At 38.5% G+C, this 121896-nt stretch overlaps 4 protein-coding genes across 4 annotated transcripts; 2 read left to right on the top strand and 2 right to left on the bottom strand.

Annotated features, from left to right (window-relative positions):
• Positions 1-2064: 2064 nt before the first annotated feature.
• Positions 2065-3370, top strand: LOC148214755 (dendritic cell-specific transmembrane protein-like). The gene has a single exon (XM_088149272.1). It carries the CDS (start codon positions 2198-2200, stop codon positions 3368-3370), a length of 1173 nt encoding a protein of 390 aa, XP_088005398.1. The 5' UTR covers positions 2065-2197.
• A 5524-nt stretch (positions 3371-8894) lies between these two features.
• On the top strand, positions 8895-11652 carry LOC103048237 (dendritic cell-specific transmembrane protein). Its single transcript, XM_088149271.1, has 3 exons — positions 8895-8909; positions 9918-10379; positions 10893-11652. Exons 1-3 carry the CDS (start codon positions 8895-8897, stop codon positions 10983-10985), a joined length of 570 nt encoding a protein of 189 aa, XP_088005397.1. The 3' UTR covers positions 10986-11652.
• A 16-nt stretch (positions 11653-11668) lies between these two features.
• DPYS (dihydropyrimidinase) lies at positions 11669-49964 on the bottom strand. The gene is made up of 10 exons (XM_007430419.3): positions 49669-49964; positions 44958-45116; positions 41558-41737; positions 39066-39255; positions 33539-33695; positions 31991-32132; positions 29280-29422; positions 15986-16193; positions 14932-15033; positions 11669-12654 (listed from the first exon to the last, which is right to left on the bottom strand). Exons 1-9 carry the CDS (start codon positions 49915-49917, stop codon positions 14959-14961), a joined length of 1503 nt encoding a protein of 500 aa, XP_007430481.1. The 5' UTR covers positions 49918-49964; the 3' UTR covers positions 11669-12654; positions 14932-14958.
• Positions 49965-55119: 5155 nt separating this feature from the next.
• LRP12 (LDL receptor related protein 12) lies at positions 55120-90695 on the bottom strand. Its single transcript, XM_007430418.3, has 7 exons — positions 90326-90695; positions 69582-69638; positions 64575-64710; positions 62100-62302; positions 60010-61108; positions 59506-59638; positions 55120-57704 (listed from the first exon to the last, which is right to left on the bottom strand). Exons 1-7 carry the CDS (start codon positions 90402-90404, stop codon positions 56844-56846), a joined length of 2568 nt encoding a protein of 855 aa, XP_007430480.1. The 5' UTR covers positions 90405-90695; the 3' UTR covers positions 55120-56843.
• Between the last annotated feature and the right edge of the window lie 31201 nt (positions 90696-121896).

Raw genomic sequence — 121896 nt, 5'->3', positions numbered from 1 at the left:
CATTGGTACACCTGGCAGCATTCAGAGGAGGACAACCAGGATGGTGAAGAGGCCAAACCCCAAATCTTTGTGGAATAGTTATGAGAATTGGTTATATTAGTCTGGGGAAAAAAGATGAAGAGAAGCCATATTTGGATGTCTGGCAAATGCAGGCATGCCACCTCTTCATCTAAGGGCTGTGACTGTGGCCCTAGAAGGAAAAAACCTCATAGTAGTAGATGAATATTGCAAGAAGCCTAATTTTCAATTAAAGTTTAGGAAAAACTTCCTTATTGTATTCGGTATTAAAAAATGGAGTAGGCTGTCTTGGGAGACGATGAGGATTTCCTTCACTTGAGGTGTTTCAGAAAAAAAAAATCCTACACTGTAGATCCTGTATTCAATAGGACATTAGACTTAATGGCTTTGCTTGAAGATCCTTGCTGATGTATAACATTTTGATTCTTCTTTTAATCTCCATTACACAATCTGTCTTTGCATGTTTACATGGAAACAAGGACCACTGTGAGCAGTATGAGCTACTTTCAAGGAAAGATGCATACAATTTTCTGCATTGTATTAGTTTTGACTCATGTGGCCATTTCCCCACTTGCAGGTAGTTGGGAAAACATACAATCTTCCACTGTATTTAGAACAGCAGCAGTATTTCTGCAGTATCGCTTTGATCAAGGCATGATGCAGCCAGCAATTGGTAGACAAAGACCAACGTGGATTGACTTTCAGTAATCAACCATCTATTTTATATTTGATGGACTGTCTGAAATCAAATTTGATTCATTGAATGGCTGAAGCAGGTACCCCTTTCTACATACTGTGATGCTGCATTAAGTTGTAGCTGAGCCTTTGAAGTTGTTAAATTTCTTGAAACAGAAATGGCTTGACCTGCTGAGAGGATATTTTATAGCACTCTTCCCCATCCTGGCAATCTGAAAATGGCTACATTATGCCAGTTGCCCTCCAACACATCTTGGAGGTCATATGTCCTACAGTTTAACCCTATTGTGGAAACCGAATTGGTTCAGATAGGAGGCCGAACATGTTTGTGTGGAGAAATAATGTATTTGAGATATGTTGGAATCCCAGGTACAATGTTTTGTAAAAGCTGTTCCCTTCCTTACTGGGCATCTGCTTTGGAACAAGAATAGATATAATACAGCTACAAGAATAATAATGAAAGAGGGAATAAGTAGTACCTTAGTAACCTTGAGAACAGTTTCTGTATAAATATGTACCCCAATTCCAGGCGACCTGCTGTGTTCTAGCTAAAATCAGAATACAATGTTACAGAATTAAAATGATATTTGTAAGGGACTAGACTCTCATTAGAGGATAACATTGGCAACATTTATTTTATATGATTAGAAGTTGATTGGTTGTTGTGTTAAGGAATCAAATATGCACTTAAATCAGCTACGTTTCTTTATAAAGTAATCCTGTTATAATGCAACAATAGAAGAACCAAGTAACAAGTCAGAATTGTAAAGCTTTATTTTCAGGTAATATATAAATCATGGAGGAAATCACTCTTAAATGCTGGCATTTTTAAATTTTTAAAATAAAAGAAAAGGAAAGAGTATTTGGGAGTGGGAAATATAACTGAAAACTAGGACTACTGGTTATGTCTGACTTGAATTATGTATTTGCTTTCATTTATCCCTTTATATTGAATACCAGCCTAGATAAATTGCAGAGGAATCAAATAATCACTTTTCCCATGCTCTTGGGTATTTGTGCAATAATTCCTTTTCACATATCAAATGTATTCTCATGGTAGGCCCTAGGCAGAAATACCCTAAGCCAGTTTTCTCAACCTTGGCAACTTTAAGATGTCTGGATATGAACTCCCAGAATTCCATACATGCTGACTGGGGTCTACACATGCTGGCTGAGAAATTCCGGGAGTTGAAGTCGATATATCTTAAAGTTGCCAAGGTTGAGAAACACTGCCCTAAGCCAATGGAATCACAATAGAGCCCATGGAAATTTTCCTGCTTCAAGGTAGAGGCTACACAGATGAGCTGCTTGGCTTGTTCTTCATGCCAAGAATGTGGGTACTTTGGCTACTTGCTTATTATAGGCCTTTCAGGCCTGAACAAAGAATTGAAGGATTTGAAGGATTAATGTATTGAAGAATTAATTTCCTTTTTTGTTTTATTTCCACCAAGTGAATGCACTGGATCTCTGGAGTATAAAGAAAATGGATTTTGCCACATTTCTCCGGCAATCATGGAAACTCTTTGTGACTGAGGGGAAGCTGAGCTGGAATAATAAGATGGTCCTCTTTGCTCTCTGCAGCTCTCTCAGTTTCATAGCAAGTGTGTTCCTGCTTCTACCTGGGTATTCCTTCCTGCGGGACTATCCAATGCTTTCTATCATCACAGTCAATATTTTATGGATTCTCCTTTCTGTAAATCTGTACTTCTTCAGGTCCTTCCGCTGCTTTGTTGTGCTGTTCTTCCTTTCTTGTGGACTGCGCGAAGGCAGAAACACTCTCATTGCTGCTGGGACTGCTATGGTGGTTGCTGGCAACATCCAAAATATTTTTTTTAACCTGAAGCAGCTGGCAGATAGTGTGACTTGCACTCTTGATTCCCAGAACTGGGCTTTCCTTGACTTCACCTATCTTAAAGCCATTCGGTGGATTTTCAATCAGATCAAGTTTTCAGGACATCTGTTTGTGGTGCGTGACAGCTTAAACGTGTCTTTCTTGGTTTCAGATGAAGACCTGAAGCTGCAGCTGGAAAAAACAAAACTGGGCATTCACAACATCACTAGCCAGATCTCCTCCATAATAGCTCTACAGTCCTTTTTGGGCAAGAAAGTGCTACCTCTTTTGGGGACAATTTTGGTTCTCCTTGGGACATATCTCTTCATCCGAAACTTCCTGAGCCCACAGAACCTCAAGTTTAAGAACACATACATTACACAAGGGTTCGTTAAATACAACGAGCAAGTGTGGCAGCAGCAAAAACTCTCAGCCCTTCCCCTAAGTAAAGAAGAAAGAAATCTGTACTCGCTGGTGCCATCTTTTTGCCAAACACCTAAAGAGAGGAAATGCACAGCACGCTTTTTTCTTCCTGTGGTTGCTAACCTTTGCATTTGGGTCCTCTTTGCAGCGGTAGATTATTTGCTTTACTGGCTCATTTTTTCCGTGAGCAAGCATCTCCAAGATTTCCCTGAGCTAGAGGTCCACTTCAAATTGTATTACCATGTAAGTATCTTAGCTACAGCACAGCACTTTTGGCTGGTTTTTATTGCTTCAGATGCAAGTTTTCTACCGAATAAAATTATGCTAAGAAATAGGACAGAAAACCTGGAAGTGGGTAGGCACGGCATAGAAAACCCAAGGTTTGAAGGGCCTGAATATTAAACAAAAGCAAAGAGAGCATCACACTGGATGTTTAAGGCAGCTTAAAGCATCTGCTGCTTTGTCATAAAGAATGTAAGATGTGCCTGAGGGGTGAAAAATGTAAGCAGCTCAATTTTAAAAGGTCTGGAAAATGCAATGGGCTGGCCTTTAACCAACTTGCTTAAGCATGGTCTATAACAGTGTTTCTCAACCTTAGCAACTTTCAGATATGTGGACTTCAACTCCCAGAATTCCCCAGCCAACACTGGTCTATGAACTCAGCCAATATAAAGGCACTTTGCATATTCCAAGTTTCTTCCAATAAATAAATTGCCCAAATATGGAGATTCACTGGGATAAAAGACTCCCTGTTTAGAGTTCTTCCCCTATATTTATTTATTTCTTAAAACTTATATTTTATCCAGTTTAAAGTGGCATGTGTCCTTCACTTTATCCCAACCCCTCAGTAGGGAAGGCTGAGTGATGAACTGAATGGCCCCCACTAAGTCTCCATGGCTGAGGGTGGACTAGAATCTGGAACCCCCAGTCTCAGTCCAACGTCCTTAACCACTATGCCACTCTTATGTTGGTAACGGCATTGTCAGTGAAGTGGCCTACATAAACTCCTTGCCTGCGAGAGAGAGGCCATAACTGTCAAATGCAGAGACAGGGAAGCTGAAACTATTAACTGCAGGCAACATTAACAGCATCTAAGTCTCACATATAAAGCATTTGCTAATTCTGGCTTTTTCTGCAATTGTGTCTGAGCATAAGGAGAATATCTTTCTCATATTAAATTAGAGTCAGCCCCAGTAGATTTGTTACCAGATAACTTTTAATTCCCATGAGCTACTGGAAGCTGCTGGAAGGAGAAATGCATCTTGCTTTTGCTAGCCTCAAAAAGGTAATGGGAAAACGAGTCTTGAAGATGTTCTTTTTCAGCCGAGGTTTTCAGATCGGCTTGCTAGTGATCAGTGACTCAGCACGTCAGCAGATTTATGGGCCTGCACTTCCTGCCAATTATTGGGCAAACCAGAATGTTGAACAACCCTTTATATTAAGGACACAATCCCTTCATAACTCTGGAAGCTAAACAAATCTCAGCAGGCATCAAAATGTTTGTCTGATACAATGGCATAGCCTAAGAGCTTTTCTTTTTGAACAAGATTCCTGCTTTGCTTCTCAGCACATTCCTTCTTTTTAAAAAGAGAGTAAATAGACTTGTTTTATATAACTCCTGTTGCAAACACCACTTGAAATTTTTCATCTGTGAATTTTCCCTTCAGGTACTTTTGACTTCAGGTTCATTTCGTAGACTTCCATAAGACATTTTGAAAATGCTTTTTGGCTATATTCCTGTGGCAATTCAACTCAGTGCATGCTTTAGGATTAGTTTCAACGTAAATGACGTTGTGACTGATAGCAATGCAAAACATTCAGCACATAGCCCTGCTTGTTTTGACCATTGTATTTTGAGCTAGAAACACTTCCCAAATGGTTGGAACAACCATCTCAAACTTGGAAATTTTTTGCATACTTATGTTTGTTGTAAGTTGCCTTGATTTCTCAGAAAAAATAGGATAAAATACAATTAATATTAATAACATATTTATAAAATTAACAAATATTGAATTTGGCATAAAACCATGATCCAAAAGTACACAGATTTAAAATATTGAAGCACTACATGAAACAGCAAAAAAAAAAAAAAAAAAAGGAATTAGCACTGAACAATCATTTTTCCTCTCACCCTTGAAGAAATTATTTTACAAGAAGCAATTATGAAAAACTTAAGTGTTCCAGAGAACAGGTCATTTGGGTTCACCAATATAACTGGTGCTTATCTTCCAATTACAATAAAACAGGGAGGAATGTAATAACTGTTGCCTTATGGTGGGATAATGCAACTTCATGTCTCCCATTCCATGTATATGTCAATTAATTTTCTCTCCAGAGGGAAAATAAAGACTTTTAGTGTAATCAGGTGTGTCTGCAGGGTGTGGTCAAAAGAATGAAGATGGTGGCTACCACAATGTGTGATGGTCATAAAAAACAGGCAAAGCTTCGATTGCACCATCGCAGATGCCATCTTGAACTTTATTGACCACACCCTGTGGATATCTCTGAAATTCTCAAAGATAAAGTGTGCCATTCCTGTGGTTAATTATGAATAGCCAAGGGATGTGTGTGAATACCTTGACTTTCCTTATAGAATGACCTCTCCAGCAGCTCTCTGGATTTCCTAGCTCCCAGTGGGCTTTTTTGAGAATGAAGGAGACTTCAGAGAAATGTACCAGAAAATAGCAATAAGAGAAATAGCATGCTTCCAACAAAAAATTAAGCTCAAAACACCACCCAGAGACATTTGAAATAAGTTTACCAACACCTATTCAAGACAGAAAAACAAAAGCTTCTTTCCAAGATTTTCTTTTAGACATTGTATGGTAGATTTTGGAACACCGTATATATAGCTAGAGGAGAGGAGCATATAGGCAAACATCCCTTGAGGGCCAATTATTGAGCCTAAGCAAGTGTTTGCTTCTTTTCACTGATAAATCACAAACAATCTTTGAATGCCTGCAATGAGTGGGAACAGTGGCTGGTTGCCAGGTTTATGTTAGAGAGAGAATAATCCTGCTTTTAACAATTAAGCACTGAACTAAACTCTTTGCTTAGGTATTTATTTAAAGTCTTCTCCAATATGGCAATCTTGAGATGTTGAACTAGGTCAGCCAGTATGGCTGTGCTGTTGGAAATGAGTGGAGCTGTAGCCCAAACTAAGTGACCACATTAACATCCTCCATTAAATTGAACATTTAATTTTACGCTGAATTGTATGGTACAGTGAAGAAGGAAATGCTAGGGTATTGCAACATTCTATGACCATCACTTTGATCAGATAATGATAGTGTATGTATGCAGTGATGGTGGTGGTGATGGTGGGATTATAAGAGATCTACCATTCCTGATTCCCCTCACCTGGCTCGTGCTAACCTGTTGAAGCTCTTCAGTTTGTTTCCATTTAATAAATTGTACTGTAGTCACTGCCCAATGCTCAGCACATTCATATACCCAATAGACAACACATACACATACACACAGACACAAATATATAACATTCAATTCATAAGTTAGGTAACATATCCCTAAATAACAATATAAACTATTTTGTTTGACTGTACCTCATTCTTCCCTAAGAGTCACACTAAGCCCATAAGAGTCAAGACAGAATTTGGCCTCTGTGCAACTCATTCTGAAATCTTGGTCCACAAGTAGTAATCATCTGAGCTACCCACAATTTTGGAAATCATAGGATATAACAAAGTGTTGCAAAGTTCCTTAGAAAAAGAGGAATATTGAAGGGCTCAATTATATCCCCACCAAAACAGAAAAAATATTTCTTAATAGGGTGATTTTTTAAATACCTGCCTCCTAGAATTGCAAGGTGAGAATTGCTGAGGGGATCATCATCAGCAACAAAAGTATGTCATTAACCAGCCTGAGTTGCTTGTTCACCCAATGACATATAATTAATAAGTTGAAAACTGTTAGTTCTTTCAAATACCAATTACTGAAAGGTGAATAGTTCCTGTTCAAATTTGGGTTATATTTGTGTTAAATCTCAAGAGGCCCACTTGCTGCCTTACTCCAGACTCAACCCTCTGTGCACTGTTTGCTTCTTATTTCTTAGCTAGTTCCACTTAAATGGATCTCTCGAGAAGCCTGGAGACAGAGAACACTCTCTCCTAATCAGGACAGCTCAGACACAGGAACTTCAGCTGTACAGTCTGCCTTTTGCGTGCAGGGGGCGGGGGCGGGAGTGCTCGGACCTCACTTCATCCAGACTCTGCTATATAAATTGGTCAGCAAATCATGAAATGTTGATGGCATAATTTCCCATTCATTTCTGACAGAAAGCCAAAGAAATAAGGCCTGGGAAGCTTTCAGAGAGCTTTTACACACATAAAATAGCAAAAACCTCAGTAAGCTTTAAAAAATTAAGTAAGGAAAAAACTTCAGCTCTGCATGATATCATCATCCCAACCTCTGAATCCCAGACACTGGAAATAACACTATATATTAAAAAAGCAAACCTTTGGCTCTTAGCAGATAAGATACTTCATTGTAAGTACCAGCCGTTACTGTTTCACAGCAGCTGGGAGAAGATGGGGAAGGAATATCCATCTCTCCTGGCAGTTGCCTTTCCTTTCTTTCCTTTCTTTTTTCTTTTCTTTTCCTTTCTTTTATCTTTTCTTTTTTTCTTTTGCTAGAATGCTATTTTCTATTTTCATTTCTTAGTACAGTTCCTCCTCTTCACTCAGGACCTTATAGACACCATGCCCACCCCACAAGCCACCTGCTCTCATTACTGTTATATTAGCACAACTACTGTTGGGTGATGCTAGAAAATGATATAAATCATAGTTATCCAAGGGAATCCACGCTATTAATCCAAATGCTTATGGCACTTCCTCAGCCCTTCAGTCCAAACAGCGCTTCCCCAAGCTGATGCCTTCAGGCATGTTGGTCAAGAGTTCCCAGAATTCTCAATCTGCATGCTGTGAGTTGCTGTCCAAGGCATCTGCAGGGCACAAGATTGGAGAAATGTGCTGGGCCTTGTTTCCAACCCTCATACATTCAGACGAGGGTTTCAACAGGGCAGTACAGCATTCAAGGAGAATAAAATGGTGCTCTTGTCCAAGAGATTTGGCTTCCTACAGATATCTATTCACCATTCAGTTAAGATGCAGTCCTTGGTAGACTCCCTTTGTGCCAGTGGGAAAAACCTCCCCCAATTGCTCTCCTTCATGTGGGGTAGAACTGGGGGAGGAGACAAGGTCTGACAGATGGTTCGAGTGGGGGGATTTAGCCATCTATCAGAATCTGATCTGGGTGAGCTCGCAGTGAACAGGAGAAGTACTTAGCAGTATCTGCTGCAAAGGGGGACAAGGTATGGCTAGCTCCACCCACCAGTGATGGCACTGCACAAGCCCCTCCTTTAAGTGCCTATGTCATGATGTCACTGTGGGCAGGGCTTGCATTGCAACATCCTTGCAGATGCTCAAACTCTGTGAAATCAGATTGTGTTCCTTGCTTGCCAGAAAAAAAAGCAGGCTAACTTCCCTAATTTCCCCTTGCTTTCTGCTGGTATGATCTGTTTTTCACTGGCAAGGAATAATTAAATCACCATTTATTTATTTTTTGGTCACACTCTGCTTGGCTTTTTAATGTTTGTTTTCTGGGGTTCAAGTTATATCCATTGACTTTACTGGCTATTAGTGAGGATGCCTCCCTCTCCCAGCTTGCTGGCTGGGGAATTCTGGGAGTCGAAGTCCACACGTCTTAAAGTTGCCAAGGTTGGGAAACACTGTCTTACAGCACCTTTCTATGTAGCCAACAGTCATTACCTGAGGAATTGCATAGATCACCTATGTGGCATGTCAGCACCATGTTGGTGGGTGGGGGACAGTTCTGGCTGAAGTTCTCCCTTCCCTGCCAGAAATGTGTAAGCAACAGTGTTGGCTAAATTGGGAGAACATCCTGCATGGCGTATGGACAGGTAGTCATATTGTTGATGTGACTGATAGGAGCAAGGCAGATCTCATCCTCTATTAGGTCATTGGCCCAAGTGGGACACTGCACAAATAGCTAGGCTTCTGCAGAGAAAAGGGGGAAAACATCAGTTCAATTTCGGTTCTGAAAAAACAAATTGGCTGGCTTCTGCCATGGGCTTGGGATAACAGAAAGGATGTCCTATGTGGAAGACTGCTTCAAGAATGGTTAGCCAGCCAACTTAATTTAGGGAGTCATGTAGAACCCTTTTACAAATCTATGGAGATCCTGCTTCTAATCACAGAATAGAGCATCTAACTGAGTTAATATGACAGCAAATATTTATTGAGGTGGGCTGTGTGGGACAATAAGCAATTTAAGCTTCCCTTCCACCAGTTCAGTATAGGATTTGGCAGTGCCAAAGCAGCATCACCAGGAGACAATCTAGCCTCTGCTTTGACTCATCTGAAGGAGACAACCACCCCTCTTGGTAACTGGTTTCACAGTCCTCCTGTGAGGATTTCCCCCCCCCCCCCGCCCCCAATAGTCAATAGGGAAATGTCTTCCTGTGGCAAGACCAGTAGTCTATGTCCTGTATTCTGGAACAATAAAGGAAAGATTGTGGTCTTCTTCTGTGTGATGCCTTCAGGTTTTCCCTGTCTTTTTCTGAAGGCTAAATATACTTCTTTCCCTCAATCTTCATTTAGGAAACACTGTTTTTAGCCAATAATCTTAATTGCTCTTCCCTGAAACCATTTGAGCTTGTCTCACATTTTCTTGCCCTGTTGTATGCATCCAAAAAGAACATAGCTGACCACTGCTGAATCATGGGGGCCAAGATAGTGGGATCCTTAATCCCATCCCTCAGTGTGCTTATTCTGTTTTATTTAGGGCCATAATGCAGATGATGCTTTTAGCATTGCCAAATCTTGCATCTACTGCCAAATGTGAAAGATACACTAATGGCTTAAGGTCTAGGCCAGACAGTTAAGAGACTGTTAATATCCTGTTGCAGGAAAATAAACACAGACAACCTTTGGAGAAATTTCATCATTGCATTGTAATTTATTCAGAATTATTATGTAATAGCCATTTTAGAGATCAGCGTGGATTTTGGCATAATATTTATCACCCATTTTCTCTTATACAGAAAAACACAGCTAAGTTCATCTTGAACAATGGGGAGCTTGTTGACAAGACTATTTCCTTTAAGACTCCTCTTTTTGAGGAAGCCTGCATTCCCAAACCAAAGATTTCCCTCTCTGCTACATGGATCCAGCTTGGCGTCATCCTGTTCTTTCTAATAGTGCTGGGACTACTGACTTCTACACTCACACAACTTAAAATATTAGTGGCGACAGCATTCTTTCCAAGCACAGACAAGAAACGGATAAAATATCTACACACAAAATTATTAAACAGAAGATCCAAGTTCTCCAAGAAAAATGTGAAAAGGAAACTCAATTCATTTGCAAAGGTAAACTGTAAATAACATGAAATGCAGTGTTGGTTGGGGCAGCACTATTCAGAATCTAATTGTAGAATCCACCAAAAATAAACATCTAAGCCTTATCTGGGATCAATATTTCTTTCCCCACGAATGCCCTAAAGGGAATGTTCATATGGAATTCACTTAGGTACTAGACCCACATTGCTCTGGTAATATCTCTGTACAGAAGTGATGTTTTGACTCACATAGATGTTGTCTCTGTATAAAATACCTGTAGCCATTGTTGCACTGCACATGAGCCTAAAGTTAATCTTCTCTCTTCCTCCATCAGTAATACCTGGCCAGAATGATGAAGGAGAAGAAATGCTTAGTATTCATCTGCTTGAAATGGGTGCAAAACCACTCATAATTTTCCTTTTCTTTCTTCATTAGCTTTTCAATCCTGCTTAGGAGAAAGATACCAAATAAAAAACCCTTATTTTGGAATAAGTAAAACTAACCCTTCTCCTTCTCCTCCTCCCTCTCCTTCTTCTTTTGCAGTTACATTTTTGGTTTCCTATCCTCCAGGCACTGGGAAGTGCCAGGAAGAAAGAAACAGATGTGGAAAAAGAAAACCCTGTTTTACAGCATTAGCCACAGGTTCTTAAACTATTTTGCCTGGTGAAGAGCTCCTGGAACTTCAAAAGTTTGTGCCTGTTTTGCAAAACACTGACTGAAAACCATTAAAGAAATCTATGGCTCTGTGAGTGAAAAATGTATCAAAAACATTTGCTTTTTTCCCCTTATACTGGTTCACTTTTCCCTGCAAAATTGTGCCATTCAGCTTGAGGTTACTCAGTTGAGCAGACTGTTTCCTGACACCCTGTCAAAGTGTTCGTTCCTTTCCATGTATTTAACGATGATGATGATGATGATGATGTAATAATATATTAAATGTATATGCCCCTCCCCCAATTTCTTTCATTACTGTTTTCAGTTTGCTTCCTTATGCCTTCTAAAAAATATGCCCAATTGCTTCTCCTCCACTTTTTGCCCTATTCTGTCGTTCAGATGGGTATTTCCTTTCCTGATATATTATCACCAAGTGTCTTCAATTCCTCTACCTGCTTTCCATTTCTTGTTCTGTTTTCCACAGATGAAAGACCTAATATGAAATGAAGGGTTTTAGTTATTCCAAGCCAATTAGAATTAGACGTCAGTCACCCCTCTCTCTACACATATCCAATGACAAAATGCACATTCTAAAATGCAGTCCTTCCTTCCTTCCTTCCTTCCTTCCTTCCTTCCTTCCTTCCTTCCTTCCTTCCTTCCTTCCTTCCTTCCTTCCTTCCTTCCTTCCTTCCTTCCTTCCTTCCTTCCTTCTTTGAAGCAAGGAAAAAAGACATTTATTTTGTTGTGGAAAATTCCTCAAATCAGATCCACTGCATTTTTTAAAAAATTTAAAAGTCTGGTCCAGTTGTCTTCAGATGGCAAGGCAAGAGCTATGCCAACCGAAAAACAGGTAAGCATTGCAAAAACTGCTTAGGGATGATCCAGCTTTGCTCCAGGCTCAGTAAACCAGAACAGACCCAAAAATCTTATTAAATACATATGAACAGAGCCAAAAAGCTGATTCCATGCCATGTGAACAGATAGAACCAGATCTGCTTCTGGAATCTGCTTCCGGAAAGGTGTTGAATGGACACACCCAGAAAGTGAGTGCAGTAGGAGGACCTAAATATTGTTTTCCAAGATTCAAGAAAATGGGTTGGGGGGGCGCTTTGGATGAGGCCATCACTTAGCTTTCAAGGACAGGCATGTCCTAAGTGACATCTCCAGTTTAATCATGATTGTTTTCACTGTTAGGATTAACTCATGCCTTAAAGCTGTGAACATTTCTTCCAAAGACTGCTGAGTTAACAGCAGTTAAGAAGCTGCATCCTCTTCAAATCAAATAATAATTCATCCTGTCCAGCTTTGCTTCTAACAGACAATCATGGCAGGTGCTCTAAGTCATCTAACCGGATAGCTCTAATTTCTCTAAATCAGACACTAAAAGAAGACTCGAGAACTAGATTATCATGTGCTGGAAAAGCCACAGTGATTTCTCTAGAAGTCAAAGTACATGAACAGAGAGAGGATCTTGCTGCAATTTTCCAAGAGATAGCAAGGATTAAAACACCAATGGGGAGTGCAGAACAGTTTCATCAGATTGGTATATCATCCAGAAATCTTCAGGCATTCAAATCAGGAAGTGCAGGCTAATATGATTCCAAAACAGATTGCATAAGCAGGTCACAGAATAGTTTTCACCTGTTTTGACCTACAGAGAAAGGGGGAAATGATATGATATAAATCTTCAAAAGAAATCAGTCTTCTGCTTGGCAATTTGTCATCTAGTGAGGCAATAACAGAATTACAGCACATAAAAGAAAAAGAAAAAAGAAAAAAAAACCCTCTAAGGATGATAATAGTTTTCTCAGACTCTGCAGCTTTAGACCTTTTTTCTTGGTTAGAACTGGGCCTTCTCTAATGTTAAAGGGGAACAATATTGCTCCCACTAACATTTTTCATCTTTCCATCTCTGTAATTCCAGGAGTTTATCCCAGTCATGTTCTGGCTGAAACTCCACCCTTGTCCTCAAAGAAGACTGGGCGGGGGATCATTTTGCAGCCTTCTTTCTGTGTTTCTAAGTAGCACAAACTCTAGCACCTGTTCTAAGTAGCACAAACTCTACAACACTGTTAAGATAACACTAAATGTGATTGGATGATTCTTTTCGTCTAACCCATTGCACTAGCTCTTCTGAAAAACTGCAGTCCACATCTGAAAGGGTCCCCGGTACTGAAGTAGCTGAAGAAAAGTGTTGGGGGAGAGGGCAGTGGTGTTACCTGGAGGCTCAGAAACCTTCAACCTGAATAAAGTACAATAATCAATAGGCCAATATCTATAGCAGTGTTTCTCAACTTTGGCAATTTTCAGATGTGTGGACTTCAACTCCCAGAATTCCCCAGTCAACCTTAGACATATGGAAGTCAGGTCTTCCTTCCTATTGCCTCTTCAAAAAATGTTGATTGTGTAATCAGGTTTTTACTGAACATCCTACTGCAGGTTATGTACAGGATCTGTAGCCAATACCTGTCTAGTTTGGCTTTCCCTTCCTGTAATTTGTAACTCATTTTTCCTCTCTCAACCCATGAAACCTTAGCTCATTTCAAAAAGCTAAGTGTGATCAAATCAGCTTAGTAACTGGATGGGAGACCATTAGGAAATTACAAGGTTATAGGCTAAATTAAAAAGTTTGGGGGAAAAAAATCCCAGAGAAAGGCAGTTGACTAGCCACTTACTATATTATTGCCAAGAAAACTACATGCCCAAGTCTATGAAGTCACCATTTAACTCAAAGAAATCTTTATCTTTTTTCAAAGAAGCTCATAATGGTAGGATTACCCTATTTTATCCTCATACCAATCTTGTGAAATAGTTTCAATTAAATATTAAATTGCATATTTTGCTGTATCTACACTGAGGAGGGTTAAGATTTCCCTCTCTAGCCATTTATGCTAAAATCCCCTTGCAAACACCATGGGCTAAAGGGGAAGGGCACTCCAGTGGCAGCAAAAGGGTGGAGAAGATTTACCCCTTCCAGAGCAATATGCATTGGTTCTGATCCATATCAGGAACCATCTGCTTATAATGCTAGAAAATACAATTGTAGGGTCTGTTGCCTGGTACATTTATTGCCCAAGGTCACCAAGGGACCTAAGTGGGATCATGACCATTGTGCACAAGAGGAAGGGCTAGGCCAGCTGTTTCTCAACATTATCCTCATAAGGTCATAAGTAAGAACATATCTCTTGCTGGCATCTCCTGAGTGGGAAGAGGCAACAGATCCAAAACCAGGAGAGATTTTAAAAAGTGCTTTAGAATAATCAAGAACATCTTCTGCTGAAATGATTTACAGGGCTCAGAACTTATGTGACTAAATTAATTAGGTCAGAGTCTCTAGAGAACAAGGAGAACTGAGTACTTAACCCTGAAGGTGGGGAGCAGTATTTAAATTGCATTTGTGAAATGGATGATTAATACAAGTCTATGTCATAGTATCATAGTTTGGCAGTCAGAAATTTCAGGAGCATACACAAATGGAAATGAGAAGAACCTCAGTGATACCAAACCATCTTCCAATTTGTCAAAACAATCAAAATCTTTTGGGGGAGGAGGGAAGAGAATATGTACTTCAGGTTTGTACAAACCCTAGAGAAAGAATTCTTGGAATCCCAAGAGACATAATACTAATACAAAAATATTTTGATTTTGGCTTTTCTGTGATGGGCTCCCAAATCATAAGTGTCATTTCTGGAAGGTCTTGAGTTATCTTCTGCATTTTATCTGACTTACATATTCTTACTTCTTACTCAACATCTAGTTGAGATAGTTCACAGTTCAAAAGATATGAAATTGATCTCAGTGCATCATTCAACATACTTTCAGTCCAGTAAAGGAATTATTTGGTAAAGATCTGAGCCTATTCATTCCTGTCTGTAGATAAAACTGGTTTGGACTCAAGCAGTTTCCTCTGAATAAATGAGACAGTTACCTGAAGAACATCAACTATATCAGAAGGTTATTTTGGTTCAGTGCCAAGTGTGATCACTTTTCCCATATATGGTGCTCGCTTGACAGCAACAGGCTGACATTCCTGCAATGACATATTTAATTTTTTAATCTTAATTTTTTTTCTTTTCTTAATGGCGAGGAAGAATGTAAATAAAATACCCAAGCAGCTTGGTGCTTTGCAAGCCAGGCCTAAATATTGAAAAGGAGGAGGAAACTGACAAAACTCTTGTCAATTTTACCTGTACTTGCCTAGACTACTGAGGGAGACCTGCAAGGCCATCAAGGTAGTATCTCCTTTTCAGGACCATACAGAATCATAACCTCTCCCCCCTCCCCTGCCCCCCCCCCCCAAATCCTAGCTCTGCAGACTTTTCAGCTATATAACAATGAGCTGAGATAAATCAAGCTCTGTGTATCGCTGACATCATACACAGAGGTCTGGAGTTGTCTTCATAGAATCATAGAAGTGGAAGAAGCCATTTAGGCTTATAATCAAACTCCCTGTTCTGTGCAGAAATCCAAATTAAAATACTCCCAAGAGATGGCAGTCTAGCCCTTGTCTGAAAAATTCAGTGAAGGGGAGCCCAACATTTATCCAGTTAATTGGTTCCATTGTCACAGACATCTCAAGTGGATGTATTGACAGCATTAACTGCATACACAGAATTACTCTAACAGAATCTCTTAGCTGAAAATAAAGAATTATTGGAACAGTACAAGACATACATAATGAGTATGGGATCCACTAGGGCATCTCTGACAGATGACCATCCAACCTCTGTTTGAAGACCTCCCAGTATTGTACAACAATACTTAATTTTATCTCTAGGCATAACTTCCCCTATATCCTCTATATTTTCTTAACCCAAATTAGGGAATTTTCAGATATATGATTCAAAGCCATAAGAACAGTGGCTTAAGTTAAGAGGCTTAACAAAATTTGATCATTTGTTCTAGCCATTTCATGACACATACTGTACAAAGCCTTAAATATTTTCTTTAATCAACAAAAGAAACAATATATAAGTACACACCTGATCCCGTTGCCAGATCCGTTTGTAAACATATTCAGGGAAAGGGTCACAAGGAATGTATCTCCCCTCTCCTGCTTTGACATGAAAGACTCCACTTTGAAAAGCCACTTTGCCCCGTGAAATGGTCACAAGGGGTACTCCATGGCAGATCATTCCTTCAAATATATTAAAATCATTGGCCTGGTGATGTGTCTTTGCTGAGATTGTCCTGCATTTGAGAGAAGAACAAAGTGATACCAACTGTTACTATGGCTCTTCTGTTTTAATCCAGAATTTAAACCTCCTGAGAACTTTTCAAGGGTGTTAAACAACAACAACAGAGAAGCAATTTCAAAAATACTCTTTTAGAAGTTCCACTGAAGTGGACAGAGTTTTAAGTAAGTTACAGTTTTCAGGCACAATCTATTAGGAATGATTTCCTATGAAGGGGACATCTCTCCCCATTTTGAAGCTGCACAGCATGTCTGATGATCATCAATGGGGTTTCTGTAGAAGAACTTTTCATTTTGTCCTCTTTGAGTGTTACAGTTTAGAAGGAAGGAAACTCTGAAATAGTAATATAGTTCACTGAATAACTGAAAATATTCAAATGGAAAAGCTTCCACACACCCAAAGAAAGAGACTGAAAAATGGCTAAGGAACTATTTGCCTGAAGCTCCTTAAATCAATGCTAGTGGAACTAAGTAAGAGTTAAGAAAGCTGACAGGGAGAATAACTCAGAGACAGAGAAGGAAGGCACAGATTGATTGAACAACTACCAGGAAATTACTCAACATACAATAATACAGAGAGAGGGAGGAGGAGGCTCTTAGAGAATATAGGAGTGTTAATAGACTTGTTTCATATAACTCCTGTTGCAAACACCACTTGAAATTTTCCACCTGTGAATTTTCCCTTCAGATATTTTTGACTTCAAGTTCATTTCATAGATTTCTGTAAGACATTTTGAAAATGCTTTTTGGCTGTATTCCTGTGGCAATTCAACTCAGTGCATGCTTTTGGATTAGTTTCAACCTAAATTATGTGACTGATAGCAATACAAAACATTCAGCATGCGGCCCTGCTTGTTTTGACCATTCTGAAAGTATTTTGAGCTAGAAACACTTCCTAAATGGTTGAAACAGCCATCTCAAACTTGGAAAATTTCAGATTTCAAACATTGTCCCATACCTGTGTTTGTGGTGAGAAGACATAATTGAGGAGACCCCTGTGTAAGTTGCCTTGATTTCTCAGAAAAAGGATAAAGTGCAACTCGTATTAATAATAATACATATCTAAAATCAGCAAATGTTAAATGTGGCAAAAAGCCATGATCCCAAAGTACACAGATCTAAAATACTGAAGCACTACTGTAAATATATCAGTGAAAAAAGGAATTAGTCTAGCACAATACTGGATTGTCTAGCTTATCCAGGCTCTTCAAATTAAGTAAAGAGAGGTCTTTGAAATAAAATTATAGGGTTGGAAAGGGTAATTAAGGCCACTGGGCCCAACCCGCTGCTCAATGCAGGAATCCAAATGAAAGCATCTTGAACAGATGGATGCCTAATCTCCATTTCATAGTTAGCATCCGGGCAACAAACGGAACAGGCACATGGGTATCCAAGGGGTTATACAGAGGTGTTATATTCTACAAGTGTATCAGCTCCCTCAGACACTGAACTCATGACACCTCTTCTCTTCCAATGGTGTTGTCCCTCACAAATCTGCACCCTCACTGCTTCCAAGGCAGATTTTTCAGACAAATGCAGCTTCCTGGTCCTGTTGAGTACAATGTAGTTCAAAGTTGTGGTATCCTCAGTTTCATTATGGGATAATGCTTTGGAAAGGTTCTTGCTACTTACGTAAGTAGGGAAAAATCCAGTTTAGGAGTTTTAGAGGAATTGAGAAACAATTAGCACGGATGACTCAGTACATGATCAGCTTGTGAAATCAAGTAGAAAGAGGGAACTTCCCAAGATGGGGGCAGGGGACAGACAGCATCCCCAAGATCTTCTCTCAAAGCATATTGGTAATCAGGAAAAGCCTGGCTCCTTTCTTTTCTTTAACTATATCAAACATGCAGGAATAAAGGACCATTGCTTGAACCTGTACAATTTGCAAACAAAAGCTGGACAAAACCCAGTGCCAGAAATTATTCAATGCCCAAATGCCTGGCTTTCTTGCAACTACTACTTCTTCCACAGTTGCCAGCTATGCTTCATTGCATGTTAAAAATATCGTAGATATCACCCATTTAGCCTTCAGGAAGGCCTTGAAGACCTGGCTGTTCCCTCAGGCATTAGGGCAGTGTTTCTCAACCTTGGCAACTTTCAGATGTGTGGACTTCAACTCCCAGAATTCCCCAGCCAGCCTTCTGGGAGTTGAAGTCCACACATCTGAAAGTTGCCAAGGTTGAGAAACACTGCATTAGGACTCGGATGCTAGAGAAGCTTGTCCCACGAGGTGGAGTACATGTTGGTGTCCTCGACTGTATGTTTGGTCATGTTTTCTGTCAAGTTTTGGTGTATTGCAAATTTGCTTTTATTGTTGTACTTCACCTAGAGCTGCACTTTTGTGAGTTGGGCGGCCATATAAATCTTTAAAATGAATTTTATAAGTAAATGTACTTTCAAATCAGATACTGCATTTTGGAAAACTACCACCACACAGAATTGTAGATCTGAGATTTACAGAAACGGAGATTTCCCTGCTGTAATGAGACTTAGGGTACATTTAAAATTATAGTAATACATTCTTTCCTAATTAGCGTCTGTCTGTCTGTCTGTCTGTCAATCTATCTATCAGCTTTGAAAATTTTATGCCACTCTTTGTTCTCTTTTCTTTGGTGATACATTCCCCCTTCATTTAGTAAAGCAGAAGTAGAAACTCTTTTTATAGAGATAATCATAGTTTCACAAACAATCAGCATTCAGGGTCAGAATAATCTCTTGGAATACCACTTATATACTCCTTCAGGCCTAAAGAGGTAAAAGAACATGAACAGTCTTCTCTTATATCCATCAAAACTGACAGCAGTTCCGAGCCAGCTCAATAAAATGAAACAAAACAAAACAAATAAAAAATGCAGTAGCTCTAAAATGCAATTTCCCTGAGCAAAACTAATTTACTCTCAGCACTAGGAGCATGCCCAGATCAAATGGGGTGCTTCAAAGGCAGGTTGAAGGTCACAGTAATGCCAGGTTCCCCACCTGGAACCAGGTACTACAGAATTCGACACAAAACAGAAGACTCAGGGCTTGGGGTAGGGCAGGTGAGGGCAGATACATCTTCCTCAATTAACTGAAAAGATTACTTCCATACACTAGTACAGATCTGTTATTTGGGTTGAAGAGCAGGAATTCTAATAACTCAATTTAGAAAAGTAGAAGCTGCTTTAGTTTTGCCATAGTTAACAGTCTTACCAATCTACCACCAATTTAATGCTACACCTTCTATCTTGCAGACTTTAACCATACCCTCCAGAAGGCCCTTGAATTCTGCTCTATCTTAAGCTCACTCATGCTCTGGAAGATATGGATTTTGGGTAGCAGACTAAGTAGCCACAGCTTTTGCCAAGAGCAAGGTGTATTTTTCTTTGGGGCATGATGTACCCTTCCCTGCCCAGCACACCCACATTCCTAGAACACAAGTTTATGCAACAATTTCCTTTTAAATGTCACAACACAGAGCTTCACCTTTGACAACAGATGCCTCCTGCACAGATTCTCTCTTCCTTCCCCTTCCCTTCAGACTGCAGCCTACCTACAAGGACCCAGGCAGGTACAGCTTCAGTTGAAACCTAATCAGCACAGAGCAGACCCCAGAATGGTTTTACAGAAGCAAAGTGGGAACTTGAATGCAGCTAGCACAGTATCCAAATGAGAGGCCCTTATAAGCCATCCCACTGAATTGTGAAAATGTAGGGTGAAAAGGTTGTCCATGTTGTCTAGATTTCTTTGGAGAAAAGACAGGTTACAAATGTAATAAATCAGGGGCATCCTCAGGATGAATAAAAAAGGCAAGATGGCAGCACATGTAAAAAAAATAGGGTGGGACTTTGATTAAATGGTTGCAGCTGTATCTTGACTTTCTGGCCTGTCCCTGCCCCTGCCCTCCCAGACCTCCTGTAATAAATTAAAAAGTAAACAGAAATGCATCCAATATTGTTTCATCTATAGCTGTGATGATTAACTAGCTGTGTGAATGAGACCATTTGGTGTTCAGCATACACTTGGTAAGACTTTAGTGATGGACTTCCTTTCATGACACCCTTTTATTATTTTTCATCAATCATTCCACTTATCACTAAAACAGATTTCCAGCAAGAATTAAAGTCAAACCAAAATAATACTGTAATAGCACTTTAACATCATCATGCTATGATGGTAACTTTAAAAAAATACTCAACTTGTTATGTTGTATTAAAACGAGTCTAGAAAGTTATTTCAAACCGTTTTAAAATCAACAGAATTAGCATGATAGCCTTGTACTACTTCTTTCATTATTGTAAATTATTTTTAAAAGAGAAAGGGCTACAACATCATCATATGATGTTATTTCTGTTTTATGCTGTTACAGAAGTAAAACATGGCATCACAGTGATGCTGAAAAGGAAGCTAGCCTTATATAGAAAAGTAGTTTATCAACAACTAAAAGTTAATAAAAACGACTCATAAAATATTGCATGATGGTAGGTCCACTTGCTAATGAAACCTAAACAATTTACGTTGAGCTGTAACAAAAATTGTCTTACTGGATGATGATTTGGTCTACCTTGCAATCCCAGAACTCCTTAATACTGTAGTTTGAAACTAAGTAATAAAAAAGTCCAACCATGATTAATTTTTGAGTGCAGATAAGGTCAGCCTGGTGCTGTCACCTGCCATCTGGTACATGATGTCAAAATGCTGTTCTTCATAAAAAGTGAAGAAAGCAGGGAAAAACCAGGCTTCTCCCAGCTGAAGCTCTCCAGATGTCCTAGACCTCATTCCAAGTGGCCATGCTTGCTGTAAATATGGGAATTAGACTACCTGATCTGGATAGTGCCAGGTAGAAGAAGGCTGGATCACTATGACTATGAAATTCATCCAGACTGCTTGCTGTTGTCACAACAGTGAATAATGCTAGAATTTAAGGAAGAAAGTATAATTATCTGCTACATCCTCAGGGAAGAGAGCACTGGCATGTTAAATTTATGGATTCAGAAAAGATACAAAATGAGTCCAAAAAACAAATAAACCTTGAGCGTATTGTTGAAAAGTTGGGAGAGTTAAACTACTTTGACTTACAAGCTGATTCGGAAATGCAAAACAGGGCTTATAGACCTATTTACAGTATGCCTGGATAAATAGCTGAGGCATTGTGTCAGCCCTCCACAACCTGGTGCCCTCCTGCTGTATTGAATCAATGATTCCCAGAATGTCTTAGGATGGTCATTGTAGAAAACTGCTTTATGTCATGGGTCCTTCAGATGCAGAACTGAGGCCATGGCCCAGCCTTTCTCAACCTCATGCCTTTAGAAAGGCTTCCAAAATTCCCTAACTAGTATAACTCAAAATTCCCTAAAAATGGGGAACAATAAAATATAGTAGGACTAGGTCCTTTTCACCATATGTTATCTAGCTGTAGGCCTCTTTTTTATTATAACTATTAAAATAGACTAGAATAGAATGGGCAAGTTACCATATTTTTGAATAATATTTCATTTACCCCTAAATATTACGCCCAGAAAAAGAACAAAGAACATTCCAGCTGTGCAACTGAATAGTGGGAATCTTGGATGGCTTACATACTTGGCAAATGAGTAAGAAAGCCCAATCCTTACCAACAGAGTGGAACTGATTGAAGAAGTGGAGATGTCTGGAACCTTGGAAGAAAGTGATCATGTTATCCTGGAGTTTATGATATCAAAGGGAAGAGAAATCAAGAACAATCAGGTTTGTATACTGGGATTTCAGAAGATTGAATGTTGATGACTCAGGAGTTAGGTCAAATCCAGTGGCCTAAAACTGTGGAGTAAACAGTTCTGCAAAACAAGATATTGAAGGTGTGTCCATAAAAAAACCCTACTAAAAGGAGAAATGAAAGATATCCCAAAAGATAAGTGGGGTTACAAAAAGAGGTTGAAAAGAAAAAAAGGACATGTATAGGAAATGGAAGGAAGGGCATATCACCAAAAGGATCCAAAGCAGTTGCCAGAAACTAAGGATTGTGTCAGAAAGTCTAAACAAAAGGAACGGCAAAGAGGTTGTAGGTGTGTTGTGAGGAAAAAGGGGTGAAGTGGTAATGTGTGAGAGTGAGAAGGCAGAATGTCTTAACTTATATTTTACGTCTGTTTTCTCTCAGAAGAGGAATGAAGTCTTAGCGGGCCATAGAAGAGCCACTATAGTTGAAGGAAGAGCTATAGCGCAGGATAGACAAGGAGATGGTAAAAGAATGCTGAGCTGATTTAAATGAATTCAAATTTCCAGGGACAGACAAATTAGATGCTAGGGGCCTGAAGGAACTGGCAGAGATGATTACAGAACCACTAACTGTAATTTTTGAGAACTCTAGGAAGACTGATGAGGTCACAGAAGACAGGAGAAGACAAATGTTGTCTCTAACTTTTTTAAAAAATGGAAGAAGGAACACCTGGGAAATTACCCATCAGCTTACATCTAAACTGGGCAGGCTCCTCAAACACATTCTTAAACAGTATGTTTGTGAATATTTAGATAGGACAGCTTGAGTTCATAACAAACAAGTCATGACAGGCTAATTTTACCTCCTTTTTTGAGTTTTTAAGTTACTAGCTTAACAGATCGGGAGAAATGTCATGGGCATAGTCTACTATAACAAAGTATTCAGTGAAGTCTGTCATGATATCATTAATATAGTAATGAAATATGAACTAGATAGTAAGAACTGTTAGATTCCTAATTGGCTGATGGCTTGCTCAAAGAATATTCATAAATGGTTCCACATCAGATTGGAGAGGAATGTTCAGTGGAGGGCCACAGGGCTCTATCTTGGACCCTGAGCTGTTCAATTTTTTAAATTAATGACTTGGATGAAGCGGTTGAGAAGAAGGCTGTCAAATGTGCAGATGACCGAAAACTAACACTTTGAAGAAAAAGAGAAGATTCAAAAATATCTACAGAGGCCTGAACTGTAGGACAAAATGAACAGATTGAAATTTAACAGGGAGAAATGTAAAGCCTAGGAGGAAAAAAAAAATGAAAGCATAAATATGGGAAGGGGGAGACCTGGCTTAGCAGTAAAACATGTGAAAAGGAGCTGAATGTTCTAATAGATCAGAAGTTGAACATGAGTCAACAAAGTGATGAAGCTGCTAAAAAGACAAATGTTATTTTGGGTTGTATTAAAAGAAAGATTTTCTTTTTGCAGTGAGATGGGCGGTGACAAATTTGAAAAATAAATAAATAAATAAATAAAGGGGTTAAAATGGCAAGAATGTCCCACTGTCTTCTGCTTTGATCAGGCTGGATTTGAAACATTCCAGGACTTATCAACAGAATCTAAAAAAGACATTGACAAATTGGAACAAGCTCAGAGAAAGGCTACCAAAATGGTGAGGGAATTGGAACAAGGAATAATTAAAGGATCTGTGTAGGTTTGGGAGAGAAAACAGAGGGGAGTTATGATAATAATCCTTAGATATCTAAAGGTTGTCATATAGACATGGTCTCCAATTGCCCAGGGTCAGAACAAATGGGTTGAAACTACAGTAAAATAGATGCTGGTTAGATATTCGGAGGAACTGCATGACAGTAAGGGCTGTCAAGCAATGGAATAGATTGCCTCATGCCCTTCTTCACCGGAGGTCTTCAGAGTCTGGATAGTTATCTGTCCAAAATGCTTTAGGAGATCTTGGACTGAGAAGAAGTTGAACCAGATGATCTCTGAGGCCCCTTCTAACTCTGTGCCTCTTTGATTCTATGAAACTCATAAAATTCTCAATCCTGATATAGTAGGAAAGTAAACATCATACTTTTAGGAAAGGGTTGTTTCCTTGACAGTTATGTAATCCACCTCATGACTTCTTAGAAAAAGATAAAAATCTTATCTAAGTGTAGCTGAGGAGATGGTGAGCATCTCATCAACCCTTCCTTTTGCTTCATAGGTTCAAGCTTTTTTTACGAGTTAGAAATACACATCTAGAGTTCTTACTATTGTTTTGAACTTCCCAATTTAATGGACAGCATTGATCTAGCTCAATATAATAGAACATCATGTGTTCAAAATCCTTCAGTATGTACTATTAATTATATTATTATTATTATTATTATTATTATTATTATTATTATTATTATTATTATTTATTGGATTTCTCCCCCACCCATCTCCCCCACAATAGGGGACTCTGGGTGGCTTACAAAGACATTAAAACTATAAATATATATAAAATACATAATATATATAGAATTAAAACAATACTAAAAAAGGAAAATCCAAGAAGTTAGAAAATCGGGCCGGAGACAGCCGGCCACTATGGGGCCAGCCATCTCCCTGCTTGAGATATTCCCTCCCCGCCCCAGGGCAAGTGACAGAGCCAGGTCTTCAAGGTCCTTCGGAAGGCCAGGAGTGAGGGGGCCAATCGCACCTCCGAGGACAGAATGTTCCAAAGACCAGGGGCTACCGCAGAGAAGTACTACCATTATAGTACACCATATTAATTAGAATTTCTCCCCTCCCCCAAAAAATCAAGGCAAGATCCATACTCTTAAAATAAATCTGCAAAAGGTAGATAACTTGATTCAGCTCTACTAATCTTTCAACTATAATTTTATTTTTTAAAATCAGTTTTTAGTTGATTTATTAGTGAACAGGAGGCATCAGTAGCCTAAACCTGCCTTCCTGTTGAGATGTGAGAAGATTTGGTTAGACTGGAGCTCCCACTGTACCCAAACACCTTGAAAAAGGTGAAATACACCATCAACCCTCCTTTTGTTTCCTTTTTCACACTTTAAGCTTGCCTTTCTCGGCCAACATTTTCCTAGGAGGAGAAACAAAGCAAAATTGCTGATGGCTCCAGAGAACTGAGCTCGATAAATTTTTCCCATCTGTCTGTTTTCTAGTCTCACTGGCAAATTCATTGCTAAAGACATTACCAGGAAGCTTCTGAAAGTTCCTGCAAGTGCACTGAATGCCTGACTGGAATTGATTACCCATCTAATGGCCAAAGCTTCTGGGTAGCATCTGCCCATTGATAATATGCAAACACCAGTTTTGATCATCTTGACCATCACAGAGGAGGAAGGAGTTGTGGGTCAGATAGCAAAGTTTACAAAAACCAAAATGGATTTCATAAATTACTTCATCAAGATAACTGCTCTTGGTCTATAGCTTTCTGGCTGAGCAGGTGGACTGGGTGCCTTTGATGGAGCTACTGGTACTTCCTGAGTCTAGTTGGCTTGCTCTAGCAAGCAGAAGAGAAATGGGTGGCTCATTCTTTTCATTTTTTCATCACCCTCTCCAATTGCAAAAGAGGAAACTAATTATTTCCAGCCCCAAGTTGAGCTTTCAGAGCAGGTAGAGGCTGTCCAACATACCTTGCCTACCACCACCATGGGAGAATTATCACTGACGAGCTGTTTACATCTGCTGAGCTTTCCATAAGTATATGAAAGGAAGGAATGTCACCTTCACCAGACCAAGTACTGTCTGGCCAGATACCTTTTCCTTCCTTTGGTAGGACAATATCAATAACTCAACTCAAGCTATTTTAGCATGGCCAGGATTATATCCCTAGATTACGCAGAGGAATCACATATAAATTATGTGATTGAAAGGTAGCTTCCTCATCTTATGACAAAAAAGAGTCCAAGATTAAAAACAACTATTGCTTCTTCTCTGTCCATAATTCATTACAATTACTAATGTTAGCAAGAGCTGATCATCATTAAAGCTCAGACTCATTCAAAAATGTGGCCCATATTGGTTAAATTCTTTTGCTATTTTCATGAAATAATATAGTAGGGCTATTTATTTATTTATTTATTTATTTATTTCCAATTCAAGTTATTTCAATGAAATTGAAATAGAAAAATAAATTGAAATGGAAATAAACAAACAAATTAATTAATTAATAAAAAGATTAATTAAGTACAGCTTCCTCCGATCTGCCTACCACACTGAGTATATGTTCAGTTCTTTGAATCCCAGTGAATTCTAGAAATCCCAATGCATACTAAGGGCATCAAGTTGGTGAAGGCAATTTAATAGTTGGCAATGCCATTTGAGGCTAGTTAATAGAAGCTCCCCACAAAGAAAAAACTTTTTCTGCTTCTGAATATCAGCTGCATTCAAAGGTCCATTACACCAAAATAGATTAATATCACCATCTGCTGTGAGTTCTTTCAATGGAAACGGCAGGGGTTGATCATAGGAAATCATGTGATTACTTCTCAAGGTAGCATTTGTCCTCATCTACTGCCACTCCCCTCTTCCATACCTGAGCAGGTAACAGAGTGGGGAATAAATAGCATGGTCAAAGCCTTGACCCTGTTTTGTGTGTTGCATGTTAAAAAAGGGCACACTTTGATCACATGCTGGCAAACACCATCCTGGTTATCTTTTACTTCCCCAGAGGGTGGCCCTGTATCAAGGAATTAGAATCATGAGTCTCTGAAGCAGAAAACTCTGTTAGGTTGATAGTAAAACAATGGCACAGTGTTTTAGTGATTAAGGTGTTCTCTGTACAGAGATGGGCACATGTATAAACTGAACTGACTTTGCTTCTAACTTTGTTTTTCCCTTTATCTAAATTAAAATGTCATACTGTCGGAAAATATATAATCTTTGCTCATGTGCAAAAGCAGCTGGGCATCACAAACCTCCTTCACAGTATTATCACACATAAATTAAGACAGAAATAAAAGGAAACAATAATTAGCTCTCTGTATTGGTACAAAGGCAAATAAATAATTGTTTTAAAAATGACAGAATTATTAATGCAGTAACATTTGCATCTTATCAGTAGAATATATTAATGCTAATTACAGGCTGTGGTCATTATTTATGTATTTATTTCATTTATTAATCAATTATATATAAAGGGAATTATTCTATTTAAGAAGATAAACCAAGAGCTGGGTGAATGAAAATAATTGTGTACTGCTGTTTAAACATCAGAATAATTTAATGATATTATAATTATATATACTGTAAATATAAATAAATATTATAATTATATATAATCATAATATGAAATATGGTAGTATACAAAGCTACTGTGGATAAAGTGTAAGATACACATTTAAGCCTGCAAAATTCAGATCTATTTATATCAGGGAATATACCATGCTATGTCCCAAATGGGATGGAAATACAGAAGGTTTCTTACTCTGAGAGCCACACTGGCTGCTGGTCAACTTCCAGGTGCAATTTAAGGTGCTGATACCCACCTTGCAAGTCCTTCATGGTCCAGGGCATGGTTCTCTCCAAGGCTTTTTACTACCAGTGGATTCTGCCTGTCCAGTACAATTGAGTACGACAGACTTCCTCTGGATCCCTTCTCTAAGGATTGTCATCTACAGGTCCCATGGAGCTGCGGCTTCTCAGTTGCAGCCCTGCTTCTTTGGAGTAATTTACTGCCCAAGATCTGACTTCCCCCCATCCTATTCTGTCTTAGGACAGCTGTTGATCCCTGGCTTTTAAAGAAAACCCTGAGAAGACATCCAGTATAAGGTGGAGCCCCCCACCCCCCTGTTGAGCTTGGATGCTCATTGTTCTTCTTAGCCTTAGACTTTTTGGTAATTGTTGCTATTATTTTTGATGTTGAAGTTCTATTATTTTGTGAAGTTGCTTTATCATTTTAATCCTCTTACTCTAAGAATGTAAACTGCACAGAGTCCTTCTGGACTGGAGTGGCACATAAACTCAGAGATGATAGATAGATAGATAGATAGATAGATAGATAGATAGATAGATAGATAGATAGACAGACAGACAGACAGACAGACAGACAGACAGACAGACAGAGATAGCGATAGCAATAGATATTAAATGCAACACCCCCCCAAATCCTCCAAAAGTAATTTTGTGTGTGCATGCCTTTGAGTCAGTGTTGACTCCTGCAACTGACTGGACAAGTCCCTGCAGTTTTCTTGGCAAGGTTTTTCAGACTCACTCTCTCCTAGGGCTGACAGAGAGTGACTGGCCCAAAGTCACCCAACTGGCTTTGCGCCTAAAGTGGGACTTGAACTCCTGGTCTCCTGGTTTCTAGCCTAGTGCTTTAACCATTACATCAAATTGGCTCTCCCAAAGAGTAAATACTAACTTTTAATTTTTAATGTGACAGAAGAAAAAAACTATTTTATACTTTCCATTTATAACACAATTGCCTAACAATGTATATTACATTACAAATTCCTGGACTAGATTGTAGATTGTCATGGCTTCTATTTAGTGGTGAAATTTCCAGGAATGCTGAGAGCTTTCCTGGGTAAAGAAATCGCTGGCTACAATGTGGTAAATTTGCCTGATATATTCTCAATAAATATGTGATAATACTTGGCATGTCATTAAGGTATTTTTAAGACACCACAATGTGGGCATAAGAGACTATCTAAATGCAGTTGCCTAGGGACTATTATTAATAATTGACTATCTTCAAGAAGGGGGACGCGGTGGCGCAGCGGCTTAATGACGCTGAAAGTTGTTGGCCAGAAATGGTCAACGCTTCAGCGGTTCGAGTCCAGCCTTCGCGTTAGCAGGGTGAGCTCCTGTTTCCTCCCCAGTTCCTGTCAACCCAACAGGTCGAAAACTCATGTGAGTAGATAAATGGGTACTCTCACTCCGGTGGGAGGAAAAATGCTGGCGGCGCCTTGCAAAAAGGAGTCGGGAGCAGTTGCCGGTAAGCGCGAAAAACCGCGCGCGCCCGAAAAGGGCGCGAAGCAACGGAAACCCCGCCTCCTGCACTTGCCAGCTGGGCTCTGCCCTAGGAAGGAGGCTCTGGCAAACCACTTCTGAAACAATTGCCTTGAAAACTGCAAGGACCCGTCCAAGCAGTCACTGCAGAGTCGGTAACGACTGAGCGCAGATTAAAAAAAAAAAAAAAAATCTTCAAGAAAATAGCAGTTAGTACAAAGGTACAAGCCTTGTTATTTTCCTATTTGATTAGCAGTTCAGACAGATTTCTTTAAAAAATATTCCAACTAGACATAATCCTCTGTGCTGTGCCTAGGACCATCTTGCAAATAATTCAGATCAAATGTCTTCTGCTCACCAGGATTTATATCTTAAAAATATATTCTTGCTTTGCCCAGAGACATGAGGGACAAATCAGGTTTGATTGCTTAGGCCATACCTTGTAGCTTTGGGGTCCCAAATGACAATGTCAGCATCAGAGCCCACAGCTATTCTTCCCTTCTTTGGGTATAGGTTAAAGATTTTAGCTGCGTTTGTGCTAGTAACAGCTACAAATCTGTTTTCATCCATTTTGCCCCTGTGCTGTAAAACAGTATAGGTGAATTTTTAATAAAAAACATTTGAAGAAGGAAAAAATATTCATAAATTTATTGCAAGGGAACCCCATTCCCAACTGGGGGGAAATAATGCCTATGTTAAAAAGGTACTGTACCAAGGCTTTCATAGTGAAGTGGGGGTATCAAAAAAGTCAAGATCGCAGCCATGACCATGCAATCAAGCCCCACTCATTTTTATGTGCATTAAAAAAAATATCAGAGTTTTAACTACATATCTGTGGCTGCCATTCTGACATTTTTGACACTTCCCCCTGAGCGGATGCTCCAGTCCTGGACAGAATGTTTCAACACTGAAAATTTCAAACATTTCCCAACAGCTAATCAAACAAAAACATAGCACCAAAGTAATAATTCCATAAGAGAAAGACATAGTTTGGAAACAGCTCCAAATTTATAACCTTGATAGATCAAAATAATGGCTTCAGGGATATCAAACAGGCTAATAAATGAAACTGGTGCACATTCTTAAAATTCATAAAGCGATAATTCTGAAGTGGGAGAACAAAAAATTAAAATCAAAAAAATCTTTTCAAAGGTGGCAATAAATCGGAGAGAATATAGAAAGAATGGCAGCAATCAGCAAAACTGAATACGTAGATATTTGATATAGATAAAATCCCTGCCTAAATAGAAAGCTTGCCTAAATGAATTGCTAAGGTTCAAAATTGGATGGATATTAATATAAATTGCTTCCATAATTTTGTGTGTATTGTCAAGAAAACTCTCAGTGGTCACCATTTGTTAAAAGATGGAACTTAGGGGCAAATCAAATGTTTGATTATTCACAAATCTAGCAATCTTATGCATATTTAAAGTAGACAACAGACAAAGGAGCTCAACTCAGAGCTGGTAAAATTTTTACTCTTCCACTACAGGCCTGATTTGGTTTCTTATAACTATTAACTGTATTTGAAAAATAACTTTCAGCAGAACAAATGAGATATTCGCTTTTGGTGCAAAGAAAGATGAGATTCCTATTGATGATGGGGTCAGAGTCAAGACAAATAATTGAATCCTCTTTAACTCCCACAAAGGTCCCAATCCAGAATGAAATCCTATGCCTATTTTTAAAATCCTTTTCATGTCCTGGCTCAAATCCTATACTTTGAATTGCCCTAGTAGACACTCATCTATTTATTTAAAATATTTAATCCTTCTTGTCTTCTTAAAAGGCATTTAAAGTGGCTTAGCTTGACCTATGCTAGATGTTAAGGATTAAGAAAGGACATATGATGGAAATATACCCTCTCAAGTATCTAAGACAAAAACTTATATTAAGCCTCACTTCCTTGAATTTAGCCACAACTTACTTTTTTTTTTTCAACAATGGGGTTCATATAATGTTGGAGTTATAATTATCCTTCCAGGCAGCTAATGTTAGAAATTAACCTGTCATACTCTGGATCATTTGCAGCCTCCATACAGTATCAAGGGCAATCTAGAGCATTTTATGTAGTCAAATCTGTCAGGATTTTCTTTCTCATGCGAAAGGATTCATCCCGTTATCTTTACAACAATAACAAATAATATTTTGACTACAGAGATCATGCGAAAAACACCTGTTATTGTGTGTTGTGTATTGTGCTAGTTACTGCCACCTATTGGCGTGTGTATGCTAGTTACCCAGTGGGGGTGGCACAGAGCTATAATACAAGGAGAGGAAAATGTGCAGCCTCTCTGAGTAGTTGTTAGTTGTTTTAGTGTTAGCCACTATGTAGGTTTTATGGGCTACGTAGTTGTAACAAAGCACCAAGTAGTGTACCTCTTCTCTAAGAGTTTGTAGCTAGAGATTTTGTTAAGCTTGTGTTGCTAAGTCTTGGATGCTACATTACATGGGAAGATGTGTTTTTCTTTATATTTTGTATGATATTTGCATTTTATGGAATTTTGCATTTTTATCAATAAACACCAGTTAGTATATATTTTCTGACTGGATTTCTTTGGGAAACAAGAAATGGACATTGCAATGTGTTTGCTTTCATGGCTAATATTTTCCTGGAGTTTTTGCTGCGCTCTGCACAAACAGGAGTGTTTGTGATTATCACTCTGCCCGACAAAATCAGAAATATTACCAAGATAAGTACAGTAACAAGACTTTTATCTTCCAGGCAAGAGAAATCATTGGTAATATATCCGTTCAAGCCATATATTTGAAAGGATTTAGTTCAGGTCAGTAAGCTAAGGAAAGGAATAACAACTTTTTGAGAGTGCATGTGCGTGCTTTAGATTTAAAGGGAAAATGTTTTGGCACACACAGAGGGTGCTCACGAAGCACCTTTCCACATCTCCTGAGATTAAACACGTCTTTTCCTGGGGCTTCATTGTAGCTGAGAGGGCAAGCATGCAATCCTAGGAAAAGATGCAGCTGCTTTAAGGAGTTGTGATCAGGTGTTACATGCCTTAAAGCACCTCTTTCCTTTTGAATTCAAAGCACTGTACAGTCATAGTGTATACCTCCTCCTATGCAAAAAATGAGGACTTTTTGTTATTGTTTTCACCATTGTGTTAGAGAATGAATTGAAACCCCACTTACCACTCCTTTTTCCCAGATCACTGACATCCTATCTTCCACTCCATTCACTCCATTTGGGATCTTTGTGAAGTTATTTTTTCCCAAAGCCTTCTGGCAGATGTCAAATGTGCAGTTATCTGTTCCAGTCAAAGTCAAGTCACCACTTAAAAAAAATAAGGTAAAAGAAATACTATTACTGAGGTGGCATAAAGGACTAGATTTTTTTATGTACCACATCCCACTTTTCATTTCAGAATTATACATCCTACTTGGTTCATTGTTTAAATCTTAAAACCATTAAAGAAAAAAATCTGCTGAAGAAAGGTAAGGAGATAAAGAATTAATGACCTATAGGAAAATAATATCACCTCTAGGTAAGACCAAAACCCTGGTGAATGCTGACATTTTGTGAAGATGTTGGCTTGGATTCAGCCATACCCTGAATTAGATGGAAAGGTGCCATAAGAGCAGTGAAAATAAAGTCCTGCTAGATCAAAGCAAATGTTCTATTCAACCACTCTGTGTTAGCCAAAAGTACTCAGGAAGTTCACAAAACCTTGATAGCCTTCATTGATTGCTTCCCAATGATGATATTGCTTCCTAGTGATGCTACAGTCATCATTCCATTGTAGATTCTGGAAGTACTATTTTGGAGGGTTGGGGTGGTGGGGCAGGCTTAGATTCCTTTAATTAACCAATGAAAGGAAGCTGGAATGCTGCAATACAAAGGGTATCAGTGCCTTGGACCCAGATAATCCTTTTAGGAAATAAAAATGGTGGGTGGCTGCAGTCCAATGCTTTCTTTGGAAGTGTTCCAAATATTTGGAAACTGACCAAGATAAGCTTGACAAGTCAAGAGGATGCTAAAGTTGGGCTAGGAGAGGCTAGAAGGGTGGAGAAAGCAACCTATTGAAATTGGCTTCTACTAAATAGGGGTTTGTAACAATATGACCACCAAGAGGGCAACACCTAGCCAGGGGGTTGATGTTGAAAAGCTAAGCAGAGTCAGACCTGGTTAATACTTGAATGGAAGACCACAAAGAAATACCTGAATTACAGGCTAGATGGGAAGTTGAAAAACATCTCAGAATGTAGCAGTGGCAAACCATCTCTGTAGTTTTGCCAGGTAAACAACATGGACATGTCTCTGAGGTCACCAGGAGTCGAGCCTGACTCACAGGACATCCTCCTTTTTATCTTTGTGATTGGTTATGTTTCCCTTCCAAAGTCAGCTATTTTCTGAGAAGGTCCATGATATTCTCTTAAAATTCCAAAATAAGCAGCATGACTTTTATTCAGTATTTAGCTATTTCCAAGCAAACAGGGAAAACCATACTGCATATGACAGATAATACATACATCAGAACCTTAATTATTTCCCCAAATACTGTATACTTTTCTTGACCAAACAACCAAAAAGGAACAGTAAAATTCCTCTCATTATTTTACATTTTTCCTTCAAAATCCATTGAAACACATTACTGTATTTTGCAGTTTTGTCTATGCTGGCTTTAATAGCCACTTAGGGTACATCTATTAAAGGGCCCTTGTGAATATGAACTTCCTTACTTTGCTAGAAGATTCATGAGGAAGTCTGGAGTGGAAGGATCAGGCCTTAGTGGAGGACCCATGACGTGAGCTGCTGCGTGAGGCCAGTCTTTTTGCCAATAGTGAGTGCCATCTGTACCAAGGCTTGCAGCTATAGGCTCACCATATACGACTTTGCCTGTGGAGGAGAGAATGAAGAAAATTAAAGGTAAGAGGAACTAAACCTAGTAATACTAGCTTGCAATTCCACATCAGTGGATTGGATCAGGTATGATATAGACAATGTATAGACCCTATGATCAACTCAATGACAGATGAACAGATCTTTGGGAAAAAACTAAGTTTTGGGGGTGGGCAGCTTATGGGACACGCCTTCTCCAGTGATGCTTTTCTGTGGTCACTGAAACTATTTGTTATTGTAAATCATCTCAATAAATTTAGGTGCAGACTGGTCTTCCAATTATGTCTATACATAAAATCAAAATATGTACGTGAGTGTTGGAACCAGCCCATGTAGAAACAGAGATCTGAGAAGCAAAATTATTCTGATCATGAAGGTTTAGAAAAGATTACAGGAAGTTAAATATTATGTTGTGGTTCAGATAATTCAGAAAAAGGATTGATGTCTGCCCTCTTAAATATAATAATGGAGAAAAGAAAAAAGACCAGATAGACCAACATATAGCAGCAAAGTGCCAGTAAATACGGTAGACCATGGAATACATCTTTTGATAGTCAATTGTCTTTCCCCCATGTTTCTTCTTAGTCATTCCTCCTCCACTTCTCTCTCACTTCATTTCTCTGGAAACTCTCATGAGTAAAAAAACCCATATATTTTTGCCTATAAACTCCAGTTTCTCAACAATCATAGCAATTGTTTGTGGAAAGTCAGGGAGGCTACATCTGAATTACCACATTTGTTAGGCACAAAGCCCAAAATAATCCACAAAGTATGATGAAGCAATTGTAACACACAAATAGAATCTCTTCAGAGGAAATTATTTGGTATGTTGTTGTGTCCTATGCATTCAATGGCATTTGTTCCATGGAAAATGAGATTTGGGGATTGCAGTCTAATGTTAGCTTAGAATATAGCTATTTTTGTTTGTGTAAAACAACTGGAGCCTGGCAGCACATACAGAAATACAGCATTTTGGGAACAATTGATTGATTATGTACCATCAAGTTGTTTTGACTCCTAGCAACCACCTAGATAGATTTTCTCCATGACGATTACATAGCTCAGATTCTAAAAACAGATAAGTTCAGTTTACAGGACATCCACCATTAACTTATAAAGCAGAAATTCTTCAGGACTCTGGGGTGTTTTCCCAATGCATTTGCACCTCCTACACTTTAGGAATACTGGATGAATGCTGCTAAGATGGGAAGGAATTTAGAAAAGAAATCAAAAGCACTTTGTTGCTGTTTGGTTGATGTGAGGTACATAAAAAAACCAGCAGAGCTTCAATTTTGGCCACCATCTTGAGTAGTTTGACTGCACCTCTGTGGACATCTCAGGCTGTCTGTATAGTCCCACCCTGTGCTGCATAACTTTACTGAAACATAGAACCATGAACTGAAGTTTGTTCATTCCCAGTCAATCTCTCGAGGAAAGGAGGCTGAAATTATAGTATTCTACTACTGCAGAATCTGTTTCACCAGGCTGCAGAGCTGGCTGTTAATTACAGGGGAACTATTCCAACTTACCACTAAGTATGAACACTCCTATTCTTCCTTGCCTCCTGAGTGACCTTTATATTAATGACACAGAAAATTCTGTATTTTTGTCCTAAGCAATGTTCAGGCTACTGGCTGTAACTATGCAATAAAACTTAACATTACCCGTGTGGGTGCAGCCACCCGCCCATGTGCAGAGTCCTTAAATGAATGTTCTTGAGGCCTCTCTGCCCATCTACTTTTGACAGAGAGCTCAAGCAAACAGAACTACCATTGAGGATATAAGGGCAAAAGCTTTTGGGCCAGCTGAGGATGATGGTGCTTTATGGATTTAGAAGGAAAAGCTAAGAATAAATAGTATGATAGCTGATACTTATTTAAGACCTTTGCCAACCACATTTCATAATATTTATCCCAGGGCTGCTTACCATGCAAACTGAAACTAAACAAAACAATAACATTTACCACAAAAAAATAAAAGCAGAAAAAGAATGTAAATTTGAATTAAAACAGCCATTTGAAACTTGATAGTTGAATCCCAAGCTATTTAAGGCTAAGAAAATTGAAAAGCGAATCTATCCAACAGAGATTTTGCAAAATTGGCAGCATAGTTTCCCAGAGAACCAACCCGGTTAAATTTTGACTGCTATATTTTGAAGTACAGCTGACATCAGTTTCAGATCCCGGTACAACAGATTACAGTGTGGGGCTACCATACCCAGGCTGCATGGACCATCAGTTGGCAGCCGAGAGACACAGAGAGCTAACTCCTGGTTGTCTGAATTTTTGCAACCCAGATGTAGTACAGAAAAAAACATGGTTTACAAATTAAGGGGGAAGGTGTGTCCACTGGAACCAAACTGTTAAACAAGAATTTATGTCATTTATATCATTTGCATAAATGATATAACATTGGGATTCTACTGTATATTAATCTCCACTCCATTAGCATAGATGTTTGAAACCAATCTTAGTGGAAATCAGCCTACAGAATTCAGTATTGTTGACTTCTGAGTAAGCATGGTTTCTTTTGAATTGCTTAGCTTATAATGCAACTTCGGCAATCTGGTGGGGAATTCTGGGAGCAGCAATGACAGGACATCTGGTGGGCATCAAATTTGGGAAAACTGATGACATGAGAAAGCCATAAAATGACATCACCTTATTTTTTTATGCAACACACTAATCAATCTTTTGTTGTTGAGGTTGAACAGATGAACAACTTTAACCATGAGCTTAATCTTAAAATATTGTCAGTGCAGATATCTACACTGCATATCAAAAAGCTACATCACGGAATAATGGGAAGTGGATCTTTCGGATTTCAGTATCTTAATCAAGGGTACATTCAAATAATTTGTCTTTTCTGTTAACTAGGAACAGATCTATATCTATCTATCTATCTATCTATCTATCTATCTATCTATCTATCTATCTATCTATCTATCTATCTATCTCTATACCTATATATCTATATCTGTATCTATATAGTATTTTTAATAAGAAATGTGCCCTCCCAATTACTTCAAAACCAGGTGAGATTTTATAGAACTTGAAAACCTGAATGTAAGATGTTACAATTCTTGCCATCTGCAGCTTTTGTCTTAAAAGAGAGATTCCTCCTATTGTTTTCCATTGGATAGCCTAGTTCAGCCATTCCCAAATGGTGATATCTGGCAAGGGTACTGCAAGTGGCTGGGGGTGGGGTAGGAAATAATAATAGAATCCAGTGGGCCTCTTATGTATCATACTTGCAGTTTAGTAAGGAAGATGACCTTGATGGAGATGTGCAGAATCATTACCTACACAAAAGGGGCTAAAACATTTTTTAAAGTCCAGAACAGCAAGAAAGCATTCAGAAGCAGATCAGGCAGACACCTCCCTAATTCACTGAACTGTAAGAAGGAGGAGGTCCAACACAATCAGACTTGCAAGATTCTGTTATTATAGCCAATCTCAATAAATGTAGTTTTAGCCTTCCTTGGAGTTGATTTCCTAGTCTGGCTCATGTAGCGGGGCTGCCGATGCCTGAGGTTATATTAAGCTCAGGGCAATTTTTCCTACAAATTGCAGGTGAATGTACTGCACTGAATACAATATGTTTGCAAGTGGCCATAATAAATGCTTAGAAATAGCTGCAGTTTAATGCCTCTTAATGTACAAGTCTGACTCCTCTTAGCTAAATTTACTTATGTGGTGTCTGCAAAAACATGGGATGATGATTAATGGTTCACATTAAGGAGAAGGTTGGGAATCATTGGCTTAATTGATTAACAGCCCTATAATGCTGTATAAGAATTTATAAGAATATACATTTGTGTGATCAGATGAAAGTGCCAGTTAGGTCTTTACACCACAAATCTCTCCTATCTTTGAGAATTCTTGTTTATCTGTTAGTGTTAAGAGACGCACAGTAAATATCTTCCATCTGCCCGGTACTATACCTAACTGAACAGGGGTGATGAACAACAGCATCTAGCTTGTCCTGTCCAATCTCAAACATGCTATTCAAGAGTGGACATGGTTTAAGAGTTGTCTAGTGCTCCCAGACTCAGACAGTCATCTGGAATGTCCAAAAATCATTCTGGGAAAAGGCAATAGCAGATCTTCTTTACTGTTAAGCCATGGACATGTCTATGTGGCCACCAGGTGGTAAGATGGATGGGAGAATCCTTGCTCTTTTAAACCACATTACTCAGTCTGATCTCTTCCAATTGTTCGATCATCTCCCTGCAAGGACACTCTCTGGGGAAGCATGACCTGTAGTGTGTAAATATGATAACATGTACAGAATTTAGGAAAAAAGACTACATTTTTGCAGGTGAGTTCTGTACAGAATGTATCAGCATAGAATTGATAGTGGGTCTACATGCTGCAGCATGAACATTCTAATCCTTCTAGTTTGGAAGCTTCTGGATAGCCTTGGGAAATTTTGCTCTGACCTACATATTTTAGCTGATTTTACAGTTTATTACACTTGATTCTGAAACTACATCATCTTTCACAAAAAGTGGAGAGCAATCCCAACTGCAAAATGAATTCATTGTATTGTCAACAGTGACATCTTGTGGATATCTAGAGGGCAAAAATCAGCCTAATTGTAATAGAAAAAGAGACTCAGATCAGCCTTATGTTTAGGTTAATTAAATATTTATTAGTTACAGGAAAAAGAACTGAAGCTTAGATTGCAAAATTAACTAGAAAATGTTCTTCAAACCCGGAGGCTGCCTCCGTTTAGCTGAAGGGTTAACATAACCACTGAGAACTTGCAGTTTCATTCGTAAGAGAATGTAATATTTCAGTCATATCTTCACCTAACCTGGTCCCCAAATCCTGTCAAGCTTTTAATAAAGAACTTGAGCTCCTGAATATAAATCTAAGACAAATCTGAGAGCATGTTCTGAGTACTCAGACAAAATGGCTGCCAGTGAGGCGCATGGCCAGTCACAGAACGCCCATTTATCAGAGGACAAAGTAGTGATGTGGCCCTTCATCAGTTTCCAGTCCTACAGGATGCTTCCTCTACTACAGTTTACCTTTTATATCCCCCCTCCCCCAGGCACATTTACAAAAAAAGCACTGAAATACAAGAACCCACCATTTTCATTTTGTAAGAATGCCTGCAGGTCTTATGTGGAGCTTGAGGGCATCTTTGTAAATAAAGATAATGCTAGAAGTTGGGACTTCATTCTGCAACATGTCCACTTCATTTTAATTAAAGACACTATAAGGAATGGGGGGGGGGGGGAATTAGAACTTGTAGGGCAATCAGCTGGACAGGCTGCAGTGGAGATGACTGCGGAACCATATTTGGGATCCCAGATCTAACAAAATAAGAATATCCAAGCATGTTTAGCAAGGAACCTACCTTGCCTGCGGGCATCTGCCACTACCTTGGCTGCAGATTTACTCATCACGTGTACAACATAGAGAGGGCAGTTCACCGAGTTTGCAATGGTAATTGCTCTCAACGTGGCTTCTGCTTCCACTTCTTCTGGTCGGGCCATTTCATGTCCCTCTGGACCAATTATTCCTAGAGCCAGCATCTTCTTTTCACCCTGCAGGCCAGTCATGGTGGATACAAGCCAGTGTTACCAACAGCAAAACTAAGAAGTGAGATTCAGTCAAGAAATGGTGGTAAATGTTACAATCCCATTAATTTGCTTGTCCTGGGAGAGGGAAGTTTTGCTCCATGCTTCCTAACAAGCAAATTGATTACCCCATGATACTGAGAATCCAGCAAACCAATTGGATTATATTCAACCACTAGATGAGAGGCTCTGGGTCAAACTACATGTAACATCAACAATTCTTTGCAGAATTTTTCTGGCAAAAAGTCAGAATGAACTTTAGCTAGGGATGTGTACAGAGAATGTGTATGTGTCAAATGAGTAGGTCTGAGAAAAGCAGTGTTGCACTGGTGTGATGCAAACCCTACCTCTTTTGTATGTGTGTGGTGCTGTCACACACACACATCCCAAAATGGCAGAGCTTGCAGCATGACACTGCTTTCACTATTTTGACAACTGCAGTCTGATTGTGCAGGTGCTCGTGGCTTTAGATATATGCTCCCTACGGCATTCCCGACATTAATTTAAAAAGTCTCTGCCTCCGGCTGGTACTGAAGAAGAATTGTCCTCTGGCTCAATGGGAGCACCTACGACCCATTCAGCATTCCAGTCTGGAGCAAAGACTATTTCTACTGGCTATTTCTGAAGAGAAAAATTCCCCATAAAGGGCAAATTATGTGATTAGCTTTATGTTTTGTTTGGTTCTTCCTGGATGTAAGTAAAAGATGAAAAATTAATTACTGATGTAAAAGGAAATACATACAAATTAAAACTACAATGACTTTAATGAGAGGGCTCCTTAAAGCAGCAGCATCTCTCTTTTTCAGGCTGTGATGGACAAGTGGAAAAAGATGGGCTGCTTTAATGGTTGGCAGAGATGAAGTGCCCTTTCTTGTGCTCCTAAACACTGCCTCCAAATCTTTGCAAAGCATGAACATGATGGACACACTTGTAACTGTTGAGTGATTAGTTTGCCTACACCTGTGTGACAGGAACGCCACAACAGTGGTAGGAAAAAATCAGGGTTTATGGTAATGGTAAACATATCTGTCACCTGAGAACCACAACAGAGTTTGAAAACTTTGCAAAAAGAGGGCAAAATGAATTGAGACCCAGGACTGAGAATGAATCTGAGAAAGATGAGACATTTAATGAAATCCACAAGCTTGATCCCCGCATCTAATTTTAGATATAGCATGCCCCTGTGTCTTCTAAGAGAGGGGCTACCACAAAAAATTCGAGACCTTACCACTTGGGAAGTAGCTAGATTAAAAATCCGGACTGTCCTGTACTTTTTTCTACCAGATTCCTGATGAAAGAGAATTTGCATTTAAATTTTCTTTCAAAATGAATGTAATTAGGGGTGGCTAAGGAGTAAGTGTGTCTATGTATTTTGCTCTTCTCCTTGGCTTCCCATATTTTGATCAAATCCAAGGAAATACATTGTCAGGAAACCCTATCCACTGGATCTTTTTTAGATTGGCAAATATGGACATCCAAGAAGGCTCCAGAGTGATGGCAAGATGTATAATAGATGTGTAATATAGAAAAACGTATCATCAAGCCTGGCTCCAACAATAAAGCAGGCTTGGAAATACCACCTAAGAAATTCAGAAGAAATTCTCAAGCAACCTGAGTGTAAGGCAGAACAACAGAAGTTCTTCTGCAGCAGCAGAAGAGGTCTCGAGAAATTGCAGGGCAAACTGCAGCCATTGCTCTGTGCATGCAGTCTAATAAAATAAAGGAAACTACAGATAGAAACTGGACTGCTTTCCTCAAGCAGACACAGATGCTCCAAATGGGAATAAGGAGGAAGTTGGGCACAATGGAGTGTCCAACGCATCAGGTAACTTTCCCTTTCCATGTCTTAACATAAGTGTGTGCACCTATGAGAAGGTACTATTAGGGCTGTGGAAATCTCGGAGGCTCTACTTTGATGGAGGTCACATTTCCAAGAGTAAAATTATCAGATTGCTTTATTTTACCTTCTTTGACTGCCTCAGTTGTCACTGCGAGTTGCCAGGGCAAGACTGTGAAGTGAGGCCAATGCCTTATCAGGGCAACTTGTGGGGCTCTAATCATGTAGTTGCAGCCACTATCTTGACTTTTTAACATACACCCCACCCCAGATGCCCTTATTTGACAAAAAGAGTTATACCACCCCATGGAACAATGTCCTTTAGCAAGAGGAATCCAAGCCACCTCACACAGGCCCATTAACTACTGAATATTTCATGCATATATTATGATTGCAAGCTACTAAAGAGTTCATCTTTAACATGGGAATTACCTCTGCAATCAAATCCCCGTTCTCTGCATGAACTAGAGCAACTGCACCAATTTGTTTGCATTGACTGAAGGTCATGTGTAATTCTGGATCTCCAAGCATATAGAGATTTTTATATGCCATAAACGTCTTAAAGGAATTGACACCCTTTTCCTGAGCAAGAATTTTCATTTCTTCTTTGACCTGAATAAAAGTAATAAAAATATTAAATGTCTCCGGCATTCAAATCCTCAATTTGTTCTATGCGTAGTGCTGGAAATTAAAACATATATAACACATATAGCTACAATCATTCCTGTTTCATCATGATTCTCATAATCATTTCTGTAATATTAATTTTTTATTTAAAAAGTCATCTAATAAAGTGTATAGTTGTAATTGTCCTTAATAATGTGGGGAAAAGAAAGACTGCTACACTGATTGTGGAAAAGGCTTCCAAGAGTTATTAAAATTGTAATTACTGAGAAATTAAGTTTTAATTATAAGAAAAAAGTCACATGGGACATGTCATTCGTCATACGGTAAATAAGAAAGTTGGAAATACTCAACCAATTATTAGTATCTTAGATGGAATTAATTGCCAGAAGGTATGTTGATGGCTATAAGCTAAAATGGCTTTAAAGAAGGATTAGCCAAATTTAAGAAGAATAGATACGATATTTGCTGAAACATTTCCTAAAACATTTGTATAATTAAGCATTGTCCTCTATATCAATCCTTTTATAAAGAAGGATTGGAAGGAATGCTCCCATTGAACCAGAGGACAATTCTTCTTTATAGAAGGATGCCTTACAGTGAAGTTGATTATTACCATAGATGATTGCAGAAATCCCTCATATTTCTTGGTAGATTATCTGGGGTTATCCATCTGAAAATCCATAAAAGCTTGAAATTTTTCATGAAAGACATACTGCCAACTTGCAACAGATATTTCCAGGACAGATCATATCTTAATTTCAAACAGTAGTTAGGGAAACCTATTTAGCTATTTCCAAATGGGTGTGTTCCAGATGTTTGGGGATTGCAACATCCCCTGCAATCCAGGCACGTCTTCAATGATATCAAAGAGGCAGATGGGATCAGGTGATCAAAGCTCTGTCCCCATTTATATGTGCATGAGTTTCCAGGGATTGCTGGCTGAACAATCCTAGTAGATGTGGGCATAAACCATCAGGAGAATGCCAGATTAGGAAAGGCTAGTTTAAAGACTGAGTTTTGTTCACACTGACAAGCAATCCACACTCCCAGACTAATATGCAAATTATACATTCCTTTTGTTTTCTGCAGCTTTTTGAATGTTGCAATGTACTTTTCGGTCCTCAAACTGTCCTAGAATGTGTCCCAAAATGTGCACTTCAGGTAGAAACATCCTGAGAATAAAATGCATGCAAAAAGGGTTCTTGTATGGAAAAAAAAAAGAAGAGGAAGAAGAAGAAAGAATTTTGGATCCTTTTTATTCTTTCTAACCCAACAGAATGTTGAAAATAGTTGCCCCAAAGGGCTCATGGCCCTGACTAACCAACAGCATATTAACTCTCCAACAATTGAATAGAATGGGACCAAATCTGGTGTGGGGAGAGAAGCTGACAAAATAAAGCTATTGCTTTGGATGTGGGCTGTGGAGAAAACTTTTTTTTAACTCCCCCATCCCTGTTGGGGAGGCAGTTGGGCTGTTGCCAATAGCGTTGCCCACTTCCCCATTCTAAACCTTCCTTTCTCCTCCCCCAGTCCTGTGACCCACAGCCAAGCTGTGATTGAGGGGCAGGAAAGAATTCCAGATGTTATGTTCTGCCTACTTTTCCTGCTTTGTTTCAAATTGCATATTGCTACAGAAATAGGAAAAAATAAGTGTATCAAAGAACCTATGAAAAACTGATAGAGAAATCAGTCGATCAATCAATCTATAGTGTTTAGGATATTTTGGACTTTTGGGTACATTGGCATTTCTGATATAGTGTTGTGGGTATTCTAACAAAAAGAGTGGCCAGAGGATATGGCCAATAACAAAACTCCCATTTACTGGAAAGCAGATTGTTAAAATTGCACTCTGTATCACTTCTAAGCCATCCGCAGAATGCTCTCTACCACTCTGGATCACCTAGTTTAATTTTTTTCTAGACAGGTTGGAGGCATTTTCATCCAGCATGTTACTTACTCCTGTCACAGTGTGACAAGTGGGTCCGGCTGCCTCCCATACTAAACTGAGGGTGCATCTTAAAACATTTCCCACAATTTGCTATAATGTGCTGGGGATTCTTGGCAACTGTACTGTTATGTTGTTTGTTCCCCCTCCCCAAATTGTGCCTCCAAAGTTTGCTCAGTGTTTGCACAACCTCAATCCTCTGGTCATGCCATGAGCCCCAAACTCTGGTTGCAGCCAACAGCTCAGTTCCATGGTGAGAGCTGCCCCCACTATGCACTAGAGGGCACTGAATGGCAGGTCTGGCTTGCTTGCAAAGGAACTCCAGCCTGACAGAGAGATGGGCTATTTTGAACTGTCAGTGAGAGCCCTCCCCAATCTGCTATTCCTCAGAAATGTTGGTTAGTAGCATCTAATGTGGTTAACCCATCATCTCCCAGCCAACTAGGAATGAGGGTGCCGTACTGAGACTTCTTTTAGTAGAACAATGATGAACTACTGCAATATTAATGTTTAAAAATTAAAATAAATGTTAATTAAGCATAAAAATGCACAGGGTCCTCCATACGCTATTCCCCTACACTCAATAAACTGTCCTCAAGGCTGAGAGGGTTTCACCTCTACACTCCAGTTCTCAATATGCTTGAGTCAGGCCCATGGGTCTTGACACTTTTGTGGAGTCTTTGGGGTTCTCTGAGCTTGGTTCTTTTCTTGCAAACGTCTCATTACCCGGCTAGGTAACATCTTCAGTGCTGCAATGGGATGGGGTTTGCTCTCTGTTTATATACTGTGGCCTGCCTTGGCAGTGTTGGTGGAGGTGGGGGTTTTGTTTTGTTTTATTTTTTCCTTTGGTAGTTCCTTGATTAGGGTATTGCTTACTGCTTGCTGGTACCGCCAGGCACACAAGCAAGCAGTAAACAATACCCTAATCAAGGAACTACCAGAGGAACAAAACAAAACCCCCACCCCCACTGCCAGGGCATGCCACAGAATATAAACAGAGAGCAAACGCCATCCCATTCCAGCACTGAAGATGTTACCTAGCTGGGTAATGAGACATTTGCAAGAAAAGAACCAAGCTCAGAGAACCCCAAGGACTCCACAGTTCAACCCTGAGCTACACATATTCGCCTCTATTGGTTCTTGATACTTTTGCCCCGGAAAATGGAAAGCCTTTTGTTTCTGAGCCACTGATACAGTCCATGCTGCATGCTGGACTGCCTTAAAGGAATGCATGTACTACTGATGTTCTGCCTACCATACCTGCTCACTCCACCATGTGACTCCCACATGTAGTGCATAATCACAGCAGACTTTAGGATCTGCCCAGCTTCTCCATTGCTCATAGGCTTCAATGAGGGAACAGCCTTTCTGAGGGATTGCAAAATCCATTATCATCGTGGTACCTCCTGCAAGGGCAGCCTGAAAAGGAGAAGTTGCAATGAAATCAAACGTTTATTTTGCCCCTGAACAATATAAAATAACATCAGAACTACAATAGTTTAGGACCATTTCAACATGAAAGGAACCAGTCCTTAAGCTATGGAACAATAACAGAATTAATAACACAAAGCTATAAAATCACTGTATCACTAAAATCTATATATAAAGATTATGATTAATGTTAATATTAAGAATATATAATATAATAATATAATTATTATAATATAATGCAATATAAAATTGTGAGGTAAATATGTTAATATATGAAAGCTATGGAAAGATAATTAAAAATCAGAATTCCTAGCACAATATGAAATCCCCATATAACTAAAATCTTTATGTAAAAATCATAATATTAACATTAAAACTATGTAAACCTAATATACAGTAAAGTAGAGTATAAGTCAAAGTGGTCTAAATTATGCTATTCTAAAATATAAACACATGGATGTGGTCTTTATCTGATGATACTGTTTTTACTGGTAGTCAGTTTCTGGTGGGTTTTATAGGCTGCTGCAGAAAACATGAAAATGTCATGCATTATGGAGGGATTATAATACAAACGTATTAAGAAAACATACTTTATCTTCATGTGAGCTGGGGAGGGGCTTGTCTGAGATGTTTCCTCAAGTTATTTTCTTGGCCCAGGCTTAAGCCCCACTTATCTGACCATTGCCTTGGTAACAGCTCTTTCTCCTATCCTTCAAGGCCATTCCCTATTCCCTCCACACCTGGGAACCTTATAAGTAGTGGGGGAGACAACTTCTTCAAATATCTGTATTTACTTACCTACTTATGGGGCTTAGAGGCTGCTATTGTTGATTCTGAGCAGCCACTAGCTTTCCAATACATAGTTGGGATTAAAATCATACATGCAATCAGTTAAAAAAACAGCAACTAGAAGACATTTTGCTGGAACCAGTGGTCACGTATGAAACATTAACCATAATACCAAGACCCAGTCTCATGACTGTGAGACAATTATAACAAGCCAACCTCCCTGGCTTGAGGGAATAACCCATTTTTTACTAACTTTCTAAAAGCTGGAAAGGGACCTATCACACATCTGGGGGCTACTATTCCAGAGGAGGGGGCAGTGACTGAAAAGATGTGCTTATGTGGACCCTGAAGATGACAGTCTCTCATTGAGGGAATGCTTAGCAAGCATTAACGCTAGGGTCTACTTGCAATCTACCTCCCCTCCCCTGGTTCTTCAACTGATATATATACAGATGTAGCAAGTCCACCCTACATCTAACTGGGTGGGTAGATGCCACAGGCAGAGGGCAGTCATACAGATATCCAGGCCACAAAACATAAAGGTCTCTAAGGGTGACAACCAGCACCTTGAATGGTACTCAGAAGCTGACTGGCCAAAAGGGCATCTTTGAGAATTAAGGTATTGTGTGGGCTACCTGAGTTACTGCATTCTGGACTAGATGTGGCTATGAAATGCTCTTCAAGGGCAGAAGCATCTCCTTAGCTAAGTGCATTTTAAAGGTGCACCAGGTAGGAAGCAATGCTCCAAACCTAGGAATGCTTCTATATGAGTGCACATGTACTTGTTCAAGGCTGTGTGCAGCACCAAAGGCTTTGCCTGGGAATTTCTGCAGCATTTATGTGTTACTGAGCCTCACCAGCTCACCAGGCCAGATGGTCTGCAGATGAGGAAGAAGGGAGCCAGAAGCACCTAAGGCACACAATTAGTGGGAATCATTTTCCAAGTGGCTGCTGAGCTGGAAACATAAATCTGTGTCTCAACAGAACAATAACAGAAGTGGAAATGATTACTTTGAAATATGGCAGTTGTGACCCAGAAGAGTAAAGTAAAGTCCTTCAGGGACTCTGAGGGTTTCATGTGAAATGCCTTTGTCAAATCTCAGGGAAATATATCAGTTGAAGAACCAGGGGAGGGGAGGTAGATTGCAAGTAGACCCTAGCGTTAATCTGGGCAGGCAAGACTCAAGAACATAAGGATCCGAGAAAAGCAAGGCGGTGGAGTGAGTAAGATGCAAAGGGAGATGAAGCTTGCAGTTCATGAATGCTGAATAATGTACACTGATGAAAAGGACAGTTGCTTTCTTAATGGCATGCATCCCTCCAGGAACAGTGGGGGCACTGAGTAATCATGGCATTTTTCTGATTAAACTACTTTGTAGGAGAAAAGAAGGAGAACTGAAATGTTGGTGCTTATACGGTATATGTTAGAAACCAACAGATACTTTGCTTTTGTCCTCATTGGTTAAAGAATAGTTAGTTAGTTAGTTAGATAGATAGATATGATCCCTTAATTTTAAAGTTGCTTTGGAGGGTGCTTTTAAAAAACAGCCTATAAATAGAATAGAATTGATTGCATCTATTAAGAGCAAGAATGAGTGAAGTGCTATTTAATTTGCTTTTCACCTTGTCTCACATACACAAGCAGGAATTGAAATAATTATTTCTATACTGTTATCCATTCAAATTTGAAAATAATGAGCAGCCTAAAAATAGCATAAGGGTTTTTGTTTAATTCATAAATGTGTGTGTGTGTGTGTGTGTGTGTGTATGTGCTTATCACATCTGATCTTCAGTAAAATTCCATGCAACTTACAATTAAAAAACAGAATTGTTACAATCAGCGTAGTCATTGTCATTCTTTCAGGCAGTTATATTCTATAAACCTCTGAATTAAAATATTGTATTGTTTTTGAACATATTCTCAGGGACATGTGATACAATGGTAATGGTTTACTTGGAGTAGGAGACTCAGTCAAGAAGATCACAGAGCCACTTTCCAAATAAAAGTGTTAAATGAGTGAGCATTCCTCCTTAATAAATTAAAGATAAAGCCTGATTATGAGGTTTTATCTTCTGGCTGTCTAGAAGTTGGGGGTGGAGGTCATCTAACCATTAAAAAGAGTTTCAGGTTTTGGGAGGGGTAAGGTGTTAGAGGACAGGCTTGGGTTCCACATGACCTGCTCTGCACTCCTAAAACAACTGTTGTCCCCAGGTGACAGTGTAGATCTATGTTTCTCAACCTTGGCAGCTTGAAGATGTGTGGACTTCAACTCCCAGAATTCCCCAGCCTGGGAGAATTCTGGGAGTTGAGGTCCACACATCTTCAAGCTGCCAAGGTTGAGAAACACTGGTGTAGATTAACCTAGCCCTGTCACCTTTTCTAGGTGGAACAGAATAGGGTAGCTCTGTTCTCTTCACCTTGGCCAGCCAACTCTCCTGATTGTGAAATTCCAACTTCCATTAACCCTAGCGAACATAATCAGTAGCCAACAATGACAGTTGCAGTCTAACAGTATCTGTAGAACTGAGCATTCACTGCCCCTTTCGAAGAGTGGCTATGATGATATAAACATTATTCACAGGCCTGGGTCATTACAGGCACTGTGAGCAATATGCCTGAATTGGAATTATATTTTTGAACTCAAGACAATCTGTTTGGTTTGTCTTAATTCATGCAGAATAGGAATTATATTTCATAATTTAGCTGTGGAAGGAAAAGCACTTTGACAGCAACACTCTATGTCAGCTGTATTGAATACTTCTTTAGGTGGCCGTAGGTGCTGCCCAAAGTATTCAGTGGCTTTTGGTGGACAAAAATGGAAAGAAACATGTTTTAGAAGTTTTGGGTTATGCATGGAATAAAAAGGGGCTGTTTTGTTCTTGATACACACCAAAACACAGTTGTTCTGAAAAGAAGGGTGTGCATTATGGTGGGGGTGGGGGTAAGAAGGGGAAAAAGCCAAAGACGTGGCTGGTGGCAGCTGAGGAAGGAACGGGAGGGAGGGAAGATGGGTTCCTGGAACATCTGCCCTGGGACCACAGCAGTTTTTCTCTTCAAAGCATTCAGGCTGAAGGTAAGACCATCCCAAGTCTTGCCAATGGACCACCTTTCTCTGGAAGCCACCACCTGCTTTGCCTGCTTCTGCTGTAGGTTATCTTGGATTGATATGGGCTTATCACAGCAATTTCCTCCTCCACTCTACCCGGATTTCAAACATTTTCCCCCCGGGCAGCTTGGCTGGGTCCTATATTTCTGCCCCACTGTTGAATAAGGAAAGGGAAGGGAGTTAGGGTTAGGGTTATCTTCCTTAGTGGTCAATACTGGAATGACCCAAAGGTTCCCAGCAGATTCTCCCCAAGGGACAGATGTGGCCACTAAGTGGAGGTAACAGGGAGACAGGGTGCCGGTGTTGCTGTTATAAGATGTTCTTCTCCTTTAAAAGAGTGTTGCCTTAGTTGCTCCTATGCTCTTAAAGGAGAGCTTTAAGAACATGTTTTGCACTGTTTCACTATTTACCCAATTTATCAGTTGTTTGAAGAAGCTGGTGGTTGGAGGGGGGGGAGAGTTCTTGTTAGCCCACCTCAGGAAACTGGAAATGCCCACTCGCCCAACCCAGCCAGTGTAGGAAAGGCATGCTGTTGCTGATTTGCAGGACCCTGGAAAATGAAGTGAGGAAGGGGCGCACCTCGCACTAGTGGCCTCTGCACCAACTGCTCTGGGGGGCGGGGGAGGCTGCCTCGATTGCGTTACCTTCGTGCCTTGATAAAAGTCGTCTTTTGACTGCGTCCCCATGAAGGGGAACTGCATGTGCGTGTGCGTGTCGATTCCGCCGGGGAGAACCAGCTTGCCCGTGGCATCCAGCGCCTGGACTCCGTCGAGGGCAGAAGGCTGGAGGTGCGGCCCCACCGCCTTCACGACCCCGTCCTCGATGTACACATCGGCCACTTGGGAGCAGTCCGCGTTCACCACCTTCCCGCCTCGGATCAGGAGCTTCTGCATGGTCGACACTTCTGCGGAATCGCTCGCTCAGCCGCCGCGCGCGGAGCTCAGCGGCGCCGCGCTTTGAAGGTTCCCTCCCGAGTCGGCCCCGCCCCGAGGGCCCCACGACCTCCCTTCCCCTCCCCTCCCCGGCGGCCTTTTCTGAAGAAGTGACTCAGAGTCGCCGCTGCTGCGTCCTCGCCAAAGCCACTCGGTGCTTTCTTGCGCCACAAGTGGGGATGGCCTCTCGAGGTGCAAACCGACCCCGCGACGTTAGTTGGTGGTGCGCTGGCGGTAATGGACGCCCCATTCTACTAAATCCGCGACTAAATTATTGTGAGATAAGAATAAAGGAGGATTGTATACCCGTCAAATAATTAACATTACTGCGCAGTAATTCCTTAACAAGTCTGGTAGCTTTCAGGCGGAGGAAGCCACGGATAATTGTTTTTCCCCCAGAATGGACCGTTTAGCATGAAGATACTCCTTTTACAAAAAGTTAATTTTCCTACTGTGGTGCGGGATTCTAACTCCATAATTGCTAGTCAGGCTTGCTAACTAGGGTTGGGTTACCACTAAATGGCAGCAAAGGCTATTCTCTCCTTATTGCCAGCTGGTGGTGATCCAGCTTTTGCAGCCCAGACGAGGTAGCCCTACACTTGGGGATACAGAGGTTGAAGTGAAGCAACTTTGGGGAAGGCTATGTTTTAGGCTATGAAACCTTTTTAATGTAGACCCTCCTTTCAGCCAGGTTTGATTCCCAGTGACTTGTAGACACTTCCATTTAATTGTCTCGGCAAGAGCATCGAAGTGATTTGGAAGGTTTTCAGCTTCTCAGCCTTGTGCACTGCTCTGCTATTCCCTGGAGGAACAGTCCCAAAACTAACCAGGCCCAGGCCTAACTCTCCATCCCAAACATGGTTAGCCGTCTGCGGAGGCAATGAACTTTGTCCTTTTTTTTTTGTTTGTTTGCTTGCTTACACTGCTGATAAGAGTGGTCAACTTCAGCACTTCAGTCTTTGGCTTGCAAACATTCACAGTGGCCTTGAGCTCAAACATAGTTCTCTCTTAGGTAATAACGGATTTTAAAAAATGATAAAGGGAGCAGATATGTCAGCATATAGGACTGGGGTTGACCAGATACATGCAAAGTTATGGGGATCCCACAACTTTTTTTGGGGGGGGAGGCAGTCCTGGTGGGCACAGTTGGAATTCTGAAAATGCATGGATGTTCTTGAGAAGTAACAGTGGAGCTGAGGAAGGGGACTGCCTATTCACAAAATAGCTATCATGAATGAGAGTTATGTGCTAGATTTATATCCCAGCTTTCTTTGATGAGCTCAAGATAATTTACATGGGGATTGAATTATTTATACATAAAAAGGAATAATAAGTAGTAGTAATAGTAGTAGTAGAATAGCAGCTGCCACCACCACCTTGGGTGCAATCCCAAAACATCTGGAATACCACTTGAAGGCACTGACAAAATCACCATCAGTTAATTGCAAAAGGCAGCTTTACTTGAAACAGCTTACATCCTACGATACCTTTAACACCATCAAACAACATCTGTCTATCCCAGGTCCTTGGGAAGGACTCGATAGGTGGATAAAAATGCCAAATCCAGTCAAAACATCTGGCTGTGTGACTAACAATAATAGTAATAATTCCTTTCACTGTATCTCAACAACAAAATTGTGAAGTGATTGATCCAAAGTCCCCAGTGATTTCAGTGGCTAAGGGGAGGACCTGAACCTAGTCCCCCCAATCCTGCTGCTCTAATACCCCAACCAATACACCATAAACATCAATTTACCATAATGCTACCTCCTACCATTGCCTCTAGTCTTCTCCACTTGCAGTGATGCTCTCTATTGCCTCCCCTGCTAATTTTATTTAACATAATTTTATAAGATGGTGTGGGCCATGACTACCCTGAGGTTATTTAACAATGGTCAGAATGTAAGCAGTTTTTAATTAATAGAATTATGGTATTCTTACAGAAATGGCCAACAAATTTGAATTTGGTTTTCTACAGGTTAATTGCAACTTAACATCTACTAAATCATACCAACTTTTGCTCTACCAGGTTAGAGTGGCCTATTGTCTACCAGATAAGAAAACAGAAGATAGCAAAATCTCTAACAATTTCATTGTGATGGTAAGAAGGCCCACCTATACATATCTTCTTAGAAGGATGGCTTTTCTATGTCAATTGTAAACAAATTAGTTAAATATGCCAGAAGACATTTTGTTTTTGCTGCAAGAGACAAACAGGGTTACACCCCTTTGGAATCAGTTCAAAAATTATTCTAAATTAGCAGTACATTTTCCCAAATGTTAAGCTTCTTACAGACCTGTTTAAAACAGGCTTTTGTGTAATATTTCAAAAATTATGATAATCCACAATACTTCAGTCTCCCTCCCTGGACTATAATTGCAACCAAGTCATATATACTGTATGGGTATTTATGGTAAGGTGCCTCCATACTGCAAAACAGGTCTTGGCTGGTGAGACAGGGAAATGAAAGAATGTAAATGAAGGAGGTAGGATTTAAAAGGCATATCTGAAAGCAGAGACCTCTGGAACAAGGATGCTGCCATTATAGCACTATATGCATCTAAAACAGTATTAGAGAGTCTCCATTATTGACAAGCCAAAAACAGTGTAAGCAATATTCTACATGTAAGTATGATTGCCCAAGAAGTGAGCTAATGAATCAATAAGCCCTTCTACAGACATGGTTCTGTTAAAGGAGGATAGCCAAAACAGACAGTTGTTCCCTTTGGAATTAGTTTATGCAATTTCACAACTCCAATTAATATTAGAACTTAGCTTGTTTAAAATGGAAAAGTTAAGTATTATGTTAACTGTGTTACCCTTGAGCTCACTAACAAGAGAATAAATTGTTAGAATAAACTGAGTGACATAGTTTGCAGTGTTATGTTAAATATTGTGCTAACTATGGTTATATTATAGTCATTTTTCCTCTTTCTTCATATCACTGGACTATTAAGGTCATCCAAAAGATTGCACTAGTTTGGCAATCTTACCTTTGCCTGCAAAGTACTTTGCTCTTTCTGATAAATTTGTCAATTCCTTTGCAGGAAAATTTACTTCTGTTCTTTCCAATTTCTTCAGTACACAAAAATGGTCTGCTCCGGACAAGTCATATTCCCCTTTTAATTACTACATATATGTTATGCATAGAAAAATATAATTCTTCATGCTACTGTACATAATCCACATTATGGAGAAGTTTGCAGTTAAGCACGTAATGGATGATTCTGACACCACAGCTGCTCTGAACACAGCATGGTAGGGGTGGATGAAGAATCCATCCAGAGAGATTATGGTTCCCTCTCTGAAGTAGCTATAAGGCTATAAATGAATCAGCACACAACCCATTTGTAATTTCAGATAAATGCGCTGCAGTTCTTCAAGTGGTCATCTTGGAATTCATGCTTATGGGTGATGCATCTGCACAAAGCCGCATTTGAAACCTTACAAAATTATATGGCAGGAGCCCTGCCATCCAAGCACACCATAAAATTATAGTCAGCTTTTGCTAAACATTGTCAGTTTTTAAAATCAACATAGCCAATTTGAGGAAACTATTAGGTCACTTGAGACTAAATGGGTTAGACTTACAGAATGTGTGAATTCAGAGATGACCATTCAAAGACCTCATGAAATACAGTTCGTTATCTCACTTCTTGGCTAATCATAGTTAAGTATAGAATGTTGCATGTACATTTTTGAGCCTGTTAAAGGAGACTCTCTAATACTGCTTTTGAAATTTCATAATCATCTCTGTGATTAACACACACTGGTTAGTAGTAAAATATAGTCCTGGCAAAATGATACCATACAATCCAAGTAAAAGGCAGGAACTTAACAGACATCCAGGGAATGAAGCAACGTTTCCATTAGTGTTAAGGAGTTGGCAAAAATATGTCATAATTCAGATGGAAGGTTAAGACTAACTTTGGAAGGAAAGAAATATTTGGATGAAGAGCTTTGTAATGAGCACAGTTCTCTAGCTCAACTAGCCAATTACAACAAAAATGGCATTTCCATTTTGTAGGTTTGATATGGTAGCCACAAATTCAAAGGATTTCAACATTAAAATAGTACAAGAAAGAAGCTCCAGCCAGCAGTGGTGGGGACACTGGAGGATAGAGGCATGCTAGGTCTTTCATGAAATGCTTTATTAGCAAGTTAGAAAAAAGAGTCTAATGACAGAAGGGGGGGGGGAAGAAGATGCCTGCAAGATATGCTTCTACTTAAGAAAGAGCCAAGCCAATGCAAGAGAAAGCCCAAAATGTGATGGATCTGCTGCTGCAAAATCAGATTAAACTGAGATCACTACAGGTCTGATGGAGGAAGGAGACCTGCTGACTTGCTTCTTTCTCCATAAAATTTGATGGAAAATTATTTTTCCACATCTAGAATGTGTGATTGTGTCTAAAGTTGCAATCTTATGCATGCTTACTTAGTATGAAGCTGCGTGAACACAAAGGGACTTCCATGTATAGGATGGCACTGAAAAATGTAACTGTTTGCCATACAGGATAAAACAAATGTCTTATTCTTAGAAACAAAAGTCATAGTATATTCAAGCCAATAGTTTGATCACTTTTTTGAAATCACTGAAAATGAAATGTTTTAATTCTAGGCATTCCCCTTTTGCAACAGGTTTGAATGTTTTTAAGATACTTTAGCCTAATTCTATGTTAAGTTTAAAGAAAAACAACATGATCTTTAGCTTGGAAGATAAAAAAAAAAAATGGAATCCTAGCAGACAATTTTGCAATTAGTAACCTTGAATTTGGTTCAAGAGATCCCCTCCCCTCCCCAGAACAAAAAGTATGAAGCGTACTAAGTTCTCTATATCTTGTTCATATTTAAAGACTGAGATAGAATCTTTTGCTGGCTATTTTAGAGCCTGGAATTAAACTGATATCCTCTCGTTTGAGCCCTATCTCTATACTTTTGGTAAAAGTGAACACTGCATTTTCTCAATTTACTCATTTACTGAGAAAACATATGATTCAATAGTAAGGTAACATCCAATTTTTCAACTTTGTGAAAAATGAACACACCTTCAATTTAATTTTATATATATATAAGGCTTTCTACTTGTGTTTTCTTAAAAAACACAAACAGAAAACAAATAGATATTTTGTTTTTTCTTTAAAAAGTATCTCAATACATAATACTTTTTTTAATTTGATATATCTTAAAACATTAGGGGTTTTTTTTGACAGCATAACAAGAATTCCACAAGACTTTAAACATGCTTTAAAATGACATTCAGCAATGTATGTAAAATTTAATAAATAGGTCACAGTCATACACAAATACATTTTTCATAATAAATCATTAAGCCTACTTAGACTGCCCAAGTATAAATATAACAGCAATTCACAATCTTTACCTTCTCAAAAGATGCATTTCTTGGTATCATCAAGAAGTAACAACCACCAGCTGGCCATTAAACTGGAAACATTTTTTTTTCTCTTGCTGATATATTTTGCACTAACAATGGGATGTAATAAAATAAAAACCTTGAATTTTTTGTTGTTGTTTTAAAGCACAAACTGATACCAGGTAAACTAGCTTTTAAATATAGTGAATAAATAGGAAATTAGTAAAGCAAATTCAATTGCAGCAACAAACAGAAGAAAGTGAGAACCCAAGAACAGAGCTATGGAAATATAATAGATATTCATTGTTGCATTAGAGACTAATATTTAAAGTTATAGTGCATATGCACTAAGCTCTTTAGAGACCTTAATATAGGTTTAGTGCAAATCCCTTTAGACTGAACAAATTTAAACTCTATTAGGGAAAGATCCATTACAGTTTTCTAAAGTTATGCGTACCTATTTCAGCTTCTTAAAAAACACATTATATACAAGAATCAAATGCATATTTAACTGCTTTAAGTATCTATCTAGAAAGATAGATGAAAAATTTCTTTGAATTTTTACACCTTATTTGGTTGTACCATTCTAGACCAACTTATTAAAGTTAATGTTATAAAAGCTACAAAACATTTTTTTTTTTGCCATCAGTTTCTGCCATTTCAACATTTAAAAGAAAAAAAAATACAGTGTACTGGAGAAAGTCCATCCTTTGAAAAAAAAAAGTTCACTAGAGAACATTCAGTAATTTGACAATATAAACCACAAGAGGAAAAAAAAAAGAATACTTTCAGCAATAATTAGCATTTAGTATATTGTATTAAATTATATTGGCAATTTACACTGGATTTGATTTTAACATGAAATAAATATTACGTACAAAACAGTCTGACAAATGGGAGTGAATGGTAGGCAGCCAAAAGTGTGGGTGAGCAGCCATGTTCCTACTGTAAATTACACAATGTTAAACTATCGGAAACTGAGGACTACTTCCTAGATTACTCTATTCTTCTTTCTTCCCAAAAGCATGAGTAAGGATCTGGCAATGGATGCATGCCTCTACAACACTGAAAATGCACACATCCTGGTATGCCAGAAACACGCATGCTGCACAATTCCACCAAGTTCACCCGCTGGTTATGTGTTTCAAAAATTACAGAGACAACCCATCCTCCGTCAACACCTTGCCCAGGCTTTAAGGACTCTAACAGAAAAAGCAGCTCTAGGAAAAGCTCTCAGGAAAAGGACCCTTAAAGGGTAATAATAATAACAAGAACAACAACAAAAACCACCACCCTAGCAACAAACATACATTACGTATGTAGACTGGTAACAATCTTTTTTTAGTTCCTCTTGCGACAGATTCATTCAGTCATGCACAATCAAATTTGGAAGTCACATGAGTTGCCCTGGGTTCTTTTTGAAACAAAAATCTATTTTTTTCCTTAAGGGTGAAGTACAAAAACAATCACCATATTGCTCCAACTTGCAGACATTTCCACTCATTCAACCAACACTTAGCAGAGTAGCAAAGCCTCATCATCACTAATTTCATTTTTCAACAGAGCTTCTAAGCATGAGTCAGGTATCTGAGCAGTGTGTACTATTCCACAGCGCTCACAGGGGCCATCTCGGTTACAGCACCGTACTCCATTATGTGTTGCACTGTATGGCTGTCTAAGCCCTTGTCCTTGATCCGAAGTGAGATCAAGCAGAGGTTGTGAACAATCATTCACATCAAAGTCTGATGCTACATCAGAAACTGGAATTAGCATTTCAACATCATCATCTTCATCTCTTCCTCCACCTACTCCATTATCAAGCTGTCTCAAAGGGCTTTGGTTTTGATTAACTGGACTTGATCTTCCTAAGGTGAAGCGTACCCAGCGTAACCCTTGAGTCATACGACTTAACGCATTAGAAAACTGATGGCGTCCTGGACTAGAACTTGGAGGATCCATGCTTGTTGGTTCTCTTCCACTGTCTGTACTACTGCTAGTATTCTGTGTTGAGGAAGTTCCACAGAGTACAGTTGCTTCCACAGCTGTTGCAGGAGGGACCTTTTGAGGCAAAGTAGCAGCAATACCACCAACTGCACCTGTTGTGTCTCTTCGTTCAGTTTCTGTATCAGTATCATCAGATTCCACTGAAAAGAGGCTTCGGTGTGAACTATTTCTTTCTGTTTCTCTGTTACTGTTCTGGCTGGTAAGGTCATCTCCATCTGATGACACCAACGCCATGGATGCAGAATGACGAGATCTTGCAAAATTAAAGATTCGGTTCCAAATATTACTTGACCGGCCAGCAATTGGAAATCTAATAGAGGTAAATCCAAGCTGAGATCTCACTGCTAGTCTCAAATTTTCTAAAACCGAAGCCTGAAAAACAAACATAGGTAAGTCCAATGCTATAAAGAAAAAGGTAAAAATGAATGTAATATTGGTTCCATTTTATTTTTTCTGTAAGTCTCATTATTCACTTTATAGCTAACACAGAACTAATGACTTACTGAATCTGAGCAGAAAAGAGAAAAGACCAAGAAGCCTGCTTTTGCTAAAGATGCCATGAGTAAAAGCATTGAAGTCATGCTGGAGCTTGAACCTCTCTTCATCTAAATATAGTCTTTCAAAAGTACAGATCCCCAACTCATTACTAGGTACTTTCAATTCCCTCCCCTCCTCCCCCTTCCATCCCTTATTACATCTTGCAGATAATAATAAGACTAATGCAGCTTGAACACCACTCCTGACTGTTTCCTGAATCTCTGCATACCACCTATTTTAAAGAACAAAGGGGGTGTGTGAGTGAGGCATGGCCAAAGTACTGAGTGGAACTATTAGAGCCTCAGTGTGGGCCCCCAAAGAGAATTTTAGATGAGACCCCCAAGGTGTCAAGTAGAACTCTTAAGAACTTTGAGACAGACCCACCAGTATTTCAAGGTACTGGGCAATCTCCAAAGTCAGAGTACAGACCCACTAAATATTGTGCGAGGAAGAGGAAAGAAGGTAGATGGATTAGTCCCAGGCTTAATTATTATTTCAGTTTCTTAGTTCAACATACACACAGTGGGAGATTTAAAAATGATAGTGGATTAAATTAATTAATGGTGCAGTTGTTATTATTTTCCACATTTAGGCATTACTGGCATGGCTTTCTGGTGATATTTAAAGAACTTCATTTGATGGAATACTTTGCTAAGAGTAACGTGCACCCAACTAAATTATTACAGTGATAATATAAGTACTATGCATATGAAAAAGCCACATGATTACATGACAGTTCCATTGGCTTTATCTTTATCCACTTTGCATACATTGTACATTTACACATGTATTGAAGTGACTGAAATAGAAAAAATATCATTGTCCTTTGGCTTTCTGAAGACACAGATCACTTAATTTTAAGAATTAAGGACTTTTGCACAGAAAGATTGTTAAGCAGTTACAGAGCTGAAATATAAAACTAACGTGTAATAGATTTCTGCTTTTCATAGTTTTTTCCCTCAAAGACTCCACAGAATTTACACTGGTATTCAGAGAAAAAGAAGTATTTCAATATGCTTTCAGGAAAACTCAGCTCTGTATGCTTCTTTGGAAAACAGAAAGAATTTTCAATGGAAACTGAAAGACAATAAGCAAGCACTCATGAAATGTGAGTAATCAAGAATTAACTGTCTGTGTATAATAAACAGAACTGTTACTCATATATGTAACATATATATAAGAGAAAGAATCATTCCCAAGGTAGCATCCAGATGTTTACTAAATGCTGTTTTTGAGTCTGAAATATTTTTAAGACTTAAATCAGAAATATTTCAAGAACCCATGAAATGTAAGTATTTCACAGCATTTCAACACATTAAACCGAAGCAGTCTGAGTTTTATGACAAAAATTGTTTGACCACTTTGTATCAGACTGTAAAAATCCTAATCTCATGGCCATTAGATTTAGCAAAAGAAGTATTCCCAATCTAATTGCCTTATTTGGGGAGTGAGGGAAAGACAGGATAAGAGAGATGCTGGGCTGGATCCAAAGAGTGAAAGTTAGTGTGTCAGAAATGATATATCTGGTAAGATAGTTTGAGTCTAGAGAATCCTCTTGTAGTAAGGAGCTGAACTAAATAAAGTAATGTTTGATTTTTCAGAGCAACCTATTTAGAGTTACCATAGAGGTTCTTACCTGATTTGGTGAACAAACTGGGAAATCTTCAACTGGTGGAATTAGACCTTGTGCAATCAACTGTCCGTAAGAAGGAGGTGCTTCTCTTCTCAGTAACTCTGCCTCAACCCTTGACAGTTGTGTCTCAAATGACCTGTACAAAAATACAGGAATGCTATATGGAATCCAAGTCATATATAACAGCAACAATATTTTGTGTTATATAGTACATTTGCGCTAGGAAAGGGACCTGTCCTTTTTAAATCTAAGACACATCTGCCCACTGATGGTGCAAAATTAATTATAAGAACAATAATAATTTCATCAAAAGAAGAACTGAGTTTGCATAAGCCTATCAAATTTCAATCTCTATTTTTCATGTATTTCAAGCAGTCAAAATTAGATTTTACTTTTTCTTTGACAAATGAAAAACATTGGTAGAATTCATCAATAACCAAAGCTATTATTCCATGTATACACTATCATATTCTCAGACAAATGAGAACAAACCAGCAGGTTGCTTACCTTCGTTCAAACATTCTTAATGAATACAGTTTACAAGTACATCCCAATGCAATGACAAGAAGCAACCCACAGATAAGGCTTCCAATGACAGCAGCTGTAATTACTCTGGTGGGTACAATCACGGGACAGTTCTCTTCATCACTACCATCACCACAGTCATCTTGAGAATCACACACCCAGCTCTCAAACACACAGCGATTATTTTTGCAGTGGAAGTTCCCTGGCTGGCAAAAGAAGCAATTCTTTTCATCAGAACCATTGGGACAATGATTTTGGTAGTTGCAGCGGTCCGAGCGTGGGTAACAGGCACCATTGCGAGAGCATGGGAATTCTTCCTTCTGACACATGGTGCAGTTAGTTTCATCCCTTCCATTTGGACAATGCCAGTAGCCATCACAACGCTGTTGCTCTGTGTAACATCCCCAGTTTCCACCACAGGGAATTTCCCAGGGCAGACAAAAACCATCTACTTGATATGTAGCATTAAACCCTCTTGCAGCATTTACTTTGTCAGCACAAAAATGCACTCTGATTTGACCAGAAGATGAAACAACTGTAAGAGGTGCATGAGAGTCAAAGGCAGTTAAAACACGCAATAGCTTGTGTGGGTTTTCTTCTAATCCGTCATATATTTTGACATAATCCCCATAACCAGTACCATCAAGTTTAAAGTCAGTGAAACGCAAAATAACTTTGCGGTGATCTCCTGTATCTATCAGCCAAGTACAATTGCTCCCTGGGGGATAAAAGTCTGGATAATTAGGAGAATTGAAAGTACCATAAAAATATTTTAGTAATTGCCCACAGGTTGGCAGGCCACAGTCTATTTCATCTCCTAAGTCAAGACAGTCAAGGTTTCCATCACATCTTGAAGATTCTGGAATGCACGTATAAACATTGAAACGAGAGAGACACTGGAACTGATTGTATGCACATGGTTGGAAGGAAGCAGCAGTTGGAGGATTAGCTTTGGAACAGATTTCTTCATCAGAATTGTCTCCACATTCATCCATGTCATTACATTTCCAAGATTCTGGAACACATTTCCCATTAGCGCAGTGGAACTGGTTACAGTCGCAGCTCAATTCACTGGATTTCCCTGAAACCAATATATTTAAGAAATGTTTATTTATTTACTTAAACTTACCACTTTTTGATTTTACATTAGTCCCATTTACATGTAACGGAAACTGTAGAAAAAGGAACTGCAGGACTATGGCCTGCTCCCAATGGAAAATGTTTTCTTTCAGCTCACTCACATTTCTATGGATATCTGAGGTTTGAAAGTCCAGATGTCTAGATTTAAAATAGCTAGGTTCCCCCAAACTCTTGCATGCATGATAAAAAAATAAAAAATCAGAACCCTTTTTATGACTCTCAGCCAAATGGAGGGGTTGGAAATCACCATTGCCTGTGAGCCCTACAACTATTAAAGTTTTCACTAATTAATATGAGAATAAGTTATCTGGAAACTGTATTGTATCAACTTATCTTCCACAATTTGATAGTGTTGGCTATTGATACATAACATAATTTCAATTGCTTTATTTTGTGCTTTCGTTTGCCTGTTTGTGCTTAAGAAAACTGCAAATTTCAGAAAGGCAATAGGTATTTTCCTGTGAATGTCTCCAAAGAGACATTGCCAAGATTGGATCCTTTTCCTGAGCTCTAAATCAACTACTGACATATTTAAGTTAGCTGAAAATGCCTACAAATCCTCAAATGTTTCTAAAATTTAAAAAAAAAAATTATCTGTCAGCAATTTTTCAATTTAAAAAAATGGAAAAATTATAAGTTTCCATCATAAAGAGTGCTCATATGTAGACTAAAGCCAATGATAACTAAATTCATTGGGTTTGGACTTAGCAGCTTATGTTAACCATTTTGGTTTGTAAATCACAATTTATGAATTTGTATGTTTTACAAATCCAGCTAATTGTGGTTTGCTTGGTAAACTCAGGTTAAACAAAATCATGGCCTAGTGAGTTGTGTGAACCCAGTCATTATGCTTTTCATGTGAAACTATAATGAGCCCACAATCTAAGCAACATGTAACATATTGACTAAACCATTTTTAAATTTAAACATACCAGCAAAATAAGTCAATCTGAAGCCTTTCCGGGATATGATATCATCTGAATGAAATCTGATCCAAACGTGGTCTTGTGAGGAGATATATGGAGATGGAACAGAGGATCCACATACTCTGTAATTTTCCATATTTTTGTAGGTCCCTATTGTTAAGGAATCTGAACTGCATCGCCGTGATCCCTGAACATCAAAATCCTGAAAACTATGAAAAAAAAAAATCTTCTTTTAAGAATTACCATCACTATTTAAAAAGTGGTGATTTCATACATATGTTAGAAGCATTTTTGACATGACAAAATTTAACAAGGCTTAAAGCAGTATTTGTTACATTATCACAAGATCATGGTTTTCATATATTCTATACAATAAATTAATACATTTATCTTATACAAACTGCATCTTAATTTTTTGCCTATTTTTGGTGGGGAGGGGGGAAACTTTTAAAAGCCCTATTAGTTTTAAACTAAACAGAGAATTACATGCTAACTATATACTACTAAAATTCTCTTGTCTGTTTGTAACCTTCAACTGGGCAAAAAGCTGCATCATAGGCCAACGGTTTTTGAACCAAGGTACCTCAAATGGGCTAATTTACAGAATGCGTCCAAAATCCGGGACCCATTGCTCCAGTGGGATTGAAATTTGGCAAAGTTGTGGCTGCCTCAGCACCACCACGCTGCCATGGTTAGCCACAGTCATGTGACTGTCATTTCCAGTGCTCCCTGCCAGTTTCCCACAAGCCAACGGGGAAGCCGACAGGAAAATCTAAACTCAACTGGGATTGCTGATGCTCCTTGCCAGCTTCCCACAAGCAAAGTCAGTGGGGAAGCCGGCAGGAAGTTGCAGGTCCCAGGCCAGCAGGCAGGTAAGTGACTGCTGCTGGGCGGGAGAGGGAACGAGGGAAGATGTGGGATCATCAGGGAGGTTGTGCAGGGGTGCATGAGAGGCACAGTGCAGGTCAGGGAGGGTGTGAGAAGGTACCTGAGAGATGCAGTGACGGTCAGGGAGGGCGTGCTAGGATGCAGCGCAGGTTTTATTTATTTATTAAATTTGTCCCCCGCCCATCTCCCCCCAATGGGAGATGGTTGGGGAGGGTGCACAAGGATTGAGTCGAGGAGGGTACATGGGGGTGTGGTACAGGTTGGGGAGGGTGCAGCACGGGTCAGGAAGGGTGTGTGGGGGTGTGCGAGGGAGGGAGGGAAGGAAGGAAGGAAAGAAAAGGGTGGAGGGAGGGAGGGAGGAGGGAGGGAGGATTTCTGATGCTTCCTGCCAGCTTCCCACAAGGGAGGGAGGGAAGAAAGGAAGGAAGAAGGAGGGAGGAAGGAAGGAAGAAATGAAGGAAGGGAGGAAGGGGGAAGGAGGGAGGGAGGAAGGAACAGGGAGGGAGGGAGGGAAGAAGGGTGATTTCTGATCCTTCCTGCCAGCTTCGCACGAGGAAAGTCAATGGGGAAGCCAGTAAGAAGTTGGAAGTTGCTCCCGCTCCCATTGCTTTTTTGCCCGCCTGTGGTCATTCTGTTTCTCTGTTTAGGTAAAGAAATATCTCTGAAATGCGGACCCCATGGGTCACAGGTTGTCTAGTAATACCTAAAGATCATCTGCATGAGTTTTTTCTTCCATCATGAAAATGTGGGTTATTCCACTTCTCTGGTTTAATTCAATACAGACCTATTGAGGGAAATTAACTCATCACTAAAGACAGGACATATCAGACAGAAAAGTCCTTTCTATCTTTTATCCATCCTAGGCAAGCAATCTGACATATCCATGTCAGACACTGGATATCCTACTATAAGAACCACAGCAAATTGTATAGTTTTTCTTGAGCAAAAGGTAGCTGAAATGGAAATACTTTTCAGTTTTGTTTCACTTTTGGTCTATTTTGGAATTTTTGAAAACCTGTCACATCCCTCCTCAGCAACTTATACAATGTTACAATAAGAAATAGGAATGAGCATATCCAAGAATGGAAAATATCTTTAGCATAAGGAAGATATTTTTGCCTAGTGAAGTAGTTACTCAAAAGATTTTGTTACTTTCAGCAAATAGACTCCTTGCCTCAAAGCAAACTGCTTTCAAAACAAAGCTGTGATAGGACATGGAGAAAAAGCAAAATAAGTACATGGTTAATGAGCAGTTTTACCTGACCTTTTTCAAAATGTTAAACTCATAAGTATTTACTTCCTGACTTAATAAACTCTGCTACAGAATCCAATATGTGAAATTATGGAAAATACTACTGGACTTCATTTTTGCGTTAGGATTTGACATTCTGTCCTAACAATGGAATGCTCTGTATCTGAGAGTTTAATACTGTATAAGGATTTTTTTTTATAATCAAGAAGTACCAACAAATTTGAAGATAAAAGCAATTAATCAAAACAGTTGTAAGTTTTTAATGTTCAGTAGAGAACCATTTAACACAAACAAGTTTAATTTATACTTTTCACATTATATTCATAAAATCCCCAAGTTACCTTATTGTAATAATTTCTCCTGGGTTTGCCTGGATGTACCAGCTACAATTCAATCTAGCAGGATATTCAAGAGGCCAGCCTGGGCTTGTGATTATCCCACTTGGCCCTCTAATTTGTTCTGGAATGTCTCCACAACCTGGAAAAAATGTAAAGTTGATGTTACTGGTTGTAAGGTATCCCTGCATTCTGTTACTTAAGCGTAAATGGAAGAACGTTTGGAGCCGCACCCAGTAATGGTCCTTCTAGGAGACCATCCTGCCACCTGAGGCCAAACACGTATCTCCAAATCTGTTATACAGAATGTGAAGCCACCAGGAGCAGAGATTTGAGAATGGGTTGCAGAATGCCACAGGGAGGAAGAAAGACACCAAAAAATACCATTTTTGTCCCCTGGTGGGGACCTTCCACTATTATCACTACTGAATAAAACTCATAAATATTTACATGGTCATTTTGGATTTACATACAAATAAAAATGCAAAACCCTTGCTGTAACATACATACAAGCTAAAATTAAAAAAAAAATCAGATTTGGATGAAATGTCAGCACTTTATAGTAATTTAAAAAGGCATATATATGCCATTATTTTCTTAACTAAATAGAACACAAAGATGAAAAAGGGGGAAAGAAAGCAAAACAACAATAAATTATTATATATACATGAGAGTTTCTCACGCATGTATAAATGCATATAAGTACTCTATTTAATGTCAATAAAGGATGATTATATTTCATTAAAACAATCCATACATAATGTACATAGGTAAGTAAGTTGTTCATACGTCACAAGTAGTATCAGATCTTCAATCCAGTGAGCAACTGGGGCCATAAATATGTCTTTCCAATGTTGAAAGACAAGTCTCTTAGAGATAGGAAGGACACAGAGAATTCATTTTGATTGTCCATCTGCCAATTTCCATGTATTAGCTTTGTAGTTCAAAAGAATATGGAGTCTGAAAATATTAAACCCTGTCTCAATGTCAAATTAATATGTCTATTGAATTTTCTCCAGAATATAATAATTGTAGGACACTAAAACATATTTTAATTTAGTATTATTTTCATTGCATCTCCAGCAACATGAACTACTCATTCTTTTTCCATACAAGTGCAATGGAATCCAAATAACTCAGAAATCTTATTAATATTTTGTTGTTGAATATGCTATAGACTAAGATCTACAGCATTTTTTGATACAGGCATTGAGACAGTTTCCCATTGTTTGACAAAATGGGGATCTCCAATTCCTTGTTCCATTCAGTCTTTAAAACTTTCATATCTTGAAAATTGGTTCCCCGGAAGTCAGTTATAGTACTTTCAAGCAACGACACTGATCCATTTTTAGTTCTTTAACATACTGTTTTGCCTGGCTCATACTTTTGTTAGAAAGAAAAAGACAAAGAAAAAATACATTCTGGACTTTCCTATTAATGGCTGTTCTTTATTTGTTTTGAATAATATTTGCAAAACACTTATAGGATCGCCTTTCTATCTTTACAGATAGTCCTCGCTTAACGATTGTTCCTTTAATGACAGTTCGGTTACAGTGGCCTTGGAAAAAGTGCTTTATGACCTGTACTCACACTTATGACTGTTGCAAACCATTGCACCATCCCCTGCAGTCACGTGATTGCGATTTGCAACCTTTTTTACAACAGTTGTTAAGCAAATCCCCACAATCATTAAGCTAATCACATGGCCGTTAAGTGAATTCTGGCAAAAAAGGCCATTGGGGAAGCTGGATTCGCTTAATGACATGATTTGCTTAATGATGTGATTTGCTTTAACAACTAGTGATTTGTTTACAACCATTGTAAAAATGGTCGTAATATTGGGTCCAGTCACCTGGTGACTCACTTAATGACTGCCCTGTTTAACAACCAATTTTCCAGTCCCTGTTGTGGTCGTTAAGCGAGGACTACCTGTATTAAAATTAAAGCCCAGAATATTTAAATAGTGGCTCCAGTATTCCCAATTCCCAGATGATTTATCTGGGATTTCAGATTGTTAATGCCTTTAGCATATGCTCACTCAGTTAACTTTCACAACTTTGTGGGTTAAGTCAGTATTACTATCTCCATATTACTTATGGGAAGGGTTGGTGGCACAATGCTTACGGCAGAGGCTAATACCAGCTATATCAATTAAAATGTAAGATTACCAGAAAAAAAGATAAGAGCCTTACAAAGTTAGGATAGTCTACTCTTAAATTCTGTAGAATCTTGATGATTTTCAGTCATATAACATGCCTGGCAATTTAAAAGTGTCAAAAGAAATTATTCAGTGAATACTGAACACTGAACACTGAATACATTCAATTAATAAAGTACATTTTTGTTTTAAACTAGAAGTGTACATTTAGTTTGAAGGAATTTTAATTCCAGAACTAAAAAGAACTGTTTTGAAGAGATTCATCTGAATGAATGAATGAATGAATGAATGAATGGATGGATGAATGAATGAATGAATGAATCTGGGTCAGCTGGAAGATTTGAGAGTGATTCTGAAGCAAAGAAAGCTAAGAGTTTATGTGTTTTAAAAAATGATATAATTTTTCCCAAGCTTGCTCACTATCTCAAAAAATGGTCAGGGTATAGAAAACGTAGCTCTAGGATTGTTCCCTCTAGCATTTAACCAGGAAATTTTATTAGGTCTTTTTAATTCCAATTACTGATCTGCAAGAAACACAAAATATGTTTTGTTCTGAGAACAAAATAGCTTGACTTGAAACATTTTGTTGGAACTTTCTGAGTACAAAACTCAAAAATGCTTCAAGTGTTCCAGGTTCTGACAAAATCAAAAGTGAAATGGTTCAATTTCAGGAAATGATGGGAATTTGGAACAAGCCCATAGCTTCCTCCTTTATCACCATAATTGCTACCTTTTACCTAATTTGTATAAAATCAGCTAAGAAGATGTGTTTTATTATTGTTTCCTATGTAAGTGATTTACCATGCCACTGCATTCTTTGTTTAGAAAAGTAAAAGAGGTTTAAAAAATTATCATACTTCCTTGAAATTCAATTAGTCATCTTACAGTGTCCCATTTTACTATATTTAAAAAAAATCAACATTGTCCAATTACCTTACTGAGAAAACTATTTGCAGACATTTATATATTTAAAATCTTTACAGAGTTGCTGGCAGTTGGATGACATAATATAAAGTATTATTAATTATTATTATTATATTTATGGATACACATACAAAGTTTCAATGTAGAAAGTTTGTGATTAAAGGGACAGTCACTCATCTACCCTTTTCTAGCACCCGCCACTCCATTTCCTCTCGAAGATGTGTGTTACTTCTTCCTATCTGATGTCCAGGCATGTCCTTGCATAATTGTTTTTGCTGTATCCTCCATTTATTTATATTTTCTTTTAAGGACACCTGCATTGCTACAAACCCCAAGTTTTTTTTAAGTGCATCAGTATCTCACTTCTTATATATAATAGTTAGAATTTGTTTGTTTTTGTGCCTTTGAGTCAGTTTTTGACTCCTGGTGACTGCCTGGACAAGTCCCTACTGTTTTCTTGGCAAAGTTTTTCAGAAGTGGTTTGCCATTGCCTTCTTCTTCCTAGAGCTGAGAGAGAGTGACTGGCCCAAAGTCACCCAGCTGACTTTCATGCCTAAGGCAGGACTAGAACTCAGTCTCCTGGTTTCTAGCCTGGTGCCTTAACCACTACACTAACCTGGCTCTCTAGTCAGATTTTAGGTGAAATAATTCCCTATACAAGACTACTCTTCAGATTCTATTCATAACAACCCAACTATGCTTGGATATGTTAGATACAGCAATATCTTTACCAGTGCATTTCCAAGGGCTGATTTTAGCCTTTAAAACATTAAGCAATTCCTCCCTATCAGCTGCATCTGTGCAAGTGGTGTATGGGGTGGGGTCAAACCAGTCAATCTGACAAACACAACACGATGTTGTCACAAGCCCTGCCCCCTTTGTACATCCCTATCCATCTCCGATTCTGCTTTTGTTGTTTGGACAAAACCAGCTGGAGCTGCAGATGACTATGCTATTTATCTAGGAGGCAAACAAGCAAGAAAAGGTCAAAGAAAATGGATGTGCATTCAAAATTTTCTTGAAAACCTGTACTGATTGGCTTTAAAACAAATTATTTCAACCGCTGCTTTCACCCTGCTTATACTCCGCTTGTGTTTTAAGTTTGATAGCGGAGGCCCTTCTTGCTTGTCTAGATCTGAGGCAATCAAAGTACCAAGTACTGGGAGATGGCCTTTTCTATAGTCATTGCATAGCTGTACAACAGTTTCCCACCTGAAGCCAATCATTATAGGTTTTCAAAAGATCTCTGAATACGCTATTTTTTTCTTTTTCTTCGCTGTGTTTTATTGGGCAATTCTTGTTTTCATTCAATTGTTTAAGTGCGAAATAGGAATGTTTATTATTATTGCTCTTTTAAATTACTTTACTAATTTTGCTCTTTAGGATGCAAGAAGCCTGAATGGCTTTTGCCATTTAAACACACACACACATGCTCAGAATAACACAACCAAGCACCTCTAAGCAATGCTTTCAGGATCTCCTCATATTTTTTTCTTCTGAGCTACAAAGGAGTAGAACAAACCTTAAGGACCTCACCCAATTTCTCTGTAGAGTAGAGAGAAGTGCAGTCAAATGAACAGCATCTTCAGATGTTTCATTATGTTTTAAGATGTATAATACATACGACTGAGAACATTTAATTTCACAAAACTTTGATATAAGAAATCAAGTTAGCCAACTTTTCTTTTAAATGTTTCTATGGAAAAATAATTAAACAGAGAATAATCTGTTCGTGACCATGGTAGTGGTATCAAATTTATCTTATGAATTTTTTTTCCATGTTCCAGTTGCTTCATTCCTTATTACATGCTGGAAAAGGCAGTAATAATTTTTATAGCCAAATATCTCTTCATAAGATACCAGGTGGCTTTCAATATTTACTATTTAAGTCATGCATGAAATTTAAACATTACAAAAAAAAAGAGACTTACCAGTTGAGCTTCCTGAAATATGCACATTTTCAGAACGTTCTGCAAGAGCACTGTTTCCTAAAATTAAACATAATGAATAAACTAATTTTCAAGATAAAATTTGTAAAAAAATTTCAGATACAGTATTACAGAGAACAAAAAGAACAAAAAATGAACTGCTTTAATATTCTAATTTAATACTACATTAACATTTAATTTTCAAATACTTCAGATCCTAGGTCTCTTATGCTACATTTTTAAAAGAAGAAACGATAGGTGGGAATAAAATGATGATATAATTAAAGGACCAAAGGAGTCTGGGTTATACAATGAACAACTTATGCAGAGAACCTAGCAGATACCAAGAGTTTGGTTAGCTTGTAACAGACAAGGGATTTTGGCTGTTTAGTTTAACAGTTTCAGCTTCCAGTGCTCTTTCACATTTTTTATATTTTCCTTCCTGCTTATAAGGGAGATTAGTAGAGATAACACAAGGAACAACCTCAATGGCTGAACTTCTTTCAGGTTTTCTCTTATAGGGAACCACCATGTGAACTCTGACCAAGCAGACCCTGATTGCTTTCAAAGTGAGTGTAGCATCTGCCAATTGAAAAAAATGTTGCCATGCCCTTTAATAGCATAATCTGTATGACATGATGATGCACACACTCAGTCTCAGGTCCATTTACTAGATGGACAGCTACACATATTCTGCGATGGCTGTCAACAAACATACAGTGCATTCGGAAAGTATTCAGACCCCCTTCACTTTTTTCAATTTTGTTACGTTGCAGCCTGATACTATAATCATTCAAATTCATTTTTTTCCTCATTAATCTACACTCAGTACTGCATAATGACAAAGTGAAAACAGAATTTTAGAAATGTCTGTAAATTTATTAAAAAGGAAAAACTGAACTATCACATTGGCATAAGTATTCAGATCCTTTGCCACAACACTTGAAATTTAGCTCAGGTGCCTCTTGATTGTTGCTGAGCTGTTTCTACACCTTGATTGGAGTCCACCTGTGGTAAATTAAATTGATTGGACATGATTTGGAAAGGCACACACCTTTCTATGGAAGGCCTCACAGCTGACAATGCATACTGTATCAGAGCAAAAGCCATGAGGTCAAAGGAACTGCCTGCAGAGCTCAGAGACAGGATTACTGCAAGGCACAGATCTGGGGAAGGCTACAAAAAAAATTCTGCACTGAAGGTTCCCAAGAGCATGGTGGCCTCCATAATTCTCAAATGGAAGAAGTTTGGCACAACCAGGACTCTCCCAAGAGCTGGTTGCCCAGCCAAACTGAGCAATTGGGGGAGAAGAGCCTCAGTAAGAGAGGTGACCAAGAACCCAATGGTCACTGACTGAGCTCCAGAGATCCTGTGTGGAGATGGGACAAAGTTCCAGAAGGACAACCATCACTGCAGCCCTCTACCAATCTGGGCTTTATGGCAGAGAGGGTAGATGGAAGCCTCTCTTCAGTGCAAAACACACGAACGCCCGCTTGGAGTTTGTAAAAAGGCACCTGAAGGACTCTCCGACTGTGAGGAACAAGATTCTCTGGTCTGATGAAACCAATATTGAACTGTTTGGCCTCAATTCTAAACGTTATGTCTGGAGGAAACCAGGCACCGTTCATCACCTGCCCAATACCATCCCAACAGTGATGCATGGTGGCGGCAGCATCATGCTGTGGGGGTGTTTTTCAGCAGCAGGGACTGGGAGACTGGTCAGGGTTGAGGGAAAGCTGAATGGAGCAAAGGACTGAGATATCCTCAATGGAAACCTCTTCCACAGCGCTCAGGACCTCAGACTGGGCCGAAGGTTCACCTTCCAACATGACAACAATCCTAAGCACACAGCCAAGACAACACAGGAATGGCTTAGGGACAACTCTGTGAATGTCCTAGAGTGGCCCAGCCAGAGCCCTGACTTGAACCCTATTGAACATCTCTGGAGAGACCTGGAAATGGCTGTCCGCTGACGGTCCTCATCCAACCTGGCTGACCTTGAGGGGATTTGCAAAGAAGAATGGCAGAAAATCCCCCAATCCAGGTGTGCAAAGCTTGTTGCGTCATACCGAAAAAGACTCGAGGCTGTAATTGCTGCCAAAGGTGCTTCAACAAAGTACTGAGTAAAAGGTCTGAATACTTAAGTACATGTGATATTTCAGTTTTTTCTTTTTAATAAATTTACAGACATTTCTAAAATTCCATTTTCACTTTGTCATTATGGGGTACTGAGTGTACAGTAATGAGAAAAAAAATGAATTTGAACGATTGTAGTATCAGGCTGCAACATAACAAAATTGAAAAAAGTGAAGGAGGTCTGAATACTTTCGAATGCATTGTATATCATGTCACTGTAGATCAGTGTTTCTCAACCTTGGCAGCTTTAAGATGTGTAGACTCTGACACTGCCGTACATTATGTCATTGAGAGTCAGGCAGCTTACAAGTTTGTTTAAGTAGTAGTAGTACTCAGCATTGACAAAATCACAATCAATCCATTGCAAATGGCAGCATTACTTGGAACAATTTATATCCTGCAATGATACCTTTAACACCATCAAACATCATCTGCCTATCCCAAGTCCTTGGGAAGGACTCGATGGGTGGATAAAAATGCCACATCCAGTCTAAACATCTGGCTGACTGTGCAATCAACAATAATAATAATGTTTGTTTATGCAGTTCCCATCCACACTGATTCAAAGCAGGGCTGCAAGAAATTACATCTTGTTGAGATGCACCTTATTTTCAAATGGTTTACCACATAGGGACAGCAAGAATATGGGTTCCTATAATCCAGTCCTATCCACACAGAACTTAAGGTACTACAGTATTTCTACTGCATAATGCACCATGTTCCCATAGCCATGGATTCCCATCTAAATCTTTTCCCCTTTTGCTATGTTCTTTTGTGATTACATACATGGATGTGAGTAGATGTTCTTTTGAAAATGATTTTTGCATAGCCAGACAGCAGTTACACTAGGAGTGATGTACTTTAAATAGTTAAGGAGAAACCATTTGCTTCAATCATTTTACTCTGTGTCAGAAAAGGACCCCATAGCACATACCAAATATTTATATTATGAAATTCTGTATTCTGAAGCACACAGTCTGAAACCTGTAAAACCTCTGGCAACTGGACCTCAACATTAGTCCTTCCACCCAACATTACTGCGTGGTACAGCACATAAATCTAAAAAGTCATGGCAAAAAAAAAAAAGAGGCAGAAAGAAAGCACTTCTTAGTAAAACAGATGAAATCTAATACCCCTCTAAACCTCTTCAACATTTTGTTCTTCTACCCCCCCCCTCCGAAATCTGCTTGAGAGACTTAAAACCCTCCAGAGCAGGACTGTCTTGGGGGGGGGGGGGAGGGTGCAAGATGAATGATGAAGGAACTGAGTTGGATTATAGCTGCCCTCATCTCACATCTACATGGTGAGAGGTCTTGAGAGGTGTTGGCAGATGTAATGGTTCCTCACTCATAGTACTATGTTGGGAAAAACAGATATAGGGGAAAAACAGGCAATTTAGCTAAAAACTCTGTTTAAATCTAAAGGAACCTAAGGCTCTTTTAGTTATATGTAAGTGTAATTCTCACAGTTAACTTTCAAAAATAAATAAATTGCCAAATATTTTCATGAGTAATTCTAACATTATTTATTTATAATGTTAGCTGCTCATAAATAAATCACGATAAACAGAAACTATGACAAAATAGCAGCTTTTTATATAAGTGATAATAATGTAAAATTGAAGCAATTACTCAAAACGATCACTAACATCTGAAGAGATGCTAGAAAGAAAACAAATAATCCTCACTGAGTCCCTTACAGAGAATACTGTATTATCTTTGGCTTACATAAACAAGGTCTCATAAACAGGACATACTGCACAATACTGTACTAAAAGTTATTCAGGATAACTGAACAGAAGCTTTAAAAATACTTCAAAAGTATTACAAAAAAATACAACTGGAAACAAATATTGTCGAATAAAGAAAAAGGATTAATAAAATTCGTCCTGGCTATAAAAATGGTACTCTATATAAACTCTCTATATAAAATGAAATGGGAAAAAAATCAAAGAAAGATTAATAGGTTTCAGAAAGCAACAACTAAATGAATTTTTAGCCATCTATGGCCAAAAGCAGCAATTGTGAATTGTGAAGGGAAAGCCTGCCAAACTTGAGCAGGGTAAAATATTTGTTGAAAAAGCCTAAGCTGGTCTGGCCCTGTCTTGTACAGTACTTCAGTGAGAGGGTTTGTGCAGGCCATAAATCCCGACCTGGAATAAGTCAGCATTCTGGATTCAGACATAAGCAGCCATGGTTAAAACAAGCTGGGATTGATAAACCAATTTCAAACCATGGGTTCAAATGGGATTTTGTACAAATAAACCATGGTTTGCTGCCTTGGACAGATTCAAAGGTTAAAATAAGCCAGAGTCAGGCAAAACAAATCTGGCTCACCAGCCCTTCAAACATCAGTGATACTGCTGTTTGTGTTTTGTTTTGTATTATGTGTTTGTCTTATTAATGCACGCTGCCTTTTCTTCAAGCTGTGTTGCCTGGCTTTCCATGATGTCAATATAGAATTTAATAATGCTAACCAACATAGCTATCCTGAAGATACCATCATTCTTCCAGACCACCTGCAATGATTTTCCATTTCCTTGAGCTATCATGAGAAACAGCAAGATACATACATACATACATACATACATACAAATAAAAGCAGTCTTCTACCTATCAATTTTTAGTGAAATAAATTTATCTTAGTTGAGTAAGACTTTCCCAAGTGCTGAAATGTTCTCACACTATTTAATATGCCTACAGCTCTAAGACCTGGGGCCTGAATCTGCTTTTTCTCTTCTTCCTTCAACAACTCATTCACCTTTGGGGTTGTGTATGTTAGACTGTAAACCCACAGGAAAAGGGCTATCCTTCCTAGCATTATCTCACTGATTCAGGAAAACTTTTAAGTAAGTATTCACTTAAAACTAGTTATTTTATATTATAATAGCATTTTTTAAAGTTGTCAACAGTTAGTTACACTTTCACATGAGCAAGATATAAAATCTCTAGAACAGAGTTATGCAAGTCAAGGGCACGCAGCATTGTTTTCAGCTAGATAGATTACACCAAAGAATTTATCTCCCATAGACCTGCCACTTTCCTATGAAGGAAATTCACTCATTAATTTTATCCAAGATGTGAGAAACACTGAATGCGATGGGATGTGCAGAAAATGCCTGAAACCATAAACACTGAAATATCTTTGCCATTACCAAAGGTTTCAGACTGATACTATAACTAAGTTATTGTCTATCTTTAATTAAAAAGGTGTATTATAGCTCTCAAAGATTTTTGACAGGTGGGTTTACCAACAAAGAAAAACCTTACGCTTGGGACAGGAATTCTTATACTACTACCAATATAGTCTTTTTTGAGAAGGTTTTAAACTCACTGAGCTCAGCCATTTATAAAATGGTGGCTACGCAGATGGAACTACAGCACAGAACTGTCACTGAAAGAAAAAGTGCTGTGGATAAAAGAACCCGTATTTTAATATTTCTGTCTATGGCTTGGCGGATCTTCATGGACAGTCACCTCAGTATCTTATTTCATGGCTTCCATTAGTTGAATGCAATTCACAAGTTGCATTAAGTATTACCCTGAGAAATGTATAATGTGAGCAATCTCAATTTAAATGCAATGGAATTTCACTTCTTTCATACATTTATTAGCACAGCAGATACCATGTCATTTGTTGCAATGAGTCTCTATTTGAAAAAGAAAGACTGCTGGTTTAGAAAGATATTTAGATATATAACCAAATCCCAGATCAATTGCAAAAGACTGTACAGTATTATGACTGCTTCCTTAAAATATGCTTTTCCCCTAAAACATGTCAATTTCCCCTAAATATACGTACCATAAAGCTGATAGAGGCAGTGGATTAGTGGGAAAAACCCCATTTTGCCAATGAACTCTAGCTGCTGTGCAACTAGTGTGTGTGTGCGCACATGCGCGTGCGCACATGTACGCCTTTGAGTCAGTGTTGACTCCTAATGACTACCTGGACAAGCCCCTGCAGTCTTCTTGGTGAGGTTTTTCAGAAGTAGTTTGCCACTGCCTCCTTCCTAGGGCTGAGAGAGAGTGACTGGGCCAAGATCACCCAACTGGCTTTGTACAATTCACTCCTGCTTTACATCATAAGAATTTACCCAGTTGCCTTTCTATTCATTATACAACGTGAATTTCCAAAATCAGATAACGCATTCCAAATAAATATTTATACAGATCCTCAGTTAAGTCAGATTGTCAAACACTGACATTTGGCTTCTAGAACTGTAAAGTGGTTAGACAGAAGAAAGTTCAAGTCCTTCTAACAGATTTTTGTTTCCTCCTGCCAGAGATTACGTACTGCAACACTACAACTACAGGTTTTATTTTGTCAACTTAAAAATCCTCCCTTTTTCCAACATGTATCATGCCGTGTGATATCAAATGATGATTTGGTTAGTTCTGCATTACATGTACAGGTGAAACTCAAAAAATTAGAATATCGTGCAAATGTTCATTTATGTCAGTAAGGCAGCTCAAACGGTGAAACCAATATATGAGATAGATGCATTACATGCAAAGCGAGATATGTCAAGCCTTACTTTGGTATAATTGTGATGATTATGGCGTACAGCTTATGAAAACCCCAAATTCACAATCTCAGAAAATTAGAATAGTGTGAAAAGGTTCAATATTCTAGGCTCAAAGTGTCCCACTCTAATCAGCTAATGAATCCATAACACCTGCAAAGGGTTCCTGAGCCTTTAAATGGTCTCTCAGGCTGGTTCAGTAGGAATCACAAGCATGGGAAAGACTGCTGACCTGACAGTTGTGCAGAAAACCATCACTGACACCCTCCATAAGGAGGGAAAGCCCCAAAAGGTAATTGCAAAAGAAGTTGGATGTTCCCAAAGTGCTGTATCAAAGCACATCACTAGAAGGTTATGTGGAAGGGAAAAGTGTGGTAGAAAAAGGTGCACAAGCAGCAGGGATGACCGCAGCCTGGAGAGGATTGTCAGGAAAAGGCCATTCAAAAGTGTTGGGGACTTTCACAAGGAGTGGACTGAGGCTGGAGTTAGTGCATCAAGAGCCACCACACACAGACGGATCCTGGACATGGGCTTCAAATGTCATATTCCTCTTGTCAAGCCGCTCCTGAACAACAAACGTCAGAAGCGTCTTACCTGGGCTACAGAAAAAAAGAACTGGTCTGTTGCCCAGTGGTCCAAAGTCCTCTTTTCTGATGAGAGCAACTTTTGCATCTCATTTGGGAACCAAGGACCCAGAGTCTGGAGGAAGAATGGAGAGGCACACAATGCACGACGCTTGAAGTCCAGTGTGAAGTTTCCACAGTCTGTGTTGTTTTGGGGAGCCATGTCATCTGCTGGTGTTAGTCCACTGTGCTTCATTAAGTCCAGGGTCAATGCAGACGTCTACCAGGAGATTTTGGAGCACTTCATGCTTCCTTCCGCAGACGAGCTTTATGGGGATGCTGACTTCATTTTCCAGCAGGACTTGGCACCTGCCCACACTGCCAAAAGTACTAAAACCTGGTTCAATGACCATGGGATTACTGTGCTTGATTGGCCAGCAAACTCGCCTGACCTGAACCCCATAGAGAATTTATGGGGCATTGCCAAGAGAAAGATGAGGGACATGAGACCAAACAATGCAACGGAGCTGAAGGCCGCTATTGAAGCATCCTGGTCTCCATAACACCTCAGCAGTGCCACAGGCTGATAGCATCCATGCCATGCCGCATTGCGGCAGTCACTGCTGCAAAAGGGGCCCAAACCAAGTACTGAGTACATATGCATGCTTATACTTTGCAGAGGTCCGATATTGTTCTATTTCCAATCCTTGTGTTATTGATGTCATGTAATATTCTAATTTTCTGAGATTGTGAATTTGGGGTTTTCATAAGCTGTACGCCATAATCATCACAATTATACCAAAGTAAGGCTTGACATATCTCGCTTTGCATGTAATGCGTCTATCTCATATATTGGTTTCACCTTTTGAGTTGCCTTACTGACATAAATGAACATTTGCACGATATTCTAAGTTTTTGAGTTTCACCTGTAGACATAATGATGAACTACAAAGTTGCCTCAAGATCAGAATGATGGCTAGACTAGGTTACTATTATTACTGCCCTCAATAGCTGTGGTATATCTAAATCAGTGTTTTTCAAACTTGACAACTTTAAGATGTGTGGCCTTCAAGTCCCAGTATTCCCCAGGCAGCAACTCTCAAAATTTCCCACCAACAACTGGGAGTTGAAGGCCAACTTCTTAAAGTTGCCAAGTTTGAAAAACACTGATCTAAATGCTTTCAAGTTATTTTGATTGGTATGACTGGAGTTTATTGACAGATTTTGTGCTGGTAATTCTTTCTAAATCAATAATCTTTAAATATCTAATCCAGAGATAAGCAAAATTGGTTCCCTCCAGATGTTCTGAAATTGAACTTTATCAGCCTTAATTAGTATATGGGAACTGCAGTCCAATGTAGGTGGAAAACCCAGTTATCTATCCAATTCTTATCCTATTGCACTGGACAATACTGTAAAATCTAAGAGTCAGCCAGGCAGGGAAAAAAATGATTTTCAAACATTTATCATTTAAAAAAAAATTTGAATTGTTCTACTGAATATTTTGCTAAAATATTGGGTTGCATGTATGTTAAATATTTTTGTTGTTTTAGTCATTATAGATTAGTTTTTTATAAACAAAGCTGTTGTGCTTTTTCAATTGTAATATGTAAAGATTTGTAATTATTGGTTGCTGTCTGCATTCCGATGTTTTAATTATTTTCTGAATTCTTTGTTATGTGCCTTTTTGAAAGATGTACAGTAAAAAAAGAAACCTGAACTGTGATTTGATGGGAGACTACCCAAGAACCCTATATAAACTGCTCTCATATTTCCAAAGGAAGAACAAATTAGATATGGAAGTAGTAAGTCTGTAACCTGCAGATCAGCAATATTCCGTTTTACAGAAAGAATAATGTGAGACAAACTGTTAATTTTTCTCATGGCCCATATATGGATAGCTCAGGAAGCCTTTATTCCAGACCTTGGTCTAATTTTCTCAGTCTGAAAATGTGCCCCTGGTTTTCTCACCTGGTCCATGATATGCACACACCCAAACCATCTCTTGGTCAGGCAAGGCCTGCACTGCATTATTCATAAAATGTATGCGCTAAAATAATCATACTAAAATAATTATGGAATAATTATTATTTTTGTACAAAACCTTAATTCCACAAAGCTGTATCTAATCCAGCTGTCTACAATTAACTCATATAGCTTGTTCAAGCTGACTGATTTTTCTCTTTCAATTCAAAACTCATTAAAAACACACTTTATAATTTTGCTTTAGCTTGTAACCCCTATTCATTCATATATCTTTATATGACTCTTACATTGAGTTAAAAGGCAGAAGATTGAGAGGGGAGGAGATGTAGAGGTTATACTGCATTTCACAGTTCTTTTCAGGGTCAAAAGGCAGCTGAGTCCCACAGTCTTACTGAATGAAGAATGGGAAAGATGCATAAAAATGCAAAAAAAAAAAAAAAACACCCTCAAAATCTAAATCCATAGATTGGTGTGGGATCCCTTCAATGCTAAAGGTGAACTAATCCTCCATTATGGGACTGTCTCTGCATAGGATAATAGCTTTTATTAACCTTAGGTAGGTGCCACCAATTTAGATCTGACTAATGGTGATGGCATGGATGAAAGTTTGCCATTTCCACCTGTTTCCAGTAACAATTTGCAGGCCTTTCAAAGATATTCCAGTAATTATCTTTTGCTTTCCCCTTTTTCTACTTCCATCTAACTTGGCAACCACAGTCATCTGCTTGCATCACATACCGAGCATATGTGAGTTTCTGATTATTCATCAGCATCTCTAGAGAGAGATCAGTTGGTCTTTATTTGGTTCAGAACTGAGGAACTGGTTCATCTTGCTGTCCATGTTATTCTTAGTAATCAACTCCAAATTGATAATTTGAAGGCTATTTTCTCTTTGTATGTGTCCTGTTTCTACAGCTATGCATTACCATTGTTTAAACCAGTGTTTCTCAAACTTGGCAATTTGAAGATCCCCAGCTTTGCTCTCAACTCAACTGTCCTAATCCTTTGTGAACATGTCTAAGTTTGCATACATTCCTTTCTTCTTCATTTCTCCAGGATGCTCATTTTTATTCCCGAGCCCCAAAAAAGCAAATCTATCTGCCACATTCACTTCTTTGCTATCAAATTCACTAAGCAAGAGGGCTGACATTATCTTTGTCTTAATATTTAAGAAGGCATTTAACCCATTTTTAACTTCCATAATGAGCTCTTCTAAGTCTTCTTTGCTTTCAGCAAACAAAGTGTTGTCATTGCTATATTTCAGACTGTTATTGTTTCAGCCTCTAATTTTGATTCCAGCTGTCACCTTTTCCAATCTTGCCATTCTTACAATACATTCATTGATTTAAGTTAAACATATATGGGGGAATATACATCTTTGTATGACTCTTCTCCCAAATCTGAACCTCTCATTTTTCTCCAAATTCAATCCTTAATAATAACTTCTTGTTCACTGTAATAATTCATCAGAAGATGAAGATGCTATACCCACTAGCCTTAATAGATAACAGCAGCCTTAATGCTGTCGTTATCTATTATGCAAAAAATAAAAATCTTCATGAAACTTTGGATATCATAATTTGACAACTATTTCATAATAAAAACCACCTAATACTATTTCAAAAGTTCACTTCCTTTTCAACTTACTAAATAAGCAAAGAAATAGGGAATATTTTAGTATGCACTCCTTCCACAATTTCTCAAATTCAATTTTTACTACTTCAGTTTAAGCTTGTTAAAAATTCTGTCCTTGTCTTTACAATGCTTTTAACCCTTAAAAATCTGCACTTGCTAAATTCACTGTATACAATTATATTCATTTTAAAATGTTGCTCAGCATGTTAAGTCTGTCATTTCCAACATAACATACTATGTAATATATCAGTATATACTCACTGCATATAATATTGATATGAAACCTGTGTTTAGGTATTAAAGGTAGAAAACATATTCTCATCTGTATCAGACAGACACAGCTGAAGAAGAATTCTAGATCCCAGAGTACCTATTTTTCCTTTCAGAAACTCAATGTAATTTATAAGAAAACATCTGAAAATGTCAGATTTAGTCATGGCTGAGAATTGTGTCATATTTGTAATGTAGCATCATAAGGCATTATCAGGATATTCTCTAAAAAAATCTTGTTTTTGCTTTGCCCATTTCATTCAGGTGAATATAGAACATGGCTATTAATTCCAATTCCCTTTTACGGCTGTTCTAATATTAAGTTTCTGAACTACATTGTGTTTTCTCTTTTCCACACATGCACAAACATATTTTATTTCTAATGCTTCAGATCTTTAACTTTTCCTAGTACATCCCTTTCAAGTAAACTATACATTAGGTTAATGAGGCACTACTTTTAAATAAATTATGTGTACTTAAATTGATATCTAACACCGTCTGTTGGGACAGGGATGCATTTCAGTGAAACATGTTGATGAAGATTCTGAGTCATCCAGGTGGAATTATCTGGAGGTTGAGTCATGGCAACTGGACTTTTCTTTTGGTTTGATACGTTTCGCTGCTTGTCCAAGCAGCTTCTTCAGTCTAGAAAGGTGGTTGGGGGGACCCCATAAATGTCTTCCAGGGTGGCAGTGGGTCATTAAGTGCTTGTGAAGTGGTCTTAATCTTCCTGGGGACTGATGAAACAGCAGCATGAAAAATGGGAGACAAGTTGTGTCTGAGGCCTCCACCTCTATTGAGGGAAGGATTTTCCACTTTGGCATAAATGGATTCCTTCACTACTCTCTCAAACCACCTATCTTCTCTGTCCAAAATGTGAACATTATTGTCCTCAAATGAGTGTCCTTTTTCCTTTAGATGAAGATAAACTGCTGATTCTGGTCCTGTGTTATTGCTCCTCCTGTGCTGGGCCATCCTCTTGTGTAAAAGCTGTTTGGTTTCTCCAGTGTAGAGCTCTGAACACTCCTCACTGCACTGGATTGCATATACTGCATTGCTCTTATGTTCTTCTTATAACCCACTTGGGGATAAGTGAGGGATCAGGAGTAAGACATCCACATCCCAAAGACTCTACTAATCACATCTCCTATTGTCCCTTCAATGAGCCTATCATGTTAGTGAGAAACGCAGCCACCCTGGAAGACATTTATGGGCTCCCCCCAACCAACTTTCTAGACTGAAGAAGCCACTTGGACAAGCAGCGAAACGTATCAAACCAAAAGAAAAGAAGTCCAGTTGCCATGACTCAACCACCAGTTATTTCAGTGAAACCTTCCTCTGCACCTTGCCCCATGTAATTATCAAACTAAAAGCTACCATAGTACACAGACCCTCAAATAAGCCCTAACTTTCCCTTTCAGGAAGAATAATAATAAGCTACTTTTGATCTCTATTATAGTAGTTGCTTTTGCTATGGAGGGAAGAACTGAAACAAGTTGCAGCTATTACAGTGCAGAATGAAAATTACTGTTATTGAATTTAACAACAAATTATCCATTATGGTCAGAAGTATTATATTCTCAGGTTTGAAATTAAAAAAAAAATCAGATTCAGTCCACAGACATTAGCTTTTAGGCTAACAAACTACTTTATAGATTGACATACAAACTATGTATATAGCAAACTAGGAACTCTGATGAACACTTAAGCAAAAGTGGAAAATATTTTTCTGTTTTTAGTTTAGGGTTGTATTTGTCCAAATTCTTAACAGTATTCACAGTTAACAAGGAAAAACTGAGGCTTCTACAAGAAGGGTAGACTAGATTCTTCTGTATGCCAGTTTTAGATATTGGAAGTGGAGGCATTACATGCCTAAAGTTATACAAAGTCTTATATAGAAAATGAGCGTTGCCAAATGGTAGAAAGATGAAAAAGAAAGCTGCAAGCCATTTAAGGTTTTTCTTTTTTAAAAAAAGACAGAAAATAAAAATAAATTAGAGAACAGTGAACAGTGAGCAATAGTTTTATCACTAATCACTTACGATGCATAAGCAGAGGCAGGTTGGCAACCTATATCTGCAAAAGGTTGGACTAAATGATCTCTGATGTACCTGCTCATTTTATGATTATCTCTTAGAGGTTTGAAGAAACTGATTTATGATTAATAATTTCTAATATTTTCAGGTTATTTTGAAATAAAGAAAACCAAACAATTTGCAAAATTCCTCCTCCACTTCTTCCTTCAAAAACTTACCAATCAAGTTCAACAAAGTAGATGTCAATCAAAGCAGTTTTGACTCCATTCATGGTGTAAAAACTTGTAGTTTTAAAGTTTGTAACTTAGATAATATAGTTAAGTTTCACCAAAACACTAGAACAGCATATCTCTCATCCACACAGAATTAAAGAGTCAATGGAAAACCTGTTATTTAAAACAATTGTATTTTCTTTAACTTTTTTCCTGTCTTTAGGTGAATATCTGTACAAAAGGTTGTAAACTCCTATCACATTCATTATAGGAAACTGTAACTAAGTCTTTTCACCAATACTTCCATTTATAAGCACTTTGTTGGCCTTCATTCACCAAGACTTCTCCCCGCACCCCATTCCTATTGCTATATCCTGGCCAAGTACATTTAAGAACAAGCTATTCCATTCACTGAATGAAAGATTACAAAAATCTTTAATTAGACTTAGTGGGAGCAGGAATCAGACACATGTCTACAGATGGCTTTTTTTTTTTTAAAGGCTGAGGATAAATTTATAGAAAAGAATACAACTGATGAAATTATAATGTGGAGTACATGAACATTCACAAGCTCCCTTTTCTGTATGCAAGACTCAAACTAAAACACAGCACTGTAACTTCTAGAGATGGGCAGAAAACAGAAAGTATGTTTTGTTCCATGCACAAAACAAGCATGTTTTGGTACAGGAGTTCAACCAGACCTGTTCCAGGCAAGTCATTATCCAGCTGAACTGAATCCAGGAAACTCTGAGTAGAGCAAATCTGATGTGCCTCATATGTGTCTCCCCTCCTCCTCTGCTTGGCTTCTGGGTCAGCCCACCCACCAACTTTTCCAGGACCTTCCTTCTCTTTGCTATTGCAAAGTGTGTCAAACCCAACTGGTCCATGCCCATCTGCCCCTTCCTTTTCTTCTGCTATTGAGCTTGATTTTAAATGGAGCATAACCCAACCAGCCCGCCCGCCCTTTACTTAAATAATTCTAGCCTCTTCCTTATTTTTGCTGGCTTTTCCTTATTGTTTCTATGCCCAGAACATGCGTGCTCCAGGTCTCTGCCCCAAGCAAACGTGCATGTTTCAGGTACAGGTGGAACAAGAGCCACTGAGTACCCAAACCTGCAAATCTATGAAATGCCTGCACATCCCCAGTAGCTCTCCAACGCTGGGTCACACTGAAGCAGGCCTCTCCAAGTTCCAGTGTTCTGAATGGTTATACCTCCAAGGGAGCAATGGATTAGGAAAACGCAATCTGTCTTGAAGTAGGGCGTCTTCAGCTGAAACCTTGGTTAGCTAGGGCAACAAGCATGAAGAGATGTTTCCAGGGAGAACAGGAAGGGGGTTTAAATGAGGAAGAGGCAGAAGTATAGAGTAGGAGGAAAAACTGTGAGGACAGTGAGTGGGGTAAGTAAGGAGAGAGGTGGTAGAGGAACAACAAAACAAAACAATGGACCCAAACATGGGGACAATACTGCTGCCCTTACTCTTCTAACCTTTAAGAGAAAAACACCGACATTTTACCTTCCTTTCTCCCCAAAAAGATCACTGTATAAATGTATGTCTATATGTATATGATTATATAGGAGGAATGTTTTTGTGTGTGTGTGCGTTTACCTATGTCCCAAAAGTTGCTTACTACTTTTGTAAACAGTCAAAAATATTGGCTATTTGTGAACAGCAAGATGTTTTATATCTTGATCTTTTATGATCGGCAACCATGCAAGCTCTAACATAAATTTGCTCTAATATAGAAAGCCTTAACTAGAAATACAGAACTTAATGCTAAGAACCTTTAGCTGCAGTTTTACACTGAAGCTTCTGAGCTTAATTTTCAAGTTAACTGTGTTTATACCTAGGCTCAGAGTCTTTATAGCAGGCTTTGGTGGCCAAAAGGAACTGATAAAGCATCACAGGCTCACAGCTCATTATTTGAAAGAGGTACAGTGTATATTAAGTGTTGTGAAATGGAGGAGGGCAAGGAACATTAAAGAAAGGCAATGCTAGGCCCATACATCCATGCCTGAAGTGTGCTATCATGCTGTTCCATTGTTTAGCATCCAGAAGACCAGCATTGAAAGTGGTAAGGCAAGACAACTTGAAAAGCTGTAGCAGGCATTTAATGCAATCTTTGCCACACTGCATGACATGATTAGAGTTGCCATGGTGCAAAAACAGCTGTTGAGTTTTTCTTCAACCCCCCCACCCCCCATATTTGACAAGTGGCATATGTCACTTATTATACTGGTGATTCAAATGCTTGAAAGGAGTGACTCAGAGCTAGCCTTAACCATTGTTAGGACATCTAATACATTAAATAAATTAGAATTATCACTGCAAAGGCAATAAAGGTGTATAGAAATTAACTATGGATATACCTCATTTCTTTATCTCAAGTGTATATAGCAAACCTTTTAAAAGAAGCATAGAATGTAATATTCAAACAAAGACTTAAAATATCAGATGTTACCAAACAATACTATAGTTAAACCTTGTTTTAACAAAGGAGGGGATGTTGTTTATTCATAAATATCTGTTAAATTGGTGAAACCACGAACACAGTAATTTATGTTCTCTGGCTAATGTATCATGCAAATCACATTATCTGTATCATTTTATGACATTCACATAATGACGGCATCATGCAAATTAATCAGCTGCATAATGACATCATAACACAAATGAATAAATTGTAATGGAAATTTGGTCCACTGCTTGTGAAGTTTACTATACTGAGGTCCAATAAAACAAGCTTTCATTGTATTAAGGAATGTCTGGATCAATACAATGAAAAAGCAACCTAGATAATAAGGTTTTGGAAGAAAAACTGGCCTGTACACTTATCAGATATACCAGAGGTATAAAATTAGGAAACCTTAGACAATTATATCTGCATTCTAGATATCAGAATAAGAATAATGACTTCTGGGTAAGGTCATGTGAAACAATAAATATGTGCTGCTGTTTCATTAGTCATTCTGCTAGCTTATTCAGAGTTAGACTGAAATTCAGCTGAACAACAAATGCCATTATATACTGCTTGTATTCAATGCTCCAGAGCACTTACAACCAATTGTTGACTTCCAGAAAGACAACAGTAGATAACCTACTTACTGATGGTCTCCAGATTAAGTTTGTGATTTGGGTCTTTGTAACGGGCAAACACTGGTATGTGTTTCAGGCTAATATTGTTTCCCTATCTTTTCTTTCTGATTCCTATGGAGCATCTGTTTTGTCCCACATAACTATTCTCACTTTGGCAATTTATTTATATGCTCTTTTGATTCTTAGTTTTGAGAGTTTATATTAGTAGATGCAGTTGTTCTACAATGTTCCTCTACCCAAATCTTACTCCTATAACATTTTTCCCCCAGAATTTTTCTCATCCTGCCAGTCACATATGAGACATACAGGTCTGCATACTGTTCTGAGTCCTTCCTTTGTCTAGATATGTTTTCTAATTATATGATTTATGAATCATTCATTACTTGAACAGCATAGTACAGGTGTTGGATTTCTTTTGGTCTTCCAGTTACATTAATTATTTTGTGGAGAATAAACCAGTGTTTCTCAATACATTCCCTGCAGAAGAAAATCATTTGCAGAAATATGCAAGGTTGGATTTAATGGTAAGAATGGTTTCTTCAACTTTTTGATAAATAAAAACAAAAGAGATTAAGAGATACTTAGAGCCCTGCCCTTTAGAGAGCAAGACTATAAATAAGAGTGTTTCCTGGTAAGAAGTAATTACTATTAAACCAATTTAGACATGTAAATACATAAGCCCCAGACCTTTTGCAAATGTGTAAACAAGAGGCCCAATATTTCCACTTCCCCAGACTATGGCTGTCCTAAAAAACAGAGGGCAAACCCAACCATATACAACACACCTTTTACTCTTAATCATTTGGTAAACTACAGTAACAGAAGTATTCACATATTGAATAAAAACGACGTCTTCAAGGCAGCCAAAAATGTTATATTTATGAATATAAGCACAGAAAAAGTTCATGCCCCTCCACAATTTGAAAGAAAAGCAGAAGTGTTGGAAATTGAGAATAATAATAATAATAATAATAATAATAATAATAATAATAGGAGGAGGAGGAGGAGGAGGAGGAGGAGGAGGACTCAAGCAGAACTACTGCTCAACTGAACTCAAGCAGAATAACTGGACTCAAGGAGAACTACACGCCCTGGATAGGAAGACCAGAAAAATAATGACAATGAATCCCTTTATCCATGCAGCAACATTGACAGACTCTACTTACCAAGGAGCATAGGTGGGTGTGGAACGTTGCAAGCACACCAGACACTTGAAGAAGAAAAAAGGGCATTAGAAGAATATCTGAAGGACAGTGAAGAAGATGCACTGGAACTAGTACACCATGAAGGCTTACTGAATACTGAAGAGACCAAACTGGCCTACAAGAAAGACCAAATGAAGAACGGAAGAGAGACATGGCAAGGCAAAGTATTACATGGCCAGTACACAAAAAAACTAGCAGGCAAAGCAGATAATAAGAAGAACTAGCAATGGCTAACAGTAGGAAAGTTGAAGAAAGAGACAGAGGGGCTAATTCTGGCTGCACAAGACCAAGTCTTAAGAACAAATGCATATAAAGCCAGAATGGAGAAGACAGCAACAGACAGCAAATGCCGTCTCTGCAAAGAAGCTGAAGAAACAGTGGACCACCTAGTTAGCTGCTGCAAGAAGATCACACAGACTGACTACAAACAATGGCATGACAAAGTAGCAACAATGGCGCATTGGAATATCTGCAAGAAATACCATTTGCCCGCAAGGAAGAACTGGTGGGACCACAAAACAGACAAAGTAATAGAAAATGAAGAAACTAAAGTGCTCTGGGACTAGAATTCAAACAGGCACCTGCCACATAACACCCCAGAGTTAATGATTGTTGATAAGAAAGACAAAAAAGTCTGGATAGTGGACACTGCAATACCTGGAGACAGCAGAATAGAAGAGAAAGAACTGGAAAAAATCACAAGATACAAAGACCTGCAAACAGAAATAGAATGACTGTGGCAAAAGAAAGCAAAGATAGTACCAATAGTAATAGGTGCCTTGGGTGCAATCACAAAACATTTGGAGTGCTACTTGAACACCATCGGCATTGACAAAATCACCACCAGTCAATTGCAAAAGGCAGCTTTACTTGGAACAGCTTATATCCTGTGACGACACCTTTAACACCATCAAACAACAACTGCCTATCCCAGGTCCTTGGGAAGGACTCAATAGGTGGATAAAAATGCCACATCCAGTCTAAACATATGGCTGTGCAACCAACAATAATTTTCCTTCTTTGAGAACAAAATAAATGCCTTCTAAAACAGGATTTTGAGAATTCACATTAAAGGATTTTAATGTAAAATTATCTATAGCATTAAAAGAAAGGTAAGCCTAATGAATATTATAGTTCAATAACTCAATGTTTTTAGCTGTCAGTGAGACAGCATGAACATTTTATTTCCAACCTATTAAAGAAAATTAGTTTATACTTAAGAGTATACTTAAATTCTAGTAAGCAGCAGTCTTACTCAAAATTCTACGCCAGATTTCCCCAACTTGCTGCCTGGAAATTACAGGATTGAATTCAGTGCATCACGTTGAGGAAGCTGATTTTATGTATTTGGCAGCAACCCAGCAATTAAATATATTAGTCTGTGGCTTCTGGCTTCAAGCAAGTGATAGACAAGATTGAATCCACATATCACATTAATTCATAATGTGGTTAGCTTCCTTTTGGCTTAATACAGTAAGTGAACTCTTCTACTGCAACAAAACATGTTTAAAGCTAACCATAGCTTACTGTGAGGCATGAACCCAGGGAAAATAGTTATCCATTAATTTCATCATCATTCCAGTTTTTATCCATGTTTTGGACTCAAGGTTGTTTGTCTTACCATCTTGATATAATTAAGTTGCAAAACAAAAGAAAGCAAAATGTAACAAGATTTAGATTACATTCCCCGGAAGGATACAGATTTTATCCAGTGGAAAACTAAAACATTATAGCAACCAATTAATATACAGTCCTGTTCTGTAAAGGCACAAATGACAAACTGGAAACCTGCAAGTTAAATTATGCGTTATCATTCATAAGGAGACAACAAACAGGATGCCCAAAACTCAGATAAGAGCAGTTTCTATATTATTCAGTCACATAATCTCTGTGAAAACAGCCTTGAGAGAAAGATCATGCTTTGAAACATATTTCCTTTGACTTCCTGATAACAGAAATCAATTCCTCCTCCAAAGTTTCAACCTATATCTGCTGTTACCTGTTACAATCTATTAGATTGTAGTGTTTCTTAAAAACTGCAAATCAACATTTAGCAAAGTTGTGTGAACGGCCTCTTCCTTTGACACCACCCTCACTAATATCAACTTTCTTCCAAGTGCAGTGCTGAACATTATACCTGAGTCCCTCCACGTGCCCTGAAAATTTTGCTCTTAAGTAGTTATGTGAAAGAGCTCCCTGTTGCAGAATCTGTAAAACACACCAAGTCTATCCCTGCCAAATACCTATAACCTATTTCAAAACCAAGTAGGCTGCAGAACCAGATATTTAGAGATCATTAATACACCTCCCAGGCAAAACAACAGACTAAAAACACCTATCAAGGATGCAAACAAATGATTTTGGCATTCAGGAGCACACCCACCCCCGCAGAAAATCAAAATCTTGAGATAATTCGGCTCTTCATATCTCAGAGAAGGAATTATATAAAATGATCTTAAAATAGGCTGCAAAGGTTGGTGTCCTAGATACTGCATACTTCTAGATTTAACTTCCACTGAACTTAACGGGCACTAGAGAGACATTTCCGGTACTGCACTGTAATTGCACAGCTGATAGAAACGGGATGAACATGCTTGTGGATAGCGACAAATCAACCCAGAAAACAGGGTCTAAGGGAAGCACCAAGACCTTCCCAAGTTGAAGGGGTTTCTCCCGTTGTCTTAGCATTAACGATGGACGGCTTGCCTCTTAGGCAGCCGAGCTCCCCATTTCGAAGTGGGGCTGGACGAGAACAGAGGAAGGGGCGTCCTCCAGCGCAGCCAGGCCCTGCTTTAAGCCAGGAAGGCTTTGGCTCGTTTACAGCGAAAATCGCTGTTCCTGGGAAAGTCAGGGGCGGCCCGCGACGCCGGTGCCCGGCAAGACGGAGAGAGCCGGGCACCAAAGGCAGGGCCGCGGTCCCAGACTCCCTCGGAAACAAAGCCGGGCCAGGAAGCCTCGTCCTGCCGGCGGGACGGGGGGGGGGGGGGGGCGCCGAAGGAAAAGCGGCGCTTCCTCAAGCGGCAGCCCAGCAGGCCGGCTTCCCGGGCGGACACAAAGGGAGACCGAGTGGGGGGGGCACCACCTACCGCAACAGGAGGCGACGAGGAGCAGGAGCTGCGCTGACCTCCAAGCAAGGGACCCTTCCGCGCCCCAGCAAGAGGCCATAACACCGCCGCGCGGGGGGGCGAGGAGGAGGGGGGGACGAGCCGGAGTTGCGTCGCGAGTCCCGCAGCGGGAGGGCCTCGCCGTCGCCTGGCAGGGGAAGAGCCCCCCCGCGCGCGCCCCGCCCTCCTCCTCCGCCGCCTCAGCCTCCGGCCGCTCCGGGAGCCATGAGCCGCCCGCCGTTGCCACTGGCGCTACCCCCCCCGCCGGCTTCGGCCTCCTCTCCTCGCCCGTCTCCGGAGCGCTCTCCTCCGGCGGACAGGAGGGGCTCCGCCGGCGCAGCTGCGCATGACAAAGCCGAGCCGCTGCCTCCCGAAGGGCTGGCCGGGGCGGGGAAACCCCGCTTCTCCCGGGAGGAGGAGGGAGGAGGAGCCACAGCAGAGCTCGGCGGGGGGTGGCGTGTCTGGGTTTCTGTTGGGCCGCCTCGCCGGTCTTTTCTCCGAAGCGGGGTGGGGGGGTTGTCTTGCTGCCCCGGGTGCCAACAGAGAGCTGCCCCCCCCGCAGTGGTCGCCCTCCCCCCGGGACCTGCGTCGCGGACGACGGGCGCGCCATCGCGTTCCCGCGCGGTTGGCTCGAGTGCTGCTCCTCGGAAGGGAGTCCCGCTCTTTCTCTCTGGGGCAGCCTTTCCCCTCCTGGTTCCTCCCAGGGGGGTGGGATTTCGGCTTCCATCATCTCCCCCCGGTCCATCTGTTGTCCCCGGGTCGTAGGGGTTACTTTGAAGTAGACATGCATGATTGACTATGTGCCCTCAAGTCGTTTTCGACTCCCAGCGACCGCACAGATAGATTTTCTCCATGAAAATATGTTCTATATTACTTATGTAATAATAATACATTAATAGAATGAATTATGTATTGCCTATTATAAATATATATTTATTATTTGCTTAGAAGAGGCGTGAATGCCTTGGCTTTTCGCCCAGGCCTTTGGCGAGAGAGAGGGAGTCCCCTCACTTCATGCGCTTGACATCTTTTGTCTTTTTTATGTTTGATTGATTTTATTGTAATTTCTTTGTTTCATTGTGAGCCACCCAGAGGCATCATGAGTTGGGAAGCCTACAAGTTTAAATTAACAACAACACCAATAATATTAGTAAATATATATATATATTCGAGATCAGCTTTAATTGGCAGTATCCAAAAGATTTTTTAAATCTTGGATGAAGAAATCTCCGTGCAAAGTGACTGGATATTCCTTGTAAGCTCCGTGCAAGTTCTGGATATCAGTAAGACTTTCTTTTGGTGAAATGACTCCATACAAATTGTTGTTTTTTTTACAAAGCTTGCTAGTTATTAAGCTCCGTTAACATTGTATAGTGAAAGCCAGGAGCATACAGCAACATTGAAGAAGCGTTGCTATACAAAGTAGGTGAATGGGGAGCATGGCAACTGACAGGCATTGAACCAAGCAGTCACAGTAAGCAAAATTTACTTTTAGCTGAGGATGCTTGACCTCTATAACACAAAACTCCATAATTGAACCTATATTCTGCTCCCAAAAGGATGCTTTGCGCAGAAGTGACAAACTCAGCCAGGGAAGCTAACTGCAAAAATTGTTTTGCTTTTGGGAAGCTATTTCTAACTCCTATGCAGCACAAAACCACTAACATGGTTTTGTTAGAAGAAATGCAAATTGAGGAATCACATAAATGAGTCTGGCATGATCTTGTCTCACCTAAGAATATAAGGAGCATGTTTGCTTTATTAGCAACCCATTATATAAAAAGGGCAAGTTGAATTGGCAGCTTGTAAATAAACAAGATCATGAATGGAAAGAAAAATCAGCAAATATGTGGAATCAGTTTTGCACGGAAGTTTTAACCTCCAGTCTATCTAGTGCAGTCTGACCAGATTTTAAGTTAACTTTGTTTTCCTAGTTTGGATGACCAGCAAGACCAAATAAAGCACCCAAGATTAATCATTGGGTATTGTGGAGAGGGGGACAATCCTTATCTAGATTTCTAGATTGATGTGGCCAGTTCATCACAACCAGGAAGATACACTGTTTAGTCCTCTGACTCAGTTTCTGCCACCTTTGGCCTCTATGTGGATCCAAATGCTTCAAAAATTGCTTCTGGTGCCTTCACTATTAATTTGGAGAATGTTTCTTTTTCTGTTAAGCCATCTGCATCAGGGCAAAAAATTTTTACCTGTTTACCTGGTAAGGAAAAAAAGAACAAATGTTATGGCCCTGCAGTATTTTGCAAACTGCCTCTTCCATTCCTAGGCTCAGAGAATTCCATGACAATGCTTCCATCTCTTTTGACAGTTTCTTTAAAATAACATAAAAATGCACTGTGCCATTAGGAAGCCTTTAGGACCTCCATGTCAGTCTCCAAGAAATAGGATACAAGAGGTCTCCAGCAGTCTTGCGGAAGCCTTGAGGTTGTACCTTTCACAACATTTATTGTATCTTTTCTGCATTAGAAATACTTTGCTGAAGGATATTTCCTTCTAGCACTATAGAATTCAAGTGGTTTTATATATCACTGAATGCAAGATCTTTGCCCTAGATTTTTCAGGCAAGGATTTATATTTGTAAGGAGGAAGTTTTAGTTAATTATATAAAAGACCCAAGTACTTCCAGAGTTTTAAAAAAAGAATAATATTATAAATCCATGCTTAATCTCTGTGCAATATTTTAAAATTATCAGTAGGAATACAGTGACATGCTAGGTAGATAGTTTATTCATTGATTAGTTTTACGACCATATCCCAAAAATTAAATAAAGGTAAAATGCAAGGATAAAATAGGTAAAAGAAAATACAATAATAATGCATATGGGCTAAATATAAAGAATCAACGTTCAGATAAATATGTCACCTTTACACAATACCCCGATCTATTCAATATAATGGATTCTTACCTGAACTAACTTGTCTATAAACTTATCAGTTTATAGGATGAAATAGGACAATCTGTGATTCAGATCCCAGTGGGCTGTTTTTTCAAGTAGGGATTTTAAATATCTAAGCCTAATAGGGGCATATAGTTGACAATCAAATAAAACATGAGCAACATCTTTAATGGCTGGGGCAGACATGTGTTAGGTCTTCTGCTAAATTTTGTTCAGGGTTATAAAATGCAGAGGAGTCCATTGGAGTGCAGATTCTCTAATTCAGAGTTGTTCTCAACAGGCCACCAGTGGAGTTTGCAAAGTATGGGTGTCACATGGGCATACCAAGGCATGCCCATCACTGCCTGTGCTGTTGCATTCTGGAGCATTTGAAATTTCCAGGTGGTCTTCAATGGCAGCCTCATGTAGATGGTGTTGCACTAATTGGGCCATGAGGTGACTAAGACGTGAGTAACTGTCTGAAAGGCTTCCCAATCTAGAAAAGGGTGCAAATAGTGCAACAGATGAAGCTGTGCAAAGGTCTTCCTGGCCACAGCTGCCACCTGCTCACCGAGCAGGAGCTGTGATCCAGGAAGACCTCAGATTGCCCACCACCCTCAAATGGGGAAGTGCTACTCCATCCAAGGTTAAAGATGATAGGATTGAAATTGTAACTTCAAGGTTTTCATATATATATTGATGCAGACATTTGGGGGGATTTTTATGTGTATAGGGCAATCTGCCTGTGAGTGAAAAATACCCAAGGGAATGTATATGATTATAGAATAGCTACTGAGCACAGTACCTATTGTAATCAATATATATTTCTTTACATAAAAGGAACTCACAAATTATTGAACTTTATACAGAGATAGAAATACAGATAGAGATAAAGATAAAACACAGGAGACATGAACTTGTTACTGCTTTTCTTGGAGTGGTGCACATGAATTATTTGAGATGCTTGCTAAGGTCAGCACTATCATTAAGGACGTAAAAGCAGTTAACTTAGCTGCTGCTGCTGCATGGTGAGAAGACATCAGTACTTCCAGATCTCTGGCCATTCCCCCTGCTAAACAGCAGTAGTCTAGGCATCTTGCTGTCCCAAGAAGGCCTGTGGATCATTATTTGCACTGAAGTGAGATACAGCTGCCAGGCCATTTGGCTTCACTAGGAGGACCATCTAGAGAAGCATCTTGTCTTTCATCTCAGAAAGCAACATGTTTTGGTTTGGTGTGTCCTTTGTGTAGGGATTTCATCATTGCTCTATCCACATCAGGCCATTTATCTATGAGCAATGATCATGCAACGGGGGTAGGGGTAGGGATAGACAAGCTTTTGGTAGCAAGGGTCATACCTAACATTTGTGGGTGGAGCAATGAGCATATTGTTTCTAGTGTTGGATTTATTTATGTTTTTTCTGCTTCAAAATGGTGAGAAATTGTGCAACCAGTTTTCAACAGTAATGGTCAGAGATGGCTCTAGCAGCTATAAGTGGCCCTTGGACTGCAAGTTGCCCACATACTGGAGTAGTCTTTTCTGTCCATATTTTTTGTTCCTTATTAAGGATACAGAAGGGCAGGGTGTGTTGACAATGTTGGGATAGATCTGCTACTTCCTCAATTACTAAATCACTGCATTCTCCTGCAGGGCTTGCCTTTTCCACTGTGCTTTAAGAATGAATATATGAAATAGCAGTTTCCAGGCAAAACAGAACCATTGTAGAAACAGAAAGCAAGTATCTCTCAGTCTCAAGGCCATTAAGAGAATGCAACCATTTCAAAGGTTTACTACACAGATGCTTGTTTTTCTGTCATACACAATATCACATGACATATATAGTTCAGGGTATCGTTTATCCCAGACATATGATCAGTTATTGTAATGTAAGGTTTAACAAGGGTTGATACATACAAGCATACTGTATGTAGAAGAGTCCAATTCAGTAGAGGATGCCTAATGGGAGAAGATGGCTGGAAGCAAAGCAATCTTTGGATTATAGATATACTATATTTGCCACTTCTTTAACACCTTCTTAAATGTGTATTGTGAGCCTACGTGGCTACAGTGTGAACTCAGGAAAAGGCTCCTTGGAGGAGCCTCAAAAGATACAGTGAGGATTCCCATGTTGGATCTGAAGTACCTTTGCCTCGTTCATATCCAAATACTGCATACCTCTGGTTTAGCTGATTTGTAATTGAATTGTTTTGAGCTGTTGCTTCTTGGGATGGAAACAGCAAAGAGGATGGGTAGTGATAAGTTTTTTCTTGTGGTTTTTAGAGCCAAGAATAAGACTGAGATGGTGGGGGAAAGACCAATCTACTACACTTGATCTTACCCAAAGATCAAGAAGCGAGTTATCTGTTTCTGTACAAAGACTGCCAATAAGGGGACTATAACTCTTGTAAATTCCTTTTCACTCTATGTTTCTAAAGTAAAGTAAGAAGAACATATGAACTATGTTGTTTATTATAAGTAAAAACATTTCCTTTTAAAAATAAAATTGGCTTTTATTTAGATGTATGAGGCTAATTTATCCTGCCAGAAAGCACACAAATAATCAAAATGAAAATGGGCTTAATAATGGTGAGTAGTCAGAAAAGTAATCAAGCCAAACGTACAATCCTCAATAGAAATGCTAAGAACAGCAAAGGAAGATGCTTGCTCAGCAAGCTGGGTTCAGAAGAGTTTTCACTTCTGATATACGCTAAACGCCTGCCAAGATGCAATAAGTGAAGTTATTTAGAATAAAGGTGATGACAGGAAACTGTATGCCTAAAAATTCTTGGCAAGTTGGAGAAACATGGGAGCCATTCTTCCAGGTAAGATAAGAGTTGGCATTGGATCCAGACCACAATTAAAGTTGTCTTGGAACTTAGGTTGAACAAAAGGCCTAAGCATTATTCATAAGTCTTGTAAGTGTCTGTATATTCTAAATGTGAGTCTCATTTTATGCAGGAATATAAGCCTTGTCTTTTCTTTTTTTTATAATTCTGCCAGGTCAGGTGGGCCACACAATTCAGATTGCAGTTCACTGTAATCTCTGGAATCACAGTTATGGGACATAATTAAATGTGTTTGTCTCTAAATTCCTCTCTACCACTACACTACAAAAGTTTTCACATGCATATGTCACTTTATATATAAGTTTTATATATATACATTTACATATAAGTCCAAATCTTCAGGTCCTGGTTAATGATGCAAACAACTTTAATGATTCACAGCTGCTGTATAGAACCAAAGGAAATAAATACTGCATGTTCAACAGAAGATAGTATGCAGGTTTGCAATATAACCACAACAAATTATTTTTATGAAAATATGGGCAGAATGAGAGACATTGATTTAATTGGTTTCAGCCTGAATGCTGGATTTCGTAGGGCTTATATTTGTAAACCTGGTCCTGCTTCTGCTGCAAATCTAATCCTGGAATTGTTGTTTTATCAGAATTAGCATGTTCATGTTGCATTCATAGCAGCTCTTCAGTGGATAACTCAGCTCCTTGGTAAGAGTTTTATTCTATTTGGAGTCTGTGGTATCCAGAATACTAGTGGAGTTAATCTTGATAAAAAATAAATCACTTTTAGCCCCAAAATTAACATGATAAATAAAGCAGCTTCTAATCTTAAAGCAGCATTAAACATACTGAGGAACTACTAAAATGGATCTCAATTTTTTAATTCCATCTCCAGAGGATGATATTTCTGATTAAAATGATAAAACGTAGGGTGGCTCAGGGGCTAGAGCCAGTTACATTCATGATTCATTTAATGTGATATAGAAATGAAAAATCAGTGGTTGAGATAGATTGGGGATTCTATCACAGAAGCCTTTCTTAGTTGGGGTTTCATAGTATCCTAAGGATCCATGGGAGGTTGCTAGGGATTCTGCATGAGGTCAACAGACAAACCAAACCAAACCATTGTTTTTGGAACTTCATGCACAACATGATGCTAACACAATGGTGAGAATTTTTATGTACTGCAACTCAACTGCTGGCTTGCCACTTTGCTGTTGTTATAAATGTTGTAAACCACAGACTCTGTAATTTAGAAGTGAATTGTGTTGTGAAGTTTTGTGGGGTTTTTTGCAATTTTTATGCAGGTGGTCCCTGAGACCTGAAAATTACTTCAAGGATTCCTCCAGGATAAAAAGGTTGAGAAAGGCTGTACTACAGAAATCTAACCCCTGGATCAACTGCAAATCATCAAGAAGTCTATTGGTGGATTCCATTCTATTCTGTGATAAAGAAGGACTATTCTATTTGATGTTGGTGAAGTAAAAGAGAAATAAAATTTGTGATGAGCAGGCTATGAATAAGTAACATTTTATGTTTGGTTTGCTTTTTATACTTGGACTCTGTGCCAGTGCAACCCAGACAATACCATCTTTTTGAAATTCATGGTCATTTGGTACTAAACGAACAATATAGATGCTTTTGATGATGATATAATCATTTCATGAACCATTTTCTTGGAAAGCTATTTCTGAATTTTCATTATGCATATAGAAAATTTAAACAATGGGGAGGAAGGTATTGCTAAGAGGCTCTGAAGCATGCACTCACTGTATAGGCTTCCTTGTTTGGGTTCTGTATAGTTATTTAAACATCAAGAATTCCTTTTGTTAGTTTGGTGAGAAGAGCATGGGAGGACAGGAACTGAAGCATGCAATTTACATTGGTAATGTACAAAACATGAAATGTGACATCTGTATTATTTAAGCAACAATAAATGTGACTACAGTTATAGACTTTGTATAATAGAAATCAGGAAAAATTCATTTAATTTACATTTAATGGGAATGTGCTTAATGTATTTTAAACCAATTCATAACCAAGATACATAGTTCTCTAGATTTTTCAGTGAACTTCACTAAAATTAAAAAGTGTTATGTTAGGAGGAAATGTAAATTCATGCTATTTCCTGGCAACAGGCCTTCTGAAAAAACAAACAGAATGAACAGGACTGGTGGCAAAATTCAATGGGAAGAAGAGTCAAGAAGCAAGATGAGTGATAGGGAACTGTGTTCTGAACAATTGAGCTCAATTGTGTAGGAAGAAAAGGTTGTATTCTGGAGAACTCTGTTTGCAATGGGTGAGTGTCCTGAGAGCTGGCAATTACCATTGTCTTCAGGAGAAGAAAAAGACACATTGTTGAACAAGGGAAAGAATAGAGAAGATGGAGCTACACTCTGCAAGAAGACAAAGAATAAAGTTGCAGCAGTTAGTGATTCACTGCTATGAGGAACTGAAACAAATTGTGTCAGCCAAAATCACTGGCTGTGAAATGTGGTATTTACTAGGTACGGATCAGGGAAGTGGCAAAAGAACATCAAAGATTTATTAAATCCACTGATGATTATCCTTTCCTTGGGGGACAAATAATACTAGAGAAGCAACTACAGTCATATCACTATGGGCATTGAAGAGCTAGGAAGGAAGCTGAAGATCCTGGGGGTTCAGTTGGTATTCTCATCCGTTACATGGAAGAGGATCAGAAAGGGACAGAAAAACACTGCTGGTAAATAACTGGCTATGAAGTCATGTTGGATAGGAGAGATTTGTTTCTGGGTCTATGTTCTGAGACATCTGGAATTAATAGCTGGGATTCATTCCACTTCACAAGAACTGGCAAAAATGTGTTTGCTTTGATTATGAGGTATTTAAACAATCCTATAGAGGTTGGAAATGAAAACTCTGATGTAAGGCTTGTGTGCTGTAGAAAGAAATGGAAGCATTGCCAAAGTGGGGCTTATTAAACCATCAGTCAAATAAAACATAGAACATAGGTTTTCTTGCTAATGTTCAGAGAATGAGAACTCAGAAACAGGAGATTAAACAAGAGGAAGGTAAATATAATGAATATAAAATCACAAGAGGAAACAGCTATCTTTGATTGATACCAACCACTAGATGGAAAGATGGAAGTAACAGAAACATGGGAAAAATAACCATATAATGGTAGAATTCTGGATTTTAAGAGAAAGAAAGCCAAATGTAATTGAATGTAATCTTGGATTTCACAAAAGCAGATTGTAATGAATTCAGAGTAATAAGCAGGATTCAATGGCAGAAGAAGCTAAGGAGAAAAGGAGCTCAAGACAGAAGAGAGTTCCTGAAAAGAAGATATAAAGGCACAATTGCAAATAATTCCAATGAGGAAAAAATGATGGACAAAAGCAGGGGAACCAATGCGACTAAACAAAAAAATGAGTGAAGATATGGCACACACAGGAGATGAGAACAGGACATGTCTCTAAACAAAAGTACATACAGGCAGCCTGGGATTGTAGATACGTATCAGAAAAACTAAATCTCAGAATGTGTTGACATTGGTGAATGATGTTTGCACAATAAATGTATTTTTCAGATATTATCAAAATAAAAAGAAAAGAAACCATATATTAGGCAAAATACTAAGAAGTCTCATACATACACAAAGTCAGAACTATTCAGTTCCTATTTTGGGCTGCCTTCTCTGAGAAGACAATATATATTCTGTAAGACTTGTGAAGAGCAGGGTGCAGGATTGACATTTCAGGCTGATAAAAACATGGTAACAGAATACCAATTTAACTCTATATTTAGAGCTCCCAGACAAGATGAAGTGCATTCTAAGATTTTGAAGGAACATGGAAATTATCCCTTTTAACCATTATGTATTGTCTCTGAGAAACCTTGGAAATCGTTGAAGTGTTGATGACTAATGTATCCTTATCTCTCAAATCAATCAGTCTAGAGCAAGTGATCAATAAGCACTTTGGAAACAATGTAGTGATAATCAGAAGTCAGTGTAGATTTGTCAAGCAATTCTTATGATACTAATCTTATCTACTTTATATATATATATATATATATATATATATATATATATATATATATATATCTTTTGTTAAAGATTTTTTTAAAAGGAAGATAAAAACTAATACAAACTAATATGAAGTAAGAAAAAAGAAAAGAAAAAGAAAGAAATCAAAGAGAAAGCTAGAAGTACAAGAAAGGAAAAAAAGTAAAAGAACAATAGAAAAGAAAGAAAAAAGATACAAAGAAGTGGCTTCTGATCTTCTTTCCAGCAGTTATCAGTACAATTATAAATTTACCTCTCCCTTTATGGTTACAACGTAACTCTCTTCTTTCTATAATCTATCCTGTTTAATCATCAAAACCATAAATCATAAGTTCATTTTTTTCTGTTTCATGCAAAAAGTCTATAAGGGGTTTCCAGTTAGCAATAAACGTATATAATGTCTTTTCTCTGATCAAAAAAGTCAATTTAGCCATCTTATCAAGTTTCATCATCTCCACCATTCCTCCATTGTGGGTAATGCTGAATCTTTCCATCTTTGTGCATATAATAACCTTGCTGCAGTTATCATGTACAAAAACAAAGCTCCACAACTTTTTTCCAGCTGTTTGTCCATCAATCCCAAAAGAAAAACCTCTGGTCTCAATTGAATATTAATTTTTAAAATCCTCTGAATCAGTGTGTGTATTTGAATCCAAAATTTTCTAGCTTTTTTACACATCCACCAAACCTGATAAAATGACCCTTCTTGTTGTTTGCATTTCCAACATAAATCTGAAGTGCCTTTATACATTCTAGACAATTTGTCTGGTGTCATATATCAATGGTACACCATTTTATAAAAAATCTCTTTAAGATTATAACATAGTGCAAATTTCAGTCCTTTCAGCCACATATTTTCCCATTGTTCCATCTGTACATTATAACCAAAATTTTAAGCCCACTTTATCATACGTTCTTTTACTTGTTCTTCTTCTGTTTCAAACTGCAATAGAAGTTTATACATTTTAGCAATTACATGTTCATTATTTGTACACAATACTATTTCAAATTCAGTCTTACAATGTTCAAAACCATAAATTCTTTTGTCTACTTTAAATCTTTTTAATAATTGTAAATAAGAGAACCATTGACAACTATAAACCTGTGCCACTGGTTCTTCTCTTGATTTTATTTTACATTTCCTTTGACAAAATTCTAGTATCTCACGATAAGTTAGCCATTCGTGTTTGCCTATTATTTCTCGTCTATAAAATGCTTCTTGTGCTGAGATCCACAAGGTGTTTTTAGGCACAACCTGGGTTTGTATCTATTCCATATTCTCAATATGGCACATCTAACATAATGATTTTTAAAATTCACATTAACCTTAACTTTATGTACCTCAAATAACCCAAATCTCAGGTCATGTTCTTCTAACTCCAAAAGCCTTCTATTTCTCAGCAACACCCACTCTTTCTTCCCAATCAAACAGCAACCTGCAACAGGAGGAGGTATTACACAGACAGAACCACTCTTGGTCCACAGTGGGTTTTTTTTTTTTTTTTTTTGCAAAAGGGATTGATTTTTCTTGTATCTGAATATTAGAAACCCAGAACTTGTGGAAAAAAGTTAACTTAAGCCATAGTTGAGAATCTTAGCCATGCTCAGGTCTCTCCCTTAGTAAGGTCTAATTCTAACCAGAGTGCTGCCCTTGGAACAATAAAAGATTTTAAAAACTATCCATAGGAACTTGGTCTGAATGACCTCCAAAACAACAGGCCTACTTTCTAGGCTAAGTTCCATCACAAGAGAATTATGCCAAAGATCTGGCAACAAAAAGCTTTATGACAGCTAGAAAATAATGGGCTCCCCTGGTGTGAAAGAAGGACAACACAGCAGCTAAGATCCTTTGTGTATTCTGAGCAACATATAAAAAATTAGCCTTACAGTTGCCCAAGGACATTAGGTAAGTCATTTGATTAATGCAGAGCAACACATTCCCTCTGTAAAATTACTATAATCATGACCCTTGTGCCAGTTAATCAACAATTTTATTTAAATTCAAATTAACACTGGATTTTAAAGACAAATTTCTGGGTTTTTTAATTGCCATGGAATGCTGATGTATGCCCAATAGTGTGGAGATGGTGAAAAAAATCTCTTTGTTTTGTCTAAGAAGGATATTGGTTGAAGACACTGTGGAGATTCGGGTGTGCATAACATCACAAACCTGAATGATTCTAAGTCTAGGGGACAAAACTAAACATTTGTAATTTCCATCAATAGGAAGGTTAGTGTTAATTCTGAGTATACACAAATTTTGAAAAACATCAGTCTGACAGGAAGAATCTTTATAAATTAATCTATATGGAGCAGGTTAGAAGCAGGAATATAAAGTAAAAGTTTTGATTAACTTTTGCTTAATCAGCTGGTATTTCCAGTCTCAGAGTTAATTAGGCAACTTCTGGATTACAGCAGTTTTAATCCATCATTAAAACAAAATTACCAATCTTTTAAAAACCAGCAAAAACAAAGAACAAAAGAAGCCCCAAACAATTAGCAAATAACATTAAGCAACAAAATCAAACACTTGTTTAAAATTAAAGATATATTCACTTGTGGGTGGAATACAACATAGAAGATTATGTAACCCTTTGGGGCTGTTGCACAAAGAAAAGCTTTTTTTCATACATTGCCACATCAGAAGGCAATGGGGCACGTACAACAGGCACACAAAAACTGCTCTTAAAGGATAGGTTTAAAAGTTGTAAGTAGTATACATTGCAGCTACCTAGATTTCATTTAAATATAAAGAAGAAGTTCCTGCTGCATATTAAGTTTCAATTTATTATGGCCATTAGCTAGCAACCAAATGCAAAAACAAGAAAAGATCAAAACGAAAAAGCAAGTAATAAAATATACTGTAAGCATATACAGTTTTCAGGCTTATTTTTCACTGTAGATCCCCTGCTGCAGTCTTGAAGTCAGGTGACCACATTTCACAATATTATGCATAAAAGACCTTGTCTGCAAGAAATAAATCAATAGGGAAGGAATCTGAATGGCTGGAGATTGCTGTTAAAGATAGATAAGATGATGTTGGTGCATTGTCAAATAAAATCCACAGTAAAAAATAATGGGTGATCAATTCAACCTCATCTGTGTCACAGGAATAAAAACAATGTGCTATGGGAAGAGTATTATGATATCTGCCCTATAACAGCACAGAGGGGAGGGCATTACAATGCACCCTAGTAAAAGACCCACTGGTATTTTTACTGTATCAGAGTAGGAAGGTAGGAAGCCATATCTCTCCCACTAAATATTTTTGGTGTCTTGCAGTACTTGGTTCAAATTATACTGTAATTCAGTTTTTAGAACTATCTTTTTTTTTTTTATTATTATTATTATTATTATTATTATTATTATTATTGCTTGGGACCAGCCAAGCTTACACAGAGCAGTCTGGGAAATCAATTCCTACTTGAGGGAATTCTTCCAGTAGACTGAAAAATATCAGTTAAACAAATGAGCTTGAGCCAATCATTAAAAATAACTATCCAAGCTCTTTTTTTCCAAACTAATCAGCACAGATCCTAGCCTAAGGACTGCATTAGAAACACATTTAGGAGTGCCGAATATATAACTGAGAAATCTAGATTGTAGAGATTCAAGCAGTCTAAAATTAGGATATGGGCTGAGTGCTGTCCAGAATAGTAGTTGTGCTAAGGCTGTTGCCTGGAAAGGTTTTACAGCCACAGGCAAATACCTACTACCTTGTGACTAGTGATGCTGAAAAAGTTCTAAAATAGTTATGTGGGCCAAATTGGAGACATAAACAGCATGACTGTTCCTTCTTCCATTGGCTTGGAATATTACCCTAAGGTTCTTGAACATTTTAACTTTTTTCTAGCCTATGACCATGAAGGATCCATCTAAACTTTTTAAGTATATTAGGGGAAAAAATACCTTAGTTCTTTGGGAATTAACTATGAAGTGCTCCTCATGACAATGCTGGACCAGGACAGTAATAACTCTCTTTAGTCCAATGCATGTTAAAGATAAAATAGCAGCAGCCACTTACAACTGAACTGAAAGATATATATTCCCCAATTTGGGAGCAAAAATATCTATAGATTTCAACTGCTGTATGAAGTTATTAATCTAAATATTAAACAGAGGGGGTGCTAATATTGCAGCCTTGGTGTCTCTGAAGGCCAAAATAGATTTGGATGGAAGATCTGCATTGTTATATGAGACCCACATAGAAGACCTTTATGTAACCTATGAAGAAGAAGCAGAAGACATTTATCAGTTGAATTGTATCTCAGTTTAGATCATAGTAATCTGTCTGACATAGAATCAAACACCATATTAAAATCATTAAAAGTAGCAAGCAGTTTGCTCTTGGGTATAGAAGCATGTTTTTCAGTAAGGTGCTGCAAGACCAGGCAACAATCTGTGCTAGGACTGCCCAATCTACATCCGCTTACTCCTTCTCCAAAATATTCTTTCGGATAATCCAGCTATCTCTTTGGTTGCTAGATGCATAACGTGCATCGTATTGATGATGTTGAGAAGACTAATTAACAGAGTAATCTCTCTTACCTTATATAATAATATATAGTCAGTGGGGATGAATTCTATTTCATCAATATAGGTAAATTGGGAAGTCAAAACTGGTGTCCACCAGGACAAATGTATCTTAAATAAATCTAGGGGATTATAATCAGTCCCTGGTGCCTTCCTTAAGTTCAAGCATTTATAATTGTTTTGATCTCATTTGTTGAGACTGGTGGCCATTGCTACCATGCATTAATTGACACATTTAGTGAAAAGGGACATAGGTAAAGTGAGTCTCCCAGACATCTTTAGGGACACAGCAATCTATCTGAGAGGTTCTGATATCGACTAGCCAACAATAATATGCCAGAAAATAGAAGAATTCTTATTCCTAGTTGCTTCAATCAGTACTAGGCAGCTCTTTTGTTAAAATTTTGTTAGTGATTCCTTCCTAATGTTGTAAATTTTGATTAGTATCAAATGAAGGATTGGATTTATATATTTATGAATGAAGAAATGAGCATCTTCTTAGCTACCACACAACCATAATCCAACCAGGACTTGGAGATCTATACAACAGTGGAACAGTCAACCAACAGAGGTTGTGGGTTCTCCATCTTTGGCAGTTTTTAAGAAGAGGCTGGACAACCAATTCTTGAGGATGATTTAACTGATTTTCTTACACATTGCAGAGAATTGGTCTAGATAATCCTTGTGGTTCCTTCCACCCCACAAATCTGTGAATCTGTACCTTGAAATTAGTACAGCTAATATATTAAATGAGTCACATGATATCACAGTTACACCCATTAAAGTGCAGTACAGTGGAACTGAGGCAGTTTGCTGTTGTGGTTAAGGCATCAGGCTAGAAACTGGGAGACCATGAAGCCTAATCCCATTTTAGGCACAAAACCAGCTGGGTGACCTTGGGCCAGTCACTCTCACTCAGCCCTAGGAAGGAGGCAACGGCAAATCACTTCCGAAAAACCTTGTCAAGCAAACTTCAGGGACTTGTCTAGGCAGTCGCCAGCAGTCAAAAACTGACTCAAAGGCACTCACGCACACACACACACACACACACACACACAACCTAGTGGAATTAGCTGACAGTTTAGAAATACAGCAGATAAATTAATGATGCTGTACAGAACTACAGATATAATTAGAAAAACTGCTTTAAAAATGTGGGAATGTGAACATACCGCTTGTCTGCAAATCTTTAAAGCAGTTGGATCTTTTCTTGTGATTGGACATTTGCACTCTGCAGCTCCCACATTAGTTGCAGGTAGGTGTTACATTTGCACCCCCCCCATGTTCCAAAGCACCCTTTTGGAGGTGAGTCTGAAACATTGCACAGGCCTATAAACTAAGAGATTAGTTGTCCTCATTAATTGTGGATGTTTTAAGAGGCAAAACCTTAGCAATCTAATGAAGGCTGATGAATTCAGTGAAGCCCTAGATTCATCCTCATTTGACACTACCTCAAAACTTCACAGAAGGAAAGGCTTCAAAATGTCCTAGACAGCAAATTATAGAAGGTATCTTTCTTCATGTCTGATCATTGATAGCTACTTGAAAAAAATGATTTCCCATCCTTTTCTGGTACCCAAAATATACATCCCTGAGAATCACATAGCTGTCCTCATTCTCCTTTTCCTGATCATTATTTTAGTCTGAGAACATAACACCATCATTGGACCTGTTCTTCCACCTGTTCATTCTGTCTCAGTTTCATTTCAGCACCTGTTTATTGTTCCCACGATCATCAGCATCTTGAACATATTGCTTTATTCTAAGTAATGGAAAGCAGGGAAGTTTTTTGTTTTTTGCCTATGATAAAGCAAATTTAATAAGCAATTCTTGTTTTAAGTTTCAGTTGCTTTAAAGAAATAATTGGGATTCTGTGGCAACCCCAATTTGCAACGCACACAGAAGAGAGCTGGGCTTTGATTGCATAGATGTGACCGCCATCTTGACTTTTTTGACATCTGCCCTCCCCCTCCATGGATACCCCGGCCCCAGGCCATGCCTTTTTATATTGCTTGGCTATAGTTTTTTCACGTCTTTCATCCCTCATCTCTTTTCTTAGTTCTAATTTCTGTATCTTTTCTAACCTTAAGGTTCTAAAGCTCTCCCATTCTAGTTTATTTTCAAGGTTCCCAATTTTTAACTCATGTTGCTGCTTTACCAGCAGTAACAACCTGTCTCTTCCTCTCACTTGTTACTCTCTAATTACTCTGTCTCCCATCCAGGGTCCTATTTCCTCTGTATGTCTTCAAAATTTAATGCTCTTGCAAGCTCCTAATTGCTTGCTACAGATTCCCTCTGCATCAATCTTTAATTCCTCTAGTTACTCCCAAAGTCTAACTGCAGCCAGGGTTCTACTGTATATATACTGAAATTCATGTATCTTGGCAAAACGTTTAAATTCATGTTTTAAAAAATATGAAATGATATATTTTGCTGAATCTTATTGTGCTGAGTAAGCTGTGACCCAGTTGGACCATCACAAAGATAAATTCAGAAAAATGTTCCAGAACAATCTGATAGTTTATATTTTTGAGGGTAAATAAATCAATTCCCACTAAGCCCTTTCAGCAAAACCATCTCTCCAGGTGGATCTCTCCCTCTCTGTATTTGAAGAGAACTGGTATGGCACAGTGGCAAAGGTATGGAATTGTGGAGACACAGGTTCAGATCAACCGTGAGCCATGGAAGCTGTCTGGATGACTTTCAGTATCTCTCAGCTCAGCTTACCTCACCGAATTGTTGTGGGGAAAACTGAAGGAGGAAATGCTTGTGTTCATTCTCTTGATCTCCTGGAGAAAAGGCAGGATAGAAATCTAACAAACAAATAAATACAGCCCTTTTTCTACTAACGCTGTTTTGTTTAGTATGGGTTACACTTATGAACTGCATTTTCTGTAGGCATTTTAAGGCTACTAGTATGTTCTGTCTGGTTTTAATAGAACAGGTTACATGAGTTACCATCTCTAAAAATGGTAGAACACCTTCCTTGCTGAGGTGGCGAAAGAGGTCATGCTTTCTCTTCTCGGATCAATATGATCCATTTTCAGATATTATTTCAGACACCGTCAAGTAAACAGTTTTTCACTTCTGCTTGCTACATTTCAACCCACCAATTGCTCTCTGCAACCTTTAGTAATCAGGATCATGTTCTTCTTTCATTCTGTCTATTAGAAAGATGCTCCTAGTTTATATCTTGATGATAGCAATCCCCCCAAAATATTTGCTGCAGAATCTTTTGTGAAGCATTTTGAGGCCAAAGGGAAGTCTGTAAAACTCTGTCTTCCAAAGCCATATTAAAAATACACAGCCTTGAAGCTTTATTAGCTAGGTAAAACTGCTAAACTCCTGCATCAAGAATTAAAAATATTTTCCTAAATACCTAATATCTTGCAGAAGTGAGAAAATACTGTACTTTCAAGCTATTTATTATTCTCACCCTCCCTTCATATTTTTTATGATGACTAATCAATGAATTATTTCAATACGTTTCTCTGTCTTGATAATCTGTCTTTTTCAGGAGAACTAATAATCAGATCCAGAACATAGAAAATTAGCAGTTTGCAGAGAGGCAGCAGATGATCTAAGGCAGTGTTTTTCAAGCTTGGGAACTTCGAGATGTGTGGACTTCAACTCCCAGAATGCCTAGCTGGAGAATTCTGGGAGTTGAAGTCCACACATCTTAAAGTTCCCAAGCTCAAAAAACACTGATCTAAGAATATATTTGTACTGCCGGGAAGCCCCATTGTGAATATGGGCTACCAACAGTTTCTGGAGGCAGAAACAGATCTCATTGCTTTTCATCTCCTCCAGCCTAATGCTAATGCAATCTCCAGCAGCATTTTCTGCTCCAAGTTACCAACTTCATCCTTCATGATTATCTGCAATTGACCAAATTTTCCATGGAAGTCACTTCCTGTTGGAAGCCCTTAATTTTACCTTGGTAAAAATGCACATTTTGGACTGGTTTAGGTAACATTCAGCAAGATATAGTGGCTTGTATTCATTTAACATAAAAAATATTTTTAGATAAGATAGGAACTATTAGAGGCACCCGCAGGGCCCTCTAATAGTGTTTTCATCAAAATGATGCCAGGAGGGTTGCACTTTGTGACATAAGCCCCACTCTTTTCATACTTGTGTGTGATACTATGAGGCATGTGCAAAAGGGCAGAGCTTATGGCACAATGTTGCCTTCATCACTGGTGCCCCCTTGACTGACCTCATGGATGCCTGTGAGCTCTACATTTTAAAAATAATTATAATCATTATAATAATAGAGGTATGGCAATGTACCGAAAACACACGTCTCTGCTCTCAGCCAACAGATGACTTTTGTGGCATTCTTGCTCCGAGAAACAAAGAGAGGCTTACTTGTAGGTTGGGTTGCTGCAACATCATTACAACTAGGTTGGTACAGCACTCTAAGTCATCATGGGTTTGCATGGTTTTGACTTAGTCTGGGTGCATTAACCTAGTCATTGTGGTGTTCATATTATTATTTACAGTTTAGCATGTTATACGAACTCAGCCAATTATGTTTGCTTAATCACTGTTGAGCCATCTGTGAGTTAGTATAATGTGTGAATCAGGTTGATATGATAGATTGGATACACGTGAAGAGGTTCATACACATACCCTGTTTGACTAATATAAGATTTATAACTAAGTATTCGTGTTTTTTTTTAATCCATTCAATCGTGTCCGATTCTCAGAGACTGCCTGGACAAGTCCCTGCTGTTTTCTTGGCAAGGTTTCTTTTCAGAAGTGGTTTACCATTGCCTCCTTCCTAGGGCTGAGAGAAAGTGACTGGCCCAAGGTCACCCAGCTGGCTTTGTGCCTAGGTGGGCCTAGAACTCACAGTCTCCTGGTTTCTAGCCGGATGCCTTAACCACTACACCAAACTGGCTCTCAAGTATTAGTTACCCTATTGTAATTCTGACAGTCATTTCACTATACCCTAGTGCTTCAATGTATGCCTCTGGAATACCTGGCTAGTTCTAGCATCGATCTCATTGTTCACAGCAGGTCTGTACAACTGATTCGCAAATGCTCAACCACACCTTGCATTGACAAAGGCTGGACTCATTTGCGCATGCAGAAGTCCTAAGAACTTCTGTAACTTGTCACAGTAGGAAAATAATTATTCTTTTCTCCCATTAATGATGGGAAGATGCAGGTGTTAGCCTGGAGACTACTGAAAGCTAGCATATTACTTACAGACCAAAAAAAAAAAAAAAAAATCTTGCACATCCACAAAAAGCCTTAGGAGGATTATGAAATATCAGTCTTTTTTGTCTTTGAATACCTAATCCATTCATTTTAGGTTCTTCTAATCTTGCTTTCTCTCTCCCTTCCTCTCTCTTTTCCTTTGAACTGACCCTCTGTCTTGCATATCTGTATGTTTCAATAAAAGCTAGTTTTATAGTCATTTAAAGAAGTGGCGATTATTAGCTCTACTTAGGATGATTCTCAAGAATTCCAAATCACTTTTAAATCCTATAAGACAATGATTCAAAAGTAAAGACTATAAATGTATTATTTTACTGGGAGCAAGAAAGAAAAGGATTTAATTTATTTACAATAAACTATTTCATTTTTTATTCTATCTGGTTTCCGGATTAATCATTATCACCATGGTAATATTAGAAAATGTATGTTAATAAAGACTTCCATTAGGTAAGAAAGCTTTGTTAAATATCCTTCACTGGTTGTCCTTTGGAATACTTGTACACTTCAAGTAATTTACTCAGAAGCAGATGTCAGGACTAAATAGAAGGCAAATGACTGACAGATGGGATAATTTCTCACTTGATTTTCCTATAGATAATTTAATTATGATTTATATTTTAGTACAATTAAAGCCTGCTTTTCTTCCATATGAAATTCAAGGAAGGATACATTGAGCTCCCAATAGTCTTTCATCCAGGAACCATCTAGGTCTAAACTTGGTTCATTTTAGCAATATGAATGCCTTGCATATCTAGCATTTTCCTTCCATGATGCTACTTGCTATGCGGACTCAATGCTTTGTCTTACAAAGGCAGATCAGCTGCTCCAACCCCTGTACGGTCAAGACAGGCTGGACTTCAATTCCCTTTAACCCACAGTTTGGCTGCATGGATGTTCTTGAGATCACCTAATTTAGATAATCCCTGAATTACTGTGCATAAACAACAGAAATATATATTTTAATTATCATTTCACTAACAAATCCTGGAAATTTTATGCATAGTTTATGGAGTGCTGATGTCTGATTGTTAAAATTAAGTCATATGAAATTAGAGTCATGGCTTATCTGAACTGCCCAGTTGCCTGGTTACCAGAAAATGCAGATAACTTTTTCTAGAGGGTAGAAAGGGATGACATTTCTATAAACCTCCCATTTATCTTCAAAGTGACTTTAGGGCATGTTTGTGATGGAAGACTTGAGCAGGGAGGATTCTGGAATGGAACTTCAAGGGTGCCGGGAGGAGGAAGAGAGGTTCCAGGGAAAGCGCCTCCTCAACCCCCAGCCGGAGTGTGGGAAAGTCAAGAGAAGGGGACTGGCCCCTCCCTAAGGGCATCATGGTTATAGTTGCTGTTGTTGGGGTTAGAATTAGTCTGGTGAGATTCTGTCTATTAGGTGTAAGCTAATAAAGGAGCTGAACTGATTCTGGACTGTCTCGCTGTTGTTCTTGGGCTGAACCTGATATGTTTCCCCTGCTCCACTTCTGATGTATACTTTTCCTTGTTATGTTGGTTCGAGTGCTCCCATCCATTTGGGATAGAGCGCTTCAGTTTGTTGAGGGGTAATTTCAGCAGTTCACTGGCTACTTCACCTGAGAAAGGACTGCCTCTTCATCTGAGCCAATGCCTATTTATCATGCATCTAATAGTTTCTCTACCTCACTTTACCAGTATTGTTGAAATAGCACAGTGGTTAAGATCAGTTTTCTTACTAAATTTTATGGACAAGTTAATTTTTTACTAGTAATATTTTTATTATATTGTTATGAAACTTACATAATACATTATATTGTTTCGATACAGTAGTATTTGTACAGTATTAATTAAAGAATGTAAACACTCTAATATTTAAAGTGTTTAATACTTAGACCACTGAAAATAAAAAGAAGAAAGAAATATTATATCAATATTGATTATGATTTAAAATGTCAATGTTAATGAGCATAAGATTATTTAACTTTTTCAACCAGCATTAAATATAACATTAAAAAAACTACTGTGGGTTGCGTCAAAGTATTTGTTGTACAGTAAAGTTTCAGTCTTAAGCTGATTACTTAATATTAAGGTCTTCACTGCTTTGTTACTTAATATTGTTTATACATGCTGAAAAAAGAAAAAGGGAGATGAAGAAAGCAAATTTGACAACAATTAAATGGTAAAACCCAGTCATGTTTTCTCAAAAAAACCAAAGGAAAACTACCTACTCAAGAAAAGAAAAATCATAATTAAAAAAAAAGGCATTTGTGCCAGGGTTTGAACCAGCAGGTCTTATCTGACCTTGTCTCTTTCTTAATAGCTCCTACTGGCCCTAGATCCTGCCATTCCATTTTTACAGCAAAACTCACCCCCTCAAACAACTTCTATGGGGCTTAGCCCACTTTTTATTTTCAAACCCTCTCAAGTAGTAAAACTATGAATACCGCCAAGTTTTCTTATTTTGCTTTAAATAGTTCCTGGTAATGGTTCCATGATTCTTCAGAAAAGCACAGATTTTTAGAATCAAAATACTTAAATAAGCTTTAAAAGAATCATGCTTTACCAGATGCGGGCTACATTTTCTTTATATGATGACTTTTAACAGGTTACTTATTATTAGTTGTTCTTGGCAATAACCAGTATGTTGTTGTTTTTTAAATGTAAGTTATGCATTATTGGATATTATGGCAATAGGCATAGAAAGAGGTTGATATATAGATCAGAAACATAAAAGAGGTACAAGTCACATATCGAGCAAAAATGTACAAATGTAAATAGACTTGTGATTTTAATTTTTTGTACCGTAAAGCTTCAAGATTGACTTAAAGGGTTATTTTAGGGTTAGCAATTAATTACTACCTGAATCTATTTCAGGAGTTTGAAAGCTTATCTTAAACCTAATCTAAAAAACAAAAGACTTTGGAGCATGAGTTCCACTTTTATTTCTGTTATTAAAATTAAAAAGAATCTAAAATTGAAATGATTAACTCAGAAGAGATTGTTTAAAGACGAAGAAGTTTGCAAAGTTTGCGGGCAAGTTCCTAAAATGCGAAAACTCAAATAATTTCAAATATGTTACTTAGTTTGTAGAATATAGCTACTATAAAATAGGAGCAATGAATTGAAGACAAATTGACAATTTCTCAGTCAATCTGTTGAATTACTTCTTATTCAACAACAGTATAAGTGGCTATGAGCTTATCACTGACATGCAAGTTTCTTAAATATACACATTGACTTTGGAGGATTTGAGAATAAGGCATTGTAACAACCTTAGGGTTTTTGTACTTTCTACAAGGGGCTTTCATATCTAGTCTACAAAAATCCAGATAATCACTAAATGACAGCAAAGAAATAAGGAAACTGATTCTGCTGTCATCAAAAGTGATCTGGATTTTTGCAACCTAGATATGATAGAACTGCAACTAGGTAGCTAAGAGAGATGGGCAATGCATGTTAAAAGGGGCGGGGGAGGCTGGTCATACCCATCATTTTGACTGCCCCATGGATGTCCAGGTAGAAGTGGAATTTCTTTTTTCATAAAGCACCTTACAAATCTTGCAAGGAACTTCCAGTGAGTTCAGAGCAACATGCTTAGGCACATTCAGCAACAGTTTTCCAAGATCTTTTCCCTACAAATGCCACTGCTGGAAGATTTGCATTAAGTGTAATTAATGGATTCCTTAAATAGGAGGTTCCCATAGAATCCTGAAAATATTTGGGCTACTTTGAGGAGCAGGAGGAAAGTGTGCAGTGCTTGCTCTAGATAAGGGTTCCCCAAAGTGGTCAATATCGACCCCCAAGGGTTGATGGGACAGTCCAAGGGGCCAATAAATGGCTGGGGGCCAAAAGGGGATCACTAAGTATTTGGGAGTCAATGGGGGTTGATAGATGGTAGAAGGTTGGTGGGGTCAATTAATCTTTTGGGGTCTCTGTAGAGCTCCACACCAGTCTCTAGTCCTGAAGGTGAGGTGGCTAGCAGCAAGCAGCATTACCCAGGGTTGGATCATCAGCCGCCAGTGAAAGCGGCCTTGAGTTGTCATTATTATTATTTAAAATAGTATTTATTAAATTATTTTTATATAATAAATGTTTGGGGTGGGTGTTGATGAATACAGTGGTACCTCAGGATACGAATTTAATCCGTTTCGTGACTCTGGGCGTATCCCAAGTTGGTCTTAACCCGACGCAAATTTCCCCATAGGGTTCAATGTAAATCCGGTTAATCCATTCCTCCCTCCGAATTTGGTTGCACCCTGAAGCAAATTTTCCCATAAGGTTCAATGTAATTACCGTTAATCCGTTCTGGCGTCCGCGGACCACGCATCAGGGACAGGAAAACAGCCGGGCACCGCGCGGCGCAGTGGGAAAACAGCCGGGCACTGCGCGGCGGGGCGGGAAAATGGCTGCGGACCACGTGTCAGGGCGGAAAAATGGCTGCAGACCACGTGTCAGGGCGGAAAAATGGCCATACCCCGAGGCGGGGTTCGCACATCGAGGTAAATTTTTGCGGCCGGAGCTGGTCGTAACCCGAAAAGTTCGTTAGTAGAGGTGTTCATATCCCGAGGTACCACTGTAATCTGAAACTTCATGAAGGGGTCAATGAGCTCTAGATCCAAACCAGCTTACCAAGTAATTTTGAAAGCATTCCTAGCCCAACTATTATACACACACGCGTGCAACAAATGTTTTCATATCATTCCTCCAGGGGACTATCTAGAGCAGTATTTATTTTAACTGAGGGAACAATGTGCATTAGAGCATTATATAAGCCTTCCCCAGGACCTTCTTCCCAGTCCAAACGAATTCTTTGTTCAAACTGCTGCTTACAAAGTGGGGGGTATAATTTAGGCATTTATTTTCCCACATTTTATAAATCAGCACTGCAATCTGGGTGATTTTTATGGACGAAATGGCAAACAGAGAAGGTTAATGCCCTCACCCTCATCCTTCACAATCCCATTACCAACACCTCACACCTGCATGGATAGAATTATACAGCAGTAATGACAACAACCATCTCAATTAGTGATCTGCAGGCATAATGTGGGTTCTGGCTGTTACGGCTTTTTCCAATGTAGTGGATGCTTAATGTGTTGGAATATAACACAATTTCCAGCCAGCTTTGTAGTCTAACACTTTGGAAGTCTGCTGTATTGTTTCTGTCAAAGTGAATCTGGTGTCCAACTACGTTATTGTATTTATTGATACAATGTCTTCTTAATTCTTTCTTTTACAGACATCTAAGACAAACTTCTTTTATCCTATTTGTATTTAAAATATAGTTATATTTGTTTCATCTGTGGTGAAATTCAAATGGACCATTATATCTTTTGAAATGATGTAGAAGCAAATCAGGACCATCAGACACCTGGAAGAGCAGTTTGTAAAAAGAATAGGTAAAAATGTGCATACTGGATCCAATCTGATTTGAACTATTAGTTTGGGTTATTCAATCAACCTGATCTGCACTGTCAATTTGATTTGGATCTCTGAACTTATCCAGATTTCGAAACTGGATTACCAAATCAGATTGATCCAGTTTTAAAAGTGGATTTGGTTCATGGTAAAAGACCATTGAATTCTTGGATTGATTCAGAAGCTTCTAATTTAGCTTGGCAGTTTGGTCCAAGCTGACAACCTGATTCAGAACTTTGATTTGGAGATTCAGTTGAATTGCCTTCAAACTGAGTATCAAAATTAAATGTTTGCCCAGTTCTTGAAAATAGTTATTTTTTTTTTGGCTCTGGAAACTAAGAAGCAAAACCATATTCTGATTTTCTCTGCTTACAAACCAGCACCCTCTAGTGGAAGGAAAATGATTTTTTAAAAATGAATTGGCCAATATCTTTATTAGGAATAAATAAAGCGCCCTAAAAGAGTAGGCCAGCTTTTGTAATAATTCCAGTATCTTTTGACAATTCATTCATTCAATTTCTCCATCTTGAGAGTGATTGCCTTCTGTAACACAACAATATTTTGTGATATTTGGTTCTTACTAATAAAGAATTTCCCTAGCTGTGGAATTATTCTGTTCGGTTTAGTTTTGTTTTAAACCTCTCAAGGACCAGCATAGATTTTAAAAGAGTATTTTAATTTCTACAAGCTGTGAAAAGAATAATCTATTAAAACTGCACTATTCTGATTTAGTATTTCTAGTGGCAAATGCAGACTGATCACAACAGGAAAAACAACATTCTTAACATTATTGGAAGTGCATTTTTTAAAAAAATTCAAGAGGAACTGCCTTTAATTATAACTGTGTTAATATGAAAACATTATTGCATTAATACATTAAAAGCAAAACAAAACAAAACAGAATAGTATTCTGAAATGTTATGTGTAACCAAATAAAATGCTATTAAAATAGCACCTGCTCAGAAGATTGTCCAGCTAAATTCCTTATAGGAGTTATTTCCAGGTAAAATGTAGATGTTACAGCAACTTACCTGAGATGGCTTTATCATCTGCTTGGAACTTGAGACGTCCTATTTTTGAGAAACATATCGTGGTCCATTCTTGGATTGACAGATTTTGCCTGTCTGCTTTTATGGCCTTGCTCTTTTAGAAAAGATTTGCCCTTATGATAATATAGTTTAGAATGGAGTTGCATTCACACCTCACAGTCTGTGCTCCCCCTTTAGCCAGATGACACTACCTAAAGATATTTTTAACAGTTTTAACAATGTTTACCATATTTTAATGATCTGTTTTCTGTAGAGGCTTTGAGTGTCCCCTCTGCAAAATAGTATAAATTGTGTGTGTGTGTGTGTGTGTGTTCTTTGGTCCTATTCTTGATCTTAAGAATATGATTAAGATGCTGGTCTGATTGTGGAATGTAGGTATAAATCAGGCCAACATCTCTTTTCTACTATACTCATTTTATTAAAGATTATAATTATGACAGTCAAAACTAATACAAACTAAAAAAAGAAGAATAAAAAGAAAGAGTAGAAGGTACAAAAAAAAAAGAAGGAAAAAGAGAAAGAGAAAGAGAAAAGAAAGAAAAGTAAGAATATAGTAAAAAAGGGAAAAGAAATATATAAAGAAGTGACTTCTCACCATCACAACAAGTGTAAACAATTTTAGTAACTTATGACTTCCTCTTAAAATACACAAATGATCTCTTCTTCCCATATCCCATCTCTTATCTATAAATAAATCCTTAAAGGCTCATCGTTTCAGTCCTGGCATCAGCAAAGGTCCATTAAGGATTACCAGAAATAACAACATATCTATCTTAACCTTGATCAAATAAACCAACTTTATATTCCTTCCCTTTATTTCTAACAATCTTAATCTTTAGTCCATTCAGATAATGTCATAGAACTTGACTTCTTTTCATTTTTAATTTGTCCCTTCTCACAAGATTCTTCAAAACTTTAACAAGCCTCTTTTATAAATCCAATATAGGAAAATTATCCAGATCCCCCTCTTGGTTTATTGTTTGCATAACCCTTTTAATTATTAAAACATCAGGCAGTTTCTTTTGTATGTCCAGTGTTACATCTTTTTCCTTATTGTTCTTGTAGCCTGTCATTTGTAAATCCACTTTCAATTCAGTCTTAATCTTGTCAGGTAAAACTTGTTTCTCTTCCATAACATCTTTTAGACACAGTCTCTCCATAGAGGCAGATGTCTCTGTTGACACTGTTAATAATAATTTCTGAGTCCATTTTTGAAAAATATCCTTCCATATGTCCAATGTTAGAATATTTTGCTTCATTCTGTAATTGTAAGTCAAGTTTATGTGTTATTCTCCTTTAATTGTCATCTTTAGTTCCCTCTAGTGTCCAATTTTTAAAATCTTATTATTTTTTTTAAGTTCAAAATAAAAGCATTTTCCCATGGGAAGGATTTGTTATAATTAATTCCAAAATCTTATTTTAAATTTATCTGGCCCCTTCCGTTTGTAACTTTCCAAAATCAAACTTTTAATCATCCTTTTGCTGATTATTCCAAAAACAAAAACCCAAAAACCTAAGTTCTTAAATGTGTAGTTAAAACTTTCTTTCACTAAGGATTAAAGAAAACTCACCCAGTGCTGTCAAACTTGTCGATCCAAAGGTTTCTAATAGCTGACAGGAAGGAAGAAATGGCGAAGACATCTTCATGAAGAGCAGAGCCAATGACCATGGCAGAATGAAGAGCCAGCAAGTTCACAGGCTCTTCAAAACTTCTCCAGACAAGGAGAGGACTTGAGATTGCCCACAAGTGCTCCAGGCAACTGCTTCTTGTGATGAGACTGCAAGATAGCAGCCTCTGGCTGGTTTAGAGCTCTGAGAGACGAGGGAATAGCCATCTTGCTCAAACCACTGTCGGTGCCTTTGAAAGAACACTAAGTTTGCATATTTCCTTTTCTAATCACTTTCAGAAATTGCTTGTTAACTGCAGATCAGACCGACATCTTCGTATGGGCTTTATCTAGAAGTGTGATATTATTTTTACTGAGAGTCACATTCGTGTTCTGCACAAGTAGTCAGCATATGGAAGTATGAACAACTAAATCTGGACCAGCTGCTGATGTATAAATATTGTATTAGTTTAATTCTTTACCAGACGTTTCTTCCCTGGATATAAATAAACAAACATGAGTGGGTATGTTTACAAAGCAACTCTTTTCTAAAGCAGCCACCTTTGTTTCAAGGCTGGGCAATGCTTCAGCGCCTGCCCCCAGCTGTCTCCACTGACATGCTACAGGCCAAAGGATTTTTTCATCCCTCCTGTATGGTATAAAGTCTATTGAGCATTGAGCTGCATTGCAATGTGGCTAGCTGAAAACTCTAAATTGTGCACTTCTGCCTGTTGGTTTATTTATTCTATTCATAGACCACTGAATCTTGTGACTCATGGTGGCTTACAGAAAGTAGAAGCATAAAAACCGCAATACAATGGAAATCAGACAATGAAATCAGCCAACAAAGTACTGAAAGTAAAGTAAGAAGCAATGCAATACAGTATATGTCAGACAAAAATCCCACGTAGCTCAGAATGGCTTGTTTTCAATTTCCGTGGCTACCTAGAAGATCAGAAGAATCCTGCTAGGTCAGACAAGAAGCCTCTCTATTCTAGCACTCTCTTTCAGCAATAACCATATAGGTGCTTAAAGGGAAGTCTGGACAGTATCATTTTGTGGTCCCTTGTAAATGATAATCAGATATGCCTTAAATACAGAAGACATTCCCTTTTAAAGGCATCCAAATTAGACATCTCAGCATCTTGTGAACAACACTACATCATTCTCAGTTTGTCTACTTTTATGTATTTATTATTTACTGGGATTATATCTGTAAATTGCCAGGGTTCAATGCAGAAGTGTATACAAAGTCATGAATGAATGAATGAATGAATGAATGAATGAATGAATGAATGAATGAATGAATACAGTGACGTCAGCCACTAGATTTTTAATTTTAGTTGAACGGAGTAATTCTTTTGTTGGCTATCCTAGACTTGCCTAGACAAAAAATATGTTGATGGCTATAAATTCTCACCTGGAGTTCAACAGAAACTGTTCTTGTATGGCTGTGCTCTACCGGTGATTGTATTGTATGCTTTTAATTGTTTAATTGTTTTTAATGTTTGTACTGTTTGTATGGTTGTTTTATTTTTTGATTTTTAGGTACTGTTTATGTTTTAACTGTAAGTCACCCAGAGTCACGAATGTGAGATGGGTGGTTATATAAATTGAATAAATTGAATAAATAAATTGAATATATAAATAAACAGAAAGGTACTCCTTAGTGAAAATGACAGAAAAAAATAATAATCCTAGAAGCAAACTGGGAAGAGTGAAATAACAAAAGATAATTATTTCTCTGCACTCTAACCATCTACCTACCTACCCATCCATCCCCTCTCACCCCTATGGGTGGTACCTGTATTCCTCAATCTCGGGTCCTCTACCAGAGGCCTGGGAGTTTGAGGGTTCTGCGCAGTATCTTAGCTGTTCCTAGCACTGAACTCTTCTGGACAGAAAGCTCTGAAGTTGTTCCTGGGATCTGTTGGAGCCACCCTCCCAGTTTAGGAGTCACAGCCCCAAGTGCTCCTATCACCACTGGGGCCACTTTGGCCTTTACTTTCCACATCCTCTCTAGTTCCTCCTTCAGGCCCTGGTACTTCTCTGTGTATGTGAGTGTGTGAGTGTGCACATGTGCATGTGTGTCTATTTGAATATACTTGTGGAAAGTGAAAGTGCAGGGTATTGGCAATAAAAACAGAAACCACCAGTCATAGTTTTGCAGATTAAATGGAAACGTTTTTTAGATGCCATTTCTAGCAGAACTATGCTCTCTGGGATTCTGAGATACTCCAAACCTCCTGAGATGTCCACTTTACTCTTCTGCCATTATTCATCCATGACTACTAGTAGCAGGAGCAGAGAGGCCTACTTCACCCTTCTTCTAACACTGTAGAACCTCTCTCATGTCAACTCTTCACGCAGAGGCGATAGCTGGAAGGGTTGAATGGATGGAAGTGGTAGTTCTTCTCAGGAGGTGTCTGATGGAATGAGACAACCACAGCTGTGGTGACACTGGTAAGAGGGTGGCAGCAGCAGCAGTGGCCAAAAAGGCATCAGTGCCAGCAGATGATTCTAGGAGCCCCTCCCTTCACTTATTCTGATGGTGGTAAAGAAAACTCAAAGTTCTTGGTTTTGGGCCGGTAGAGGAAGAACAGGAATATGGGATTGCTTTGAACTGGCCTTACACTCACCCTATATTACCTGTTGGAATAGCAGAAGACATACATGCAGGGAAAAGTAAGGTGGACATTGCACAACCTCAAGGAAGAAGATAGTACTAGTTTATGATCCTGAGGCAGAAGAACAGGTTGGCAGGAGAAGGTAGATAGTCTGATAATGGAAAAAATCCTTCAGCTCAATATATTTGTCCCCAGCTTATCTGCCTATCAAATAATTGTAAAGACACAGATACGATAGCATCCACCATTATTATAAACATAAAATCATGTATGTTTCCTGAGCTATTGTTCACACTAACCAAGATCCTACAGTTCAATCCTATACATTTCTACTTAAAGACTCATTGTCTTCAAAAATCCCTCTTAACATTCCCTAAGTCCCTCAAGACCTGGCTATATGATCAGGCCTGGGGCTCCCAGGGGACTGGGGAGATTTTGTGATGGTTCCCTTATTAATTTTATCCCCTCCTATTTTCTGTGGTTTTACAGTTTTTTATGTGTAATTGTTTCTATGTATTTATTTTTTAATTGTTGTACGCCACCCAGAGTCACCTTGTGTGAGATGGGTGGCTATATAAATATGATAAATAAATGAATAAATAAATAAATAAATAAAATAAAATAAAAAGAACACGCTCTCAGGAAACTGGATTTGGGTATAGCTTAAAGCATCCAATGAAGATTACCTCATTTAAAGATACTATTAAAACTGATTAGAAGTAAAGTACCTCTTGTGATCATGAAAGCCATATTTTCCAAACAGGACATAGGCATCTTCAGGCAGGACATGGAAGCAAATGACACTAGGTGTCATGATGGCCTCACACAAATGACATGACTTATGTACTTGTGGTAGATATCTTGATGCAAATTGGTCCTTTGTCTGTCTAGAGGTCTATCTTTGTCATCATCTGCACTTGCATTATTTAGGTGTCATTGTGAATTATCATGGATGCTACTGGAATAGGGGTAGGCAGTTGGATGCTCTCCAGACATTTTGGATTACAGTTCCCACAATCCCTTTCTACTGGTTCTGCTAGCTGGGGTTGAAAAGACACAAGGCCCAGAACATCTGAAGGGCCCCAAGTTATCTATCTCCATGTAAAACATTTAAATATATTTCAATCCAGCATCCTGTAATACCATGTACCACACTTGGAGAAAATTTTTGTTTCCAATTTAGATGGCAGTAGAAGGTAAAAGACATAGTTAAAAACTTATTTATTTATAACTCCAGACAATTTACTCAACTGAAGCCTTAATCTTTGCCAACGAATCATCTCCTAAAATGAAAGGGTCCTAATGATAGTAGGTGCACAGTCAAAATGACCAGAATTTTATCTCTGTGTCCCCTGTTAATGTAGCCATTACA

Source organism: Python bivittatus, unplaced genomic scaffold (assembly GCF_059951505.1).
Source record: "Python bivittatus isolate LINGU-HERP-01145 unplaced genomic scaffold, Pbiv_v1 ctg000590_np1212, whole genome shotgun sequence".
NCBI lineage: Eukaryota > Metazoa > Chordata > Lepidosauria > Squamata > Pythonidae > Python > Python bivittatus.
This window is presented reverse-complemented; position numbering and strand designations above follow the sequence as displayed.

Coding starts and splice junctions, on each gene's coding strand:
- LOC148214755 (XM_088149272.1), top strand. CDS start 2,198: ATGGATTTTGCCACATTTCTCCGGCAATCATGGAAACTCTTTGTGACT.
- LOC103048237 (XM_088149271.1), top strand. Junction 10,380..10,892: donor AACTCAATTCATTTGCAAAG/GTAAACTGTAAA, acceptor CTTCTTTTGCAG/TTACATTTTTGGTTTCCTAT.
- DPYS (XM_007430419.3), bottom strand. CDS start 49,917: ATGCAGAAGCTCCTGATCCGAGGCGGGAAGGTGGTGAACGCGGACTGC. Junction 45,117..49,668: donor ACTTTTATCAAGGCACGAAG/GTAACGCAATCG, acceptor TCTCCTTTTCAG/GCTGCCCTTGCAGGAGGTAC. Junction 32,133..33,538: donor CTCATGAATCTTCTAGCAAA/GTAAGGAAGTTC, acceptor ATTTTTTTTAAG/TGGTGACTTGACTTTGACTG.
- LRP12 (XM_007430418.3), bottom strand. CDS start 90,404: ATGGCCTCTTGCTGGGGCGCGGAAGGGTCCCTTGCTTGGAGGTCAGCG. Junction 62,303..64,574: donor GGAGAAATTATTACAATAAG/GTAACTTGGGGA, acceptor TTTTTTTCATAG/TTTTCAGGATTTTGATGTTC. Junction 61,109..62,099: donor CAGATTGACTTATTTTGCTG/GTATGTTTAAAT, acceptor TATTGGTTTCAG/GGAAATCCAGTGAATTGAGC.